Raw genomic sequence first — 142,991 nt, forward strand, 5'->3', positions numbered from 1 at the left:
CCACTTAACACCGGACAGTTGACTATGGAAAGGCTTTTAAGTTTCGGAAATCCATCAAAGTCATGAGGAATATGCCACTCTCGCCAGCGAGGCATATGAGCAAATTCCAGAGTTTGAAGAGATCTGAAGGGTGTGCCCTGATGAGATGATTCAGCGTTGTTGTAAAACTCACCACCAATTCTCTCCAACCCATCGAATTCAAAAATCCTGAGATCCTTTAGAGAGGGTAACTGTCCCAGTGAAGGAAGCTGACGGCAATTCTTACAACGATACATACTCAAGTCGGTTAAATTGGAGTAGCAAGAAAGGCCTAACCAATCAGGGAATATTTCACCCCTATAACCATCAATTGATAACTCTTTCAAGTTTCTGTGAGGTTGCAACTCCTCAAGTATATCTCTTGCAGTTTCAACATCAACAGTATCACCTTCTCTACGCCATTTCAATTCTAAAATGCTGATGTGCTCCTTGCTATCCATCTTTGCCTCCAAAGCTTCACCGCTGTCTTTCACATTCTGTAATTTGGAAATACAAAGTTTGCCATGAAGATTGTCAAGTGCTCCCAATTCTCTTATCCCATTCTCCACTTGCTCCCCGACTATATAACCACTTAAGAAGTTCAGGTGCTTTAACTTGCTCATTCCCTTCGGCATCTCTTTCAAAGAATTAGATCCTCTGGTATCAAGATGGCGCAGGTTCACAAGATCTTGCATACGGCTAGGAAGCATCTCCAGCTTCTTACAATAACTCAACTTCAATGTTTGGAGATTGTATAATTTACACAATGACTCGGACAATGTCAAAATAGATGTATAAGAGAGATCCAAATAATGCAAATGGATCAGTTTATCTATTGAATCAGGCAATGATTCAATAGAAAAATGTTTAAATGACAAAACTCTTAGATACCTCATTTGTAATTGTAAGAGCAAAGAATCACTTTCTAACGTAATTGATAGAGGACCACGACATACATTTAGAAACGTTCTCATATGTATTGCTCCCTTGTAGGCCTCTCCAAATCTTGAATCATCGGGATTTACCATGTATGACAAATGACGAGTTTTGCTGCAAATCTTTTGTGGATCTCCTAATTCTCTCACTCTGAAATAGAATTTTTCAGCAAAAAATGATGCTAAATCATGCATGAGATCATGCATTACAAATAAGCCAGCATCTTTACTAGAAAGTTGAAAAAATGATCTTGCAACTAATTCCTCAAAATAAGCACAACCAATATTTTCTAATGTGTTTTTTTCCATTGGTTGTAAGAGATCTTCAGCCATCCACAGCAAGATTAATTCATCTTTGTCAAATTGATAATCTTGGGGATATAACGAGCAATAAACAAAACACCGCTTTAAATTTGAAGGAAGATAGTGATAACTAACTCTTAATGCAGCAACAATCTTACTCTCATCTTCTGGAAGCTCCCAAATTTCACTTCTCAGTAAATTCTCCCAATCCTCTACTTTATCCTTACTGCGCAATAAACCCCCAAGTGTCTTCACAGCCAAAGGTAATCCCTTGCATTTTTCAACAATTTTTTTACCAATTTGTTCTAAGATTTCATATTGTCTAGAACTAGTAGAAATAGATGAATGTTTCAAAAACAAAGACCAGCAATCTTCGTTGGACAATGTATCTAGTTTATAATGTAGATTTGTAGTTGACACTACAGAATCAACATTTTTAATACGAGTAGTTAAAAGTATTTTACTTCCTTTATTTCCACTCAAAAAAGGTTTTAGAAAATTGTCCCACAAATTTTGCTGATTATCCCAAACATCATCTAAAACTACCAAGAATGTCTTTTCTGTTAACTTTTCCTTCAATTCGGTTTGAATCGAATTCAAGTTAACCTTATTACAAGGAGAAGCTATGTCTTCCATTATAGACTTGGTAACAATAACAGGATCAAATTTTGTTGCAACACACGCCCATGCTTTAATGGCAAACTTCTCCTTCACTCTGGCATCATTGTAAACTAACTGAGCCAAGGTAGTCTTTCCAATTCCACCTATACCTTCTATAGAGATCACAGACAATATATCATCACAAGTTTCATCGAGTAACAATTTTATGATGGCCTCCTTGTCATCGTTCCTGCCATATATATCAGAACTTTCAAGCAGAGATGATTGAATTCTCCATGACATGTCCTCCAGATCTTTGGCATCCCCTTGTTTCAGACCAAGATCATCTTTCTCTTCAACAATAGACTCTAGTTTGTCAACTATGTCTTGCATGCTAGTCACTACCCCCATCTCATCGTCATCACTATCTTCCAAAATTGAATCAACATAGTGAGACCAGGAAGAAGAGTTACCTGGATCTCTCTGAGTGGGAGTGGGAGTGGCAGTGGCAGCTTTAGTGGAGAGTTCATCGAGCAAGTCATCAGCCATATAAAGAGCATCTTGGAGATCAACAAGCCACTTGTTGACTTCTTGGTCTCGGATCTGCCTCTGCTCAGCATCATCAAGCACAGGTCGAGTGGCACGGAGACTCTTCCTCAGCTTTTGAAGCAACTTCTGGTCATCTAACTTCTTTGCTTCGGGGGTTGAGTTGACATCGAGTGAAGAGAGCTTGTTCAAAACAGCATCAACAAAGGAAGAGAGATAAGCTCTACCCTGAAGTTTTGCAGCCATGATTGAGGCTCAAGTTCAGGGGATGATGAGATCACAACAAAGAGAAGAAAGGAAGAAAGAAAGGTAAGAGAACAATGGTTGCCGGGTATAGTGAACTTGATAGAATGGTTTTCTAAATCGTGTATAACCAGGTGTCAGGCAAGGCAAGTCTCTGAGGTAACTTAAAATAATTAAAATTTCAAAGTAGTGGAGTTCCCACCAAGCTTTGGATTTTTTTGGGGTAAAGTATTAAATTGATCGTTTGGGCATAATGTTTGATTCTTAAGGTTTAAAGTGTTCTATTTGAATCAAAAAAGTTTTATTTAGCATTAATTTACGTTTTACATAACAAGAACAAAATCGATAAGAACAAGTACAAGTTTCAGAGGCATAAAATTAATCGTTGATGCATTAATACATTTATTTATCATTCTTTTTAGTTCCATAGAAAATATTTTATTTATATTATAAAAAAATAAATAAATATATTAATACATTTACGGTTAATTTTATGTTTCTAGAGCTTGTATTTATTTTTCAAATTATGGATTTTATCTTGGTACGGTTGTTATGTAAGACATTTCATTAATTATTTAACTATGACTTTACAATGGGATTAAATTAATGCTAAATGCAACTTTTTTTAATTCAAATAGGACATTTTAAATCTTAACGGGCTTATATGAACAAACGTTATTATATATTTCTATCATATGTGGCAACTGAAGTTTCATGTTTACAATAGTTACATTTTACTTTACTGCAGAAGTTAGTTCCTCTCTGCACAATAGTTTGAGGGCACCGAGATTTTTTTCAGGCAACCTTTTTAAACTAACTACAAATGCAAAATTTGTTTTGTAAGTTAAGAATTGTACCCTCTAGGCATATATTACTTCTTAGCCTTGTATGATGTGTAATCCATGCACTAGCTATTATACTTCATAGTGAAAGGAGACCAATTGAAATAGAAGCGTTGGTGAATTAATCAAAACAATCTCGGACATTTTACCCCATCATATATATAGTATTATTCTTTATGTAGCACAAAAACCAATCAAGAAAACCACCTACGTTTCTACCCTTTTTTGTCTTTTTCTCCCTATAATTTCCTCCATTATTTTATCCGTATTTGCACAACCACCAATAAAGTATACTAGTATTATTCGTTTATTATAAGATCAATCAAAACACCTTCAAAACACACTAATCAAATTAATTGTGAGGAAGACTAAGTCAATATCTTCTAGTTTGTCACAAACTTCTACCATTTCTCATTAACTTGGTCCTTGTAAAAACAATAATCTAATATCCTAAAGCATCCACTCAGAAGGATCAATGTAGGTTCCCATCTCATTATATCAGCAACTTCATGAAGGGAAAATTTGACAATAAAGCATGAATTTGTGTTGCCAAAAAAATTTGATGTTCTTAATGTTAAGAAGATTGTATTAGTAGCAATAACTTGTAGTTCTTGAGACATGAATAAGGTGAACAGAGATGTAATTTACATTATTTTTCTTTTCTGTTTCATGAGTTACCAATTTGCCATAAAAAGATAAACGTTGAACCATTCAACATTGCTGAACATAATCATAGTAAAAGTTCAGATTAATACTCAGAGTCTGAATATACATTTAGAAAGATATTACTGACATATTAGTCATTCATATAATATATTCAATTATGTATTATGTAAGCAGTTCGAGCCGTTTATTACCTAATCTCCTTTGAGTGCATTTCTTATTTAAATTGAAAGAGGCAGCCACGTAATAATGGTAGGTGTGAAAGTGGCATCATGTGGAAGAAAAAATCAAAAGCGTTCTACTAGATTATCACTATGGGTATTATCATTATCACAAGGGACAAAAACAAAAGCCAAGTTATTAGTAGTTGCTTTGTTTTGGAAGGATTTTAAAATTTTTGTATGTGGAGACAAGGTGTCACAAATCATTGAAATCAACGAAAACTATATGTTTAATTATTTATTAAATTATTGTTTTATCTGCAAAGGGTTTTAATTAATAATTATCATGAAACACCATTCAAAGAAGTGTTAAAAAAAAAAGTAAAGATGTTATAATACTAAATTGATAATTAGCAGACAACCAACAATCAACTATCTTAGTTTATGAATTTTGATAAAATTAATTTTAAATTAAAAGTTTTAATGTTTTAAAATTTTCTTTTAATTAAATTTTAATTTAATTTAATTTAATAAATTTATTATGTTAATAACCAATTAGAATTTTTAAATGTGAATTATAGTACTACTTAACATATTATATCAGCAAATTTTATTATTATCAATAAAAAATGATAAAAAAAATTAATGTAATTAATTTAAAATATTTAAAAAATAAATTAAATAAAAAATTTTCCAAAAACAAATTTAAAAAGCGAATGTACTCCTATTTTCACCATCTCATGTTTATAATGTGCAAGTAAAATTTATTTTCATGGGTTAATAATCAAATTAGTTTTTTAAAGATAAGATATTTTTTAAATTTGTCTTTAAAAGATTTTTTCAATCAAATTAGTTTTTTAAAAATTACAAATTAATCATATATGTCCTTTAATTACTCTACTCATAATTTTTGTCAACGATTGATAATGTGAAATGTTAACGGATAGAATTCATGATACATAACATGTTTAATTAGACGTTGACTAAATATGTTTACGAAAATCTATCAATTTAGTTACTAGGTCATATTAGAAATAAAATTTTTGTAATTGGAAAACGGGCGCGCTACACATCCATGTAACCATGTAACCAAGTTGGTCCAACCCCAAACTGAGTCACGCGCATTAATGAGAGTGAAAACACGCGCGGTTCTTCCTTCTCTGCTCGCGTTATAGAATTCACCGTTCTCCTCTGCTCGCATTTTCTTTCTTGTTGTTGTTCTTCTTCTTCTGTACTCACGTTCTTCGTTATGGATTTGGATTAATTTCAACGTAATTAGCTTTGTCGTTCTTCTTCTTCTTCATTTTCTTCTTCGATCTGGACTTCTAAATTGAAGCAATGAATGAATCAACTTTAAAATCAGTTGAATGAGTGCGATTTGGATTATTCTTTCGAAACGCATCACAATAATCTTAAACATTGAACAAAGTAAAAGGAGGCCACCGAACCGAACAACATTCATTTGGTGAATCAAAATCACAAAGGCCACCGAACCAAACAATGTTCATATGGTGAATAAATGGTGATCAACTTTCAATCAACAAATTTTTCATCCACAACACAGCTGGTCTTACGGTGAACCGAAATCGTAATTATAGTGAACTGAAATCTTAATTACGGTAAAAGAATTATATAATGTTTAGGGAACAAAACAGAATATATTCGTCTAATTATTTTTAGACTCCTTTCTGCATACCGAACCAAACACATGCATATGGTGAATCAACTCTTTAGTACCTACCGAACCAAAAAATTTCTCACATTTACTCACAGTTATATATTATCAATTCAGATATAGACCATCTCAATCCATTCAATTCACTTCAAATAAAATTAGCAATTTCATTCCATTGAATTCGATTCAAAATTCAATAATCCAAATCTCATCAAATTGATGTGTTTCAGAAGAATGATCCAACTCGTACTCATTCAACTGATTTGAAGTTGATTCATTCATTGTTTCAATTCAAAAGTACATATTGAAGAAGAAAACGAAGAAGAAGATGAACGACGAAGCTAATTACATTAAAGTCAATCCAGAAGAGAAGAACGAATTTAATTAGGTTAAAGAAGAAGAAGAAGGAGGAGGTTTACGTTGATATGAAAAGGTTTACGTTGAGAAAGGTTGATCGCGCAAAATAAGAATTATGTTATATGAGGCGTGTGTAAAACAAACGAGTGTGTGGATGGGGGGAAACACGTATAGTGGATTCTACTTGGATACCATCCATGTAATTTTTAAATGGATGTAGAACTTTTCCCTTTTATTAAAAATAAAATTATTTGATGTAGTTACAAGTAGATGAATTTTGTAAGTAGAGAGTCAATATATGTGTAGAGTATGTATTGAATACGTGTCAATATTTTGGTCACACATTTTCGGTACATCTACAATAATATAATGGAAAAGTATGAGTAGATAATGAAAATACTAAATAATGTGAACAATGGATATATCGAAGGTTTAATTCACTAAGTGTGCGGATAATTATCCTAATATTAAGATTTAGGTGGGTAATTTGAGGGTGTAGTGTGTTTTTACTTTATTAGACCAATTTTAGAGTCCATTGTTCACATTGTTCATAAAAGTCATTATTCATAATATAACACACTTTAAATATCAATATTTAATCAAAGCATCATTTTCATCTCTATATTAAAAATAATTGCAACCCGTGGGATACACAGATTGATAAATTAATGGTATTATATAATATATTTTAATAAGTATTATATTATTTAAAAATTAATTAAAATATATACCAACTAATATTAAATTTGATTTTTATTTAAAATATTTTGTAATATAATATTTTTTATATTAAAGTTGTACAAAACTACATCTTTATATATTTGTTATTTGTTATTTTTTATTTGTTTTAATTGATAGATTTAATCTTTTTATATAGTGTTTATCCTCTTAATTGTTGTTGGATTTTTTTTCCATATTATCGTATGTTCTTGTAGAGACATTTTTTTTAATTGTTGATTTGTATATATTTTTTATTGTCTTTTTTGTTCTATCTTTATATATATACTCTACTATTGTATATATTTCGTGCATATTACATTATTATATTTTTATTGTTGTGTTCTTGAAAATTTGTGGTCCTTTCAACTATTTGTAAATTTGTATTGATACAATATTGCTTAGAGTGCTTGGGAAATGAACCCTAGCTGTTTTTAGGATCAGAAAGCCATGTCAACTCAATGATATTATGCACCCACATCACACTCTCCAGATTCAGGCAACCCAATATTTTTTTCTTAGAAAAATGATTTATTATTTAAGTTGTGAATTATTGGAAGAAGAATGTCATCCATGGCATCATTTGGACGAACAACTGTTTTATATTATTGTTTAGGAAAATTATCTCATATACCGTGTATGACAATGAAATACGATATTACTTAGTGCGGATAAATTGTGAGTTATAATTTATCTTAAAGTGAGGTTTAAAATTATTAAAATTATCTCTAAAATAACATTGAAAAATTAAATTTGGATAGTTGAATTAAGAGCTTAGAAGCCATAATAATAATAATAATAATAATAATAATAATAATAATAATAATAATAATAATATAATGGAACTACAAAAGGTTGTCGTTTTTAAGTATGCTTTGCAATTTCTCTCTAATTATCAGATAAATTTTTAAAATATCTCATTGTCATCATAATTTTTTTTTACTTGATGGATTTTTATCATTTATTTATAAATTAATTATTTTTATATTTATTTATTTAGACATAAATATATCTTTCTTAATTTAACTGCATGTCTTTCGCCCAACAATATTAATTACAATTTAATATTTTATTTACTTTTAATAAATATTTTTTATTAATAATATTAACAATATTAATTACAATTTAATATTTGTTTTCCTACAAACCCCTTATTGTTTATCCATTGTTAACTTTTATGTTATTACTTGATCATTTCTGTTTAAGAAACTATCCACTATCTTATACTATAATTTTGTTAATAAGAATAATGACATTAGTTTTTTCCCACGTTTTGTTATTAATTATTAGGAAGGAGTCATAAATAAATTTATTTTCTTTAATGAATGTTAGATAATTTTAATTTTATAGTGAAATTCTATAGTACATTTAAAAATATAGTGCAATTGAATTTAATCCCTAAATCTTGAAATAATAAGTTCACTCCAAAAAATTAAAATATAAATCATATTATTTTTAGAAATAGTAAAACCAGTGGTTAACATTATATTAAATTTAGAGTAATAATTAACTGAGCAAGAATTTAAATATTTTATCGATAAATTTTTTTTGAATTTTTTGAGTGGATTTAATTTACTCTCACACTAATTTAGAATTATCACATTTTCACACACAGTTATATATACAAATTATGTATTAAATTAATCAAATAATTATATATATATATATATATATATATATATATATGAATTTAGTATATTTATTAAATTAAGCTTCTTTTATTTTAGAATTTATTATTTTTTGTATATTGTTTCGGACCCGGCTTCTAGATTCCTTTTCGGAAGGACCGTCGAACCAGGCTATTCGGGGTTAAGCCACTCTCACGGTCCAAAACAGATAAATAACTTCCAATATCCTAACCCAGACTATCCAGCATTTAAATCCAAATTCCTTTTTTATTTTAGCTAAACAAGATAAGATAAGATAACTACCACAAGCTATATAAACGAAACCAGAGGCATCTTGTTACTCTTCTCCCTCACACATACCTCTTAGATAGTTAGATCCATTCTGACTTGAGCATCGGAGTAGTGTCTTTACAGGTGGTGCAAATTTTATGAACCACAAACTATCGGCAAGTATACCAGGTCGTATCAAGTAATAAACTCACGGTGAGTGAGTGTCGATCCACGAGGATTAATAGACTAAGCGAAATTAAGAGTTTTGAATATCAAATAGCATAAAAGACAATAAATTGAAGAAGGAAAATAATAAATGTGTGAGAAAATATTATGAGAAGAGAGTTAAGACGTTAGAGATGTTTAAATTTTCGGATTAACAATCATGTCAACTACCTTGATCATGCAAATACTAGTTCATGGCAAATCTTAGGTGATTGAGTTCCAATTTCTTAGCAATTCAATCTCTCCTAACCCATTCAACCGTCAATTCCTTGATCAATTAATTGTGCTAAAAGATTAAGTTCTGTTCCGGCCCAACCCAGCTGATCCATGGTCTGGATCCGAATGACCGGTCGACCCAGTGGTCTCACGGAACCCGAACCAGGAGGTGACACAAATGTAACCTCCCCTCCCACGAGGCACCTGGACAGCTGGAAGGAAGCTTCCAGGAAGGTTGGTCTGCCCATGAGGGGCCCACACGAATACGGAGTATATAACGAGAGGGACTTACCCCTCCCCAGAGGTATATCACCTATTCCTTATCCTGACTGCCGCCTTTTGCACGGACATTGACTTGAGCGTCGAAATCCTTGCAGGTGGCCCCACCGCTTCAACCACTCGCTGACTTGAAGGAGTCGCCTAGCCGGGAGCTGCCCAGATCTACTCTTTTTACAGCCCACACATCTTCACTAGCAGATCTCTCTATCCATTCAGGACTCGAACAATCGAACAAGTTCAAATTCTGATTTATAAGCCACACAACCCCTAAGTACTCAGAAATAATTCGATTATATATCATATATCACATTAAATCCAGATAAATGAAGAATTATGAAAAAAGAGTTTCAAACTTTTATTACTTTTGATACATGTTATCAATACGTGATAATTTTTTATGATTTTTTTTGATAATCTTAAATGAATTAGATAAAAAGAGAAATCAAAATCTCCTAGGTATATATTTTTTTAAAAAAAATCCATTTATAGGTATAAATTGAAATTTTGTATCTTAAATAATTTAAATTTATATTTTTAGAATCACTTGAAGCATATATACATATATATATATATATATATATATATATATATAAAGATTTTTTTATAAAACAATTTTAAGTCTTTTTTAATTTTACTTTTTTCATATCAATTAAGCAATCAAAACACAATAATAAAATCTTTGAATAAATCATAAATATGTGATGTTAAAAATTAAAATTTATTAAATATAGATATTATATCTTTAATTTTTAATTTTTTTTATAAAATTACATATTTTAACACTTAAGGGACCAAAATAAATTTAAAATAGTATATACGAGGGTTACCAATTTTATACCAGTTATGCGAATTTACTCGAATTTATTAAAATCTAAGTTATTAGTCATTAAGTTTACTTGTTTTAGTAATCTAAATTTATAAATTTGTAAGTAAGTATTTAAGAATTAACTCAAAAGTTTAACAACTCTGCTTCTATAATCCTTATTTACCTACAGACATATATATATATATATATATATATATATATATATATATATATATATATATATATATATATATATGTATATGTATATGTATATGTATATTACAATACATAAAAGAAAATTAACAAATCAACAAATTCTATATAGAAAGAATATTCTTTAATTATTAATCTTAAATACACACTTTATTTAATTAAGATAGATCCGTTATTCGTAAAAAGGAAAAACCGATATGCTAAAAATGAAAATAAAAAACATGTATTAAACACAAACATGATATATATTAGAAATAGTTTTAAGCTTATGAAAAGGTTTTAATAATAAATAAAAATTATAAGAAAGGGCTGAGATTTGTAAGATAAAATGGATGACTCAATTAATTCAATTTTAAAATACAAAATAATCAATTCAAGCTATTTGATATAACGTTTGAGAAGTGAATTATTTGATAATTTTTATATAATGTTTGAGAAATGACTTATTTGATAATTTTTTTTCTTTCCTTTTATTTTATTTAGTTTGATTCAGTTTGTGATATTTTAGGTATGTAGAAATGAAATATTTAAGTAAATTGTTTATCTTTTTTCATACATAAAGTTGTAAAATATGATTAAAGTTTTAAATATATATATATTTCGTTATTTTGTCGATGAAATATGAAAATTATATATAAAATAATAAATTTTAAAATTTTACACAAATTGAAATTTTTTAGATAAAATAATAAATAAAACAAAATTAAGAATTTAACATTATTTTTTATATTTTTTAATAAGCTTTGAATCTCATAAAATTCATTATAACACATGCATTTAAAAAACTAATTTAAAAAAAATTAAAAATTAAAAACAAAATCCCACTATGAACTAAGTTCAGCTGACGATCGGAAAAAATAGCTTTTATTTTTCGTGAGAGAAAAAATGGCTTGATAGTTGCTAGATGTCATTGTATATGATGTAGCAGTCCAAATTGGGCAGATTGGACATTTTCATCTATTTCATACTGAAAAAGGAAAGAATCCGTTGCAAGCTTTTTGTGGACTTCTTAATATAAATCTCAATGGGTGTAAATGTTAGGAAGCGTTTCTGGGGAAGCAGCTTACTGTGCTGGAAGTTCAGTATGCCATATTTATTAATAGGTGGATTCTATAGTGTCATTTATTATTGTGTCTAAATTGTCTAACTTATTTTTATAGGTAAAAAATAAAATGTATAAAATAAAAATAACATAGTTAAAATTTATTAAATATTATTTTTTTTATCTTTTTTAGTAAGTTAGGTATCATAACTTAGGCACCATAGCATTTATCTTATTAATAATTGAGATTTAATATAAAATAGGTGAATGCTATGATGCCTAAAATATAATGCCTTATTACTAAAATAGGTTAAAGGTTATTATTTAATTTAAAAGATATAATAATAAATAATTTAAAAAAAACCAAAATTTACTACAAGAAATAAGTTAGACAAAATTTAGACAAAAACTTATAAACACTATAGAATTGGCCTATAAAATATACCAAGGGGTTAGATAGGGGTTGTGCTACTGTGCTGAATGAAAACTTTTTCCTCACCTGCTGAAACGACGTGGCTACATTAGAGGTAGACGTGTGTTGTGTCGCTGCAAAATTTCTGCTGCATTCGCAAAAATTGCAGAAACTATCAGAGCAGTTGTCGCCTTATCGGTAAGTGTTGGTTACAATTAGTAATTGGTAATCCTATAGTTAATCTACTGGGCTTTTTTCTGCTGTTTCAGAGAAATTTTTGATATATGAGTTTGGACTTGCTTTTTTGGTTGGTTTGAACATTGTGTGACCCATACGATATGTTAATAAAGTTTTGGACTATATATGAAGCAGGAAAAAAATGATATAGACCTAAATAATAATAATAATAATAATAATAATAATAATAATAATAATAATAATAATAATAAGGTGAAGTATATTTTTTGTTTCTAAAGTTTGATAAAAATTTTAAAAATATCTCTAAGTTTTATTTTGTTTTAATTTTGTCCGAAAATTTTTTATTTGCATCAAATATACTCCTGACGGTTAATTTTTCAAAAAATTTAAGACTAATTCAATAATAATTTCATAAGGATAACCCTCCATACAAGCAAATTAAGCATAATTTTCATGTATTATTGTTTGATTGGTTTTAAATTTTTTGAAAATTTAGTCGTTGAGGGTATATTTGATACAGATCGAAAACTTTTTGGACAAAATTGAAACAAAATAAAACTTAGAAGTATTTTTAAAATTTTTGTCAAACTTCAGGGACAAAAAACATACTTTACCCATAATAATAATAATAATAATAGAGTTAAACTAAACCTCACTTGTAGACAAGGATTCAGATTCTTAGATTCGTGCCAGAGTGAACATGTTTGGCTCCTTATATGAATGATAATGTTAAAGAGAATTTATGATGGACTGATACGAACATGAAATACGACGTGACACAAAACATTTCGATACATAAATTTTAAAATTTTATAAGATATAAGGACAAACATATATATAAAATATAAAATATTTTTTAGATAAAATATAATGATATTTTAATATTTTATTGATAGTAAAATATAAATTTATTTTTTAATTGATTTTACTGTCTTATTTTAATTATAGAGAGTATTTAAAATATTTTTATTTTAGTAAATAATAATATATATTATTTCTAAATTTATTTCGAGAATATACGTTGAGAATAAAGTTAGATACATTAACACGTGATGATATTTAGATGTGTCAGAAGCGTAACCGAAAAAAATTCATTTTTTATTAAGTTGGACACATACTATCATGTATATTTCAATTTTTTAAATTTAAACTTCTCATTTCTTAAAATAGAAAGTTTGTTTAACTTGATTAATTAAAATTACTTATAATATTTATTTTGCAACTTTAATTTCCAATACTTTTAAAATTAAATAAAATATGAAATTCAAAATTATTTATTCTCAAATATTTAATAATTTCAAATTCTAAAATTTAAAATTATTTATTTTCAAATCTTTAATGATTTCAAATTCTAAAATTATTCTGCTATGTTTGTTTATTTAAATTTTATAATTTTCTACAAATAATACTCAATAAATAACCCTTAAATTTTAGGAGTATATTTTTTAATTAAAATTACTTATTTTAAAATTTATTTTACAACGTTAACTATCAATACTTTTAAATTTAAAAAATTACAAATTTTAAATTTTTTATTTTTAAATAGAAAACTAACTTTAACTAACAATAGAGTCATATTAAAGTAACATTTATAACTCAAAACAATATTATATCAACTAATACTAAATAAATTATGAGTAACCTAATTTAATAAAGTATATTTTCATATATTATTCGTATACTAATTATTTATGTTTTTGATATAAAATACATTTTGTCAATTTCTTATGCTAATTTTAATTCACTAAATAAATATTAATTTTTATTATAAACTTGATTAATTCAAATAACTATTTAAATTCATATTTTTTAATAATTTTTTATTTAAAAATAATTTTAAATAATATAATCTAAATGACTTCTTAATTTATTATAATCTATTTTAATATAAAAACTTGACAAACATAAACTATGCTAATCTCAGCTCATTTTTAATCAAAATTAAGTTTATGCAACTTCTTATTTATAAACTTCAATCTAAACACATATTTAGTAGTAATAAATTCTTTTTTACAATTTTAGTTTTCTTTTGACATTTATTATTATTATTTTTTTGGACAGGATCTTTTGTCATTTATAAACTTTATCTTTATTCAATAATACAATCAAAAAACCCAAACCTTAGTGTAAGCCCAATTATTTACTAAATTGTTGCTGGGCCATAAAAAAAAATCCAAAATCATAATCATCTTCATTAACGCATGAGTTGAGATTATGTAATTAATTATCTTATATAGTACTCTCTGACACACTGCAGAATTGTCTAGGACTTTACCAACAACATAAACACGTGTTGTTTTTTTCTTATGACACATAATTTCAGCACCAACTGAAAAAATTTCTTTTCAGCACCATAGTATTGGCCGTTAGATAAAAAGAAAAAAGGACAATGTGACAGTGATTAAAGTAGGTGCATGATGAATTGGTAACCTGTTCTTCTATTGTGGAATGAGGAGGTATTGAAAATATCTATAATATCTCGTACCATCACATGCATTATATTCAACACTATATATTAAACAAATAAATAAATAAGTATTAAGAAAATGTTAGTTGTGCTTTAACTTTCAGTTTTTAATCAGATTTTTTATTTAAATAATGTTATTTAATTAATTTTTAATTAAAACACATTTTTATTTTGCAGATAAATATAGTAATAATTAAAATTAATTTAAATTTTAAATATTAGAATTTTTTTAATTTCTGCGGTAAATAAATTTACTATTTTATACTTAATATTTTATTATTATTATACTTCTTTTTAAGTTTATAAATTCTGTTTTAAATCTAAAAAAATTTCATAATATCTATCTAATATCACGCAATTGATTGATTATTGATTATTTTAGTTATATTTTTTTCATTTTAATATTTTCACATTTTGAAGTACAAAAATAAAAATATATGCGAGTGACTTAATTATTTAGTCCCCTAAATATTTAGTTTGCAAATTTGGTTATGAATGATTCACAATAAAAAAAATAACGACTGTACAAAAGAAAAAAATAGTTGCTGAAATAAAAATTATTTTTTTAATATTTTATTCAATAAAAACTCATCTAATATTTATTATTTTTTTATTATTAGTTAAATTTTTTCATTACTTATATATTTGAACATTAGCGTTTTTAAAATTATTAAAATTTATGTTCATAAAATTTGTTTTTTTTAAATTATAACACATAAAATTATTAAGTTATATACAAAATATTTTTAAAACACATCCAAAATCATAAATATAAAATTTAAATATAAACGTTAGAAATAAAATTAATTTTTTATATCTTATTCGATAAAAACGCATATAATATTTCTTATATTTTTATTAATAGTTAGAGTTTTCATTACTAAAATAGTTGAATATTAACATTTTTAAAATTATTAAAAGAGTAAAGTATTATTTTTGTCCCCAACGTTGGGGATAAGTCCTAAAGTTGTCTCTAACGTTTCAAAATTAACTCATTATTGTCTTGCAGTTAGAGATCTGTAAACAAAATTGGCGGCGGGACAAAATTGAAACAATTTTGAACCATTAGAGACTTAAATAGGACGAAAACGTTGGGGACAAAAATGATACATAGAAATAAATTTTAATTTTATCTTTCAATAATATCAATTTTTTAACTGTACGTAATATTCAATTATTTTTTAATCACATCTAAGTAAATTACAGTTAATCACATTACTTTCATTATAAATTAATTAATTTTTTTATAATTTTACTCTTAAAGTAATGTAATTTTTTTATAAATAAATAAATTTTACACTTTCATTCTAAATAATGTAATTTTACTTTCATTACTTAATCACATTACTTATAATTTTTTTTATAATTTTACGCTTTTATTCTAAATAAATTAATTTTGTTATAATTTTATGCTTAAAGTAATGTAATTTTTTTATAAATAAATGACTTTTACACTTTCATTCTAAATAATGTAATTTTATTTTCATTACTTAATCACATTACTTATATTATTTTTTATAATTTTACACTTTCATTCTAAATAAATTAATTTTTTTATTATTTTACACTTAAAGTAATGTAATTTTTTATAAATAAATAAATTTTATACATTCATTCTAAATAATGTAATTTTAGTTTCATTACTTAATCACATGACTTATAATTTTTTTTTTATAATTTTACACTTTCATTCTAATCACATTACATTATTTATTTAGAATGAAAGTGTAAAATTATAAAAAAATAAATTTATTTAGAATGAAAGTAATGTGATTAAGTGTAATTTATTTAGATGTGATTGAAAAATAATTGAATACTATGTATAGTAAAAAATTGATATTATTGAAAGATAAAATTAAAATTTATTTCTATGTATCGTTTTTGTCCCCAACGTTTTCGTCCTATTTAAGTCCCTACCGTTTCAAAATGTCTCAATTTTATCCCGCTGTCAATTCTATTAACGGATCCCTAATGGCAGGACAACATTGAATAAATTTTTAAACGTTAAGAATTTAAATAGGACGATTAAAACGTTAGGGACAACTTTGAGACTTACCCCAAACGTTGGGGATTTAAAATGTATGTTCATAAAAATAAAATTATAACACATCTAAAATTATTAAGTTACATACAAACTATTTTTAAAACACATCCAAAATCATAAATTTAAAATTTAAAGTTAAACATTAAAAACAAAATTAATTTTTTTTATATCTTATTCGATAAAAATGTATCTAATATTTTTTTTATTTGTTGAATTTTTTCATTACTCATTTAAATATTAATGTTTTTAAAATTATTAAAATATATGTTCATAAAAATTGTTTTTTTTTTTAATTATAATACATCTAAAATTATTAAAGTTTCTTTTTACTAGTCAATAATTTTTAAACTATTCTTTACTTCATTTACGTTTACATTTCAGGGCCACTTGGGTCATTTCATGCGCCACTCCAAGACAAACGAAAACTTGGAAAATAATAATAGTACATGACATACTGAACTTTAGAAAAATACCTGGAGCACTTGAAATGTTTCCTAAAAGTTAAAATATCATATTTCAAACAAGTACAATGGCATACATGAACATCTTCCGTTTATTTAATTTGTCCTATCTACATATACTACATACATGCAAGCAACGATGCATATTATAATTTTCAGTTCATATTAGTAATACAGAAATATTAAAGATCGATATTTTTCTATCAATATTAGTTATATTTTGGTTAATATTATATTATATATATATAATTTTCATAACAATTAATATGAAAAAGAAATAACTCAATATAGCATATAATAACAATACCTAATTATGCTTTCGACATCTCACATCTTGTATGACTTAAATATATTACTTATAATAATACCTAACTTTTTTATTTTTTATTTTTGAGTTAAGAACAGTGCTTAACTTTGACTTAATATAATAAAACAATGGAAAAATAAAATAGCTACGACGGTTTTATACTTTGTGAGATAAATGATATGAAACTGAATAAACTCGTTCATTGATTATACATAAGATACAAAAGGCAATCTTATATATGCGAGGAAACTAGCCAATAGAGAAAGAGATTCAAAACAGACTCAAACAGAAAGAGCAAAGCAGAAATTAACACCCTAACTAAAATATACAGAATGGGTGTTACAACCAACACTTATTCCTAACTTCCCAACTCAAACTCAGGGTATTCCTTGGTAAAACTGAGTTTCGACTTGATGAACTAGTGATGGTTGACCATGAAACTTGAATGAATGGCAGTCCCAGTCATAGATTCAGCAATTCCAGCAAAGAAATCCCTTTTGTATTTCAGGGTCTGAATCATGAGAAACCTGCGTAGAACAAAAATTGACCAGTTTTATTATATAAGCATAATGAGATAGTACCGCACAATGCTGATTGGCTAGAAAGTAGAAGAACATTTGTTTTATGAAAGATGAAAATATCAACCAACCAATAGAGCTAGAATTGCTTTTATATACATATTAATCAATTTAATTTTTTAACAACGGCATGGGAACTGAGGTTCTGCAGGTTATGACTTCTAAATTAAAGATGAGAAATTTTCTAAAAAGGATGAAGTGTGTGCTGTGCCAAGCACTCACAAGACGCTTGAAACCACAAAATCCTTGCACTGGTTTTAATAGAATGCTTGCATTATCATATCTATGAACTTCTTGCAACATTAAATTCTGCATTTGAGAATTGGTATGACTTTGCAAATCAAACGGAATAATGTATTTCATACAGTATGAACGCACCTCCTCCTTAACATATTAATAGACAGAATCCTTGCATGTTGCAGAAATCAACGAAACTAGTCCTCCTAGTCTGCAATCAAGGAGAAAAGATATATTAAAAATTTAAGGGAAAAAATTGATTTGGCATATTAACAAGGCAAAGAGAATGTTTTTGTGCTAACAATTAGCATTGTAATTGGAGAGCGTGCAGTGAGTTTAGGGAAGACGTGAGCAAAAACAATTACATGTGTCGAATTGAATTCGTGGGTCGTCCATCTCTTCCAGCTTACTCCTCAAAGGACATTGTCCCCAGATGTAGAGTTTTGATACGGAGGCAGGCAGGTTTTCTTGTGTGATATTCCCCAGCTTTGGACACTCTTCAATTGTTAATTTTTGGAGGGAGGTGAGTTGGTGAAGGGCCTTGCAGTCTAGCGTCTCCAGATTTGAAAAGGACGACAAATGTAGATACTTGAGGGAAGCAGGAAGGCAACCCTCTCTCGGGAACGACTTAACTTCATTCCATTGTTGAAGGCTAAGATAGGTAAGGCCTTCACTCTGCAAACCTTTTGATGTTATCCACCTCTCTACTTTCTGGCAATTAGAGATCGCAATTGTTGTCAAGCTCGGCGGGAGGCCCTCCTCTCCAAAACAATCCATTTCTGGGCAATCTGAGATATAGAGTGTCTTGAGATTTGGAAGGGCTGCCAATGGAAACAACGTCAGTGAATCACACTTGCTCACAACTACCTCCTTTAGGGACTTGTGTTGCAGTGGCTCTGAGAACGTTAATTTTGAACAATCCCATATTCTAAGAAATTGTAATGAATCGGGCAAACAATCTCCTGAAATTGATATGGCTGAACTACACTGCTGGATTTCCAAACGTTGGAGACACGGCGATTGGACGTGGGGCAGGCACTCCAATATGGACTTCGCCAGCTGGGTTTTTTTAATTAGTATCTTGTGCGGTGCCGCATTTCCGAAGAACACAGAATCATTTACAGTTAATTGGTGAAGCTTGGGAGCCCTCGGAAGTGAACACGCAAGCTCTTCGCATCTATCAATGGTAAGTTCCTCCAGAGCCGGGAGGTGAGCTGGAAGATCTCCACTTAACACCGGACAGTCTTCTATTAAAAGGCTTTTAAGTTTCAGAAATCCATCAAACTCATCAGGAATATGCCACTCCCGCCAGCGTGGCATATCTAAAAATTCCAGAGTTTGAAGAGATCCGAAGGGTGTTCCCTCATGAGATGATTCACTGTTGTTGTAAAACTCACCACCAATTCTCTCCAACACATCAAGTCCCCATATCATCAGATGCTGCAGAGAGGGTAACTGTCCCAGTGAAGGAACCTGACCACAATTCTTACAATCCTTCAAACTCAATTCGGTTAAATTGGAGTAGCAAGGAAGGCCTAACCAATCAGGGAATATTTCACCCCTGAAACCCACAATGGATAACCCTTTCAAGTTTTGGTGAGGTTGTAACTTGTCAAGTATATCTCTTGCAGTTTCAACATCAACAATATCACCTTTTGGAAGCCATTTCAATTCTAAAGCGTTGATGTGATTCTTGTTACCTATCTTTGCCTCCAAAGCTTCACGGCTGTTGTTGACATTCTCTAACTTGGAGATGCAAAGTGAGCCATGAAGGTTGTCAAGTGCTCCCAATTCTCTTGTCCCGTTCTCCTCATGCTTTCCCACAATATAACCACTTAAGAAGTTCAGATGTTTTAACTTGCTCATTCCCTTCGGCATCTCTTTCAAACAATAAGTGCCTCTGATATCAAGATGACGCAGGTTCACAAGTTCCTGTATGCGGCTTGGAAGCATCTCTAGCTTATCACAATACCTCAACTTCAACGTTTGAAGATTGTATACTTTACACAATGACTCAGGCAATGTCAAAATAGGTGTGTAAGAGAGATCCAAATAATGCAAATGGATCAACTCACCTATTGAATCCGGCAATGACTCAATAGAAAAAGATTTAAATGACAAAACTCTCAAACACCTCATATGTAACTGGAAGAGCCAAAAATCACTTTCTAACTTAATTGAACCATAAGGCTGATGAGAAAAATGTACATCTAAAAAAGTTCTCATATGGATTGCTCTCTTATAGGCCTCTCCAAGTCTTAAGATTGAATCATAACGAGTTACCATATATGATAAGTGACGTGTTTTGCTGCAAACTTTTTTTGGGTCTCCAAATTCTGTGACTCTGAAATAGAACTTTCCAGCAAAATATGTTGCTAAATCATGCACGAGATCATGCATTACGAAGAAGCTAACATTTTTACTAGAAGGTTGAAAAAATGACCTTTCAACTAATTCATCAAAATATGCACGACCAATATTTTCTAATGTGTAATTTTCTATTGGTTGTACAAAATCTTGAGCCATCCACAGCAAGATTAATTCGTCTTTGTCAAATTGATAATCTTGGGGATATAACGAGCAATAAACAAAACACCGCTTTAAATTTGAAGGAAGATAGTGATAACTAACTCTTAATGCAGCAACAATCTTGCTCTCATCTTCCGGAAGCTCCCAAATTTCACTTTTCAGTATATTCTCCCAATCCTCTACTTTATCCTTACTACGCAATAAACCCCCAAGTGTCTTCACAGCCAAAGGTAACCCCTTACATTTTTCAACAATTTTTTTACCAATTTGTTCTAAGATTACATATTGCCTAGAACTAGTAGAAATAGATGAATGTTTCAAAAACAAAGACCAGCAATCTTTGTCGGACAATGTATCTAATTTATAATGTAGATTTGTAGATGACACTACAGAATCAACATTTTTATTACGAGTAGTTAAAAGAATTTTACTTCCTTTATTTCCACTCAAAAAAGGTTTTAGAAAATTATCCCACAAATTTTGCTGATTATCCCAAACATCATCTAAAACTACTAAGAATGTCTTTTCTGTTAACTTTTCCTTCAATTCGGTTTGAATTGGATTCAAGTTAACCCTATTACAAGGAGAACCTATGTCTTCCATTATAGACTTGGTAACATTAACAGGATCAAATTTTGTTGCAACACACGCCCATGCTTTAATGGCAAACTTCTCCTTCACTCTCGCATCATTGTAAACTAACTGAGCCAAAGTAGTCTTTCCAATTCCACCTATACCTTCTATAGAGATCACAGACAATTTATCATCACAGGTTTCATCTAACAACAATTTTATGATGGCCTCCTTGTCATCGTTCCTGCCATATATATCAGAACTTTCAAGCAGAGATGATTGAATTCTCCATGACATGTCCTCCAAATCTTTGGCAACCCCTTGTTTCAGATCAAGATCATCTTTCTCTTCAACAATAGACTCCAGTTTGTCAACTATGTCTTGCATGCTAGTCACTACCCCCATCTCATCATCATCACTATCTTCCAAAATTGAATCAACATAGTGAGACCAGGAAGAAGAGTTACCTGGATCCCTCTGAGTGGGAGTGGGAGTGGGAGTGGCAGCTTTAGTGGAGAGTTCATCGAGCAAGTCATCAGCCATATAAAGAGCATCTTGGAGATCAACAAGCCACTTGTTGACTTCTTGATCTCGGATCTGCTTCTGCTCAGCATCATCAAGCACAGGTCGAGTGGCACGAAGACTCGCTCTCAGCCTTCGAAACAACTTCTGATCAGCTAACTTCTTTGCTTCTGGGGTTGAGTTGACATCGAGTGAAGACAGCTTGTTCAAAACAGCATCAACAAAGGAAGAGAGATAAGCTCTACCCTGAAGTTTTGCAGCCATGATTGAGACTCAAGTTCAGGAGATGATGAGATCACAACAAAGAAAAGAAAGAAAGAAAAGTTTAGGATTAATATATTTTATAACATAAGCAATAAGCAATACAATGAACAATTCAGCCCCTCATAAAAAAATTATATGTGATTCCTTTTTCTTTTTTTAATTTCTGCTTCATTTTGTAAGGTTTCACTTTGAGATTGGCAATCTTGAAATAATTATAAGGACTTGTTTATTTCCAAGATTTATCATTTTATTGGTCATGAAAAATAATCATAATATACTATATTATTAGAACAGTTTAATGTAGATATAATATTAATGATTGACTTATAGAATAAACTAAAACTGTGCTATGTATGTGGCAATTATTTTAGTTAGTTAGGAGAAGTACTTTAATTTTTGAAAAAATATTTTTACAGGAGTTCTGTTACATATTAAAAAATAAACCAAAAATATAAAAGGTCTAAAAATATTTTATTAAATAAGGATAGTCTACTCTTAGAGATAGAAAATTGATAATACAGATTTTGGGGTGATTTCGTTCACACTTCTTTTTATTTTTTGTATTATAAAATATAACCACCTGCAAATAAATAATAATTTGATAGATAATAAAACATCCGATTATATAATAATGTTGCATCTTTTTGGTAGAGTCGAATACAGAAAGTAGAACAAAATGAGTGCAGAAAGGAAGAATTTCAAGACTTTATGAGAAAGATGATATAAATTATCATCCGATTATATAATAATGTTGCATCTTTTTGGTAGGGTCGAATACAAAAAGTAGAACAAAATGAGTGCAGAAAGGAATAATTTCAAGACTTTATGAGAAAGATGATATGAAATTGAATAACCTCATTCATTGATTACACACAAGATACAAGGGGAACCTTGTATATGTGATGGAACTAGCTATAGAGAAAGAGATCCAAAACAGACTCAAACAGGAAGCTTAAAACAGAAACTAACACCCTGACTTACTATATATAATAGAGAATGGGGGTTATAAACAAACTCTTGTTCCTAACTTTCCCCCTTAATACTCAGGGTATTCCTTGAGAAAACTGTTTGAACTAAAACTTTACAAAGACAATTTGACACACTTTCTGTGGAGGGAATGTGAGACAAAAACAATTTATTCTTAATGATTTAATCCCTCTCACTAAAAAAAAAGGAAAGAATATGATTTGAGATGTTCAGATCTATTGTGTAAGAATGGATTGTGTGCTATTAACCACTTCCCAATGGCATTCTCAGGAATCACAAACCTCCTCAACATTCTTAGCCTTTAACCGATTGCTGCTATAATCAACCTTGACGCATCAGCCTTCTTTTTCCACCTTGGGTTGAGAAATGTTGTCTTCATATTGTGTTTGAAAAAAGGAAAGAGAAAAAAAATTCAGCCCAAAAATTTCAGTAATAGTAGTGTAATTAGCTTGGAGTATCAGTTACATTTCCAAAAAGGTTCAAGTAATTCGCAGGACATATTAGAAAAGATACAGGGACAACTGATTCAAGTACCTACTTTTTCACTACCAAAGAGGCTGCATGTTGTGCATTTCAAATACTTTTCATTCTCACTTGTAGCAAAAGAAACAACTTGAATGCAGAAGTTGTCCCTTTGGTCCTTCAGAATTTGGAAAAGCTCTATGAGGTGCTATTCCATGTATGTAAGGAAAGATATGGGACATTAACAGCAAGCAAGAGTAGACCATACCTCTTCTTTCATCGACTTTGTTGCAAATGGAGAGTTCAGATTTAGATCCAGCCTGCGGTTGGACTTAGAAATCCAAGTTACACTAGTTGAATGGAAGGACAGTTAGATCAAACCCAAGAGCATTATAACAACAGTAAACAATTCAATTATTCTGTGTTGAGTAATGTATTAAAAATTTTCTCAAAATGAGAATAATTTTCGAAGAGCACTTACCATAACTACCATCATATGATTGATTTTATTGTGAATTGCATTTAGGCTTCTCCAATAGGCCAACCCAAAGAAGAGACATGACACGAAAATTGGCAATATTTAAGTGAAAATATCTTGGTGACAATCTTGCTTGGTTGAACCAAATTGAAGAGATTAGCTGAAGCATCAGCCAGTTTATATTCATATTTGATTCAATCTCTGTCCGGAAAACAAATAAATTACATCACTTTTTATGGTTGCAATCATAAAAGTTAGGAGTTGAATCATAGAAGGTTGCCAAGATATGAATTAGGACATTACTCACTATTTTGCTATCACTAACGTGTAGCATGATGGAAAATCCAGCTATGTAAGAACTTCGATTGCTACGAGGCAAAATGTAAAGTATTTTGAAGAACACTGATGGAATAAAAGATCTTGGCTCCTGAATAATATAACGCATGGTGAAAAAAAAATGAAGATAATAAATAGACCAATGTATTAGAACAATTGGGTAACTGCAAGTGTAATGCAACTGAATGAAATTGATAAGTGAATGCATGGAATGATGTTAGTACCTAAACAGAAAACAAATTCGTAAAGCATCAACCCATCAGCCAATAATTGGTGGAGCATTTACCATTACCTAATTAATCTTCCATAAAAAAAGAAAACCGCAAGAATGTTGGGCAGACCTATTTTGATTGAAGATAACAAAGTGAGATTAGCAACACAAAATAGATTTCAATCTGGTCAAATGAGGGAGATTTAATGCAAGAGTATGTGGAAAAACATAGAATCTTGTCAAATATTTAAAATTGGAGCACCTTCAAAATCTATGACTTGTCTCCTAAGTGCCTAAAATGAAAGAAATAAAAAAAATATAAAGAATTGAAATTTGATGACAGAAGTAAAGTAAGCCATTATTTTTCAATTTACATTTGCCATAACTTTCAGATTGAATTTGTGGGTCTTTCATCTCTTCAAGAACCTTGGTTTAATCAATATGGACTAAAGATGAAAAAACCAGAGAAGCAACATCCAACATATACCAGAATTCTATGAGATAAACAGAGTCCAAAGATTAGGAAAACAAAAAGTAAAATTTTATGAACTCAAATCTGACAGAAATAGAAAGCTGAAATTCAATGGCATAACTAAAGTATGTTTTGTTTTCGTAATTCTAAAACTGGTATGGGTTTGCAAATCAAAGAAAATAATGTATTTCATAAAGTATGAACGCACCTCCTCCATAACATATTAATAGACAGAATCCCTGAAGAAATGGTGGAAAATCAGAATGAACAAAACTGATCCTCCTAGTCTGCAATCAACCATAGAAATTGTGAGTGAAACGGTAGCTAAGGTATAGATAAATGGCTCAGATCAAAGAATGAAAAAATTAAGGGGGAAAAATTGGGTTGGCATATTAACAAGGGAATGAGAAAGTTTGGTGCAAAGAATTAGCATTGTAATTGGAGGGCGTGCAGTGAGTTTAGGTAAGATGAGAGCAAAAACAATTACCTGTGTCCTAAGTTTCAAACTGAATCCGTGGATCATTCATCTCTTCCAGCTTACGCCTCAAAGGACATTCTCCCTCAAATCTGAGTTTTGGTATGGAGGCAGGCAGGTTTTCTTGTGTGATATTCTCCAGCTTTGGACAGTCTTCAATTGCTAATGTTTGAAGGGAGGTAAGATGTTGAAGGCCCTTGCAGTCTAGCGTCTCCAGATTTGCAAAGTCATACAGTTGTAGAGACTGAAGGGAAGCAGGAAGGCAGCCCTCTCTTGGGAACGACTTAACTTCATTCCATTCTATAAGGAAAAGATGGATAAGGCCTTCAGTCTGCAAACCGTTTGATGTTATCCACCTCTCTACTTTCTTGCAATCATAGATCCTAAGAGTTGTCAAGCTTGGCGGCAGGCACTCCTCTCCAAAAGGTTCCATTTCTTGGCATTTCTCTACGCACATCTCCTCTAGGTGTGGCGCAGCCAGCCTTAGCGCTGGCAGGGATACTAAACGGGGACACTCTGAGATCTGTAAGACATGGAGACTTGGAAGAGCCTGTGGCACCACAACACATTCCATGTTTATACAACTACAGATTCCGAGTGTCTTGAGATTCGGAAGGTCCCCCAATGCAAACGACGTCAGTGAATCACACTTGTACACACCTATCTCCGTCAACGACTTGTGTTGCAGTTGCTCTGAGAATGTTAATTTTGGACACATACCGATTTGCAGATATTGTAATGAATCAGGCAAATAATCTCCTGAAATTGGTATTGCCGACCAACAATTCTTGATTCTCAAAGTTTGGAGATACGGCGATCGGATGTGGGGAAGGCACTCCAATACGGACTTGGCTAGCTGCGTCTCTACAATTACTACCTTGTGCGGTTCCGCCTCCTGTATAGAAGTCGCCGTACCCGTTACAAGTAATTGGCGAAGCTTGGGAGCTCTCGGCAGTGAACATGCGAGCTCTTCGCATCCACCAATGAGAAGTTCCTCCAGAGCTGGAAGGTGAGCTGGCAGATCTCCGGTTAACACCGGACAGTCTACTATCAAAAGCCTTTCAAGCTTAGGAAAACAATCAAACTCATCAGGAACATGCCACTCTCGCCACCGGTGCATTCCACCAAGCAACAGTCTTCGAAGAGCTTTGAAGGGTGTCTCCTGCTGAATTGATTTATCGTTCTTGTAAACCTCGCAACCAATTCTCTCCAGCCCATCAAGTTCAAAAATATTCAGTTCCTGCAGAGATGGTAACTGTCCCAGTGAAGGGAGCTCACAACAGTTCTTACAACGAACCACACTCAATTTTGTAATATTGGAGCAGCAAGAAAGGCCTAGGCCTAACCAATCGGGGAATATTTCACCCCTATAACCATCAATTAACAACTCTTTCAAGTTCCGGTGAGGTTGTAACTTGTCAAGTATATCTCTTTCACTTTCAACATCAACATTATCACCATCGCCATGTGGAAGCCATTTCAGTTTTAAAATGTTGATGTGCTTCTTGTTGCCCATCTTTGCCTCCGAAGCTTCTCCGCTATTGTTCACATTCTCTAAGTTGGAAATGCAGAATGAGCCATGAAGATTGTCAAGTGTTCCTAATTCTTTTATCCCATTCTCCTCATGCTTTCCGACAATGTAGTCTCCTAATAAATTCAAGTGTTTTAACTTACTCATTCTCTTTGGCATCTCTTTCAAACACGAAGCTCCTTCAATATCAAGGTGGCGCAAGTTCACGAGATCTTGCATGTTGCTGGGAAGCTTCTCTAATTTATAACATCTCCTCAACTTCAAGGTTTGGAGATTGTATAATTTACACAATGACTCAGGCAATGTCACAATAAGTGTAAAAGTGAGATCTAAATAACGCAAATGGATTAATTCCCCTATGGAATCAGGTAATGATAGAATATTAAAGCCTTTAAATGATAAAACTCTTAGGCACCTCAATTGCAGCAGCAACAGCAAATCACTTTCACCACAGATTGAACGAAAATGACATTGTAGAAATGTTCTCATATGCATTGCTCCATTATAAGCCTCTCCAATTATTCTTGAGACTAGATCGCCAAGATTTTCAGTATATGACAAATGACGAGTTTTGCTGAAAATCTTTTGTGGGTTTCCAATTTCTTTGACTTTGAAATAGAATTTCCCAGCGAAAGATGTTGCTAGATCATGCATGAGATCATGCATTACGAATAAGTTAATATCAGTACTAGACGGTTGAAAAAATGATCTTGCAACTAATTCATCAAAATACGCACAACCAATCTTTTCTAATGTGTTGTTTCCCATTGGTTGTAAAAGATCTTCAGCCATCCATAGCAACATTAATTCATCTTTGCCAAATTGATGATCCTCAGGATATAATGAGCAATAAACAAAGCACCGCTTTAAATGTGAAGGGAGGTAGTGATAACTAACTCTTAATGCAGGAACAATCTTACTATCATCTTCTGAAAGTTCCCAAATTTCACTTTCTAATATATTCTCCCAATCTCCTTCATTATACTTATTGCGCAATAAACCCCCCAGTGTCTTCACAGCCAAAGGTAACCCCTTACATTTTTTAACAATTTTTCTACCAATTTGTTCTAGAGTTGTATATTGTGTAGAATTAGTAGAAAGAGATGAATGTTTCAAAAACATTGACCAGCAATCATTGGGAGACAATGTGTGTAGTGAGTAATGTCGATTAGTAGTTGACACTACAGAATCAACATTTTTATTACGAGAAGTTAAAAGAATTTTACTTCCTTTATTCCCACACAAAAAAGACTTTAAAAAATTGTCCCACAAATTTTGCTGATTGTCCCAAACATCATCCAAGACAATTAAGAATGTCTTGTCTGTTAACTTTTCCTTCAATTCAGTTTGAAGTGAATTCAAGTTAACCATATTACAAGGAGAAGAGGTTATGTCCTCTATTATAGCCTTTGTAACATTAACAGGATCAAATTTTGTAGCAACACACACCCATGCTTTAATGGCAAACTTTTCCTTCATTCTGGCATCATTGTAAACCCACTGAGCCAAAGTAGTTTTTCCGATTCCACCAATGCCTTCTATAGAGATCACAGACAGTTTATCATTGCAAGTATTATCTAACAACCACTCAACTATGGCCTCCTTGTCACTGTCCCTGCCATAAATATCAGAAGATTCAACCAGAGATGACTGAATTCTCCATGATATGTCCTCTAGATCTTCAGCAATCTCTTGTTTCAGACCAAGAACATCTTTCTCCTCAACGATAGACTCTAGTTTATCAACTATGTCTTGCATGTTATCTACTACCTCCATCTCATCATCATCACTATATTCGACCATTGAATTAACAGCAGAGTGACACTGGGAAGAAAAGTTACCTGGATCCCTTTGGGTGGGGGTGGCAGTGGCAGCTTTAGTGGAGAGTTCATCCAGAAGGTCATCAGCCAAATAGAGAGCATCTTGGAGATCAACAAGCCATTTCTTCACTTCTTGGTCTCTGATCTGCTTCTGCTCAGCATCATCAAGCACAGGTCGAGTGGCACGGAGACTCTTCCGCAGCTTTTGAAGCAACTTCTGGTCAGCTAACTTCCTTGCATCTGGGGTTGAGTTGACATCAAGTGAAGAGAGCTTGTTCAAAACAGCATCAACAAAGGAAGATAGATAAGCTCTACCCTGAAGTTTTGCAGCCATGGTTGATGCTCAAGTTTAGGAGATGATGAGATCACAAGAAAGACAAGAAAGAGAGATTGGAAAAGTTATGAGAAAAGTTGTTGTAGCAAGATTGCTATAAGGTAGCTGATCTTCTCAAGGCTCAAGCACAAGGGATTTCAAGTGTCTGCAGTTTGCAGTGTACTAACAAGGTTCTTTGCTGGGTATTATATATTTGTGCAATGCTGAAAGATGTATAATAATTAATTGATTAATAACGTTCTTTTGTTTTCTCCATGATGTTTTCACATGTTGTCCTTTCATTTGTTTAACACTTCGTTAAGGTGTGTTCTTCGTATTTCAAGGTAAATTAAAACAACTTCTGAATAAATAATATATTTAAGAGAAGTGTTGGGAGATTTTGTCAATCAAAGACGTTCATGTGAAAAGAGATCTTTCAAACGATTCTTGTCTTTACTCTCTTGGATGTATTCTATGAAAATAAATTTGCACTGCACGTTGTAACATGAGATGAAGAAACTATAAACAATTGGTTGGTGTAACGTTAAGATTTTTGCTAATCACATGATTACAGAAATAATTAATCTGAGTAACCTACTAACCTGTATGCATCTCTATTGGATGAAGCATCTTGTGTCTGATGATAGATTTAATAAACAAGTGTAGAACTTTTAACTTTTTATTTTCTTTTATTCTGAACGAATATTTTTAATTTATCAGGTAAAGAGTTACATTGTAAAATCCCTACAATACCCCTTGTTCCTCTTTTTTTCAAACCAAACCCTAACCCTCTTCTAACACACTCACTCAGCTCTCACTATCGCACACACTCTCACTCTCCTCACACCCTCTTCCTCACAGCACACACACCCAGACTCTGACGGAAAAAAAAGAAAAAAAGGAAAAGGAAAGAGAGAAAAGGGAAGACCGCGAGAAGAGAAGGGAGGAGGAAGGCGGGAGCTGTCCACGCCGAGCCACCATGCGAGGAGAGAGAGAGTCGCACCTCATCACCGCCGGCCTGGAGCACGCCGTTCGTGTCCCGTCGCGTCGCCACCAGCCGTGTCCAGCTCGCTGCAGTTGCGTCGCCATCAGAGGCCAGAACCGAGAGAAATGCGTCCGAGAGGGGGGAGAAGTGCGAGAGAGGAGACGCGGAAGACGGACTGCCGCCGTTCTGCCTCGCCGCCGTCGAACTGCTACAGCCGCCGCGCCTTGTCTTTGTCGCCGCTAAGCTTCAACCGCCGCCATCTCTGTTGGGGGTCATGGTCATTGATGAATGAAGAGGGAGAGTTTAAGTCGGCCAGTGAAGGGAGGAAGAAAGAGTCGCGATGGAGGAGCCGTTCACCATCGTCGCGTCTGCTGTTGCCATCAACGGAGCTCGTCATCAGGGGAGCATCACCGAAGTCACTGCTAATGAACCGTCTCCGTCCCTGTTGTGATCTTGCTCGGCCCCACACCCCCTTCATTCTTGTCTCTAAATCAGCACAATTTTTCCCCTGCTCTGACTCCATTTATGAAACTGTAATGCTTCCACCTTTACTCTTTACTCTGCTATATTTTCTTCTTTTCTTACATGCTCTGGTTTTAATTGCGATAATATGTCTCTTTTAGTAGTATCGCCCCACTTTTGTTGCGTTTCTGTTGGAAATTATCTTGAGTACTGGAATTAGTGCTATCATGGAACAGTTGGAGCTATTGATGTTATGATTACATCTGCGATGTAGCCGTGTTTCAATTCTTCGTTTCATTTTACTTCAATCCTTCTCACATTTATAATTATTTGGCTTTGTTATAATTATTTTGATATACGATTGACTGAGTTTATATTATACTTACAAAGATTTTTATCAAAAGATTTTAAATTAATTTAAATGATCGATTTATTAGAACTAAATATTTATCCTTGTTAAACTCATTTTAATATGCACATGAGACTATACGTTTTCATAAGATTATATGTATGTTTGGAGAAGTTTTACATTATTTTAGAACATTTGATTTTACTCGAATATGTATTTTTTGAAACGTTGAAGTATTTGTTGGTATTTATTTATTTTGAAATTGTTAAATATATTTAAAATACCTTAAGATTGAGAAAATATAATTGAATATGATTTGGATAAGAAAGTATTATTTGTTTTGATTTGATACCTCGTGTTTGAAAGACGGAAGAATTTGTTATATTTGAAATTATATGTTTGAATTGGGTTGGGAGGCTCGTATTAGAAAACCGTAGTTAGCGGCAGTTATGACGTTAACCTAGATGTTAACCTAGATGCATCTGGCTTAGACCTCAGCTAGTAGAGGCGTTGCTAGCCTAACGTGTAGGTCACACGTTAGATCTGTTATTCGGTACGGACACACTAGAGAAGAGGGCTACCCTTAGAGGTGGAGCCATCCAAGTGTGGACTATTTGATTTGATTTCTGTATGAGAACTTCTTTATTGATTCACTCATTCATATAAATTATTATTTTCTAAATAAAATTATTTTTATAATAATGTTTATATGATCTCATGTAAATTATAGATATACTGTCTAATTACTGAGTTGCAAAACTCACTCTGTTTTTTTTTAAATATTTTTCAGGAATAAATATTTGATTATGTGAGTATTTCTATTCAAAAGTAATGATCTGCAATGGGTATCTATTCCTTGTTGAGTTTTTAGGCGTTATCTGCACCATATGTCACAGGTAAGATCCATTCATATTTATTTATTTTATTTTTGTTAAAAATATGTAATTATTTATTCAAAAAAAATGTAAATTTGTCAAAAATATGTGTAACCTTTTTATTTATCTTATATTTAAATCAGTTAGGCTTGCTGTAGAACTATTTTCCTAAGCGCCAATCATAGCTCATTTTGGGCTGTGACATACATATTCTTTTTCATATACACGTTGCGTAAATAGCATGTTAAAATAAGAATAGTTTGAAAAATAAATCATACTCCTTTTGTCAAAAATTTTAATGTCAAGTGCAATGCATACATGCAGTAGTGTTGTCAATAGGCACATGCTTCCTTCTTCATCACACGACTCCATGACAGAATATACTATAATACTATTGTTCTTTTATTCCTCGGTCCTCACAAAACGGAAGATGTTCCCTTCACATGTTCAACTATTTGTTCAATGCTTCTTGACATTGATGCTCTCATATATATATAAATTATACTGCACGTGTATCACTGCTCTTTTAATTTGTCGGTAGATGAGAGGAAATATTTTGGTAAAATGTATAAACTGGTTGGTATAACGTTAAAATTGCTTTTATATACATATTAATCAATTTAATTTTTTTACAACGGCATGGGAACTGAGGTTTTGCAGGTTATGAATTCTAAACAAATTCTATTGCAATTGCAATTACCCCCATCTAAAATGGATCAAGTGTGTGCTGTGCCAAGCACTCACAAAGACGCTTGAAACCACAAAATCCTTTTCTGTTAACTTTTCCTTCAATTCTGTTTGAATTGAATTCAAGTTAACCATATTACAAGGAGAAGCTATGTCTTCCATTATAGACTTGGTAACATTAATAGGATCAAATTTTGTTGCAACACACGCCCATGCTTTAATGGCAAAGCATAAAATTGTAGAAATAAAGCAAAAAAATAAAACCCAAGGTGATGAGAGATAGTGAAGTGGAATGCATTTGGAGAAGGAAGATACAGTGGTGGAAGAAGCCAATTTAGTGATTGAAGGGATTGAGAGGAATTTAGAGAATTCAGGAGATTCAGAGAAGGATGAGGAGAGCGCATGTAGTCATGAAATCACGGGAATAGTTGAGAAGAGGACACGACTGAAAATAGTTTGGTATGGGAACTGGCAGTGGAATCAGGAGGAGCAGTAAGAGGATATAGTGATCATTCTTTTAAGGTAACTAGAATGAGATCTGCGCAATGCGCGGACGGTAAATTAAAGATAGTATATAATAAATATTAAAAATGGCTATGTTTTGTAGAATTAAATTAAATATATGTAAATTAAAGTTAAATTTGAAAGGTGTTTTATTTAAAATAATTTGTAGTACAAAAGATTTGGATGTTGGAGTTGTACAAAGTGACATTTTTATTTGGTAGTTTGATTTTTGCATTTGTTTTAGTTAATAAATTTAGTCTTCTTTTGTGGCACTCGTCTTCCTTTTTCTTTATTGGTTATTGTTAGAATTGTTGCTTTTTTCTTTTTGTCGAGGTTCTTGGAAAGGCATGTTCTTTATGAATTGTTGAGTTGTATACACTTTTTATTATATTGTTTGTTCCATCTTTGCATGTATGTTTTTCTTCCGAAGATGTGTCTTGAATTTGTATAGTTTTCTTTCTTCTTAATCTCTTGATGTAGTTTTCCAATGACATCTACAATAAAAAGAACAAAAATATGTAGATTTTTTTTAAATAAGTTATTTTTAATAAGAATAATTGAAATAGTATAAAATAAAATTACCTGTTAGTATTTTTTTTACCCACTCTGTCAGACAATGTTTCAAGTGATGCAAATTCAAAATAGTCTTAGAAAATGTTCAAAATTGGATCTTTAATTTCTTTCACAACAATCGTGAGTAAAAATTTTGCTTCATTATACTTTTAATTGGCCTATACAAACCATTTGTATATTCTATTTTTAAATTTTTTATAGTATAGACTTTTCCTTTCTTGCAGTGTCAGTAAATCATAGTTCATAATTAGTTAAAAAAGAATAATGAATAGCATATGAAAAGAATTATAATTTTAACGATATTAAAATACAATTATATATAAAGTATTATAAAATAATATAAAAAATATAAAAAACAAAAATAATTAAAGCATTTTTTTGTAAATTCAATTTAAGAATATAATAAATATGTTTGTTTTGTACATTTTCATATAATATAATCATTTCTAAGCAAAGAGACTCTTCGTCATTTGTGGGTGTTAATATTTCTCATAGATGAACCAGGCGAACTTTGATAAACTAATTGTCTTTTTGTTTGGTGATATTGTCCAAAGAATGATGCTCCATTGAGTAGATTTGAGATGTTGTGTAGTTCGGAAATAAATATTTTGTGCTAAATTTGATGTCATTGGAAGGAATAGTGATAAGAGACTTATATAAGTAGTTTAAATAGTATGGAATTTGAATATTTGTAACGTAAAATTTATTATGATTAATAATATTATTAATACATTTGTAATATGAATGTTTATTATATTTAATGAGTTATTTATAGAAATTAATAAATTAATTATTAGAGTTATAAATTTATTGATTGTTTATCATGGTGAGATATAATAAATATATGGATATGGATATGGATTTAATGTCTTTGTAGGTTACAAATTTGATTACAAATTTTTGTATATATATATATATATTTGTTGATTTGGAAATAATAGTTGATTTGACAAAAATTGAGTGGTTGATTCTAATATTTTGCCAAGTAAGCAATATTGCTGATATGACATTAGTAGAAAGGAAAAGATGTTTTAAAAATAATGTGGATAAACTTATGTATCTACTTTTATATATTAAGAATAGATTGCACAGAGAAAAAAGTCCCTAAATGATTTACCGTTTTTGGAATGTGAGAAAGTTGGGAGTGCTGGAAAATTGACTATGGTAAAAAAATTTAAGAGAAAATATAATGTTAATATGTTAGGATTGATAGAGACGAAAAAAGAACTGGTTACTAAGTTTGATGTAGTACAACTTTAAAAAAATAATGCGATAGATTGGGAGTTTGTAGGATCAGAAGGGGCTTTTGGAGGTTTATTGATAATACGGATGCCATGATGTATAACGGGACAAGATAGTTATGTATTGAAGGAGTATTACTAAATAATCACTTTAACGGTGCGTTTTGTTTGGTCTATGGTGCGCATGTAAAGGTGGAGAAGTTCTGTGTGTGGAAAGAGTTAAGCTTTATGTCAGAATTATGTCAAGTTCTTTTTTGTTATATGGGTGGTTTCAATGAGGTGGTACAGCTGGAAGAAAGGAAAGGAGCTAGTATGTTAATAGCATCAGCGAAAGAGTTCAAGAACTGAGTGCAAGATATAGAGTTGGTGGATTTGGAACCAAATGATCGCAAGTACACTTGGTTCATGGGCTAGTCGTGTAGTCGCATTGATAGAGTGTTGGTGAGTTTGCAGGCGGAAACTCTCCCTAATGATTTTACTAGTTCTATTTGGAGGAGTTTAGTACCACCACGGTTGAATTATTTGCTTGGTTTGTATTAGTTAGTATGGTTAATACTGAGGAGAGATTATATCGGTTGAGATATCAATCAGAATAATAATATCTGTGTGTTATATAAAAAGGAGGGACTTAGTGAGTCACGTAAGTTCCTCGTATGAGTTTTAGCCTCAAACCGCATAATTGCCCCCATGGTAGATCTCATCATCTTAACCGAACAAAAGAATAATCAGTCTAAATAAATTGAAGCCTCCAATAAGAATACTATTATTTAAATTTGGGCTGAATTTCATTTAGATTATCAAATTGATGTAAGTGCTAACTAATTCACTGAGCTTTTCCACCAAATTGGGCAGAGGAATTTTATTGATGAAGAGCCAGATCAAAGAAGTAGGTGTTCTATTCTGAGACATTTAAGCTAGCTGGGGTACAACCAAACATTAATTTGCTACTGGTTTTCTTTGATACAGAGTCTAGCAGTCCCCATCATAGATTCAACAGTTTCAAGGAAGAAATCATACTGGTTTCAGGGTCATTGTGAGCCCAATACCTGAAAAGGAAAACAAAATTCGTAACTGTCAAGTTTACTATAAGAAGCATAATGAGATAGTACCATAATGCTAAAAAGAATGTAGAAAGTAGAACATTTTGTTTTATCTAAGATGAAATCATCAACCAACCAATCGAGCAATGATTGCGTTTATATACATATATTTAATCAATTTGATTTTTTCACTATGGCGTGGGAACTGAGGTTTTGCATGTTATGACTTCTAAACTAGAGATGTGAAATTCCATTGCAATTACCCATCTAAAATGGATGAGGTGCGTGTTGTGCCAGGCACTCACAGGATGCTTGAAACCAAAACATCCTTGCACTGGTTTTCATGGAATGCTTGCATTACCATATCTATGGATTTCTTGCAACATTAAACTCTGCACTTCAGACTGAGACAAGTATAATTAGATGGAGACAAGGAAAAAGTAGGACAGTTTATAGAAAAATTCAAACAATAAATAACATCAGAGCTTGAACAAATGCCAAAACTTACTTCAGTGCACCCCAATTCTCTCCTTGCCTCAGCCATATATTGATCTTCACGGTTCAGCCTTACCAATTATAAATGGAAATCAACAAAAAAGACCCTATTAGAGAGTGAAGATATTGAAGCATAGTGTGATACTAACATTCAGTTTTTTCTAATTACTTGTGTCGTAACTTTTGGGTTGAATTTATGGGGGTCGTTCATTGCTTTAAGAATCTTGGTTTAATCAATATGGATTAAAGATGAATAGTAAAAAGTAAATTCTATGAACCCAAATCTGACTGAAATAGAAAACTGAAATTGAATGGCATAACTAAAGTATGTTCTGGTTTTGTAATTGGAAAATTGGTATGAGTTTGCAAATCAAAGAGAATAATGTATTTCATAAAGTCCGAACGCACCTCCTCCATAACATTAATAGGCAGAATCCTTGCATGTTGCAGAAATGGTGGAAAATCAGAATCAACAAAACTGATCCTCCTAGGCTGCAATCAACCATAGAAATTGTGAGTGAAACGGTAGCTAAGGTATAGATAAATTGCTAAGATCAAAGAATGAAAAGATAAATTTAGAATTAAGGGGGAAATTGGTATGGCATGTTAACAAGGGAATGAGGAAGTTTGACGCGAAGAATTAGCATTGTAATTGGAGAGCGTGCAATGAGTTTAGGCCTTAGGGAAGATAAGAGCAAAACAGTTACCTTTTTCGAATTGAATTCGTGGGTCGTTCACCTCTTCCAGCTTACTCTTCAATGGACATTCTCCCTTGACGAGGAGTTTTGATAAGGAGGCAGGCAGGTTTTGTTGTGTGATATTCTCCAGCTTTGGACAGCATTCAATTGTTAATTGTTGGAGGGAGGTGAGTTGGTGAAGGCCCTTGCAGTCTAGCGTCTCCAGATTTGAAAACCACGACAAATGTAGATACTTGAGGGAAGCAGGAAGGCAACCCTCTCTCGGGAACGACTTAACTTCCTTCCAGCCTTCAAGGATAAGACAGGTAAGGCCTTCACTCTGCAAACCCCTCCAAGTTATCCACCTCTCTAGTTTCTGGCATCTTCTGATCTCAAGAGTTGTCAAGCTCGGCGGGAGGCACTCCTCTCCAAAACAATCCATTTCTGGGCAATCCCGCATATACAGTTCCTCTAGGTGTGGCGCAGCAAAGCCTAGCCCCAGCACGGATGCTAAACAGGGGCATTTTGAGATTGAGAGTTTCTTGAGATTTGGAAGGGCCCCCAATGGAAACAACGTCAGTGAATCACATTTTTCCACACGTATAATCGTTAGCGACTTGTGTTGCAGTGGCTCTGAGAATGTTAATTTTGAACAATCCCGGATTCTCAGAAATTGTAATGAATCGGGAAAATAATCTCCTGAAATTGATATTGCTGACCTACACTCGTCGATAATCAAACGTTGGAGACACGGCGATTGGATGTGCGGCAGGCACTCCAATGTGGACTTCGCCAGCTGGGTTTCTTCAATTAATACCTCGTGCGGTGCCGCCCTCCCGTAGAACCCAGAACCCTTTACAATTAATTGGTGAAGCTTGGGAGCCCTCGGAAGTGAACACGCAAGCTCTTCGCATCCATGAATGGTAAGTTCCTCCAGAGCCGGAAGGTGAGTTGGCAGGTCTCCACTTAACACCGGACAGCCTCGTATTGAAAGGCTTTTAAGTTTCTGAAATCCATCGAAGTCACGAGGAATATGCCACTCTCGCCAGCGAAGCATTCCATGAAATCTCAGCCTTCGAAGAGATCTGAAGGGTGTCTCCTGATGAGATGATTCGGCGTTGTTGTAAAACTCACCACCAATTCTCTCCAACCCATCAAGTCCACATATCTCCAGATGCTGCAGAGAGGGTAACTGTCCCACTGAAGGAACCTGACGGCAATTCTTACAACTACTCAGCATCAATTTAGTCATATTGGAGTAGCAAGAAAGACCGAAGCCTAACCAATCGGGGAATATTTCACCCCTATAACCAATAATTGTTAACACTTTCAAGTTTCGGTGAGGTTGTAACTCCTCAAGTATATCTCTTGCACTTTCAACATCAACAATATCAGCTTCTCTACGCCATATCAATTCTAAAATGTTGATGTGCTTCTTGTTACCCATCTTCGCCTCCAAAGCTTCACGGCTGTTCTCGATGTTCTCTAACTTGGAGATGCAAAGTGAGCCATGAAGATTGTCAAGTGCTCCCAATTCTGTTATCCCGTTCTCCTCATGCTTTCCCACAATATAACCACTTAAGAAGTTCAGATGCTTTAACTTGCTCATTCCTTTTGGCATCTCTTTTAAAGAATCAGCTTCTCTGATATCAAGATGGCGTAGGTTCACAAGATCTTGCATGCGGCTGGGAAGCATCTCTAACTTCTCACAATACTTCAACTTCAATGTTTGGAGATTGTATAATTTACACAATGATTCAGGTAATGTGACAATAGGTGTTTTAGAGAGATCCAAATAACGCAAATGGATCAACTCACCTATTGAATCCGGCAACGACTCAATAGAAAAACATTTAAGTGACAAAACTCTTAAACACCTCATTTGTAATTGTAAGAGCCAAAATTCACTTTCTAACTTAATTAATCCACGAGGCTGATGAGGAAAATGTACATCCAAAAAGGTTCTCATATGTATTGCTCCCTTATAGGCCTCTCCAAGTCTGAAGATTGGATCATAAGGATTTATCATATATGACAAATGACGAGTTTTGCTGCAAATCTTATGTGGATCTCCAAATTTTCTGATTCTGAAATAAAACTTTCCAGCAAAAAATGTTGCTAAATCATGCATGACAAATAAGCTAACATATTTACTAGAAGGCTGAAAAAACGACCTCGCAACTAATTCATCAAAATATACACGACCAATATTGTATAATGTGTAACTTTCTATTGGTTGTACGAAATCTTCAGCCATCCACAAGAAGATTAATTCCTCTTTGCCAAATTGATAATCCTCGGGATATAATGAGCAATAAACAAAACACCGCTTTAAATGTGATGGAAGATAGTGATAACTAACTCTTAATGCAAGAACAATCTTACTCTCCTCTTCAGGAAGCTCCCAAATTTTACTTTCTAGTATATTCTCCCAGTCTTCTACATTATCCTTATTACGCAATAAACCCCCAAGTGTCTTTACAGCCAAAGGTAATCCCTTACATTTTTCAACAATTTTTTTACCAATTTGTTCTAAGATTACATATTGTCTAGAACTAGTAGAAATAGATGAATGTTTCAAAAACAAAGACCAGCAATATTCGTCGGACAATATATCTAATTTGTAATGTCTATTCGTAGTTGACACTACAGAATCAACATTTCTATTACGAGTAGTTAAAAGAATTTTACTTCCTTTGTTCCCTCTCAAAAAAGGTTTTAGAAAATTGTCCCACAAATTTTGATGATTATCCCAGACATCATCTAAAACTACCAAGAATGTCTTTTCAGTTAACTTTTCCTTCAATTCTGTTTGAATTGAATTCAAGTTAACCATATTACAAGGAGAAGAAGCTATGTCTTCTATTATAGCCTTGGTAACATTAACAGGGTCAAATTTTGTTGCAACACACACCCATGCTTTAATGGCAAACTTCTTCTTCACTCTGGCATCGTTGTAAACCAACTGAGCCAAAGTAGTCTTTCCAATTCCACCTATACCTTCTATAGAGATCACAGACAATATATCATCACAAGTTTCATCTAGTAACAATTTTATGATGGCCTCCTTGTCATCGTTCCTGCCATATATATCAGAACTTTCAAGCAGAGATGATTGAATTCTCCATGACATGTCCTCCAAATCTTTGGCAACCCCTTGCTTCAGATCAAGATCATCTTTCTCTTCAACAATAGACTCTAGTTTAGCAACTATGTCTTGCATGCTAGTTACAACCCCCAGCTCATCGTCATCACTATCTTCCAAAATTGAATCAACATAGTGAGACCAGGAAGAAGAGTTACCTGGATCCCTCTGAGTGGGAGTGGGAGTGGGAGTGGCAGTGGCAGCTTTAGTGGAGAGTTCATCGAGCAAGTCATCAGCCATATAAAGAGCATCTTGGAGATCAATAAGCCACTTGTTGACTTCTTGGTCTCTGATCTGCTTCTGCTCAGCATCATCAAGCACAGGTCGAGTTGCACGGAGACTCTTCCTCAGCTTTTGAAGCAACTTCTGGTCAGCTAACTTCTTTGCTTCTGGGGTTGAGTTGACATCGAGTGAAGACAGCTTGTTCAAAACAGCATCAACAAAGGAATAAAGATAAGCTCTACCCTCAAGTTTTGCAGCAGCCATGATTGAGGCTCAAGTTCAGGAGATCCTGAGATCACAACAATGAAAAGAAAGAAAGAAAGGTGATTCGGGAAGTGGTTGTAGGTAGATAGCAATGCACTCAAATCTCTGTTTCTCAAGCACAGGTAAGTGTTGGCAGTTTGCAGTGTACTTACTGTGAGATATAATTGCTTAGTATTATAGATTTAATCATTTATTGTGTTTTGTGTGGTGGTGATATCGTTACATTCATAAAGTGAAAGATATTTTGCAGAGTGCACTCAAATAATAGAGAAATTGACTTGATGAGGTTATGGTCTTGGTGACAAATTCACATGGCTTTTTATGTAGACATGACATGCCACCTTTTGATCTATACGGCAACTAACGGTGAAAGTTTTGGTGGTGGCCATGGCGCTTGACATGGAGGGGTCGTGCTTCAGTACAAGAAAAATATTAGTTATAAGAGAATGATGATTTGTAAATTGTAATTGTAGGACCAAAGATACAAAACATCAAGACTTATAAAGCACTAAAGCAGGCTTATAGTGAGAATGCTTTTGCTTTATATCCTGCATGAATTTGTTCACACGCCTTTTTTATTTTATATTTTTGGGAAAGTATGAGGAGCCAATGAAAAATTTCTATCTAAATGAAATAAAATATTGATAGCCAATGAGTTATAGCTCAAATGGCATAGTCTCCCCATACTCAATTAAGAGGTTGTGGGTTCGAGTCTCTTATCTTTGGTAAAAAAAAAAATAAATATTGATTAAAAGGAGCTTATGTCATGTTTATATAAAACTTGGGAAAAATAACTTCTCACTATCATAATCAAATTCCAGCAATCAGTTATTTTGTCATCATCATCATGATCTTAAGATCTTAAGATAAGATTGATACAAAATGCACGTATGAAAGTCAAAATGAAAGGTGTGAATACAGAGGATCCATCTTATTTATATAATTAGTACACCAAATGGAACAGGTTTGATAGTAAATGAACTTTTATTTGTAATGTTTGATGTACACTATAAACATCAAGTGATCCTCATTAGAATAAAAACTCGACGACCATAAAATGAAATCCTTATTTAAATATGTGATAGAAATTTAAACAATAACAAGTGTTTCTTCAAATTGACAGTACTATTTCCAAATGATATACTACGTATATACATATAAAGCAAAGAGCACAAATTTAAACCACAAATAGTGAGCAACAAAAAATTAATTCAAACCAATCTAATAGAATATCTTTTTGCTATTGACATTAGGTTTATTAACCACTTCAATCGGCACAGTCACAGCAGAAAGTACCCAATTTGGATTTGTCATGGAGCCTGAACCACATCAAGAACACGCTGCATTTGCAAATTTGCAGTCAACATGTCATGCCTTAAAACTCTTCCACATTCTTCTCCTTGCTTACCAAAGAACTTTGCTCCTTCATGAGTTTCAGCCTCAAAGTGCATAATTGCCCTCATGGTGGATATGATCATCTAAATAGATCAAGAGAATAAATCAGTCTAAATAAAGTGAAAACTCTAATCAGAATATTATGTAAATTTGGGCTGAATTTTATTTAGAGTATTAATCACATGTAAGTGCTTAACTAGTTCACTGACCTTTTCCACCAAGAACTTTTATTGATGAAGATCCAGATTAAAGAAGTAGGCGATGTTCTATCCCGAGACATTTAAGCTAGCCAGGGTAAAACTATGAAAAAAAATTGCTACTGGTTTTTCTTTGTCAGACAGCTAATGCAGTCCCCATCATAGATTCAACAGCTCGGCGAAGAAATCATATTGCATTCAGGGTCTTTGGGAGTCCCAATACCTGTACAGGAAAACAGAATTGTTAATTTTCAAATTTCTTATAACAAGCATAATGAGATAGTACCATAATGCTAAAAGAATATAGAAATTAAACATTTGTTTTATCAAAAGATGAAACATCAACCAATGGATCTAGAATTGTGTTTATATTTATATAAATAATCAATTTAGTTTTTGCCAAATTGGTTATGAACTTCTGATGTCATTCAGTTAGCAACACCAAGATATTACTGGCCAACACACTCACAAGATACTTGAAATCACATGTTTCTTGAAGTCAATATACATCCATGAATCCTTTTGCAACAACCATTAGTTTATCAATGCTTGAGCCATGAACTATGATATCTACGACATGAACTGGATTTTCTTGTAATCTTAGGCTCTGCATTTAAAACAGGGAGAACCATAATTAGATAGAGACAAGGAACAGGTAAGAGGAATGATAGAAATTTTAGATAATGCATAACATCAGCACAAAAACCTATAAACCTTGAGTTACCTTTGATTATTGACTTCTTTTACAGCAGAAGTAAATTCCTTAATTGACAAAGTTTGTGGCTCAGAGAAATTCATTGATATAGTAAGTTGATCCATATGTTCAGAAACACCTCGTCCATAACACATTAACAGACAGAATCCTTGCATGTTGCACAAATTGTGCAAAATCAGAATCTGAACCACTCATCCTCCGAGTCTGCAATCAACCATACAAATACTGTAAGCATGAAACAACATGCAGTGAGTTTAGAGAAGATCAGAGGCTGAGAGCAAAAACAATTACCTGTGTCATCATCTCTTGCATGGTGCACACATAGTGGGAAATCAGAATCAAGATGACTCATAATCTGAGACTGACTCATAATCTGGGTATGCACCCCTCTCTGCAATCAAGCATCGGAAGCAATCAAGATGTGATCATGAAAAAGATTACTTTTTTGTTTTTGTCTAAGCATCTAAATTATTATATTTAACCAAACTGGAAAAATTGGCACCTGTAAGAGTTTTATATTTTCTTTTTCTAAAAAATAATAAAAAAAACCTTGTAAGTGAAACAGTAGCCACACAGTACAAAGAAATGGCTAAGAATGAGTTAAAATTGCTTTGGGGTATTAACAAGGGGATGAAAATGTTTGGTGCGAACAATTAGAATTGTAATTGGAAGGCGTGCAATGAGTTTAGGGAAGATCAGATAAAAAACAATTACCTGTGTCGTCATCAGTTTCGGATTGAATCCGAGGGTCGTTCATCTCTTCCAGCTTACTCCTCAATGGACATTCTCCCTTGATGCGGAGCTTCGTTATGGAGTCAGGCAGCTTTTCATCTGTGATATTCTCCAGCTTTGGACACAAAACAATTGTTAATTGTTGGAGGGAGGTGAATTGGTGAAGTCCCTTGCAGTCTAGCGTCTCCAGATTTGGAAATTCAGACAAATGTAGTGACTGAAGGGAAGCAGGAAGGCAACCCTCTCTTGGGAAGGACTTAACATCATTCCATTGTTTTAGGATAAGCTGGGTAAGGCCTTGACCCTGAAATCCCCTGGATGTTATCCACCCACCTAGTTTCTGGCAGTTAATGATCGAAATACTTGCCAAGCTCAGCGGGAGGCTCTCCTCTCCTAAAGAATCGATTTCTGGGCAATGCCATATTTCTAGTTCCTCTAGGTGGGGAGCAGCCGCAGCCAAGCCTAGCGCCGGAAAGGATACTAAACGGGGGCAGACTGCGATCTGCAAATAATAGAGTCTTGGAAGAGCCTCTGCCACCTCAATATATTCCATGTTTTCGCAACTTTCGATTGAGAGTCTCTTGAGATTTGGAAGGGCCGCCAACGGAAACAACGGCAGTGATTCACATCCATCCACAACTATCTCCGTTAGGAACTTGTGTTGCAGTTGATCCGAGAATGTGAACTTTGAACAATCAGAGATTGTCAGATATTGTAATGAGGGAGGCAAATAATCCACCGAAATTGATATCGCTGACGAACACTCCTTGATATTCAAAGTTTGGGGACCAGGAGGTTGGACGTGGGGCAGGCACTCCAATACGAACTGTGCCAGCCGAGTTTCTTCAATTACTGCCTCGTTCGGTTCAGCCCCCATAAAAGCTACCGTACCTTTTACAAGTAATCGATGAAGCTTGGGTTGTCTCGGCAGTGAACATGCAAGCTCTTCGCATCTAACAATGAGAAGTTCCTCCAGAGCTGGAAGGTGAGCTGGCAGATCCCCGGTTAACACCGGACAGTGTCTCATTGAAAGGCTTCTAAGCTTTGGAAAACCATCAAATTTGTCAGGAAAATGCCACTCCCGCCAACTTGACATATACTTAAATATCAAAGTTTCAAGGGATTTGAAGGGTGTCTCCTGCTGGAATGATTCATCGCTACTGTAAAACTCACAACCAATTATCTCCAACCCATCAAGTTCGGAAAACTCCAGACGCTGTAGAGAGGGTAACTGTCCCAGTGAAGGAAGCTGACGACAATTCTTACAGCCATTCATTCTCAACGTGGTTATATTGGAGTAGCAAGAAAGGCCTAACCAATTGGGGAATATTTCACCCCCATAATTCTGAATCGATAACTCTTTCAAGTTTCGATGAGGTTGTAACTCGTGAAGTATGTCTCTTTCAGTTTGAACATCAACAGCATCACGAAATGGTCTCCATATCAACTCTAAACTGTCGACATGCTTCTTGTTACCCATCTTTGCCTCAAAAGCTTTACGGCTGTTATTGACATTCTCTAATTTAGAAATGCAAAGTGAGCCATGAATATTATCAAGTGCTTCCAATCCCTCTATCCCATTCTCTTCATGCTCACCGACAATATAACCACTTAAGAAGTTTAGATTATGTAATTTGCTCATTCCCTTCGGCATCTCTATCAACGAATTTCCTCGAATATCAAGATGGTGCAGGTTCACAAGATCTTGCATGCGGCTAGGAAGCATCTCAAGCTTACAATAACTCAACTTCAACGTTTGGAGATTGTATAATTTACACAATGACTCAGACAATCTCACAATAGGTGTGTAAGAGAGATCCAAATAACGCAAATGGATCAGTTTATCTATTGATTTGGGCAATGAATCAATAGAAAAACATTTAAATGACAAAACTCTTAAACACCTCTTTTGTAGAAGCAAGGGCGAAACTTCATTATCAATATCAATTTTTCCAAAATGAACATCAACATTTAGAAATGTTCTCACATCTTCTGCTCTATTGTAGTCCTCTCCAAGACTTAAGATTCGATCCCTTGTAGTATATGACAAATGACGAGTTATGATGCAAATCTTTTGTGGACTATCAATTTCTTTGACTCTAAAATAGAATTTCTTAGCAAATGATGTTGCTAGATCATGCATGAGATCGTGCATTACAAATAATCTAGGATCAGTACTAGAAGGTTGAAAAAATGACCTTGCAACTAATTCATCAAAATATGCACAACCAATATCTTCTAATGTGTGTTTTTCCCTAGGTTGTAAAAGATTTTCAGCCATCCATAGCAAGATTAATTCATTTTTGTCAAATTGATAATCTTGAGGATATAATGAGCAATAGACAAAGCACCGCTTTAAAGATGAAGGAAGATAGTGATAACTAACTCTTAATGCAGGAACAATCTTACTCTTATCTTCTGGGAGTTCCCAAATTTCACTTTCAAGTATATTCTCCCAGTCCTCTACATTATACTTGTGGCGCAATAAACCTCCGAGTGTCTTCAATGCCAAAGGTAGCCCCTTACACTTTTCAACAATTTTTCTACCGATTGGTTCTAGAGTTGCATATTGTTTAGAATTAATAGAAAGAGATGAATGCTTAAAAAACACCGACCAACAGTCTTGATCAGACAATAAACGCAGTTGGTAATGTTGATTAGTAGCTGTGAAAACAGAAGCAACCTTTTCACTACGGGTTGTTAAGAGAATTTTACTTCCATTATTCTCGTACCGAAAAGGTTTTAGAATATCCTCCCATATGTCCTCTCGATCATCCCAGACGTCATCTAAAACAACTAAGAATCTCTTCCCTTCCAACTTATCCTTCAAATCAGTTTGAAGTGATTCGAAGTCATCGGTGTCACAAGAACAAGAAGTTATTTTCTTTAGTATAATCCGTGTAAGGTTAACAGGATCAAAGTTTTCAGCAACACACACCCACACTTTAAGGTCAAAATTTTTCACCACTTTGGCATCATTGTAAACCAATTGAGCCAAAGTAGTTTTTCCTATTCCACCCAAACCCACAATGGGGATCACAGTGACAGGTGATTGAGCATGACAAGTATCATTTAGTAACAATTTGATTATCTCCTCCTTGTCATTGTCCCGACCAAATATGTCGGAACTTACAACTAGAGATGTGGATGGAGTTCTCCATGATGACATGTCCACCTTGGCACTCTCCTTCAGATGAAGTAAATTTTTGCGTGCTACAACATACTCTAGTCTTTGAACTACTTTTTCCTTGCCACTACTATAATTAATATATGAATCAACCGCATGAGACCAGGAATAAGAGTTACCTGGATCCCTTTGGGTGGCAATGGCAGCTTCAGTGGAGAGTTCATCGAGCAAGTCATCAGCCTTATAGAGAGCATCTTGGAGATCATCAAGCCAACTCTTGACTTTCTCGTTAGTGAACTGCTTCTGCTCAGCATCATCAAGAACAGGTCCAACATCATACAAACTTTTCTCCAATCTTCCAAGCAAGTTGTTCCTTTCGAAGGATGAGTCGTCGTAGAGTACTGAAGACAGCTTCTCTAAAACAGCATCTACAAAGGAAGAGAGATAAGCTCCACCACCTTCAAGTTTTGCAGCCATGATTGAATCTCAACTGCAGCAGATGATGAGAAAAGAAATAAAAAAGGAAGGAAAGAATGAAAGGTGACGAGGAAAGTTGTTGTAGCTAGAATGCTATAACGTTATTCAGATCTCAATGGGTTCTCTCGAGCACAATGGGATCTCAAGTGTTTGCGGTTCGCAATGCACTAACAATGTTCTTTGCTAAGGATTATATACTGTTAATAGTGCTGAAAATATGCATAGTTAATAATTAATTATTAATTACATGAGAAGCATAAATTAGGTGATACCAATAATGCACAATTGTGTTATTATAGAAGCAATAAAGTAAACGATTCAGGCATCCAGCCCCGCAAGGATTTTTTTAAGGGAAAAAATTTGTGCAGTGTAGATAAAATATTAATGTTGACCAATGACCATGGGCAATTTGTTAGAACGATCATGAGATCAAGTAATAGTAGCAAGAGTGTTATTAAACATATTTGAGCAGTGCTGAAATAATATGTATAATAATTAGTTAATTAATAACATGTGATAAGATGTTACTAAATAAATAAACAATACAGTAGTAAGCAACTAAGCATACAATCATAACCGTAAAATCACGTTACAGCATGTGCAGAATTTGCTATTTCTATCTGCTTTATATATTTCTCAGTCCTCACAAAACGGAAGATCAATGCTTCTTGGCACTGGTGCTGTCATATAAATTATCTAGTTATTGTGAAAAGTCAACTCTCTGTTCTGGTGTACTATGCCAACGTCCTCAAGAAGTTATCTCTGTTCTGTGAAAAGGCAACTCTCTTTTAATGGTAGACTTTTTCATGAAAAGATGTAGTATGATCCTGAGTTGTATTATTTATATAACTAAAAGTGAATATCAAATAGACATTTTTTTAAAGACATTATATACATTTAAAATGTGTAGAATGAAAGTGTGACTATTAAATTGAAAATCATACTAAAATTTAGAAGTTGTAAAAATAGAGTTTAATTTCAATGAATTTTTGTTAACTTGTTGTTTCATAACTTGATATGCTGTGAAACTATTTTACGCTAATGGTGCGTCTTAGTATATGGAGAATTGGTTATGCAAAAATAAGTGTTATTAGGTGAACAAGTAATTATTTAACCAAACTCCTAAGTATTCCAAAACGATCCACCATATGTATTATTTATATAACCAAAAGTGAATTATTTGTTGGGAACCCCCAATTCTGTTGTTGCTCAATGCTCAATTGCCCACTGTTAAATTCTGCAGAATTATATGAAGTGTAATTGAAGAAGATGATTGTGAGAGAAGAAAGGGAAACACATACTGAATTTCCTCAATTGCATTCCATATGAAATGAATCTGTTAATTCTATCAAAGGTTGCTATTAATAGCAGATAACACCTAACAGAAGCTAAGAAGAGAAAGTAAATAGAAAAACAGAAAACAGTAAACTGAATTTACATTTCAATCTAAAACTAATTTCATCCTAGTTTCATTACTAGCTCTATCATCCATTACAGAAGCCCTTCACATCAATATATCTTAACTTTAATTAAAAAAGAAAAAAGCCAACAGAAACTATCTTTCTTTAGAATACTTTTGTTATAATTTGTAGCTAAGGAAAATTGAATTCAGAAGTTCATTAGACAATTTCACATGACTTGCTTTAGAATACTTTTGTTATAATTTGTTCTGCACCAAGCTGAAGAAATTCCTTCACATGTTATGTAGTGTTCAATGCTTCTTGGCATTGATGCTGTCATATAGATTATCTAATTAGTGTGGATTGTCAACTCTCCCTTCTGGCATACTATGTCAACCACCTCAAGAAGCTATCTTTGATAGACTTTGGCACTACTCTTTCAATGGAAGACCTTTTCATGAAAAGATATAGTATGATCATGAGTTGTAGGTGAATTATACGGTATAGAAGTAAATTTGTACAGATACACAGATATTCCATTTTAACCACATATATAGCAACACGTGGTATGAAGTGTAGCAGGAGCTTGATAGAGAATACCAAAGGTGGCTCAAAATTAACTTGGAAGTCAATATGAATGAGCTTGGAAGTCCTTTTTTTTGTTTGGGCTTTTTTGGGGAAAGAGGTGGGACCATAAGATTGAAAAAAATATGAAAATTGAATATAACCAAGAACAAAAAATGCTGTTGAAAAATATTGGATATTGCCTAGTTTATAACCCAAACAACTATGATTATTCATTGTATATTGTACTAAAATATTGCACTAAATCAAGTTTGCTTTCATATAACCCAAATAACTATAAAATTATTTTTTTTTGGTGACTAAATAACTATAAAATTATTCGTTATATATTGCATAGTTTATAAAGCAAATATGAAGATATTTTTTTAAAAAAAAGTTGTTTTACTTGAGAGATCGGTCAAAGAAATTAAATTTTATCTTTGTAAAATAAATTAATTCAATTTTATATCAAATATTTTATAATAATTTTAGTCTTTTTCCAGTTAAATATGCATGGCACATTTTTGGCGTACATCTAACAAATACTAAATTTATGTTATTATAATAAAAAAATTGCATTAAAGAATGATTTATACAAACAGTAATAATAACAAAAATTAAAACTATAATCTATATCTGCAGATGAAAATACAAAAATTAATGTTTTAAGTAGTATTTGAATATATAATTTTATTTGGCACTAAATTACCAATTAAATATTTATTATGAAGTCAACAAAATTTTTTGGAATAATTTAGTTTTATTTTGGAATTATCAATTAGGATTCAATTTTAAATAATTGAATCATCAGTTTAGTACTAATCACTATTGAAGGTGGTAAATATTTCATTGTTGAAAATTATAGCTAATAGCATATTGTAAATGATATTTTCTATAATTGATGAAAAGTCAATTAAGAAAAAGTTATATAAATTTGTAGAGTTATATAAATCTCATGGTTTTAAGGGCGTGGAACTTAACAAATAAATTTGTGATATTGTATCACAGGGTCATACAGTCATACACTTTTTTTTTTAATAAATGATAATAAGGTGGTTGTATTAATTCTGGTCATTTTATACCTTTAATCCTGGCCACACAAAATTGAAATACGATAAAAAATTATTATCAGTGGTACACAATCACATATCATTAAAATTTGTAGTCTATGCAGAATAATTAATATTTAATAAATGATTTTAGAGGATAAAAAATAAAGAAGTGAAGAATATTATGTAATAGTAGCATTGAACTATTCCTTGGATCGCAATTGATATCCAATTCCTATTTATTCTTTTTAATATATGTTTAAAGAACAAAATAAGAGAAAAATTAACGAAAAATGAAAAATCACAACTAGAAGATATATGTTCCTAGTTTACATTGTACTGTCAAAATTAAAAGCCATCAAGTTTGGACATTGAAATTTTAACTTCTCACATGATAATTACAAAATGTATGAAACATTTGTTAAATATTTCATGCAAGAAATCCAAGCCATTCTCCATTCTTCTTGGCTAACCTTATCAGCCCCTGTCTCTGTTTTGCATCAGCTCCTATTGATTTGCAGAATTCAGTAATTACCTAGTATTTCAAAAACAATAATACTCAATTAAGCCATATATATTCACATTAATTTTATTTCAAATAAATGGCTTAAAAGTACCAAATTTTAAGAACAGTTTCTGAAACAAAATTCTTAATACTTCTCAAATTACAGAATCTTAGAGTCTATTTTGATTAAGATTTTTCAGGACAAATACTCTAGAGTTAAGGGTAAGAAAATAGTTTCAGGTTCAATTGTTTTAAATTCTACTTGATCCGTTAACTTCAAACTACTTAAAGTTACTTTTTAAATATTTTTCAAAGTTATCTCAAACCCATTGATTTTTAAGCAATCTCATATAGTCATATTAGTTGAACAACATCAAATAGAGTTTAATTTATAGTTACATAAATTCACTAAATTTTTTTTATGACTCCATAATTTCACTAATTAGACAGACATGTACCAATTCATTTCTGTACCGAAATATCATGCATATATATTTTACACAAAATATTTTACATATAGTGTATTGCGTATTTATTTTTATATTGTAACGTATTGCATTTTAAATAACTATGATTTAGTTACGAGTGTAAACTGGAATTTTATGTCCCACCCATTAGTTATCTTAATATTCCCAAACATGCTGCTATTTTTTAAACTCATTTACCATTCCAAGATTCTAATTTAACCACTCTTCTAAACATACACCTTTATGGTTGTACACTTGAACTTACAGCTTAGAGTTAGTCTCCTTTCATTTTTCTTTAATTGAGTTTATATCTAGTGTTAGACTATTATCCCTTCTCCAATACTCTCTAGGGATAGATTTAAGTTCTACTTATTTTTTTAAATGCTAGTTTTTATCATAACGAATAATGATACAATATAAAGATTTTTTAATTCTAATAAAAACAAACATGTATGCAATTAAGTAAAGAGAGTTGAATTTAGACCTGAGAGTGTAAAGCAATGGCTTTGCCTCTAAGTTGGTTGAAACGCTTCTTGCCAATGATGTTGCGTGTGACAACCACAATAGGAGCAAAGATTCCTTTCCCTTCATTCACATTCTTCATCATTGGTTGCATCCTCAAACCTTTTTTCCTTCCAAATCGAACTTGCGACGATTTTGCCAGCATACTATATTCTTCACCTGCCATGGAACTTCCCCAACTTCCATAGAACGATGAACCAACGCACCCAGTTGCAGAAACTGAAGTAGCCATTTGATTACACTCTTTGTGTTTGTGTGTGTATTTTTTCTTCTTATGTAACTAATAAAAAAATGATGTTGCTATTTGTTTCAGAACCTTGGAGGTTTGAAAATTGAGAGAAATCAGAAAATACCTCAATGTCTTGTTATTATTACTACCAAATATTGGGTTTGTGAAGGAGGGAATATTTGGGTGTAAGTTGGAGAGCCATTGGTTTAGATTTTTGGATTGTGGTGTGATCAAAGCAACAAGAGCCACACATATTGGTGGCTTGAAAATTTTAGTTTTCTTGCATTATTTAAGTCTTACAACAAATACAAATGAACTATACAGTCTTTTGTTGAGTTTAACATTAGCTTTTATGGTTTCTATTTCTTTGGAGAAAATCTTAATACCCAACTAATGGCCTTTTGTTAGTACTTGTTAAACTTGGAAAATAGATATATTTATTGCTATCTTTCTTACAAAACTTAGAAAATCTCCTTATCTTCTTCTTCCGTTTTTTAGTACAAACAAACAAGTAAAAGGATAAGATAAAAATTTAACCCCTTTTTTTATAAGAGGTGACTCAGATAAAGATATTTAAAACGTTTTTTTTTAAAGATATTTTTATGTTGTATTTTAATTGGTTTCTATATAATTTATTCGGTGTTCCTCATCACATATTATTAAATTTCTCAAAAGATTTTTTTTCCAAAAACAATAAAAAATATTTAATTTGGACTAAAATAAAAAAATAATAGATTAAGTATTAGATTTTTTCTTAAAGATTATTTACATAAATATATATATATATAACAAGTTCAAGTCTCTTAAAATTTTTATAAATAAAAAAATAATTAATTTATATTCATACAATATATAAAATAATTACTATATTATTATTATATTATAGATTAAGATTCACTAATTTAAATTTTTTTATTTTTAATATAAACATTAGAAATAAATAAAATTTTTATAACTAAATGTAGTGTAACAAAATATATATAATATTAATTAGTTCTTAAAAAATTCTAAAAAAAATAGTTTCTTTTATTTTAGTAAAATAACAATTTATTAAAGTAGACAAATTAATTATTTTCATCTCATATACAACTTTTTTTAAGACATAAAAGTAATTAATTAAGACATTGGTTAAGATAATTAAAGTCACTATTTCATTAAATTTTAATTTAAAGAAAAATCCTAGTTAATTTTGGTATAGAAATTTCAAATTTGAAAACATTGATAAAAATTATGTTGAATTTTGATTTATTTGACTCTCATTTAAATTAATCACTACATAAGTTAAAGTTCTGTTTTGAAGTTATATTCGAGTTTTAATCTGATTTTTAAAGTTTCAATTTACTTAGTTTGATTTTTTAACTTAGGTATCCGTGACTCATATTAGGGTTTTAAGTGTTTAGTTAAAAAAATAAGGTAAAAAAATTTCAATTGTCACATCAAATAGTCACTAGAATGTATAATGTAGCAGTCGTTAGTCCATCTCAACATGTCATTAACGATTTTGTGAGACAGTGACAAAAATAAGATTATGAACCAATGTGAGTCGTAACTATTAAGTTGGGAGACTAAATTGAGTAAATCAAAATTTTTGAAATTAGATTGAAACATAGTTGTTATAACCGAACCAGTGATCGAACCGGTCAAGCTACTGGTTCACTGGTTTATTGCTTCAACCGATAAATCACTGGTTGAACCGATAAAATCGGTCTCACGTAAATATAAAATATAAAATAGTTAAAAACTTAAAATTAAAATTTGAAATACATATCTTACTAACATTTTATAAAGAATCAAGTCTCAACTTCTAAAAATAACTAATATAAAAAAAACCATAAAATTTTAATACTACAATAATATCTTATTTTGACACAATAAAAAAATAATTAATTCAAAAAGCCTATCATCTAACTATAATATCAGTAGATTTTAACACTAACATCAAAACAAATAACCTTAATCACAATTCTAGCAATAAAATAGATCAAGTAAATTAATAAATTTTTAGTAAAATTTATATTTATATTAATAATGGCTAAGTGGCAAGTAGAGGTTGCTTTTGCTCCAAGGTTCTTGGTTCGAGACCTTGTGGAGACATTTTAAAAATTTTTCAAGCAGACCAGTTCGGTTAGACTGGTTTGCACCGGTTCTTATCGGTTCACACCGATTTTATTCTTTAAACGGTTCAAGGAGTAAACCGAACTGGACTAGGGTCCAATTCTAGTCCGGTTCACTATTTTCCAGTCGAACCAGCCGATCCATTTCGGTTTTTATAACTATGGATTGAAATACGAATATAATTTCAGAGACCAATAAGTATTATCTCTTTGTTGACAATTAAGTTATTTTAATGGTAATTAAGATCTAATAATGGTTTATAATAAAAGAAGCATTCTTTTGCAACAATGAACCTATAGTAGTAGTTAGGGGTGTTCATAGATTAGATCATATCCATATAAATCCACAGTATTTATTCGTATCTAATCTGTAATTTGAGGATATGATTTGATCTATAAGATGATCGGATCCACACTCTAATCAGATAGAAGTAAATATGTTTAAAAAAGTAAACAAAAAAAATTATTGACTTTTTTTATAAAAATAAAATTTTTTAATATTTTTTATTTTATGGATATATTTGATATCTGATTCAAACATAAAAAGTGCGAATATCGAATTTGATCTAATGAGTTTAGTGTAGATTGGATCGAAATTTCAGCCATATCCCATCTGTAAACATACTAGCAATAATAACTAAAAAATTATAATAATTATATTTTTAACTAAGAGGAAGTGCCAAAAAAAAGTACTAAATACAAGAACATTTAATCAAATATTAAAAAAAAATTACTTTAAAACAGTTGGACTTTTTTTGCTCATATATATATATATATATATATATAATGTAATAATAATAATAATATGATAATTATTTTATATATCACACAAATATAAACGTTTTTTTTTCTATGATCTTAAGAAAGGTTTTGTAAGTCCCTAATCTTGTTATTGATTTTTGTAGTGTTAGCCATCATATTATCAATTTGATTCATATATAATTCAAATGATAAATTATTTGGTGACGTGCTTCTTGTTTTACTGTGATATACTTGTTTTATTATTATTATTATTATTATTATTATTATTATATTATTATTATTATTATTATTATTATTATTATTATTATTAAAAAATAATAGGCCAAATTATTGCCATACCATAATAGAAATATGGAAGTTTATCATTCTTCTCTAATGGAGGAAATAAAATTCTTTTCAATAGTTTATTTAACGTTTAGTAAAATAAAAATATCTTTTATTAAAATAAATTTTAGTACGAGTTTAATATTTTTATTCATCATAAAATATAAATTTTGGAAAAAAATAAAAAATCATGATTTTTAATTTTATTTTTAAATAAAATTTATTTTTATTTTTTAATAATATTAATTTTTTACCGTATATAATTATTCAATTTTTTAATCATATATAAATAAATTACTTTTAATAAGACTTTTTTGTGTTATTCAATTATCTTTTTTAAAAGATAATTAATTATTAAAATAATTAAACTTTTCACAACAAAAATAATAAAAAAATTATGAACGACAAAAATTAACCATCATGATAATTTTTTGTATTTTTATTTATATTTTAATTATAAACATAAATATAATTTAATTATATTATTTATAAAATGTGACTATAGATGTAGATAAAATTTAGTTATATTACTTATATATAGTTTCATTGTATTGTATTGCTTATAAAGTTAGATTATAATTATGACAATAGAATTGTTCTTGTACTTTTATATGTGTGACTAATTGGTGGTGTTAAAATATTACTCTTAATTATAAATAAGGTTTATAATTTAAAAAATCAAAGACTCAATTAAAAAGATATCAAAAAATGACGTTAAAATATTCTAACTCTTTAAAATAAAAATATTCGAAATTCAATTAAAAATTATTTAAAATTTAAACTCAATAAAAATTTATATTCAATGTGTTTTGTATTAAATATATTTAATAACCTATTATATTATATTGGTTGAAATTAGTTTTTATGATGTTAATTTTTTAATAACATTTTATTAAAAAAAATCATTTTTTCAGAAATTTTTTAAAAATTAATTAATATTATATATATATTGTTACATTACATCTTGTTATAAAAAATTTATTTATTTCTAATGTTTATATTAAAAATAAAAACAAAATTCAAATTAGTAAATTTTAATCTATAATATAATAATAATATAGTAATTATTTTATATATTATACGAATAAAAATTAATTATTTTTTTATTTATAAAAAATTTAAGAGCTTGTTTTATATATATATATATATATATATATATATATATATATATATATTTTGATGAATGTGATATATTTTTTTATGTAAATAATCTTTTAAAAAAATCTAATAATTAATCTATTACTTTTTTGTTTTAGTCCAAATTAAATATTTTTTATTATTTTTGGAAAGAAAATCTTTTGAAAAATTTAATAATATGTGATGAGGAACACCGAATAAATTATACAGAAATCAATTAAAACACAACATGAAAACTAGGGGTGTTCGCGGTGCGGTTTGGTTCGGTTTTTGAAGAAAAAGTCATCCGATCCGATCGGGTAATTAAATTGCGGTTCGGTTTGGTTCGGTTTTTTTATCGAAGCCATCCGAACCAAACCAAACCAATTAAAATCGGTTTGGTTTGGTTCGGTTTATTCGGTTTTTTCAATCAATTAAAAAAAATACATCACGATTAGCAACGCTTTGAGCAAGGCTGATGGCCCTTTCACTATAATCCGTGCCAGTCAAATCAGAGAACTTGGAAAGGTAGCAAGAGTAATATATCTTATAAGTGTACCTTCCCTCCAAAAAAGCATATAATAGTATTAGTATATACATTTCCATGCCACCTTTATGTAGCAACTTTCTTTGTTTACTTGAATATATCTTTTCATTTAATTAGCAATTAAATATATTTGTGTATGAACAAATTTATATGGCACAAGATTCACATGCCTTCCGATTTCCAACAATACACATTTTGTTATAATAAATAGTAATTCAGAAATTTGCTAACTTTTACAAAGTCTTTCTTTTCTCTTTTTTTATATAAAAGAATTATACAGCATATATTACTAAAAGTGCAGAACATCACAAGAAATACCATACCCTGTTTAGCTAATTCTTGGAGAAGGAAACCATTGCCTGTCCTAATGTGAAGTACACTCCAATTAGATAAAACTTTATTTCCTAAGTCACTAGCTTCAGCTTTGACATCATCAACATGATTTGGTATGCCGCCTTGAGAGATGTCAACGCACAAGGCTTTTGTCCAAGATGCAACTACTTCCATCACATCAGCCCCAAACCTGCACATGCAAAATAAAGGCAGAAAACATAAATGAAAGTTAAACAAGTCATAATGTTCATCATTATAGATAGCGCAACAATGTATCACTACCAAAAATTGCCTATAACAATAATGTTCATCACTGCCTAGAAGTTCTCTTAACCAAATTAACCAAGTCACAACAATGAATCAATAACCAACAAGGCAACAACAGTACCAAATTACCAAGTCAGCAATAAATCAATAAACAGCAATGATCAAGAATAAAGTGAACAAAACCTGAATAATAAACTGATAACCTAAGCTGAACAAGAAATCAATAACAAGCAAGACCAAATTACCAACATAAACTGAACAATAAACCATTAACCAGCATTCCAGCAATACCAAATTATCAAGAATAAAGTGAACAAAACCTGAACAATAAACTGATAACCCTAAACTGAACAAGAAATCAATAACAAGCAAGACCAAATTACCAACATAAACTGAACAATAAATCAATAACCATTATCCAGCATTCCAGCAATAACAAATTATCAAGAATAAACTGAACAAAACCTTAACAATAAACTGATAACACTAAACTGAACAAGAATGGTAAACAGCTAAACATTACCTGAATAAATGGCTCGGGCTCCATATTCACTTGAATCGGCTGCTGGGTGGAAGTGGCAAGGTGCTGTGTTGATCGTGGGTGCTGTCTGTTGTGCTGCCCTATGCAAGTTTAATATAATTTGAAGATGAAAACATGTAAAATTACCAGAAATTCAAACAAAAATACACTGAACATAGAACAAAAATTATTCAAAGAAAAGCATAAATTCAAACAAAATTACACTGAACAAAGAACAGAAATTATTCAAACAAAAGCATAAATTCAAACAAAATAAAATTATTTAACAATGACCAGAAATTCAAACGAAAATTCACTGAACATGAAACAAAAATAATTCAAATTAATACTTGACTTGGATGAGTTGGATCCTCCATATCTGGTGTTCGGTGTTGGGAGGTGCTGCATGCTGGAAGGGGCTGGTCCGGCGCTACTGGGTGGCTGGTCCGACGCTGCTGGGAGGCATTGCTGCGAGGCGCGGCTGGGAGGCGTTGCTGCGAGGCACTGGTTCGCGGGACTGGGAGGCGCTTGTTCGCGGGACTGGGAGTGGGAGGGGCTGGGAGGCGGGGCTAGGAGGCGCTGCTGGGAGGGGGCTGGGAAGGGTTGGGGTAATGAGGTTTCTTGGCTGCGCTAGGGTAGGAGAATAGGAGTTAGTGAGTTAGTGGTTTAGGGTTATCTGATGGGTTGGGCTTGGGCCGTTTGGGGGTGGGGGGCGAATGGTTTTTTATGGTTTTTGGTTGACCGATTCGGTTCGGTTCGGTTAAGGTTTTTAGTATCAAAACCGAAAACCGAACCGAACCACATAAAAACAGCAAAATATAATTTTTTCGGTTTTTTCGGTTTTCGATTTATTCGGTTCTCGATTTTTTCGGTTCGGTTGACCGGTTTTGTTCGGTCTGGTTCGGTTTTGAACACCCCTAATGAAAACATATTTAAAAAAAGACGTTTTATGCGTCTTTATCTGAGTGGCCTCTTTTTTTATATATGGGGCATTCTATTGTATAGATTGGAGTGGTATAGAGAAAGAATATAATTCCTTTTATAATTATTTTTTATTATTTTATTATTATTTAAAATATGGGTCCTATCTTTATTAATCTCTCTTTCATACTATTAAAGGAAAGATATGTAAACTTACATTTTTACCATATAATTTACCTTTATATATTCTTTTATTCTAAGAGTACAAACCAACAAGTCCATGTGATAATAAAAAATAGAAAATAATCTTTCACCATCTTCAGTCATACTATTTATTTAAAATTACAAATGGAATGAATTTAAAGTAAACAATTACATTAAATATTTCATTTAACAAATTCTAGGTTTTAGTTTTGAGTACCTTAGATGGTAGCATATATAGTTTTTATTATATTAGGTTTTGAATACACAATTTATCTATTTTATCTTTTTAAAAGTTGATATACATGTTTTTTTACAATTAAAAAATAACATCTCTTATATCTTATTTTATTATTATATAAATTCTTTTGCCAAGTGATAATTTTTATAGAATTTTAAATTTTTTTCTTTTACTATTCTTCCTCATTTAATACCTTTACTAACATTATCTTTTAATTAATAATAAATTTAATATCATTATTAGGACATTTCCTAAAAAAACCGTCATAGTGTCCATTTATCATTATTTCTTATTATTACAATATTATTCCATTCTTATATATTTTACATTATAGATAAAATGATCGGTTTATTAATTTATTTTTATAGATCTTTGAATTTTTTTTAAAAAATGATAAGTTGTAAAGTCAATTGATATTTAATAATATTAAAAAAATTACTTTAATATATATACACTTATAAATTGTCATTGACAAAAGTAGATTTTATTATACATTTATAATATAAAAGTTATTAATAATACATTTGTTTCAAGAGTAAAAAATACTATCTAGACAAATACTTCAATATATATTGGGTATTAGATTTGATCAAATTAGTTTCCATTATATCATTATCATTGTATTATATTATAAAATTTACTATATTTATTTTAAGAGCTATATTGATTGTTTTATAACTAACAATAAAATTCAAAACAATTTTTATTATCATTTTAATTATCTAAAAAATTTATACAAAAAGTTTACAACATTAGTTTTTCGTATATTGTATGGGTGTAAATCTAGTTAAAATAGATAAAATATTAATGATTTGACTTATAAAATAAACTAAAAATGTGCTAAGTGATGATTATTTGTTACTTAGGATAAGTACTTTAATTTTTCAAAAAAATATTTTTAAGGGAGTTTTGTTACATATTAAAAACAAACTAAAAATGTAAAAGTTCTAGACAAATTTTATTAACCAAGGACAACTGCTCTTCGAGGTAGAAAGTTAATAATGCGAATCTACTTTACTTGTTGGATGATTTCGTTCACATATTTTTTTATTGTTTAATAAAAACTAAAACCATTTACGAATAAAATAATAATTCAATAAATAATAAAACATTGAGAGCTCTTGTCTTCTCTACATAAAACTTTAGTAAAAGCAATTATAATGATATTCCAGCTACCTTTTTTTTTTGAATTGTTTGTGACACCTTGGCTCCACATACATGAATTTAACGTCCTTCCAAAACAAAGCAACGAGTAAATGAGTAAATGTACAGAGTGAGAATCTAGTAAATGACTAAAAATTGCAAACTAGAGAACCACAATATATATATACTCCCAAAGGGTTACCCTAACTAACTTTTGGTGCCATCAAACTTTGATTTAGAGTTAGTTGCTGTCAAGTGCGAAGAGGGAACTAACTTTGATTTAAAAAGAGAGTTTTCAAGACTGAGAGAGATGATATGAACAAGACACAAAGGGAGAACCTTGTGTATGTGAGGGAACTAGCCTATATAGAAAGATATCCAAAATGGAATCAAACAGGAAGCTTAAAACAGAAACTAACACTTTAACATACTATCTAATACAGAATTGGGGGTTACAAACAAATTATTATTCCTAACATTCCCCCCTCATACTCAGAGTATTCATTGGGAAAACTGTGTTTGGACTCAACTTCACAAAGACAATTTGACACAGGTTTTGTGAGCAAATATACCATTTGATGATATAGTTAAGGGAATGTGAGACAAAAACAATTTATTCTTAATGATTTTATCCCTCTCACAAAAAAATAAAATAAAAAAGAATCTGATATTTAAAATGTTTTGATCTATTGTCTAAGAATGGATTGTGTGCCATTAACCACTTCTCACTGGAATTCTCAGCCATTAACCTCTTGCTGCTAATTTCACTCAATGCAAGAGCTCCTCATTTCTCTTGCTTTCATAGTCAAGTTTCTTCTATTTGCTTATAGTAAGCAGTCAGCTATAAGCAACCTTGACGCCTCAGCCTTCCTTTTCCACCTTGGGTTGAGAAACACTGTCTTCATATTATGTTGAGCTCCCCATATCAGTTTAGCTTTCAAGGGAACAATTGCAAAGTGGGAACCAGAGATGGTTGATCATGAAACTTGAATGAAGGGCAGTTCATAGATTCAGCAATTCTGAGAAAAAAACCATATTGAATTTCAGGGTCTGGATAATGAGAAACCTGTATAGAACAAAATTTGACAAGTTTTGCCATAAGAATCATAATGAGATACTGATGTTAAATGCTGATAAATTAGAAAAAGAACCGAAGTTTCATGAAAAAGACATCAACCAACCAATGGAGCTAGAATTGTGTTTATATACGTATATTTAGTCAATTTAACTTCTTCACTAGGGTGTGGGAACTGAACTTTTGCATTTATATCTCCAAAACTAGAGATGAGAAATTCTATTGCAGTTACCCATCTAAAATGGATGAAGTATGTGCTGTGCCAAGCACTCACAAGATGCTTGAAAAAAAAGCATCTTTGCACTGGTTTTCACGAATGCTCTCATTACCATATCTCTCTATAAATTTCTTGCACATTAAACTTTGCATTTCAGACAAAGACAAGGAAAAAGTAGGAGACGTTATAGAAAAATTCCAATAAATACATAACATCAACTCAAAAAGACAATTATACTTCTGCTATTTACCTTTAATTATCTGCTTCCTTTACAGGAGAAGCAAATTCTGTAGTTGAAATAGTCGGTGGTTCTAGAGAGATTCACTGGTATAGCAAGTTGCTCTAAATGTTCTTATAAACCTGAACAAATGCTAAAACTTATTCCAGTTCACTCCAATTCTCACGTTTCCTCCGATCCTCAGTCATCTGTCTATAAGCTTGACGGATCAGACTTCCTATTATAAATAGAAACCAACATGTGAGACCCCATGAGTATATTAGAGATTGTAGATATTGAAGCATAATGGGATACTAACATAAAGTTTTTTTTTTTCATAACCCCCTCCGGACCAAACAAAAAAAAAGATTGCAAGAACGTTAGACAGATCAACTTGGATTGAAGATAATAAAAGTTAGATCAGCAATACATAAAAAAGAATTCAATGAGGTCAAACGAGGGAGACTCAATGCAAGAATATGGGGAAAAACATAGAACATTATCAAACTGAATTTAAAAATGGAGGACCTTCTAAATCTATGACTCGTCTGGTAAGTGCCCAAAATGACAGAAGAAGAAAAAAAAAAAGTAAAGAATTGAAATTTGATGTTACCAATGAAGGAACTTTGTAATTGAATCCGTGGGTCGTTCATTTCTTCCAGCTTACAGCTCAAAGGACATTCTTTCCCGATGACAAATTTTGCTATGGAGGCAGGCGCTCTTTCTTCTGTAATATTCTCCAGCTTTGAACAGCCAGTAATACTTAATTCTTGGAGGGAGGTGAGATGACGAAGCCCCTTGCAGTCTAGCGTCTCCAGATTTGGAAAGAACAGCAATTGTAGAGACTGGAGGGAAACAGGAAGGCAACCCTCTTTGGGGAAGGACTTAACTTCATTCCATTGACCAAGGGTAAGATCGGTAAGGCCTTCACTGTGCAAACCCTTTGATGTTATCCACCTCTCTAGTTTCTCACAGCCAGCGATATGAAGAGTTGTCAATTTCGGCGGGAGGCACTCCTCTCCGAAACAATCCATTTCTGGGCAAGCCGCTATTACAAGTTTCTCTAGGTCAGCAAAGCCTAGCCCCGGCATGGATATTAAACGGTGGCATTTTGAGATAAAGAGTGCCTCGAGGTTTGGAAGGGATCCCAATGCAAACAACGTCAGTGAATCACACCGGCTCACGTGTATCTCCTTTAGCGACTTATGTTGCAGTGGCTCTGAGATTGTTAATTTTGAACAATCTTGTATTCTCAGAATCTGTAGTGAATCGGGCAAATAATCTCCTGAAATTGATATTGCTGACCAACACTTCTTGATTTCCAAATGTTGGAGGCGAGGCGATTGGATGTGGGGTAGCCACTCCAATACAGACTTCGCCAGCTGGGTTTCTGAAATTAGTACTCCCTTCTCCTGACTCAGATAAAACCCAGAACCCTTTACAGTTAATTGGTGAAGCTTGGGAGCTCTCGGCAGTGAACATGCAAGCTCTTCGCAATTCCAAATGGTGAGTTGCTCCAGAGCCGGAAGGTGGGGTGACAGATCTCCACTCAACACCGGACAGTCGCGTATTGAAAGGCTTTTAAGTTTCGGAAATACATCAATCTCATCAGGAATATGCCACTTCCGCCAACCACGCATCCTCTTAAATTTCAGACTTTGAAGAGCTTTGAAGGGTGTATCCTGCTGAAATGATTCATTGTTTTTGTAAAACTCACAACCAACTCTCTCCAACCCATCAATTTCAAAAAACTCTAGATGCTGCAGAGAGGGTAACTGTCCCAGTGAAGGAACCTGACAGCAATTCTTACAAGAACTCAGAACCAATTTGGTCATATTGGAGTAGCAAGAAAGGCCTAAGCCTAACCAATCTGGGAATATTTCACCCCTGAAACCCACAATTGATAACCCTTTCAAGTTTCTATGAGGTTGTAACTTGTCAAGTATATCTCTTTCAGTTTCAACATCCACAATATCACCATCGGGAAGCCATTTCAATTCTAAAATGTTGATGTGCTTCTTGTTACCCATCTTTGCCTCCAAAACTTCACGGCTGTTGCTGACATTCTCCAAGTTGGAAATGCAAAGTGAGCCATGAAGATTGCCAAGTGCTCCCAATTCCCTTATCCCGTTCTCCTCATGCTTTCCGACAACATAACCACTTAAGAAGTTCAGATGATTTAACTTACTCATTCCTTTCGGCATCTCTTTTAAAGAATCAGCTCCTTTTATGTCAAGATGTCGCAGGCTCACAAGATCTTTCATACGGCTAGGAAGCATTTCTAGTTTCTTACAATAACACAATTTCAACGTTTGGAGATTGTATAATTTACACAAGGACTCGGACAATCTCACAATAGGTGTGTGTGAGAGATTCAAATAATGCAAATGGATTAATTTCTCTATTGAGTCAGGCAATGATTCAATAGAAAAATATTTAAATGACAAAACTCTTAAACACCTCAAATGTAATTGTAAGAGCCAAGAGTCGCTTTCTAAATTAATTGATCCATAACGATGAAACAAATGAACATCTAGAAATGTTCTCATATGTGTTGCTCCCTTATAGGCCTCTCCAAGCTTTAAGATTCGATCATCAGGATTTGCAGTATATGACAAATGACGAGTTTTGCTGCAAATCTTTTGTGAGTCTTCAAATTCTCTTAATTTGAAATAGAATTTTCCAGCAAAGAATGTTGCTAAATCATGCATGAGATCATGCATTACAAATAAGCCAACATCTTTACTAGAAGGCTGAAAAAATGACCTTGCAACTAATTCATCAAAATATGCACGACCAATATTTTCTAATGTGCAATTTTCTATTGGTTGTACGAAATCCTCAGCCATCCACAACAAGATTAATTCCTCTTTGTCAAATTGATAATCTTCGGGATATAATGAGCAATAAACAAAACACCGCTTTAAATGTGAAGGAAGATAGTGATAACTAACTCTTAATGCAGGAACAATTTTACTCTCATCTTCTGAAAACTCTCAAATTTCACTTTCTAGTATATTCTCCCAATCTTCTTCACTATCCTTATTACGCAATAAACATCCAAGTGTCTTTACAGCCAAAGGTAATCCCTTGCATTTTTCAACAATTTTTTTACCGATTTTTTCTAAGATTACATATTGTCTAGAGTTAGTAGAAAGAGATGAATGTTTCAAAAATATTGACCAGCAATCATTGTGAGACAATATATCTAATTTGTAATGTAAATTCGTAGATGACACTACAGAATCAACATTTTTATTGCGAGTAGTTAAAAGGATTTTACTTCCCTTATTCCCACTCAAAAAAGGTTTCAGAAAATTGTCCCACAAATTTTGCTGATTATCCCAAACATCATCTAAAACAACTAAGAATGTCTTCTCATTTAACTTTTCCTTCAATTGAGTTTGAAGTGAATTCAAGTTAACCATGTCACATGGGGAAGACGTTATTTCCTCTATCATAGCCTTCGAATCACTAATAGGATCAAATCTAGTAGCTACACACACCCATGCTTTAATGGCAAACTTCTCCTTCACTCTGGCATCATTGTAAACTAACTGAGCCAAAGTAGTCTTTCCAATTCCACCTATACCTTCTATAGAGATCACAGACAATTTATCATCACAGGTTTCCTCAAACAACAATTTTATGATGGCTTCCTTGTCACCGTTCCTGCCATATATATCAGAACTTTCAATCAGAGATGATTGAATTCTCCATGACATGTCCTCCAAATCTTTGGCAACCCCTTGTTTCAGATCAAGATCATCTTTCTCTTCAACAATAGACTCTAATTTGTCAACTATGTCTTGCATCCTAGTTACTACCCCCATCTCATCGTCATCACCATCTTCCAAAATTGAATCAACATAGTGAGACCAGGAAGAAGAGTTACCTGGATCCCTTTGAGTGGGAGTGGCAGCTTTAGCGGAGAGTTCATCGAGCAAATCATCAGCCATATAAAGAGCATCTTGGAGATCAACAAGCCACTTCTTCACTTCTTGGTCTCTGATCTGCTTCTGCTCAGCATCGTCAAGCACAGGTCGAGTGGCACGGAGACTCTTTCTCAGCTTTTGAAGCAACCTCTTGTCAGCTAACTTCCTTGCTGTTGGGGTTGCGTTGACATCGATTGAAGACAGCTTGTTCAAAACAGTATCAACAAAGGAAGAGAGATAGGCTCCACCCACAAGTTTTGCAGCCATGATCAATCTCAAATTCAGGAGATGATGCGATCACAACAAAGAGAGAAAGAAAGAAGGATTGTATGGTAACGAGGAAAATTGTTGGAGCTAGATTGCTAAATGTAGATGAACTTCTCAAGCACAAAGGATCTCAAGTGTTTAAGGTTAACAGTGAACTAACAACGTTCTTTGCCGAGTCTTAAATAATATGTAGTGCTAAGACATTTGTTACAATGCTGAATATTGTATAATAATTAATTGAAAACATGAGACGCATAAATTAGGTGATAACAGTTACGTACATAGCTCAACAAAATATATACATGTAATTAAATAAACAGTATAGTAGTTGGCATACCGAATTACCGATAGCATAATCGCAAAATCACATTACTCCATGTGCAGAATATTATTTCTATTTATTTAATATATTCCCCAGTCCTCGCATGTCTAGCTAATTAGTAATTAGTGGAAAAAGTCAACTCTCTCTTCTTTCTTTCTCTCCTTTTCAATCTGTCTCTTTTATGTTATACGCCTATATATTATATTATACGCTACTCTTTTATGTTTTTTGGTAAGTCTCGACACCCATGAAGATGGTGTAAAGTGTAAACAATTCAAAAGAACTAATAAAAAGAAAAGAAAAGAAAAAGCTTCATGTTATAACATTCACACGGACATGGTCACAATATTAATTATGTAATCTACTCGAGGAAAGTGTTTATGTATTATGTATATATATTATGTTGGTAATTTTGTGTATTAATTTATCTCTTTTTGGTTTTGTTGGGAAGCCCAATTCCTGTTGTTGCTACAGACCATTTGAGGTCCACTGTTAAATTCTGCAGAATCAAGTGAAGACTAATTGAATTTGAAGATGAAGAAGATGATTGTGAAAGAAGAAAGTGAAGAAAATACTGAATTTCCTCAAATGTTTTCAATATGAAACCAATCTGTTACATTCTATCAAGGGTTTCTATTTATAGCAGATAATACCTAACAGGAGCTAAGAAGGCCAAGTAAATAGAAAATTGAAAACTCTTGCAAAACAGAAAGCAGAACCAAAACAGTCAAACAGAAAGCTGAATTTACATTCAATCTAAAACTAATTTCATCGTAATTTCATTACTAGGTTTATCATCCACTATGTAAGGCCCTTTACAATCAATATATCTTAACTTTGATTATAGATAAAAATTCAGGCCAACAGATTTTACCTTTCTTATTACTTGGATATCTACTTAGCTTATCACTTTTCACTTCATATAAAATGTCCTGAGTTCCCCAATATGAGTTCATGGTGGATTTATCATCTTATAATCAGAACATGCGAAAAATCAGATGAAATCGCAAAATTTACATTAAGAATACTGTATTGAACATTGAGGTTAAATATGACTTAGATTATCAAAATCAAGATACAAGTTGTTAGCAAGACCCTAAAGATGCAATTTCAATAAAAGGAATGAAATATAGAAAATTACCAACATTTCACTTGCTTATTAGCAATAAGAGCAATGCTAGGGGGCCAGCAGTTTTATTGAATTTTGGCCAGCATATAACCAGCAGAGGAAGGTGAGCCATTGGATGAAATCTCATACCAATCTCATACCATCAAATCATCATTGATGGTTAGTTGATGGCTAACAATCACAAAAATTGCTAGCCCCCTAGACTTTTCCTTAGCAATAATTAAGCTAAAATAGTAACTGATATGTGTGAGACAAGTAATTGAAAGGTTTAATAGAATCATCAACAAGAACAAAATATATATTAGCTTATGATAACCACAATATATTGACCAATAAGATAATCATTTTAATAATAAATATATGAAAATGAAAAAGTAACATTGTATTTGACTATTTACTTTTTTGTTAGTATTATTATTATCATCTATGTTTTTATTCTAAGCAAGAAAGGAAAATTGGCAAATGTCAGATAGAAAAGAACAGCAAAAGAAATATGAGTCTTTCAAAAACCATGTTGAGAAAGGTAAGACAATGTTGTTGTGAACTTCGTTTAGATAGAGCAGCAAACAATCGAAATATAACTATGTTAGTTGTAAATTAGATGTGAAACAGTTGTTATAATACAGCTGAGGATTACTTCATATGATTAGGGAGGAAAAACTCTGGTGCAATGGGTTTATTAATCTTTTAAATATATACTTTATTTAAAATAATAAAAATATTTATATTTTTAAATTTATATTGAAATAAATATAATTATAAAGATTTTAAAATATAATTATATGTAAAGTATTACAAAATAATAAAAAAATATAAATAGTAAAAATAATAAGAGTGGTTTTTTCATAAATTTGTTTTAAAAATACAATAATTTACGTTTTTAAATTGTTTGAACTCCAATTTTACGTAAATACATTGTTTCAAAAATGGATACGTAAATACATTGTTTCACTATTTTATATAAACCGCTACTGCTAGTAGCGGTTTACAATTGCACAGAAACCGCTAGTATCAGTCGCGGATTATGTGTATTTTTGGTTGGTCATAAACCGCTGCTGCCAGCAGCGGTTTATGTAGGTTGGTGTGCGTGCGTAAACCGCTGGTGCCTATAGCGGTTTACGTCTAGTATGTGTCAATGGGCTCCCTATATAAACCATGGAGGGGCCAAATGTAGAAAGGTAGGGTTTTATTCACAAATGGATGGGAAGAATAGTATTAAAAAAATACAATACTCAAAGTATTAAATTATATAAATTAAGACTATTTTTTTATTCTCATCTCTTTTACAATTTATAAATAATAAAATAGTTTATTTTTAGCCAAAAGTTCACTAAATCATATATTTTTCTCTTTAACAATCACTTCATTCTCTTTTATTTATATCAACCATACAAGAGATACTAGGAGAGTTTGAAACATGGGTTGTGTTCTTTGCTGCTGATTTACATTTGAGGTTCTAGCTAAACGAATTTTTTTTATTTGTGCAACTTTATTGTTTTATCCCAAAAAATAAAAATTATTTGTATTTTATAGTTGATTGATTGGATAAATAATAGTGATAACATCATAATTTTAATGAATAAAATAAAAAATATAAATATGCATGTAATAATTTTTTATTTGTATTTATTATTAAAATGAAACTAAATAGCAAATCAAAGAGGGAGTATTCACAGAGTACTAAAATATATAAACTAAGAATAATTTTTTTTATCTTCATCCCTTCTAAAACTTATGAATGATAAAATAATTTTTTTAGTAAAAAATAGTGAATTTTTTTATTTGATTTGCTATTTTTAGTGAAGAAATTTACTATTTTTTACTAAAAATAAATTATTTTATCATTCATGAGTTTTAGAAGGGATGAATATAAAAAAAATTAGTCTTAGTTTATATATTTTAGTACTCTGTCAATACTCACTCTTTGATTTGCTATTTAGTCTCATATTAATAATAAATACAAATAAAAAATTATTACATGCATATTTATATTTTTTATTTTATTCATCAAAATTATGATGTTATCACTATTATTTATCCAATCAATCAACTATAAAATACAAATAATTTTTATTTTTTGGCATAAACAATAAAGTTGCACAAATAAAAAAAATTCGTTTAGCTAGAACCTCAAATGTAAATCAGCAGCAAAGAACACAACCCATGTTTCAAACTCTCCTAGTATCTCTTGTATGGTTGATATAAATAAAAGAGAATGAAGTGATTGTGAAAGAGAAAAATATATGATTTAGTGAACTTTTGGCTAAAAATAAACTATTTTATTATTTATAAATTGTAAAAGAGATGAGAATAAAAAATAGTCTTAATTTATATAATTTAATACTTTGAGTATTGTATTTTTTTAATACTATTCTCTCCATCCATTTGTGAATAAAACCCTACCTTTCTACATTTGGCCCCTCTATGGTTTATATAGGGAGCCCATTGACACATACTAAACGTAAACCGCTATAGGCACCAGCGGTTTACGCACGCACACCAACCTACATAAACCGCTGCTGGCAGCAGCGGTTTATGACCAACCAAAAATACACATAATCCGCGACTGATACTAGCGGTTTCTGTGCAATTGTAAACCGCTACTGGCAGTAGCGGTTTATATAAAATAGTGAAACAATGTATTTACGTATCCATTTTTGAAACAATGTATTTACGTAAAATTGGGGTTGAAACAATTTAAAAATGTAAATTGCCCTATTTTTATTTTGCAACTAATCATCTAATAGACTAATAGAATCATTTCTAAGTAGATAAACTCCTCTTCATTTGTTAATGTAAATATTTCTCTCAAGTAAACCACGAATTGTGATAAAGTAATAGTGGTAAGAGTTTTATGTATGATATATAAGTAGGTCAAATAGTATAAATTTAAATATTTTGTAACTTCAAATTTATTATGATACTTTTAATGTAGATATTTATTATATTTAATTAATGCTTTATATTTCTATGAAATAATAATATGTAATAAATTAATTAATCATGGAAGTTATGGTTTTAATTTTTATTCTTTTTTAAATATTTTACTAAAATTTGATTGGTTGATTTCTAAATTTTGCCAAATAAATAAAATTGATGAGGTGGCAGTGACATCATTAGGAGAACAAACATAAATTAAATCTAATGTACAAACTATAAAGACTTTGGCATCAAATCTATCTCTCTATCTATTCTTAATATATAAAAGTAGGTACATAGGTTTACCCACATTGTTTTTAAGTTATTTCTCTTCTTCTATTAACGCCATATTAGCACCAACACTTACTTGACAAAATTTTAGAATCCACCACTCAAATCTTGCCAAATCAACTTTTATTTTCACATAAAAAAAACACAAAAAACAACTAAAAAACACAATAAAAACCAACAAATTAACTTTTTCCAAATCAATCCTTATTTCTAAAACAACAAAAACACAAATTAACATTTACCCTAACAAAAAGCTCTCAAAACCAAAGAGTTTATTACCTTTCTCAAACCCTCACTCTCTTAGCACCTCTCCATACCAAGATCCTATTTCCTCCATCCTCTTCCGGTCCCATCTTATTTCCTCCATCCTCTTCCGGTCCCATGAACCATTGTTTTTTCCTCAAAACAAATTGTACATCACGATGTCCATCTCCGGCGGAGCCGCATTGCATAAATTGCAGAAATCAGGGCAAACTTAATTCCTCCTCTTGCGGTTTCCCTACCAGAGCTCGATTCTGGGTCTCAGACCAACATCACCATTCGGCGCTGCCAACATAGGAAATTTGTCTCAGGTATCTTCCTAAAGATTTTCAACTTTGCCGTTTACTCTTCTCATTGTTCAATATCATTTTCAATAGCCCTATTTATTTGTTATAAATGATCACATTTTAATTGTGAACTCATTGTAAGTAGGACAAGTTTATGTATTCCTCCTTTGTAAACGGTTATCCAGAGCTCGATTCTGGGTCTCAGACCAACGTCACCATTCGGCGCCGTCAACGTAGGAAATTTGTCTCAGGTATCTTTCTAAAGATTTTCAACTTTGCCGTTTACTCTTCTCATTGTTCAATATCATTTTCAATAGTCCTATTTATTTGTTATAAATAATAACATTTTAATTGTGAACTCATTGCAAGTAGCACAAGTTTATGTATTCCTCTTTTATAAACGGTTTTGTCCAATCCTCAAAACCAAAATTAATGTGCATTTAAAATTATTGCTCCCTATATACTATCGATTGCAATATTTCATCATCAAATTATAAATTGTTATTTTACATGTGGAGTACTTCCACAATCTATATTTACGTGTTCCTCTTTTTCAAATTGTTATTCAACATGTGCAGTATTGCTTCCACAATTTACTTAGAATGGATTATCATTCTTTGACCATGTCCTATTCCCTTTGTTGTAGAAGGATTTGCAGTGGTAATGACAGACCGGAAGAGTTAATACCCAAAATTGTTAGATGAAAATCAACCAATCACTATTTAGTAAAATGTTTTAAAAAAATTAAAACAAAAAACTCTTATCTATTATTATTCAATCGAAACATCAAGTATTAATTAAATGCAATAAACATACATTAAAAGTGTCATAATAATAATAATTATAAAAAATTTCAGTTACAAATATTCAAATTCTACAACTTATACATATTAAGACTCTTACTACTCTTCATTTCTTAATCTCTTATACTAATTGTCAAAAATTCCTTAAATTTAATATAACATTTTTATATGTTTTTCATTCTCATTCATTTATTTTTTTCATTATTTACAAACAAAAAAACCGTAAGAAAAGACAAAGTGTAGCCATTAATGCAAATCGAAAAATGAAAAAAAAAAAGAAAATGCAGTTTTGTATAACTCTAATATAAATAACCTATGTCTTTTTTAAAAATAAATAAATTCAAAATCTATTTATAATATGTTCTCTAAAATATTTTTAATATAACATTTATTAAAATATACTATATAGTATAAATAATCTACCTCTCCGCGCATTGCGCAAGTCTCACTCTAGTTTTATATAATAAAAATAGATAGATACTTTTTTTAATCCTAGTTTACTATTTACTTACTTACACTTGAAACACAGCAGTTTTTCTGAAATTTAAAAAACTTAATTTTAAATTGACTAAAATAAAAAAATGTGTACAGCATATAAAAATAAAGTGTGCATTTGACAACCAACTTTTTCTTATCCTTTATTTATTTATTTTCTGTCTTAACATTCTGAATTCATCCTTAAAAAGTTTGGGTATGGTTTGGAAGCTTCTGTTTCAATTGGCCTCCTGTTACTATGAATTCTAAGAATTAGCGTATGAATTGCAGCATAAAAGACTAAGAATGATAAATGCCTAAAATTATTAACTTGGGGTAGAACAAAATATGTGTAGAAAGAAAGAGCTTCAAGACTTTGTGAGAGAAATGATATAAAACTGAATAACCTCATTCATTGATTACACACAAGATACAAAGGGGAACCTTGTATATGGGACGGAACTAGCCTATAAAGAAAGAATTCCAAAACAGACTCAAACAGGAAGCTTAAAACAGAAACTAACACCCTGACTTACTATATAATCCAGAATAGGGGGTTAATTAGTTTCTCACATTCTCTAATACAAAGTTCCATCAAGTTAGTCAGCAAACCTCCTTCAACAAAAGAAAACTTTGTAGGCCGTGCTGTATGGAAGAGGCTTTCAGTGGAATGCAGAGAAAAAAAAAAAAAACTTGGGAACCTCAGGTGTTTGATCATAAAGCTTGAATGAACGGCAGTCCCAGTCATAGATATAGCAATTCCAGAAAAGAAATTATACTGAATTTCCATTGTCTGAGTAATGAGAAATCTGTATAGAACAAAAATGGATTTGTATTATAAGAGGAAGCATAGTGCTGCACAATGCTGCCAGATTATCAAGTAGAACATTGTTCTATAAAAGATGAAAGCATCAAGCAATTCTATTGCACTATAGAGAACTGAAGTTTTGCATGTTATGACTTCTAAACTAGAGATGAGAAATTCTATTGCAATTATCCATTTAAAATAGATGAATTCAACATACATCTGGAGGCCATTTACAACTAGCACTGGTTTTCAATGAATGCATGCATTGCCATATCTATGAATTTCTTTCAATTTTAGGCTCTGCATTTCAAACAGAGACAAGTGTAATTAGATGGAAAAAATGAACAAGTAGGAGGCATTATTAAGTAACATCAACACAAAATTTCCTTATGTTACCTTTGATATCAGTGCACCCCAATTCTCAACTTGCCTCAGCCATGTATTAATATTGACTCTTGATTCTTCCCTATTATAAACGAAAACCAACATTTCGTTTAGCACTTACAAACCATGTAGTAACACATAATAGAATTTGATGAGGTCAAATGAGGAAAACCCAATGCAAGAGTATGCGGGGAGAAAAAACAAATAAAAACTTGTCAAATTGAATTAAAAATTGGAGCACCTTCAGAATCTATTACTTGTCTTGGAAGTACCCAAAATGACACAAAAATATAAATAAAGAATTGAAATTTGATGACATAAGTAAGTAAGCCGTTTGCTTCCTAATTGCATTTGTCATAGCTTTCGGATTGAATTTGTGGGTCTTACTCTCTTCAAGAACCTTGGTTTAATCAATATGGATTGAAGATGAAAAAATCAGATCAGCAACGCATAAGAGTTTGCAAAAATTAAACAAAGAATATCAATGGCATAGCTAAACTATGTCCTGTTTTCGTAATTCGAAAATTGGTATGAGTTTGCAAATCAAAGAGAATAATGTATTTCATAAAAAGTTCGAACGCACCTCCTCCATAACATACTAACAGACAGAATCCTTGCATGTTGCAGAAATGGTGGCAAATCAGAATCCAGGAAACAGATCGTACAAGTCTGCAATCAACCTTACAAATTTTAAGTGAAATCATAGCTAAGGGACAGATAAATGGCTAAGAATGAAAAGAGAAATTAAAAATTAAGGGAAAAAATTGGTTTGACATATTAACAAGGGAATGAGAAAGTATGGTGCGAAGAATTAGCATTTTAATTGGAGGGCGTGCAGTGAGTTTAGGGAAGACGAGAGCTTACCTGTTTGGTATTGAATCCGTGGGTCGTTCATCTCTTCCAGCTTACTCCCCAATGGACATTTTCCCTTGATGAGGAGTTTTGACAGGGAAGCAGGCAGGTTTGGTTGTGTGATATTCTCCAGCTGTGGACACTTTTCAATTGTTAATTGTTGGAGGGAGGTGAGATGGTGAAGGCCCTTGCAGTCTAGCATCTCCAGATTTGAAAAGTACGACAATTGTAGAGACTTGAGGGAAGCAGGAAGGCAACCCTCTCCTGGGAACCCCTTAACTTCATTCCAAAAGGAAAGGAAAAGATGGGTAAGGCCTTGACTCTGCAAACCCTTTGATATTATCCACCTCGCTAGTTTCTTGCATTTATAGATCCGAAGAGTTGTCAAGCTCGGCGGGAGGCACTCCTCTCCAAAACAATCCATTTCTGGGCATTCCCGTATATCCAATTCCTCCAGAGCCGGAAGGTGAGCAGGCAGATCTCCACTTAACACCGGACAGTTGGCTATGGAAAGGCTTTTAAGTTTCGGAAATCCATCAAAGTCATGAGGAATATGCCACTCTCGCCAGCGGGCCATTCCAACAAATTTCAGAGTCTCCAGAGATCTGAAGGGTGTGCCCTGATGAGATGATTCAGCGTTGTTGTAAAACTCACCACCAATTCTCTCCAACCCATAAAGTCCACATATCACCAGATGCTGCAGAGAGGGTAACTGTCCCAGTGAAGGAACCTGACCACAATTCTTACAGACAAACAGAATCAATTTAATGATATTGGAGTAGCAAGGAAGGCCTAACCAATCGGGGAATGTTTCACCCCTGTAACTATAAATTGATAACTTCTTCAAGTTTCGGTGAGGTTGTAACTTGTCAAGTATATCTCTCTCTTTTTCAACATCAACAGTCTCACCACCACCACAATCATCCTCAACATCGTCATCGTCATCGTCATCATCCTCCTCATCCTCATCCTCCTCCTCCTCCTCCTCCTCCTCCTCCTCCTCCTCCTCCTCCTCGTTGTCCTCATCCTGGTCCTCATCCTGATTGTCATCGTCATCGTCATCATCTTCTCGAAGCCATTTCAAGTCATCATCAGAATCATCATAATCATCGTCTTCTCGAAGCCATTTCAAGTCTAAAATGATGACGTGCTTCTTGTTACCCATCTTTGCCTCCAAAGCTTCACGGCTGTCTTTCACATTCTTTAAGTTGGAAATGCAAAGTGAGCCATGAAGATCGTCAAGTGCTCCCAGTTCTCTTATCCCATTCTCCACTTGCTCACTGACAATATAACCACTTAAGAAGTTCAGATGCTTTAACTTACTCATTCCTTTTGGCATCTCTTTTAAACTATCAGCTCCCCTGATATCAAGATGGCGTAAATTCACAAGATCTTGCATGCGGCTGGGAAGCATCTCTAGCTTCTCACAATTCCACAACTTCAATGTTTGGAGATTGTATAATTTACACAATGATTCAGGCAGTGTGACCATAGGTGTGTAAGAGAGATCCAAATAACGCAAATGGATCAATTCACCTATTGAATCAGGCAATGACAGGATTTCAAAGCGACGAAATGACAAGACTCTTAAACACTTTAATTGTTGTAGCCCAAAATCACATTCAATATCATTTAATTGAACATCAACAGGTAGTAATGTTCTCATATATATTGCTCCATTATAGGCCTCTGGAAATTTGGAGATTCGACCCCGATTATATGATAAATGACGGGTTTTGCTGTCTGCAATGTGTGGATTGCTAAATTCGTCGACTCTGAAAAAGAATTTTCCAGCAAAGAATGTTGCTAGATCATGCATGAGATCGTGCATTACAAATAACTCATCATCAGCACTAGAAAGTTGAAAAAATGATCTTGCAACTAATTCATCAAAATATGCACAACCAATATTTTCTAATGTGTTGTTTCCAATTGGCTGTAAGAGATCTTCAGCCATCCACAACAAGGTTAATTTATTTTTGTGAAATTGATAATCTTCAGGATACAATGAGCAATAAACAAAGCACCGCTTTAAATGTGAAGGGAGATAGTGATAGCTAACTCTTAATGCAGGAACAATCTTATTTTCATCTTCCGGGAGTTCCCAAATTTCACTTTCAAGTATATTCTCCCAATCCCCTACATTATACTTATTGCGCAATAAACCTCCAAGTGTCTTCACAGCCAAAGGTAATCCCTTACACTTTGCAACAATTTTTCTACCAATTGGTTCTAGAGTTGCATATTGTTTAGAATTAGTAGAAATACATGAATGCTTCAAAAACACTGACCAACAATATTCGTCTGACAATAAACTTAGTTGATAATGTCGATTAGGAGCTGCGAACACAGAAGCAACCTTTTCACTACGGGTTGTTAAGAGAATTTTACTTCCCTTATTCCCATCCCGAAAAGGTTTCAAGAAATCCTCCCATGTGCCACGTTGATCATGCCAGACATCATCCAAAACAACTAAGAATGTCTTTCCTGTCAACCTTTTCTTCAAATCAGATTGAAGAATATCAAAATTGTCCATGCCACAAGGACGGGAATCTAGTGCCACTATTATTGTCCTTGTAATATGAACAGGGTCGGAATTTTCAGCAACACATACCCACACTCTAGTGTCAAATTTTTCCACCACTTGGACATCACTGTAAACCAGTTGAGTCAGAGTAGTTTTTCCTATTCCGCCCATACCCACAATGGGGATCGCAGTCACAGGTGATTCAGCATGACAAGCATCATCTAGCAACAATTTGATTATCTCTTTCTTGTCATTGTCCCGACCAAATATGTCAGAACTTACAACGAGAGATGTGGATGGAGTTCTCCATGACGACATGTCCACCTTGGCGCACTCTTTCAGACGATGATAATTTTTCTTTGCTACAACAGACTCTACTGTGCCAACTACTTTTTCCATATCACCACTGTCTTCAATATATGAATCAACAAGACGAGACCAGGAAGAAGAGTTACCTGGCTCCCTTTGAGTGGCGGCGATGGCAGCTTTAGTGGAGATCTCATCGAGCAAGTCATCAGCAAAATAGAGAGCATCTTGGAGATCAACAAGCCACTTCTTGACTCTCTTGTCAGTGAACTGCTTTTGCTCAGCATCATCAAGAACAGGTCCAACATCATACAGACTTTTCTCCAACCTTCCAAGCAACTCCTGGGCAGAGTAGTTTCCTTCAAGGACAGAGTCATCTTCAAGTATTAAAGACAACTTGTCTAAAATGGCATCAACAAAGGAAGTGAGATAAGCTCCACCATCAAGTTTTGCAGCCATGATTGAATCTCAAGTGCAGCAGAAGATGAGAAAGAAAGAAAGGCGATGGATATGGAAAGGGTTCGCACTTTGCAGTGTAATGTAGTCTCTGGATTTTCTCAAACAGAAGCTATGTGAAGTGCTTGGTTTGTGTGGGGAGTGAAATTGACTTGAGCTTACTTTGTTCAGACAAAATGATGTGTTTCTCAATAATCTATTTTGACAGTGTGTTTCTTTACTAATCTCACAACGATTCGGTGTTTGATTTCCTAGTTTGTCATCAGTGCCTCTATCAATGTATTGAGGGTCCACAAGGCTTTGGTTCTTTATAGTGGGTTTGCTTTTGCTTTATTTCCTGCATGAATTTGTTCACTCTCCTTTGTTCACTTTTTAAAACTTCTTTGTAGATTAACTACATGGCTTTAGGATTAATAAATTTTATAACAGTAAGCAATTCAATCATGAATCAACGATTCAGCCCCTCCTAAAATATTATTTGTGATTTTTTTTCTGCTTCGTTTTGTAATTGTCAATCTTAACATAATAATATGCAACTTATTTCAAAGATTTATCATTTCATTGGTCAGGAAAAATAATAATATTATATCAGAACAGTTTAATATAGATAAAATATTAAATTGACTTCTAATATAAAGGTTTATCTATCATATACCTTTAGGATACATGTTAGCTAAACCTATAAAATAAACTAAAAACTGGCACACAATTATTCTAGTTACTTAGGATAAGTACTTTATTTTTTATAAAGAATTTTAAAGGAGTGTTGTTACATATTAAAAAGCAAAGTTTATAGAATTGCTTAGTGTTATATATTTAATTATTTATTGTGTTTTGTGTGGTGGTGATTTCGTTAAATTCATAAAGTGAAAGATATTTTTGCAAGGTGCACTCAAATAATAGAGAAATTGACTTGATAAGGCTTTGGTCTAGTGACAAATTCACATAGCTTATGTTACGGGTCCAGGCTACGGATCTCGGACCCGAGGTTAGACCCGAACCCGGCTTCACGAGTCCGACCCACCGCTTTCTTCTAGAAGTCTCGAAATCGGCCCTCCAGAGCTCCTAACCAACTTTCGAATTCAAACGTCTCCCTTATCTTAGCCAAATAACATAAGATAAGATATTCACCATCGCCTATAAATAGAGGACCCAAGTCCCGCCAGGTATTCATTCCATTCTACACACCTTATACCTCTCAGATCCATTCTGACTCGAGCGTCGGAGTGTCTTTGCAGGTACCTCCCCCCATTGCCCCAGTCAAGTGATCCGGCACCTGCCTCAACCCGCAAGTTCTCAACCCGTACCAGAGACATCTTGTACATTGGCGCCGTCTGTGGGGAACTTGCGCCGACTAAGCCAGAATGGGGGACGTGCTCGAAGAAGCCTCCTCGAGCCAGAACGACTCTCGAACAAAGAATCCAACCCCAGAACACCAGGAAGTCACAAACCAAGGGAGGATAGCGAGTACCATCCACCATGCGCAGAATAAGGAAAACGATCACATCGTCACAGAACCGCGACACCCTGAGAAAACGGGAGACAAAGCGGCACAAATCATCCAATACCTCTGCCTCCGGGTCCAGGAACTCGAAGGCAGATTGGCCGCCAAGGAAAGATACAATAACGAACACGGAAGCCATGCGACCTCCAGGTCAAAATCTCGCCACGGCAGATCGCCAAATCGGCGACACGATAAGAGAGACGGTCGCAGCATATCGCACGACCACGGGCGAGAAAAATCGCCAGAACGGTGATACAGCAAAAAGCACAACCGTAGCGCCTCCCGAGATCTGAGTCGTCGGCACGACTCGGACGAAGATCGGTGATACAGAGAAACCAAGCACACAAGAAACGATCACACGATAATGGGAGCCACACCTTTCACGGAAAGGATCTTGAAAGAAAAACTCCCCAAGGGCTTCGATAAACCCACTGACATGAAGTACGACGGAACTAAAGATCCCTAAGAACATCTAACGGCCTTCGAGGTCAGGATGAACCTAGAAGGAGCAGCCGACGCAGTCCGATGCAGGGCCTTCCCGGTGACCTTAGCCGGACCAGCGATCAAATGGTTCAACGCCCTCCCAAACGGATCCATAGCTGGTTTCCACAACATCTCACGAAAGTTCATGGCCCAGTTCACGACCAGAATCACTAAAGCTAAACACCCCATCAGCTTACTAGGGGTCACACAAAAACATGCACGAAATCCAAAACGTCGCCAAAGACTACATAAATGACGAAGAGGTCAGTTAGGTCGTCGTTGCCAACAAACGGCAACACAACCACGCCCAACACGGCAACCCGACACCACGACATAACCCACCACCCAGAGAAAATCAAAGGGACCACCCCAAACTGACAAACACAAGCCGACCGCCAAAAATCGGCAAATTCTCCAATTACACGCCCCTGACAGCACCAATTACCGAGATATACCACCAAATAGCAGATCAAGGCATCATACCGAGAGCCCGACAGCTCAAAGAAAGGACGGGAGAAAATAAAACCCTTTACTGCGACTACCACCGAGGTTACGGGCACAGGACACAAGACTGTTTCGACCTTAAAGACGCCCTCGAACAAGCCATACGAGACGGCAAGCTCCCAGAGTTCGCCAAAATCATCAGAGAGCCAAAACGTGCGGAGAGAGACAGGTCGCCAGAAAGAGAAGGGCGTAACCCAAGTACACAAAAGCAACCCCCTAGGGAAAGCCCAGAGGAAGACCCGACCATCATAGTAAACGTCATCACAGGCAAAGACGTATCCACCAAGTCAAAATCAACACTGAAAAAAGATCTCAAAGTGATGGCCGTCAGAAACCAAACTCCAACCACCATGGCCGACAATACGATAACCTTCTTACCTGAGGACTGCCAGCACGGCACCTCGGCTGAAGACGCTCCTTTTGTCATCTCGACAAGGATCGGAACAGGGCTAGTACGAAGGATACTGGTAGATACCGGTGCAGACTCAAACATCCTCTTCCGAGGAGCCTTCGACAAACTCGGGCTCCATAACGACAATCTCCAAACACACCGCAACGGCGTCAGGGCACTCGGAGACAACTTTCTTAAACCGGACGGCTCAATCACCCTCCCCATCACCATAGGGACGGGTAACTAGAAGAAGACAATCCTATCCGAATTCGTAGTCCTAAAAGACTCCACCGTCTACAACGTAATTCTCGGAAGAAAAACAATCAATGATTTCTCCGCCATCATTTTTACCAAATACCTCCTCATGAAGTTCAAAACCAAAGACGGCTCCATCGGAACTATCCATGGAGACCGGGAGGTCGCAGCAGAGTGCGACAACACCAGCTTAGCTCTACGAAAGAAATCCCGAGATGCGGCCGGAATATCCTAGCCGACCTGGACGCTCGACAAGATGGCCAACCCAGGCCAGAGCCAGAAGGCGACATGGAAAAACTACAAATAGGGCCAACCAAAGAGGAATACACCTTCATTAACAGGAACCTCCCATACGATCTTAAAGAAGATCTCTCCCAACTCCTGAAACAAAATAGAGACTTGTTCGCATTCACACCAGCCGACATGCCGGGAATAAACCCCGATCTAATGTCCCACCGGCTAGCCGTGGACCCCAAAGCCAAACCAGTAGCACAAAGAAGACGAAAAATGTCACCAGACCGAGCTGCCGAGGTCAAAAGGCAAGTTAAAGCCCTACTCGAAGCCAACTTCATCAGGGTACTCCCCTACACGACCTGGCTAGCCAATGTCGTGCTAGTAAAGAAATCTAACGGGAAGTGGCGAATGTGCGTTGATTACACGGACATCAACAAAGCCTGCCCAAAAGACGCCTTCCCCCTACCAAACATCGACGGATTAGTAGATGCCGCATTAGGCCATCAATACCTCAGCTTTATGGACGCATACTCCGGCTACAATCAGATTCCGATGCACCGACCTGACGAAGAAAAAACAGCGTTCATCACCCCAGATGGGACATACTGCTACACGGTGATGCCCTTCGGCCTAAAAAACGCCGGAGCCATCTACCAAAGACTCGTCAACAAGATATTCCAAAGCCTATCAGGAAGCAAACTAGAAGTTTATATAGACGACATGCTCGCCAAGACCGAATCCGGCGAACTACTCGTCAGCGACCTCAAGGTCATAATGAACACCCTATGAAAGCACCAAATGCGGCTTAACCCGGCAAAATTTGCCTTCAGAATGGAGGCAGGAAAGTTCCTCGGATTTATGATCACACAACGCGGAGTTGAAGCAAACCCGGAGAAGTGTCGAGCCGTCCTTGAGATGACGAGCCCAAAAAACCTTACCGACATCCAAAAGCTCACAGGCCGACTGACGGTGCTATCCCGCTTTCTCGGAGCGTCGGCTCAAAAGGCAATCCTCTTCTTCAGACTGATGAAAAAAGGAGCCCCTTTCAAATGGGAAACGGAATGCGAGGAAGCATTCCAACATTTCAAGAAAGTCCTAGCAGAACCGCCAGTACTCGCCAAGCCTCAAACGGGGGAGACCCTCTACTTGTACCTCGCCATATCGGAAGAAGCACTCGCAGCGGCACTCATCTGCGAAGACAAGAAGAAAGAACAAAAACCCATATACTTTATAAGCAAAGTCTTGCAAGATGCGGAAACTCGCTACTCACACCTAGAAAAATTAGCTTTCGCACTCCTCACGGCCTCCCGATGACTGCGACAATACTTCCAGGCTCACCCCGTGACGGTCTGAACAGACCAAGCGGTCAAACAAGTACTACAAAAACCCGACCTAGCGGGAAGGATGCTAGCATGGTCCATCGAACTGTCCCAATTCCAGATCAAGTTCGAACCCCGAAATGCAATCAAAGCACAAGTCATGGCAGATTTCATCGCCGAGATGACCCTGAGAAATCCCACCCCCAAATCATGGAAACTACACGTCGACGGCTCATCGAACGTCACCTATGGAGACGCCGGAGTCATACTCGAAAGTCAAAATGGGGTCACGATCGAACAATCAGTACGATACGAGTTCCCAGTTTCAAACAACCAGGCAGAATATGAAGCCCTCCTGGCAGGCCTATCCTTAGCCAAGGAAGTCGGAGTAAAGGTCCTGGAAGTAAGTACCGACTCGCAGGTAGTCAGTTCCCAAATTAACGGGGATTACCAGACGCGAGATCCCCTGCTCCAACAATACCTCGCCAAGGTAAACGAACTGAAAGAAGGGTTCGAACACGTCACCATACGACACGTCCCTAGGGAACGAAATGCCAGGGCGGACCTACTTTCCAAACTAGCCAGTACCAAACCAAGCCACGGCAACAAATCACTAATTCAGGAAGTCATTAAGTCGCCGTCCATATCGACAACGGCTAATGCTTACCCGACACTCTCCAGCCAAGGATCATGGACCTACCCTATCCTGCAGTACCTCCTCGACGGAACATTACCAGAAGACCCCAAAGAGGGAAAACGGATAAAAAGGGAAGCCGCCAACTACACAGTCGTCGGAGGACACCTATACAAACGCGGATTCTCGAAACCCCTGCTCAAATGCGTCGAACCTGGGGACACGAAGTACATACTCCGCGAAATCCACGAAGGTTGTTGCGGCCACCACATCAGAGGTAAAACCCTAGCCCAAAAAATCATGAGGGCAGGTTACTTCTAGCCCACGGTCATCCGAGACTCCATGCAGTTGGTAAAAAACTGCGATAAATGCCAAAGACATGCCAATATCCACCAGGCCGCCCCACACCAGCTCAGCATCATATCGGCAGAGCGTCCGTTCGGCACCTGGGGGATCGACCTTGTCGGACCTTTCCCTACGGCACCTGGTCAACGCCGATACCTCATCGTCGCCATAGACTATTACACTAAATGGATAGAAGCCGAACCCCTGGCCTCCATCACGGCGACCCAATGCCGAAAGTTCCTTTGGCAACAAATCATAACCCGATTCGGGATCCCCGAGATCATCATCTCGGATAACGGAACCCAATTCACCGATAGGAAATTCAGAGAATTCCTAGAAGGTTTGCATATATCCCACCGTTTCAGCTCGGTAGAACACCCCCAAACAAATGGGCAAGTAGAATCCGCAAACAAAATAATTGTCAAAGGACTAAAGAAGCGACTCGACGATGCCAAGGGGCTGTGGGCCGACGAACTCGGCTCAGTTTTATGGTCATATCGAACAACTCAAACGACCACAGGGGAAACCCCTTTTCGACTAACATACGGCGTGGAAGCCGTCATCCCGGTAGAGATTGGAGACCCTAGCCCAAGAAGAACAGTCGGGGGCCACGACGAAGAAGCAGAGCGAGATCTCACCAACGAGACAAGAAGCATAGCCCACATCAGGGAACTAGACCTTAAGCAAAGAATCAGCCTAAGGTATAATCACGGCGTCATCCGAAGAGAATTCGCACCCGAAGACCTCGTCCTACGACGAAACGACATCAGGGCTCCAACCCCAGGTGAAGGAAAACTCACCCCCAACTGGGAAGGACCATACAGAATCAAAGCAGTAATCAGAAAAGAGCATACAAGCTTAAACGGCTAAACGGCAACGAAGTCCCGAGGACATGGAACGCCGCCAACTTGCGACGATACCACACTTAGGCTGAACCCCCTAGGTCGTCCCCTAACGTTGTTCTTTCCCCATTTTATTTCCTGCTTTATTTTATTTCCCTTAGTCTTTTGTACAGCAAATTTCCCTATGTTTTTTAAGTATTAATTCCGGGTACTCTTTCCCGCCATAAACGGAGGGTTTTAACGAGGTCCGACCATCAATAAAATTCCATCAAAGCCATTTTCCTAAACACGGAACAAACACACGGCCAAAACACGGGGGACCGATCAACCCCCGGGCCCTAGATACGGATATCCACAAAAATAGACCCCACGACGGTCCGCTAACCCAAACAAAGGGGATAAAGAAAAAACGGCTTAAAACGGAATATACAAAAAGGCCCAAACGGCCCAAATGAAATAAACTTCAAAGTTCCACACGGCCACACGGCCAAAATCCATAGAGCAAAACGAACTACGAAGTTAGGATTACACGGCCACACGGCCAAAACCCATTAAAACAACAAAACAAAGTTCATAGTTACAAGTACTCAAGGTCGACAATCTCGCCATCACGGACAGTCTTGAAAGCTCCCATCACAGACACGTCCGCGCCAGGCGCCAACACTAAAGCTTGAGCCCTCATTGTCTCCTCGGTAGCAGCAACAGCTTCCTTCACATCAGCAAGCAACACAGCTTTTTCCTCTTTCAAAACCACGGCCTCTGCTTTCAAGCCGGCCACCTCATCTTTCAACATACCGACCTCTGCCAAGAGAACGGCCGTCCAGGATTCGGCATCCGAAGCCTTCCTCCGCTCTTCCCCAAGTTGAGACAAAAGTGAAGTCTCAACCTCGGAAAGACGAAGGATCTCGACGCTAGATTCCTCGGAGGACTTCACAGCCCGCTCCCTCACTGACTCGGCATCAGCAAGTAACCCCTTCAACCTAGCCACCTCGGCCTGAGATTGGCAAAATTTCTTATCCAGAAGGCCCACTTGAGCCATCACAGGCTCGGCCTTCCGGATAATCACAGTAGAGCGAAGAAGAGATCGATAAAGAGACTTAGCTTGAAAAGTCACATCACACTCACGAAAGAAATCTTCCGTGCCCGGCATGATGAACTCGTCAATAAAGGCAGGAGCGTCAAAGTGACGATCCATCACTGACGGAATCGCGCCCTCCCCCTCCACCACATCCTCGCTTTCAACATCCTCTGACCGCTTCCGCTTCCGGGAAGCACCTTCTGGCAACACCACAATCACCTCATGCTCAGCCTCCACACCCCAACCCGACCCCTCGAGATCCTCAGAAACGGTTCTCATACCATCGGGGGGTCGCGAGTTCAGAGTGGAAGGAGTACCGCTAGAAGAAGTCCCCTGAGACAGTTGAGCCTTCAACCGGGCAAGAGTCGTCAAACCTCCAGCCATCTCAACTGCAAAAGAATAGAAAAGCATAAGTACCAAACTTGGAACCCTAAAAAAAAAAAAACGGGGGGGAAGCGGCTCACACACCTACATAAGACCGACAAGCAACCAGGTCACCCATCACGTCCCGAGGATTAAGAGGACGCTCCCCAAACAATTGCCACCGAACAAGGGCGACATCCCGCTCCTCCGAAGTTAAGAACTCCTGCGTAACCCGAGTAAGAATGGACGACCCCGCCCCAAAATTCCAATACGTGGGGAACCGCCGCTCACCCTCCAATGTCAACCAAAAAGGATGACACCCCCCTCGCGGGACGAACTTTAAAATATCCACTCTTAAACCCGTGAAAAAAATCTTCGTACAACCCGAAGACCCGGCGATGAGGCTGAGCCCTAAAAGACATATACCCCTTCTTGTGTTTTCCCTCCTTGGTCAGAAGGGTGCACAAAAAGAGGAAAAGAAAGACATTTACCGAGGCAGGAAGCTCCAGAAACTCACAAACTAACTCAAAAGACCGTATCGCCGCCCAGCTATTCGGATGCAGCTGGGACGGCGCCACGGAGCACCGGCTCAACAACTGCTGAACGAATGGGGAAAAAGGGATCCGAACACCAAGACGGGTAAACATCGCTTCGTAGTGGAGTCAAGGTTGGTATAGCAAGGTTGGTATAGCAAACCCTCTCGTCAACCCCAGGGAGAGAAAATTCGTAGTGGCGTTCGGCGTCGCCACCCCCACAAACAGCCCCTTGATCACGGAGCCGCTGGAGGTCCGCCTCCGTCATCCGTGACGGCGTCCCCCACACATCACTAGTGACCCAGGAAAAAAGGTTAGGGACACCCCCCACCGGGGCCACCGGAGCCCTCACACCCTCAGTCCTTCGATGAGTCATACCTAAAATAGCGACGAGCACCACCATCAGCCAAAACTCGCGGCAGAAAACGGTGGAGGAAACCAAACAAGACATCACTACACAGTGGCGCTCATCCCTCATGAAAACCCACTACCCCAATAGAACTATCTACCACCATGCAACACCATCATACACCAGAAGCAATTCTAAACTACACTAAGTAGAGACAAAACAAAAAATACAAAGACAAAGCATAAATCACACGAGAAACAAGAAGAAATAGAAGGAGGCCAACCTGATGATGCAGAGAAATGATGCAGAGAATAAGCCAGAAAATGAAATGCCGCGGCAGAAGCTCGATCAAGCCACAAAATGCGAAAGGAAGAAAAAAGATCTTTGTTAGAGAAGGGAGTTAAAGAGAAATGAAACAGACGAGGGAAATGAAGAGAGAAAACCAAAACGGTTTTAAAAAAGAGATAAAATGACGCAAGTGCCCCTGGAAAAACAAAGCCCCCTCACATTAAATGCCCCCTCGAAAAAAGAAACTAATAAAGTACGCCTGGAAGAACGCAATGGACGCAGCGGACACGGAAGAGTCACGTCAGACCAGAACGGTCAGACGAATCTTCTGCATTTTGATCAAAAACATGTCCGAGACACCGACCTCTTTCCAAAGAACCAAACGACCACCCGAGAAAAACTAAAGACCTAGCCCACGGTCAAGACCATATCTCCCAGCGACAGACCGACCTTGCTCGCTCTCCCGCTGCGGGGGCAACTGTTACGAATCCAGGCTACGGATCCCGGACCCGAGGTTAGACCCGAACCCAGCTTCCCGAGTCCGACCCACCGCTTTCTTCTAGAAGGCCTGAAATCGGCCCTCTAGAGCTCATAACCAACTTTCGAATTCAAACGTCTCCCTTATCTTAGCCAAATAAGATAAGATAAGATATTCACCATCGCCTATAAATAGAGGACCCAAGTCCCGCCAGGTATTCATTCAATTCCACACACCTTATACCTCTCAGATCCATTCTGACTCGAGCGTCGGAGTGTCTTTGCAGGTACCTCTCCCCATTGCCCCAGTCAAGTGATCCGGCACCTGCCTCAACCGCAAGTTCTCGATCCATCTCTCAACCCGTACCAGAGACATCTTGTACAGCTTATTATGTGGACATGACATGCCACCTTTTGACGTATAAACAACTAATGGTGAAAGTTTTGGTGGTGGCGTCGTCCTTCAGTACAAGAAAAATAATAGTTATAAGAGAATGATGATTTGTAATTGTAGGACCAAAAAAGATACAAAACGTCAAGACTTATAAAGCACTAAAGCAGGGTTGCAGTGAGAATGCTTTTGCTTTATATCCTGCATGAATTTGTTCACACGCCTTTTTTATTTTATACTTTTTAAAATTTCTATCTACATTAACTAAACGGCTTTTGGATTAGTATATAATGTAGTAAATAAAATAAAATATTTATTAAAACAAGCTTATGTCTTGTTTATATAAAACTTGGAAAAATAACTTTTCACTATCATAATCAAATTCCAGCAAGCCACCAAAAAAAAAAAAATCAAATTCCAGCAATGAGTTATTTTATTATTATTATTATTATTATTATTATTATTATTATTATTATTATTATTATTATTATTATTATTTATTATTATTATTATTATTATTATTATTATATTATTATTATTATTATTATTATTATTATTATTATTATTTTTTTTTTTTTTTTTTTTTTTTTTTTTTTTTTTTTTTTTTTTTTTTTTTTTTTTTTTTTTTTTTTTTTTTTTTTTTTTTTTTTTTTTTTTTTTTTTTTTTTTTTTTTTTTTTTTTTTTTATTATTATTATTATTATTTTATTATTATTATTATTATTATTATTATTATTATTATTATTATTATTATTATTATTATTATTATTATATTATATTATTATTATTATTATTATATTTATTATTATTATATTATATATTATTATTATTATTATTATTATTATTATTATTATTATTATTATTATTATTATTATTATTATTATTATTATTATTATTATTATTATTATTATTTTATTATTATTATTTATTATTATTATTATTATTATTATTATTTTTTTTTTTTTTTTTTTTTTATTATTTATTATTATTATTATTATTATTATTATTATTATTATTATTTTTTTTTTTTTTTTTTTTTTTTTTTTTTTTTTTTTTTTTTTTTTTTTTTTTTTTTTTTTTTTTTTTTTTTTTTTTTTTTTTTTTTTTTTTTTTTTTATTATTATTATTATTATTATTATTATTATTATTATTATTATTATTATTATTATTATTATTATTATTATTATTATTATTATTATTATTATTATTATTATTATTATTATTATTATTATTATTATTATTATTATTATTATTATTATTACTACTTGGATATCTACTTAGCTTATCACTTTTCCCTTCATATATAATGTCCTGAGTTCCCCAATATGAGTTCATGGTGGATTTATCATCTTATGATCAGAACATGCGAAATATCAGATGAAATCGCAAAATTTACATTAAGAATACTGTATTAAACATTGACGTTCAATATGACTTAGATTATCAAAAGATACAAGTTGTTAGCAAGACCCTAAAGATGCAATTTCAATAAAAGGAATGAAATATAGAAAATTACCAACATTTCACTTGCTTATTAGCAATAATTAAGCTAAAATAGTAACTGATATGTGTGAGACAAGTAATTGAAAGGTTTAATAGAATCATCAACAAGATCGAAATATATATTAGCTTATGATAGCCACAATATATTCACCAATAAGATAATCATTTTAACAATAAATATATGAAAAAGAAAAAGTAACATTGTATTTGACTATTTACTTTTTTGTTAGTATTATTATTATCATCTATGTTTTTATTCTAAGCAAGAAAGAAAAATTGGCACAGATAGAAAAGAACAGCAAAAGAAACATGAGTCTTTCAAAAACCATGTTGAGAATAGGTAAGACAATGTTGTTGTCATGTTGTGAACTTCGTTTAGATAGAGCAGCAAACAATCGAAATATAACTATGTTAGTTGTATATTAGATGTGAAACAGTTGTTACATTACAGCTGAGGATTACCTCATATGATTAGGGAGGGAAAACTCTGGTGCAATGGGTTTATTAATCTTTTAAATATATACTTTATTTAATCCAAGTTTACTGATATGAGATTTACTAAAATTTTAAATATCAGTAAATCTCATATCATATCAATAAACTTGGATTAAATATATACACTTGAAACACAACAGCTTTTCTGAAATTTAAAAAACTTAATTTGAAATTTACTAAAATAAAAAAATGTGTACCAGCATATAAAAATAAAATGTGCATTTGACAACCAACTTTTTCTTATCCTTTATTTATTTATTTTGTCTTAACATTCTGAATTCAACCTTAGAAAGTTTGGGTAGTGGTTTGGAAGCTTCTGTTTCAATTGGCCTCCTGTCACTATGAATTCTAAGAATTAGCATATGAATTGCAGCAAAAAAGACTAAGAGGATGATAAATGCCTAAAATTATTAACTTAGGGTAGAACAAAATATATGTAGAAAGAAAGAGTTTCAAGACTTTGTGAGAGAAATGATATGAAACTGAATAACCTCATTCAATGATTACACACAAGATACAAAGGGGGAACCTTGTATAAGGGACCAAGTACGGAAATAACCTATAAAGAAAGAATTCCAAAACAGACTCAAACAGGAAGCTTAAAACAGAAACTAACACCCTGACTTACTATATAATACAGAATAGGGGGTTAATTAGTTTTTCACATTCTATAATACAAAGCTCCATCAAGTTAGGCAGCAAACCTCCTTCAACAAAAGAAAACTTTGTAGGCCGTGCTCTATGGAAGAGGCTTTCAGTGGAATGCAGCCAAGCCAGTCAGAGAGTAAAACAAACTTGGGAACCTGAGGTGTTTGATCACGAAGCTTGAATGAAGGGCAATTCCAAAGAAGAAATGTATATTGAATTTCTGGGTCTGGATAATGAGAAGCCTGTATAGAACAAAAATGGATTTTTATTATAAGAGGAAGCATAGTGCTGCACAAGGCTGCCAGATTAGCAAGTAGAACATTTGTTTTATGAAAGATGAAAGCGTCAAGCAATGGAGCCAGAACATTTGCTTATATACATATATTCAATCAATTTAATTTTTGTACTACAGCATGGGAACTGAAGTTTTGCATGTTATGACTTCTAAACTAGAGATGAGAAATTCTGTTGCAGTTATCCATTTAAAATAGATGAAGTCAACATACTTCTGGAGGCGTTTTACAACAAGCACTGGTTTTCATTGAATGCTTGCATTGCCATATCTACGAATTTCTTACAATTTTAGACTCTGCACTTCAAACAGAGACAAGTATAATTAGATGGAAACAATGAACAAGTAGGAGGCATTCTTAGGTAACATCAACGCAAAGAGACAATTATAATTTCCGTATGTTACCTTTGATATCAGTGCACCCCAATTCTCAACTTGCATTGGTCATGTATTAATATTGACTCTTGATTCTTCCCTATTATAAATGAAAGCCAACATTTCATTTAGCACTTACAAAACATATAGTAACACATAATAGAATTTGATGAGGTCAAATGAGGATGATCCAATGCAAGAGGACACAAATATAAAAAATTGAATAAAAAATTGCAGCATCTTCAAAATCTATTACTTGTCTCAGAAGTACCCAAAATGACACAAATATAAAACATTGAAATCTGATGACATAAGTAAAGTAAGCCGTTTCCTTCCTAATTGCATTTGCCATAACTTTCGTATTGAATTTGTGGGTCTTTCATCTCTTCATGAACCTTGGTTTACTCATTATGGATTAAAGATGAAAATTTCAGATAGGCATCACATAACAGAATTGTACGAGATAAACAGAGTCCAAAAATTTGAAAATAAAAAGCAAAATTCTATGAACTCAAATCTGACAGAAACAGAAAACTCAAATCTAATGGCATAACTAAAGTATGTTCTGTTTTGGTAATTCGAAAATTGCTATGACTTTGCAAAGCGAAGAGAATAATGTATTTCATAAAGTACAAACGCACCTCCACCGAGTTAAACCCCAAATAGTACCTGAGATTCACGAAATGAACCAATAACATATTAATAGACAGAATCCTTGCATGTTGCAGAAATGGTGGAAAATCAGAATCAACAAAACTGATCCTCCTAGGCTGCAATCAACCATAGAAATTGGGAGTGAAACGGTAGCTAAGGTACAGATAAATGGCTAAGATCTAAGAGTGAAAACATATATTAAAAAATTAAGGGGAAAAATTGGTTTGGCATATTAACAAGGGAATGAGAATGTTTGGTGGGACCGTGGGAACAATTAGCATTGTAAATGGAGAGCGTGCAGTGAGTTTAGGGAAGATGAGAGCAAAAACAATTACCTGTGTCGAATTGAATCCGTGGGTCGTTCATCTCTTCCAGCTTACTCCTCAAAGGAGATTGTCCCCAGATGTGGAGTTTTGATATGGAGGCAGGCAGGTTTTGTTGTGTGATATTCTCCAGCTTTGGACAATATTCAATTGTTAATGTTTGGAGGAAGGAGAGTTGGTGAAGGCCCTTGCAGTCTAGCGTCTCCAGATTTGAAAACCACGACAAGCCTAGAGACTGGAGGGAAGCAGGAAGGCAACCCTCTCTTGGGAACCACTTAACTTCATTCCATTTATGAAGCATAAGATGGGTAAGGCCTTCACTCTGCAAACCCTTTGATGTTATCCACCTCTCTACTTTCTCGCAATTATTGATCCAAAGAGTTGTCAAGCTCGGCGGGAGGCACTCCTTTCCAAAACAATCCATTTCTGGGCAATCCTGCATATATAGTTCCTCTAGGTGGGGAGCAGCAAAGCCTAGCTCCGGCACTGATACTAAATGGCGGCATTTTGAGATTGAGAGTTTCTTGAGATTTGGAAGGGCCCCCAATGGAAACAACGTCAGTGAACCACACCGGGTCACGTCTATCTGCGTTAGAGACTTGTGTTGCAGTGGCTCTGAGAATGTTAGTTTTGAACAATCCAAGATTCTCAGAAATTGTAATGAATCGGGCAAATAATCTCCTGAAATTGATATTGCTGACCAACACTCATGGATTTCCAAATCCTGGAAACACGGCGATTGGATATGGGGCAGGCACTCTAGTACGGACTTCGCCAGCTGGGTTTCTTTGATTAATACCTCATGCGGTGCCGCATTCCTGTAGAACCCAGAACCCTTTACAGTTAATTGGTGAAGCTTGGGAGCTCTCGGCAGTGAACATGCAAGCTTTTCGCATCCAACAATGCTAAGTTGCTCCAGAACTGGAAGGTGAGCAGGCAGGTCTCCACTTAACACCGGACAGTCACGTATTGAAAGGTTTTCAAGTTTCGGAAATACATCAATCTCATCAAGAATATGCCACTCTCTCCAGCGATGCATTTTATCAAATCTCAGACTTAGAAGAGACCTGAAGGGTGTCCCCTGATGAGATGATTCAGCGTTGTTGTGAAACTCACCGCCAATTCTCTCCAACCCTTCAAGTCCCAATATCTCCAGATACTGCAGAGAGGGTAACTGTCCCAGTGAAGGAACCTGACGGCAATTCTTGCAACGATTTAGAGTCAATATGGTTACATTGGAGTAGGAAGAAAGGCCCAACCAATCGGGGAATATTTCACCCCTATAACCATCAATTGATAACTCTTCCAAGTTTCGGTGAGGTTGTAACTCCTCAAGTATATCTCTTGCAGTTTCAACATCAACAATATCACCTTCTCTACGCCATTTCAATTTTAAAATGATGACGTGCTTCTTCTTACCCATCTTTGCCTCCAAAGCTTCGCGGCTGTTGTTGACATTCTCTAACTTGGAGATGCAAAGTGAGCCATGAAGATTGTCAAGTGCTCCCAATTCTCTTATCCCGTTCTCCTCATGCTTTCCCACAATATAATCACTTAACAAGTTCAGATGCTTTAACTTGCTCATTCCCTTCGGCATCTCTTTCAAACAATAAGTGCCTCTGATATCAAGATGACGCAGGTTCACAAGTTCCTGTATGCGACTTGGAAGCATCGCTAGCTTATCACAATACCTCAACTTCAACGTTTGAAGATTGTATACTTTACACAAAGACTCAGGCAATGTCAAAATAGGTGTGTACGAGAGATCCAAATAATGCAAATGGATCAACTCACCTATTGAATCCGGCAATGACTCAATAGAAAAAGATTTAAATGACAAAACTCTTAAACACCTCATATGTAAGTGGAAGAGCCAAGAATCACTTTCTAACTTAATTGAACCATAAGGCTGATGAGAAAAATGTACATCTAAAAAAGTTCTCATATGTATTGCTCCCTTATAGGCCTCTTCAAGTCTTAATATTGGATCACGAGGATTTACCATATATGACAAATGACGAGTTTTGCTGCAAATTTTTTGGCAGTCTCCAAATTCTCTAACACTGAAATAGAACTTTCCAGCAAAGAATGTTGCTAAATCATGCATGAGATCATGCATTACAAATAAGCTAACATTTTTACTAGAAGACTGAAAAAATGACCTTGCAACTAATTCATCAAAATATGCACAACCAATATTTTCTAATGTGTAATTTTCTATTGGTTGTACCAAATCTTCAGCCATCCACAACAAAATCAATTCGTCTTTGTCAAATTGATAATCCTCAGGATATAATGAGCAATAAACAAAGCACCGCTTTAAATGTGAAGGAAGATAGTGATAACTAACTCTTAATGCAGGAATAATCTCACTCTTGTCTTTCGGAAGCTCCCAAATTTCACTTTTCAGTGTTTTCTCCCAATATTCCTCATTTTCTTCATTGCGCAATAAACCCCCAAGTGTCTTTAAAGCCAAAGGTAATCCCTTACACTTTTCAACAATTTTTTTACCAATTTTTTCTAGGATTACATATTGTCTAGAATTAGTAGAAAGAGATGAATGTTTCAAAAATAATGACCAACAATCATTGGGAGACAATATATCTAGTTTGTAATGTAGATTTGCATTTGACACTACAGAATCAACATTTTTATTGCGAGTAGTTAAAAGAATTTTACTTCCTTTATTCCCACTCAAAAATGGTTTTAGAAAATTGTCCCACAAATTTTGCTGATTATCCCAAACATCATCTAAGACAACTAAGAATGTCTTCTGTGTTAACTTTTCCTTCAATTGAGTTTGAAGTGAATTCAAGTTAACCATGTTACAAAGAGAAGTTATTTCCTCTATTATAGCCTTTGAAACACTAATAGGATCAAATCTAGTAGCAACACACACCCATGCTTTAATGGCAAACTTCTCCTTCACTCTGGCATCGTTGTAAACCAACTGAGCCAAAGTAGTCTTTCCAATTCCACCTATACCTTCTATAGAGATCACAGACAATTTATCATCGCAAGTGTCGTCTAACAACAATTTTATGATTGCCTCTTTGTCATCGTTCCTGCCATATATATCAGAAGATTCAACCAGGGATGATTGAATTCTCCATGACATGTCTTTTGGATCTTCGACAAGCTCTTGTTTTAGACCAAGATCATCTTTCTCCTCAACGATAGACTCTAGTTTATCAACTATGTCTTGCATGCTCTCTACTATCCTTATCTCATCACCATCACTATATTCCACCACTGAATCAACAGCATAGCGATAATGGTAAGATGAGTTACCTGGATCCCTTTGAGGAGGAGTGGCAGTGGCAGCTTTAGTGGAGAGTTCATCCAACAAGTCATCAGCCAAATAGAGAGCATCTTGGAGATCCACAAGCCATTTATTGGCTTCTTGGTCTCTGATCTGCTTCTGCTCTGCATCATCAAGTACAAGTCGAGTGGCACGGAGACTGTTCCTCAGCCTTTGAAGCAACTTCTGGTCAGCTAACTTCTTTGCTGTTGGGGTTGAGTTGACATCGAGTGAAGACAGCTTGTTCAAAATAGCATCAACAAAGCAAAACAGATAAGCTCTACCCTCAAGTTTTGCAGCCATGATTGAGGCTCAAGTTCAGGAGATGATGAGATCACAACAAAGAGAAAAAGAAAGAAGGATTGTAAGGTAATGAGGAAAATTGTTGGAGCTAGATTGCTAAATGTAGATGAACTTCTCAAGCACAAGGGATCTCAAGTGTTTAAGGTGCACAGTGCACTAACAACGTTCTTTGCCGAGTCTTATATTTATGTAGTGCTAAGACATTTGTTACAATGCTGAATATTGTATAATAATTAATTGAAAACATGAGACGCATAAATTAGGTGATACCAGTTACGTACATAGCTCAACAAAATATATACAAGTAATTAAATAAACAATATAGTAGTTGGCATACCGATAGCATAATCGCAAAATCAAGTTACTCCATGTGCAGAATATTATCTCTATTTATTTTATATATTCCTCAGTTCTCACATGGCTAGCTAATTATTAAATAGTGGAAAAAGTCAACTCTCTCTTCTTTCTTTCTCTCCTTCAGTCCTTCTCAATTTGTCTCATTAAAAAAAAATGAATTATCATCAACGATAAGCCTCTATATTATATTATACGCTACTCTTTTATGTTTTTTGGTAAGTCTCGAAACCCACCTTCACAAGGTGGTGTAAACAATTCAAAAGAACTTATTAAAAAAAAGACAAGAAAAAGCTTCATGTTATAACATTCACACGGACATGGTCACAAGACTAATCTATGTAATTCTACTCTAGGAAAGTGTATATGTATGTATATATATTATGTTGGTAATTTTGTCTATTAATTTATTTCTTTTTGGTTTTGTTGGGAAGACCAAATCCTGTTGCTGCTACAGACCCTTTGAAGTCCACTCTTAAATTATGCAGAATCATATAAACACTAATTGAAGATGAAGAAGATGATTGTGAAAGAAGAAAGGGAAGCAAATACTGAACTTCCTCAATTTTTTTCACTATGAAACCAATCTGTTACATTCTTTCAAGGCTTTCTATTTATAGCAGATAACACATAACAGAAGCTAAGAAGGGCAAGTAAACAGAAAACAGAAAACAGAAAACTCTTACAAAACAGAAAGTAGAACCAAAACAGTCAAACACAAAGCTGAATTTACATTTCAATCTAAAACTTATTTCGTCGTAATTTCACCACTAGGTTTATTATCCTTTATGTAAGGCCTTTAAAATCAATATATCTTAACTTTATATATAGAAAAAAAATTCAGGCCAACAGAATTATCTTTCTTATTACTTGGAAATCTACCTATCACTCTTCTCTTCATATATAATGTCCTGAGTTCCCCATTATGAGTTGTAGGCTTCTATCTTTCTAGGGAACATTTAGTTCATGGTGAATTTATCATCTTATAATCAGAACACGCGAAAAATCAGATGAAATCGCAAGATTTACATTAAGAATACTGTAATGAACATTGAAGAAAAATATTACTTAGATTATCAAAATCAAGATACAAGTTGTTAGCAAGACCCTAAATAAAGATGCAATTTCAATAAAAGGAATGAAATATGGAAATTATCAACATTTCACTTGCTTATTAGCAATAATTAAGCTAACATAGTAACTGATATGTGTGAGACAAGTAACTGAAAGGTTAAATAGAATCATCAGCAAGAACGAAAAATATATTAGCTTATGATAGACACAATATATTGACCAATAAGATAATCATTTTAACAATAAATATATGAAAATGAAAAAGTAACATTGTATTTGACTATTTACTCTCTTGTTATTATTATTATTATAATATATGTTTTTATTCTAAGCAAGAAACTGGCAAATGTCAAATAGAAAAAGAACAAGCAAAAGAAATGAGTCTTTCGGAAACCATGTTGAGAATAGTAAGACAGTGTTGTTGTGAACTTCGTTTAGATAGAGCAGCAAACAATTGAAATATAACCATGTCAGTTGTAAATTAGATGTGAGACAGTTGTTACAATACAGCTGAAGATTACTTCATATGATTAGGGAGGGAAATCTCTGGTGCAATGGGTTTATTAATCTTTTAAATATATACTTTATTTAATCCAAGTTTACTGATATGAGATTTACTTACTTACACTTGAAGCACAACAGGTTTTCTTAAATTTAAAAAAACTTAATTTTAAATTTACTAAAATAAAAAAATGTGTGCCGGCATATAAAAATAAAATGTGCACTTGACAACCAACTTTTTCTTATCCTTTGTTTATTTATTTATTTAATTTTCTGTCTTAACATTCTGAATTCAACCTTAAAATGTTTGGGTAGTGGTTTGGAAGCTTCTGTTTCAATTGGCTTCCTGTCACTATGAATTCTAAGAATTAGCATATGAATTGCAGCATAAAAGACTAAGAGGATGATAAATGCCTAAAATTATTAACTTAGGGTAGAACAAAATATGTGTAGAAAGAAAGAGTTTCAAGACTATGTGAGAGAAATGATATGAAACTGAATAACCTCATTCATTGATTACACACAAGATACAAAGGGGGAACCTTGTATAAGGCACGGAACTAGCCTATAAAGAAAGAATTCCAAAACAGACTTAAAAAGGAAGCTTAAATGTTAAAACAGAAACTAACACCCTGACTTAATATATAATACAGAATAGGGGGTTAATTAGTTTTTCACATTCTCTAATACAAAGCTCCATCAAGTTAGGCAGCAAACCTCCTTCAGCAAACGAAAACTTTGTAGGCCGTGCAGTATGGAAGAGGCTTTCAGTGAAATGCAGCCAAGCCAGTCAGAGAATAAAACAAACTTGGGAACCTGAGGTGTTTGATCACGAAGCTTGAATGAAGGGCAATTCCAGAGAAGAAATGTATATCGAATTTCCGGGTCTGGATAATGAGAAACCAGTGTAGAATAAAAATGGATTTGTATTATAAGAGGAAGCATAGCGCTGCACAATGCTGCCAGATTAGCAAGTAGAACATTTGTTTTATGAAAGATGAAAACATCAAGCAATGGAGCTAGAACATTTGCTTATACACATATATTCAATCAATTTAATTTTTGTACTACAGCATGGGAACCGAAATTTTGCATATTATGACTTATAAACTAGAGATGAGAAATTCTGTTGCAGTTATCCATTTAAAATAGATGAAGTCAACATACGTCTGGAGGTGTTTTACAACAAGCACTGGTTTTGATTGAATGCTTGCATTGCCATATCTACGAATTTCTTACAATTTTAGACTCTGCATTTCAAACAGAGACAAGTATAATTAGATGGAAACAATGAACAAGTAGGAGGCATTCTTAAGTAACATCAACGCAAAGAAACAATTATAATTTCCATATGTTACCTTTGATATCAGTGCACCCCAATTCTCAACTTGCATTGGTCATGTATTAATATTGACTCTTGATTCTTCCCTATTATAAATGAAAGCCAACATTTCATTTAGCACTTACAAACCATATAGTATCACATAATAGAATTTGATGAGGCCAAATAAGGAAGACCCAATGCAAGAGTATGCGGGGACAAAAAAATAAACTTGTCAGATTGAATTAAAAATTGGAGCACCTTCAGAATCCATTACTTGTCTTGGAAGTACCCAAAATGACACAAAAATATAAATAAAGAATTGAAATTTGATGACATAAGTAAGTAAGCCGTTTGCTTCCTAATTGCATTTGTCATAGCTTTGGATTGAATTTGTGGGTCTTTCTCACTTCAAGAACCTTGGTTTAAACAAAGTCCAAAAAATCAGATAAACAACACATAAGAGAATTCTATGAGATAAACAAAGTCCAAAAATTAAAAAATAAAAAGCAAAATTCTATGAACTCAAATCTGACAGAAATAGAAGAGTGAAATTCAATAGCATAGCTAAACTATGTTCTGTTTTCGTAATTGGAAAATTGGTATAAGTTTGCAAATCAAAGAGAATAATGTATTTCATAAAGTACAAACGCACCTCCTCCATAACATACTCACAGACAGAATCCTTGCATGTTGCAGAAATGGTGGAAATTCAGAAATCAGGATAATCGTAGTCGTACCATTCTGCAATCAACCGTACAAATTTTAAGTGAAATCATAGCTAAGGCACAGATAAATGGCTAAGAATGAAAAGAGAAATTAAAAATTAAGGGAAAAAATTGGTTTGACATATTAACAAGGGAATGAGGAAGTATGTTGCGAAGAATTAGCATTCTAATTGGAGGGTGTGCAGTGAGTTTAGGGAAGATGAGAGCAAAAACAGTTACCTGTTTGGCATTGAATACGTGGGTCGTCGTTCATCTCTTCCAGCTTCCTCGTCAACGGACATTTTCCCTTGATGAGGAGATTTGATATGGAGGCAGGCAGGTTTTGTTGTGTGATATTCTCCAGCTTTGGACAGTCTGAAATTGTTAATTGTTGGAGCGAGGTGAGATGGTGAAGGCCGTTGCAGTCTAGCGTTTCCAGATTTGAAAAGTACGACAATTCTAGAGACTGGAGGGAAGCAGGAAGGCAACCCTCTCCTGGGAACCACTTAACTTCTTTCCATTTTTCAACGATAAGATGGGTAAGGCCTTCACTCTGCAAACCATTGGATGTTATCCACCTCTCTAGTTTCTCACATTTACTGATCCGAAGAGTTGTCAAGCTCGGCGGGAGGCACTTCTCTCCAAAACAATCCATTTCTGGGCATTCCCATATCTCCAATTCCTCGAGAGCCGGAAGGTGAGCTGGCAGATCTCCTCTTAACACCGGACACTCTTCTATTGAAAGGGTTTTAAGTTTCGAAAATCCATCAAAGTCATCAGGAATACGCCACTCTCGCCAGCGAGGCATTAAACCGAATACCAGAGTCTCCAGAGATCTGAAGGGTGTGCCCTGATGAGATGATTCAGCGTTGTTGTAAAACTCACCACCAATTCTCTCCAACCCATCAAGTCCACCTATCACCAGATGCTGCAGAGAGGGTAACTGTCCCAGTGAAGGAACCTGACGGCAATTCTTACAAAAATGCATACTCAATTTAGTCATATTGGAGTAGCAAGGAAGGCCTAACCAATCGGGGAATGTTTTACCCCTGTAACTATAAATTGCTAACTCCTTCAAGTTTCGGTGAGGTTGTAACTTCTCAAGTATATCTCTCTCTTTTTCAACATCAACAGTATCACCACCACCATCACCACAATCATCCTCATCATTGTCATCATCATCTTCTAGAAGCCATCTCAACTCTAAAATGATGATGTGCTTCTTGTTACCCATCTTTGCCTCCAAAGCTTCACTGCTGTGGTTCACATTTTCTAAGTTGGAAATGCAAAGTGAGCCATGAAGATTGTCAAGTGCTCCCAATCCTCTTATCCCATTCTCCACTTGTTCCCCGACAATATAACCACTTAAGAAGCTCAGATGCTTTAACTTATGGCATCTCTTTTAAACTATCAGCTCCCCTAATATCAAGATGGCATAGGTTCACGAGATCTTGCATGCGGCTGGGAAGCATCTCAAGGTCATAACAATCCCTCAACTTCAAAGTTTGGAGATTGTATAATCTACACAATGATTCAGGCAATGTGACAATAGGTGTTTTGGAGAGATCCAAATAACGCAAATGGATCAACTCACCTATTGAATTAGGCAATGACAGGATTTTAAAGCCACGAAATGACAAAACTCTTAAACACTTTAATTGTTTTAGCCAAAAATCACATTCAATATCATTTGATTGAACATCAACAGGTAGAAATGTTCTCATGTATATTGCTCCATTATAAGCCTCTGGAAATTTTGAGATTCGACCCCGATTATATGATAAATGACGGGTTTTGCTGTCTGCCATGTGTGGATTGCCAAATTTGTTGACTCTGGAAAGGAATTTTCCAGCAAAAAACGTTGCTAGATCATGCATGAGATCGTGCATTACAAATAACCCAACACCAGCACTAGAAAGTTGAAAAAATGATCTTGCAACTAATTCATCAAAATATGCACAACCAATATCTTCTAATGTGTTTTTTTCCATTGGTTGTAAGAGACCTTCAGCCATCCACAACAAGATTAATTCATCTTTGTCAAATTGAAAATCTTCAGGATACAATGAGCAATAAACAAAGCACCGCTTTAAATGTGAAGGGAGGTAGTGATAGCTAGCTCTTAATGCAGGAACAATCTTACTTTCATCTTCCGGGAGTTCCCAAATTTCACTTTCAAGTATATTCTCCCAATCCCTTACATTATACTTATTGCGCAGTAAGCCTCCAAGTGTCTTCACAGCCAAAGGTAATCCCTTACACTTTGCAACAATTTTTCTACCAATTGGTTCTAGAGTTGCATATTGTTCAGAATTAGTAAAAATACATGAATGCTTCAAAAACACTGACCAACAATATTCATCTGACAATAAACTTAGTTGATAATGTCGATTAGGAGCTGCGAACACAGAAGCAACCTTTTCACTACGGGTTGTTAAGAGAATTTTACTTACAGTATTTCCAACCCGAAAAGGTTTCAAGAAATCTTCCCATGTGTCCAGTTGATCATGCCAGACATCATCCAAAACAACTAAGAATGTCTTTCCTGACAACGTTTTCTTCAAATCAGATTGAAGAAAATCAAAATTGTCCATGCTACAAGGACGGGAATCTAGTGCCGCTATTATTGTCCTTGTAACATGAACAGGATCGGAATTTTCAGCTACACACACCCATAATCTTGTATCAAATTTTTCCACCACTTGGACACCACTGTAAACCAGTTGAGCCAGAGTAGTTTTTCCTATTCCACCCATACCCACAATGGGGATCACAGTCACAGGTGATTCAGCATGACGAGTATCATCTAACAGCAATTTGATTATTTCCTCCTTGTCTTTGTCCCGACCAAATATGTCAGAACTTACAACGATAGATGTAGATGGAGTTCTCCATGACGACATGTCCACCCTGGCGCATTCTTTCAGACGATGATAATTTTTCTTTGCTACAACAGACTCTAGTGTACCAACTATTTTTTCCATATCACCACTGTCTTCAATATATGAATCAACAACACGAGACCGGGAAGAAGAGTTACCTGGATCCGTTTGAGTGGCAGCGATAGCGGCCTGAGTGGAGAGCTCATCGAGCAAGTCATCGGCCATATAGAGAGCATCTTGGAGATCAACAAGCCACTTCTTGACTCTCTTGTCAGTGAACTGCTTCAGCTCAGCATCATCAAGAACAGGTCCAACATCATACAGACTTTTCTCCAACCTTCCAACCAACTCCTGGGCAGAGTAGTTTCCTTCAAGGACAGAGTCATCTTCAAGTATTGAAGACAACTTGTCTAAAACGGCTTCAACAAAGGAAGTGAGATAAGCTCCACCATCAAGTTTTGTAGCCATGATTGAATCTCAACTGCAGCAGAAGATGAGAAAGAAAGAAAGGCGATGGATATGGAAAGGGTTGGCACTTTGCAGTGTAATTTAGTCTCTGGATTTTCTCAAACAGAAGCTATGGGAAGTGTCTTTTCATTTAGAATTCTTCCAAAACAAAGCAATGACTAAATTCAGACAACTTTGTTGGTGTTGTCCTTTCATTTGTTTAACACTTTGTTAGTGTGTTTGTCGTATTTCAATCTAAATTAAAACAACTTGTGAATAAATAATATAATTAAGAGAAGTGTGTGGAAATTTTGTTAATAAAAGTCGTACATGTGGAATTTTTTTTTAACACTTCTTTGAACGGTCTTTCATGATAATTAAAACCATTTGCAGATAAAATAATAATTTAATAAATAATTAAACATGTAGTTTTCGTTGATTTCAATTATTTGTGAGACCTTGTCTCCACATACAAAAATTTAAAATCCTTCCTAAAACAAAGCAACTACTAATAACTTGGCTTTTGTTTTTGTCCCTTGTGATAATGATAATACACATAGTGATAATCTAGTAGAACGCTTTTGATTTTTTCTTCCACATGATGCCACTTTCACACCTACCATTATTACGTGGCTGCCTCTTTCAATTTAAATAAGAAATGCACTCAAAGGAGATTAGATAATAAACGGCTCGAACTGCTTACATAATACATAATTGAATATATTATATGAATGACTAATATGTCAGTAATATCTTTCTAAATGTATATTCAGACTTTGAGTATTAATCTGAACTTTTACTATGATTATGTTCAGCAATGTTGAATGGTTCAACGTTTATCTTTTTATGGCAAATTGGTAATTCATGAAACAGAAAAGAAAAATAATGTAAATTACATCTCTGTTCACCTTATTCATGTCTCAAGAACTATAAGTTATTGCTACTAATACAATCTTCTTAACATTAAGAACATCAAATTTTTTTGGCAACACAAATTCATGCTTTATTGTCAAATTTCCCCTTCATGAACTTGCTGATATAATGAGATGGGAATCTACCTTGATCCTTCTGAGTGGATGCTTTAGGATATTAGATTATTATTTTTACAAGGACAAGTTAGTGAGAAATGGTAGCAGGTTGTGACAAACTAGAAGATATTGACTTAGTCTTCCTCACAATTAATTTGATTAGTATGTGTTGAAGATGTTTTGATTGATCTTATAATAATAACGAATAATACTACTATACTCTATTGGTGGTTGTGCAAATACGGATAAAATAATGGAGGAAATTATAGGGAGAAAAAGACAAAAAAGTGTAGAAACGTAGGTAGTTCTCTAGATTGGTTTTTGTGCTACATAAAGAATAATACTTTATATATGATAGGGTAAAATGTCTGAGATTGTTTTGATTAATTCACCAACGCTTCTATTTCAATTGGTCTCCTTTCACTATGAAGTGTAATAGCTAGTACATGGATTACACATCATACAAGACTAAGTAGTAATATATGCCTAGAGGGTACAATTCTTAACTTACAAAACAAATTTTGCATTCGTAGTTAGTTTAAAAAGGTTCCCTGAAAAAAATCTCTTCTTCACAACGCACAGCGTCAGCGACGCTGCCGCGTCGTGTGCGTGCTTTTTTTTTTTTAATAATGCAGTATGTAGAATACAATGCTAATATGAATGTTATGCAAAATTCCAGGTTCAATACAATAAAATAAAATAAAACTCGAAAACAAATAAAACTAAATAAAAATGAAAAAAAACGATCATACCATGGTGGGTTGTCTCCCACCTAGCATCAGAGGCTAAGAGAAGGGGGTTGAATCTTAGTCCCCTTTTTCACTTAATAACACTTGCTGTCCTTGAAACAACTTCTGGAGATTTTTTACTTTTTGTTTCGTATCTAGCCAGGAGACTTTTTCTTTTTATCTCGTAACCAAGCAAGAGATATTTTTTAGTTTTATCTCCTATGCAGCAGAAACAGAAATGGAATAGAAGAGAGATAGAAAATCACACCACGAAGTATCCTGGTTCAGCTGCCAAGTGCGATGCAGCCTACATCAAGTCTCCATCACAACAATGATGGAATTTCACTATAATCATCATGATTACATACACCAATTCTCCCTAGGAACTACCCTTCCTATCCGGGACAAGTCCAGAATCTAAACCCCAATCCTGAACTTGACTTGGTTACTGTCAAGCTTTCAACTGCTAAGTGCTAACCCAACTTGTAACAGGATTCCCACAGAATCATGAAATACAATACAGATGTACAAAAGATCTCTAGGACTTCTATGGCTTTTTCTTTTAATTTTGTATACTCTGCCTTTTTTCCGTTCTATGACTTTTTCTTACAAATCTCACTGTTTGTCTTTTTCCATGAGACTCAAGACAGACAAAATTAAACAGAAAATTACAAAACAGAAAACATTGAAGGAGAAGAACTTCTGTTAGCTTAGGTAGCTATAGAAACACTGTGCTTTCACTCTTTTCCTTACTTCAAACCCTGGCTGTTCTCCCTTATTTATAGAAAGGGAAGCCTCCACAGTTGGAACTGGTAAACCAAGCTAAACTTCTTCTTCTTCATGCAAACCGGTTCGGCCAGAGAGAGAGGAGAGATAACCGAATGTAAAACCCAACATGCAATTACCTCTGTGTCTTCCCTTTATACCAAGCTTCACCAATCCGAGCCATCCATCTTGACTTGCACTCCTAGAAGAATTCCTAGCCCTTAATGCACTCTTGATGTATGACAGCTCTTCTTGCTCCACTTTTGCTTCCTTCTTCACGTAGCCTCCTTAGCTACCTCCTGTGATGAGTGAACATAAAGCAGAGACGAGCCATGCCTCTGAGATCTTCTTCCTCTTACCAAGATCATCTTCTTCCATTTTTGGTATGGAGAGCATGAGCTTACTTCACCAAATCTTACCCCTTTTTGGTGAAGATCTCAGCCACAGCATACTTTTTGCTTTTCTTTTCTTGTCATCATTACAATGGTCTTTAGCTTGTTTTTAGCTTCTTCTTCATTACTCTGATAGCTTGCAAAAGCTTCCATGCTTTCTTTGTGAAATGACCGAATGAAGAAGAGATGAGAGAGAAAAGAGAGAAATTTGAAAAGCTTTGAATTAGGAAAGAGAATGAAATTAATTGAATTTGTTTCTTCCCTTTGCTGAGTAGCATGTACCATTAAGGCAGCAATCAAATCAATTGCCAATTTCTCTTTCATTGTTCCTATGTGATTAATGATAATTGAATTAAATTTGGAATCCATCACATGAGAGAAAGAGATCCGTTGGAAGCAAGAGGCAATTGCTTTTTCTCTTTTCTTCATTTCGAACCAATCAAGCTAGTGTCGAGCAAAATTAATTTGGGCTAATAACAATAATTCAATCTGGCCCAATAACAAGAATAATATAAATTCAGCCACATTAAACATTTTTGAACCAATGCTGTGTAAGATTCACATTTGGATTTGCATCATTTTTCTTTTTTTTTTCGGCCCAAATAACATGATCATAATTCAGCCAATAAATATATCAATAATGCACAAGGCTGAAACATTTTTCTTAATACAATTTGGCTTTTTTACCAGAATACATATAACCTGCACGACAAAATTATTAATTAATACATATGAACTAAAAATCAAATTGACAAATTTGTAATTTAATTAAATTAATAATATTTGTTCATCATCAAATGAAATTAGAGTTTTTCAAACTCATCACCCTCAAACTTGATTTAGAGGATCTGCCGAGTGCAGAGAGGAAACTAACTTACTGCAGTAAAATGTAACTATTGTAAACATGAAACTTCAGTTGCCACATATGATAGAAATATATAATAATGTTTGTTCATATAGGCTCACATTTCTACAAATAAAGTAGAGAACACAAATTTACATCACAAATAGTGAGTAAATAAAAATTGCATAACCAAACTAAGCAAACAGAAACTATATTATCTCTCACTTCGATATCTCGATGCCCCTATTGACACTAGGCATTGTTGAAGGAGCTGCAAAATAAAAATGTAAACCAAAATGTGTAGAAAAAAAATTGCTTAAAGACTTTGTGAGACAGTAGATGATTTGAAACTGAATGGCCTCATTCGTTATGCACAAGATACATATGTAGAAAGAGTTTCAAACAGGACTCAAACAGAAAGTGTAAAAAAGACACTAACACCCTGACTAAAAATACAGAATAGAAAGTTACAAAGGAACTCTAAAGTCCTAACATCCCCACCTCAAACTCAGGGTATTCCTTGGTAAAAACTCACCATTTTCAGAAACAGATTTGACATTGGTTTCATGTGAGACACAAGCAATTTATTCTTAATTATTTTATCCCTCACAAAAAGAAAATCGAATTTAAAAATTAAAATGTTTAGATATATTTTGTAAGACTGGATTATGTGCCATTGAGCACTTTTCAGTCGTGAACATCTTCAACGTTCTCAGGCATTAGACTGTTGCTGCTATTTGAGTCAATGTGATGCCCCTTGTCACCCTTGATTGATTAATTCAAATTGGAGAGATTATGGTAAACACCAGCACACATTTATACAATGTAAAATTGATTGACTTTTACGCCCTTGCACGCAGCAAAAGTGAAACCACAGAAGTTCTCTCTTCGGCTTCCATTAAAACAGCAGAATGAGAAGGCACAGCATGTCTACTAGGATAATCCACTTTGATGTTCCATTTGTGAGTTCAGCTATAGATCAAGCCCATGGTTGAACGGAGAAATTCAAGTTACTCTGATGTAATATCAGGTTAGCTCGATGAAATCCAAGATTATTACAACATCAACAAATAATTCATACAATAAGTATAATGCCGATTTCACTAAGGAAACAAAAAACACCACATTTATCAACAAAGTTTGAGTGTCTAAATTAATCATCACAATTCAGTCACATGCTCAGGCATTAAACACTTGAAGAAAATAAAATTAAAAAAATCTACATGAATTTTCTTATGCAAAAGAAAATCTTGGTACATAAAGTAAACATTTGGACAACATGCAATAACTTCTAGAGAGAATAAAACAAATTACCCGTTGAAAATGTTGGATCATCAATTCCATTTCATATCAATCTTATATATGTAAGGAAACTAGTCAATAGAGAAAGAGATTCAAAACAGACTCAAACAGAAAGTGTAAAGAAGAAATTAAAACCCTAACTAAATTTGAGTTACGATCAACTCCTATAATCTTGTTCCTAAGTTCCCAAGTAAAACTCACCGTATTCCCTGGTAAAACTGAGTTTGGACGGAATGAACTAGTGATGGTTGACCATGAAACTTGAATGAATAATTTGAATGAGATATCCAAACATAAAATTATTTTTCTTTTTCTAAAAGATCTTTGAAAAAAAAATAACTCGAAAAAATATATTTTCTTAGTCATAACTAGAAAAAACAAAAAACTGCAAATTGAATTAACTGCAAGAATGTTGGGCAGATCAATTTCGATTGAAGATGATAATAAAAGTGAGATTAGCAACACATAATAGAATTCGATGAGGTCAAATGAGGAAGACCCAATGCAAAGAGTATGTGGGGAAAATTTTAAAAAAAGAAAAAAAAACTTGTCAAATTGAATTAAAAACTGGAGCATCTTCAAAATCTAAAACTTGTCTAGGAAGTACCCAAAATGACACAAATGTAAGAAACAGAGAAGATGATATAAGTAAAGTAAGCCGTTTGCTTCCTAATTACATTTGTCATCACTTTTGGATTGAATTTGTGGGTTTTTCTCTCTTCAAGAACCTTGGTTTAATCAAATATGGATTAAAGATGAAAAATTCTGACAAGCAACACATAACAGAATTCTATAAGACAAACAGAGCCCAAAAGTTTTAAAACGAAAAGCAAAATTCTATGAAGTCAAATCTGACAGAAATAGAAAAGTGAAATTGAATGGCATAACTAAAGTATGTTCTGTTTTGGTAATTCGAAATGGTATGAGTTTGCAAATCAAAGAGAATAATGTATTTCATAAAGTACGAACGCACCTGCTACGTAACATATTAAGAGTCCGTGAAGAAATGGTGGAAAATCAGAATGCACGAAACTCATCCTCCTAGTCTACAATCAACCATACAAATAGTGAGTAACCAGTACAAATTATGGCTAAGATCTAAGAGTGAAAAGATATACTAAAAATTAAGGGGAAAAATTGGTTTGGCATATTAACAAGGGAATGAGAATGTTTGGTGGGAACAATTAGCATTGTAATTGGAGACCATGCAGTGAGTTTAAGGAAGATCAGAGCAAAATCAATTACCTGGGTCGTTCATCTCTTCTAGCAATCATGACTGAGTCTGAATCATAATCTGAGTCTGCAATCAAGCATGCATATACTACTGTAAGCAGAAAAGACGTGATCATGAAAAAGTTTACTTTTTCTTTTCCCTTCTACGCTAAGCATCTAATTTATTATCTTTAACAACATTGGAAAAATTGGCACACATAATTTATTAGCATTGTAACTGAGAGCGTGCAGTGAGTTTAGGGAAGATGAGAGCAAAAACAATTACCTGTTTCGCATTGAATCCGTGGGTCATTCATCTCTTCCAGCTTGCTCCCCAATGGACATTCTCCTTTGATGCGGAGTTTTGATATGGAGGCAGGCAGGTTTTGTTGTGTGATATTCTCCAGCTTTGGACAGTTTTCAATTTTTAATTGTTTGAGGGAGGTGAGTTGGTGAAGGCCCCTGCAGTCTAGCGTCTCCAGATTTGAAAAAGACGACAAATGTAGATACTGGAGGGAAGCAGGAAGGCAACCCTCTCTTGGGAACCACTTAACTTCATTCCATCGATGAAACAAAAGACGTGTAAGGCCTTCACTCTGCAAACCCCTCCAAGTTATCCACCTCTCTAGTTTCTGGCATCTTCTGATCCCAAGAGTTGTCAAGCTCGGCGGGAGGCACTCCTCTCCAAAACAATCCATTTCTGGGCATTCATGTATTTCCAGTATATCTAGGTGGGGTGCAGCACAGCCTAGCGCCGGCACGGATACTAAACGGCGGCAACTTGAGATATATAGTGTCTTGAGATTTGGAAGGGCCCCCAATGGAAACATCGTCAGTGAATCACACCCCGATACAATTATCTCCGTTAGGGACTTGTGTTGCAGTGGCTCTGAGATTGTTAAGTTTGAACAACCCGAGATTTTCAGAAATTGTAATGAATCCGGCAAAGAGTCTCCTGAAATTGATATGGCTGACGAACACTTGTGGATTTTCAAACGTTCGAGACACGGCGATTGGAAGTGGGGCAGCCACTCCAATATGGACTTCGCCAGCTGAGTATTTTTAATTACTACATCATGCGGTGCCGCATACCCATACCAGAACAGCCCAGAACCCATTACATTTAATTGGTGAAGCTTGGGAGCTCGCGGCAGTGAACATGCAAGCTCTTCGCAATTCCTAATGGTAAGTTTCTCCAGAGCCGGTAGGTCAGCAGGCAGATCTCCACTTAACACCGGACAGTCTTGTATTGAAAGGCTTTTAAGTTTCAGAAATCCATCAAACCCATTAGGAATATGCCACTCCCGCCAGCGAGGCATATCACAAAATTCCAGAGTTTCAAGAGATCTGAAGGGTGTCCCATGATGAGATGATCCAGCGTTGTTGTAAAACTCATCACCAATTCTCTCTAAACCATCCAGTTCAAAAATCCTGAGATGCTGCAGAGACGGTAACTGTCCCAGTGAAGGAAGCTGACCGCAATTCTTACAACGAATCAGACTCAACTCAGTGATATTGGAGTAGCAAGAAAAGCCTAACCAATCGGGGAATATTTCACCCCTATAACCATCAATTGATAACTCTTTCAAGTTTCGGTGAGGTTGTAACTCCACAAGTATGTTTCTCTCTTTTTGAAAAACATCATCATCATCTGAAATCCATTTTAATTCTAAAATGTTGATGTGCTTCTTGTTACCCATCTTTGCCTCCAAGGCTTCACCACTGTCTTTCAAATTCTCTAATTTGGAAATGCAAAGTGAGCCATGAAGATCGTCAAGTGCTCCCAGTTCTCTTATCCCATTCTCCACTTGCTCCCCTACAATATAACCACTTAAGAAGTTCAGATGCTTTAACTTACTCATTCCTTTTGGCATCTCTTCTAAACGATAAGCTCCCCTGATATCAAGATGGCGTAGGTTCACAAGATCTTGCATGCGGCTAGGAAGCATCTCTAGCTTCTCACAATCCCTCAACTTCAATGTTTGGAGATGGTATAATCTACACAATGATTCAGGCAATGTGACAATAGGTGTTTCAGAGAGATCCAAATAACGCAAATGGATCAACTCACCTATTGAATCAGGCAATGATAGGATTTTAAAGCCACAAAATGACAAAACTCTTAAACACTTTAATTGTTGTAGCCAAAAATCACTTTCAATATCATTTGATTGAACATCAATAGGTAGAAATGTTCTCATATAGATTGCTCCATTATAGGCCTCTGGAAATTTTGAGATTCGACCCCGATTATATGACAAATGACGGGTTTTGCTGTCTGCCATGTGTGGATTGCCAAATTTGTCGACTCTGAAAAAGAATTTTGCAGCAAAGGATGTTGCTGATGTTGCTAGATCATGCATGAGATCGTGCATTACAAATAATCCAGCATCAGCACTAGAAAGTTGAAAAAATGATCGTGCAACAAATTCATCAAAATAAGCACAACCAATATTTTCTAATGTGTTTTTTTCCATTGGTTGTAAGAGACCTTCAGCCATCCACAGCAAGATTAATTCATCTTTGTCAAATTGATAATCTTGGGGATATAACGAGCAATAAACAAAACACCGCTTTAAATTTGAAGGAAGATAGTGATAACTAACTCTTAATGCAGCAACAATCTTACTCTCATCTTCCGGAAGCTCCCAAATTTCACTTCTCAGTATATTCTCCCAATCCTCTACTTTATCCTTACTGCGCAATAAACCCCCAAGTGTCTTCACAGCCAAAGGTAATCCCTTGCATTTTTCAACAATTTTTTTACCAATTTGTTCTAAGATTACATATTGTCTAGAACTAGTAGAAATAGTTGAATGTTTCAAAAACAAAGACCAGCAATCTTCGTTGGACAATGTATCTAGTTTATAATGTAGATTTGTAGTTGACACTATAGAATCAACGTTTTTATTACGAGTAGTTAAAAGAATTTTACTTCCTTTATTTCCACTCAAAAAAGGTTTTAGAAAATTGTCCCACAAATTTTGCTGATTATCCCAAACATCATCTAAAACTACTAAGAATGTCTTTCCCGTTAACTTTTCCTTCAATTCTGTTTGAATTGAATTCAAGTTAACCATATTACAAGGAGAAGAAGCTATGTCTTCAATTATAGCCTTGGTAACATTAACAGGATCAAATTTTATTGCAACACACACCCATGCATTAATGGTAAACTTGTCCTTCAATCTGACATCGTTGTAAACCCACTGAGCCAAAGTAGTCTTTCCAATTCCACCTATACCTTCTATAGAGATCACAGACAATTTATCATCACAAGTTTCATCTAATAACAATTTTATGATGGCCTCCTTGTCATCGTTCCTGCCATATATATCAGGACTTTCAAGCAGAGATGATTGAATTCTCCATGACATGTCCTCCAGATCTTTGGCAACCCCTTGTTTCAGATCAAGATCATCTTTCTCTTCAACAATAGACTCTAGTTTGTCAACTATGTCTTGCATCCTAGTTACTACCCCCATCTCATCGTCATCACCATCTTCCAAAATTGAATCAACAGAGTGAGACCAGGAAGAAGAGTTACCTGGATCCCTCTGAGTGGGAGTGGCAGTGACAGCTTTAGTGGAGAGTTCATCGAGCAAGTCATCAGCCATATAAAGAGCATCTTGGAGATCAACAAGCCACTTGTTGACTTCTTGGTCTCGGATCTGCTTCTGCTCAGCATCATCAAGCACAGGTCGAGTGGCACGGAGACTCGCTTTCAATCTTTGAAACAACTTCTGGTCAGCTAACTTTTTTGCTTCCGGGGTTGAGTTGACATCAAGTGAAGACAGCTTGTTCAAAACAGCATCAACATAGGAAGAGAGATAAGCTCTACCCTGATGTTTTGCAGCCATGATTGAGGCTCAAGTTCAGGAGATGATGAGATCACAACAAAGAAAAGAAAGAAAGAAAGGTGACTCAGGAAGTGGTTGTGGGTAGATTGCAATGCACTCAAAATCTCTGGTTTTCTCAAGCACAGGTAAGTGTTGGCAATTTGCAGTGTCCTTATTATGATATAGAATTGCTTAGTGTTACATATTTTAATTATTTATTGTGTTTTGTGTGGTGGTGATATCGTTACAGTCATAAAGTGAATGATATTTTTTTTCTCAAGTAGCGACAGTGAAGTGGGATGAAGGTGGGGGTGGCAGCCAGTTGGAAAAGAAGAGGATATTGGAGTGAAATGCTTTGGTAAATTAGGATTTGGAATTATTATTTCTTTTGGAATAACTAAATAGATTTTTTTATTTAGGTAATTTGTGGAATATTTTTTATTTTTTACATGTATTGGGCTAAATCTGCAGTTCATTGTTCACATTGTTTAGATTTCCCATTATCTCTCTAGCGGAGTTGTTATGCAAAATCATATGATGGGTAATACTGAATTGCATTCAATATGGAATCTATCTGTTGCATACTATCAAGGGTTGCTATTTATAGCAAATAACTCTTAAGTCTTAACAGAAGCTAAGAAGGAAAAAGTAAACAGAAAACTGTTACAAAACAGCAATTCAATATGGAATCAATCCGTTACATACTATCAAGGGTTGCTATTTATAGCAAATAAAAGAGAAGCTAAGAAGGAAAAAGTAAACAGAAAACTGTTACAAAACAGAAAAAAAAAAAAAGAAAAGAAAACAGAAAACTGTTACAAAATAGAAACAATGGATTTTAGATTTTAGATTTCATGCATGCTACCACATATTTTTTGGCACGAAACAATGGATTTATTTTTCTCATGCAATTATCGAGTTATAAATTTTGTTTGTACTATATCATCAAATCGATCATTTATCCCAATAAATTAAATTATTATTAGGTAGGGATACATAAATAAATATATGTAACTACTAACTTTTAAAATTAAACTATTTATATGGGCTTGGTTTATTATAGAATAGATGACTTATCATTGGAGTGAATCTACAAGTATATATGCTTTTGTAATTTTTCCCTCCATGATTTCTATCAAACAGCAACCTTTTATTTTTTGTTGTTTGAAGGTAAATTAATAACTAAATAAAGAGTTAAATCTCAAAGTGGTTCGTAAATTTGTAATTGAGTTTCGATTTCATTTTGTCCCTGAATTTAACAACGGTCATTTTTAAAGTATTTTTTGTTCATTGCTTGTCATTGGATTTGGAAAGCTGAACTGGCATGATTCCTACCACGTTGGCACTGAAACAACGTCGTTTTGTATTTATATATATAAAAAAAAAACTCTAATGGTCCTCGAGACCCTCTCCCCAACCTTACTTTCTCACACTCACACACTAACCACACTGCAAAGGCAGAGCTTTCCTCAACTTCTCTGTCGCCGCCTCTCGCTGGCCTCCCTCTCGACGTCGCGCCGCTCCCTCCCCTCCCCAACCTAGTCTCTCACACTCACAGCACTCAAACACAACAGAGGCAGAGCACAAAGCCTCAACCTTCCCTGTCATCGCCTCTCGCCAACCTCCATCTAGTCGCGGTGCCATCGCCGGTCCATCTACGCCACCGCATTGTCTCGTTTCTTACCCTCACTGCTCGCTGCTACCTCCCTCTCTACTGGTCGCTCTTATTATCCATCACTCACGGCAACTCCCCCTCCACTCGTCGCCACCATTGCTCGCGCGTCTATGCTCTTCTCTTGTCTCCTCTCTGTCTCCATCTACCTCCCTCTTCTCTCCTCTGGCTCGATCGGTTTTCCCCTTCTGCGTGCGGCCAATGTGAGTTTTTTTTTTTTTTAGTTATACAATCATTATTGTTTAACATTTTGAGTAATTGTTGCTGCTGATTCTATTTTAACATAGCTATAATGGTTAATTTTTTGCTTTTTTGTTTATTCTGTAATTGTTGGTTTTTTCTGATTGTTTCTGTTTAGGTTGCTATGTCTATGTCAGGAACAGGATCAGCGATGAATTTTATGAGCATGCAAGTATTGAAGGTGATGTTATTATTGTTGCAGTGTTGATTAATTTAGGAAGGTGAGAGTAGTTGAAGAAGAAGAATAAGAGAGTGAGGAAGAGAATCCGGTGAAAATAATTTGGGGATTAAGGTCTTAAACGGGGAAAGAGACCAAATTGTAAAAGTAAAGTTTCCCTTGCCATGTCAGCTAGCTATTATAGTGTCAGCTTGGCAGGAATCAGCCCAGCTCAACTTTCTGATGACAAGCGATGGACAGAAAGCGCATCAGGGACAACCATTGTTACGAAGGGATAAATTTGGGACAATTTTAAGTTCAAGGACGAGTTGGAAGCTCAATTGCAAGTTCAGGGATGTCACGGCCCCAAAAGAGCTATGATTGGCACTTAGGAAAATAGTCCCTAGCAAGCCTAACATATTCGAATATAAGTTAAATAAGAAAGTTACAAATATTTTTAATATATCTACAATTTGAAGAATGAATAGTCACACATTTTTAACAAAATAATTAAAATAAATAAATATGGTTGGATCTTACCTGTGATATATGGAGCATATAGCGTCTACGAATTCAACAAAGAATAGCTACCCATTGCAGATCATTATTCTTGAATAGAAAAGGCTCACATATTCGTGTATTTATTCCTGAAAAATATTTTTAGCAAAACGAAGTGAGTTTTGTAACTCAGTGATTAGACAATATATCTATAATCCACATGAGACTATATAAACATTATTATCAAAGTAATTTTAATAAGAAAATAGTAGTTGATACTAATAAGTGAATCAATAAGGGAGTTCTCAATACAAAAATCAAATCAAATAGCTAATCGACACTTGGGCTGCTCCACCTCTAAGGGTAGCCTTTTTCTCTCGTGTGTCCATACCAAATAACAGATCGAACGTGTGGCCTGCACGTTAGGCTAGCAATACCCATGCTAGCTAAGGTCTGAGTAAGATGTTTCTAACTTAAAATCATGACTTTCATTAACTATGGTTTTCTTTAAAACATATCATTTCAAACGCAACAAATTCTTTAATCTTTCACATTATGCGGTATGAAATCAAATCAAATAATACTTTCTAATTGAATCTTTTCTCATCATATTTTTTTAATCATAAAAAATTTCAAACGTATTTCACAATTTCAAAGTATGTAAATGAGTATCTAACTATCTATACTTCAATGTTTCAAAAAAAATATTCAAGCAAAATCGAATATTTTAGAATAATACAAAGCTTCATAAAAAAATATATATGGCTTCATGTAAAGTTCGTAAATATCAGCTTCACAAAAACAAATTATTCAACTCCGATAAATCAATTTTTTCTAATCAAATTAAAATCATTTAAGACAAATATAGTGAATATAATTCAAAGATCATAATAGATCTATATCAAAATAATTATAGATGCAAAATCAAATAATTATAAATGTAAAGCCTACTCACAAATTGGTCATAAGGGACCGAAGACACCAAACTCGAAGTGCCAAGTTAAAAGGTGAGGAAGGTCAACGTAGAATGGAATAAAAGAGCACAGAATTTGGATTGGGACAGCAACAAGGTGGAGCTGGCGACAGTTTTGGTCCGATAGCAATTTCGGACAAGCGGAAGCACAGTGGTTCCAGCAGTAGCAACGACGGCATCAACCAACTCCAGTAGCAACCACCATGGCAACAGGGGCTTCGGCGAACAAAGGGAAACCCAAAACAGGGGCAGGGTTGAACAAGCGACAGTGGGTCCGATGGTGGTTTCCGACGAAATCAACGCCGTTTCCAACGACCAGAGGCACGACAACGAGGTCTCCTTCTCCGGCAAGTTCTTCCTCCCCTCTTTGTTCGTGTTTAGTCGTGTTTCTCTCTCCTCTCCTCTGCGAACTCTTTCTCTCCCTTCGAAAGCCCTCTCTCCATGCACTGTCACAGCGGCTGTCAACAACTCCAGCGACGACAGCGGCGCTGCCTTTCTCTCGATCCATCTTTCTCCTCGTTCGTCTCTCTCTCTTCCTCTCGTGTCACTTTCTCTCTCCTCCTCTGGCTCCCCTCTCTGCAACGGCGGCGGCGAGCAGCAGTCCTTCATCCGCCAGCGCCGCCCTTCCCTTTTCTCCTCGTCCTCTTCTCCTCCTTTGTTTCTCTCTCGATCCTTTTCCTTTTTTTTTATTGATTGGTGTGTTGGTAATTTAGAAAGTTAGGATTAAGATTTGGTTTGGAAAAGAGACGTGCAAGAATTTTATAAATAAGGATATTTAAAGGGTTAGTATTTTTATTGAAATTTAGTTAGTATTTAATTATAAAAAAAATAAATAATTTTATAATATTAAATATTATTTTATATTATTAAAAATATTGATAATAATTAATTAAATATTTTAATTAAAATAGAAATAATTTTATATTATTAAATATTTTAATATTAAATTAAACTAAAATTTAATTATTTAAATTAAATTAATAAATTTTTACTATTTTTTAATTAATAAACACTATTTATTAATCCTTATAAAATGTATATAAATTTTAATTAATCTAAATTTGAATTATAAAAATTTAATTTAATTAATTTTAATAGAATAACTTCTTAAAATTCAAAAATCTCACTGTAATAAAATCTTTTTGGGACGAAAAATATACTTGGCAAAATTGAAGGACCTCCTTTTCTTTCTTTCTTTTGGTCACCTGGTGTTTCTCTCTCCACATTGACTTCAGATTGACTTGTTGTTCTCTGTTAGTTTCTTTTTCGTATTGTTGTTCAAATTCAAGATGACATCTGACTGGATAGTTCCCGTTCAAGTGATTCTGGGATCTATTGACCACGGAGAAGTTAAAGCAAGCAGCATTTCAAGAATCCCAGAAGAGATTCGAGAGCCCAAAGAAGAATCTTACAAGCCAAAAGTGGTATCCATTGGACCCTTACACAGGGGAGCCACAAGGCAAATCCTCCTCATGGAAGAACCTAAATTGCGTTACATGAGGGAATTACTTGAGCGTAGTGATAGTGATCAAACCAACACCAACAACAGATCAAGACAAACAACCAAAAATGCCGCCTCGACGCTGGAAAATTTGGGCAACGACATTCTCAAGCTGGACAGTGTGGTTCGCGCTTCCTCGCGAAAATCATGATGGTAATAATGAGTTAGTTGTTTCTTCACAAATTTCTAAAGGCACCCTAATAACTAATTACTCTACTACATACTATTGTAACAGGTGGATGGTTGTTTCTTGCTAGAGCTTCTCCACAAGCTTGGCCAGTACAGGGATCTGCAACCAGACGAGAGGAAGAAAAACTTTTCCAGAGACCCATTCCTGGAGACAACGAAAGCGATCGAGTGTGTGCTGAATGATATCTCGATGCTGGAAAATCAGATCCCTTTCGTTGTTCTCAAGAGGTTGTACAAGAATCTCTTCCCTGTCAACAATGGGGGAGTAGGTGAGGACCACCGTGTGGCCAACCTCATGAGCAAAGCCTTTGGTTACAGTTCACAAAATCAAAGTGGATTCGCTCATTTGCTTGAATTAATGCACTTGTCCACAATTGGAGAAAACAGCCCAGAAACCAGAGAAGCACGCCCAGAGCTAAAGCGATGCACCACGAGGCTTCAAGCTGCAGGGATAACCATTACAGCAGCAACAAGTAACAATGTCCTTAACGGTAACCCTAGCGGTAATGTCAATGCCAATCCCAATGTCAATGCTAACTATGATGAGCTTGTTGATGTATTTGATTTTAATATAATCTTCAACGATGATGAAAAGGAACTAAAAATACCGCCTCTGCATATTAAGGAAACAACTGATGTGAGATGGAGAAACTTGATTGCTTGGGAACAGAGCAGGATTTGGGTAAGAGGCAAGTACACTTCATATGCTTTCTTCTTCAAAAGTTTGATATGCTGCGAGCACGACCTTCACCTGCTCCAAAAAAAGGGAGTGATAGTAAATAATATGCCTAAGAAAAGCAAGAAAGAACTTATGACAATGTTTCGCACAATCTGTGCTGGTGCTGAACACATGGATTCGAGTTATAGCGAAGTCTGTGAGAAACTAAATAAGGAGAAACGACCTACGTTAGTCACGGAAGCGTTCTGCAAATGGCCTATAATCACTGGGCATAACTGCAGGCATCTTCTTGAGAATGTTGTGTACTATGGGCGAAATGGCTTCAGGATTTTGATACGCGATCATATCCCTACCGTGTGGAAATTCATTGCCGTTGTCGCCGCCACTTTGGTGGTGGTTCTCACTATTATGCAGACAGTTTATTCAGCTAAGCAGACACATTATGCAGCTAAAGGCCATTAGGCATCAGCTAGAAAAAATTGCTATTTCTATCTCTCTCTTTTTTGTTCAAGTTTAAAATTGAATGCACAATTGTGATGTAGGAGCATGTATGTGTTAATGGAATAGATTTGGAATCATGTTGAACATTGCAGTAGTTTTGCCACCTTGTGAATTTGGATTAATGTTTGCAGCACATTTCAGAATCAATAATTGGTTTAGGGTTTGAGATTAATGAACCGGAATTACCAAAAATACTTTAGAATTATCAAAGTGTTATAATATGGATGATGTAAAATCCATACAATACCTTTATTCCTCTTTTTTCAAACAAAATCCTAACCCTAATTTTCTAAATTCCTATTTATGGGATCAATCGTTGTAAGAATCTAATTATCACACTTTTCGTCATATATATTGTCCTTCCCCATATATATGAGTTCTAGGCTTCTACCTTTCTAGGGAAAATTTAGCTCATGCAGGATTTTATCATCTTATAATCAGAACATAAGAAAAATAGTTGAAATCGCAAATTTACATAAGAAAAATAAACGTTGAGGCTAAATATCAGTTAGATCACCAAAATCAAGGTACAAATTCTCAGCAAGACAAACTGAAAAAAGATGCGATTTCAATGTATGACATAGTATGCCTTGTATATGTAAGGAATGAAATATAGAAGATTACCAACATTTCACTTTCTTATTACAAATAATAATTAAGGTAAAAGAAAAGTCTAGAGAATCGACTACATGTAAGCCAATTCAAGTCAATTCTTTTTACTTTTAGTTTTGAAATTTAAAAAATTAGGGTAGTAAAAGTCTTTTTTTTTTATATAATAGAATTGTTTTTTAACTAGTTGGCTAGACTCCTAGTTGGTTCTCTAGTGGAGACTGAGTTAAAATTGTGAAAATTAGTAAAGCTAATTTTAGAAAATAAATAAATAAAATGAAAGGTAATAAACAATCTTAGTTTATAACCTTAGAATTTTAATGGTTGAAAAAGATAAGAATTATATATCTCTAATTGACGGTTTATATTGAAAAGACTCACTTATAAATTGTATTTTTTTAATTTATTTCAATCAAGTCATCTAGATAGAATAACATAATATTTCTTTGAGTAGTTTTCTTCTATATATGTAGAGAAAAGTGTGTTCACCTTTTGTCAAGAGAGAGTGTTATTTATAGAGAAAAATTATAATTCTCAAAAAAAATTATTCAATTGTTTTTATATTTTATACAAATTTCTAATTTTTCATCTCTATATTTTAGTGTGTCATTTGTTTTGTACCTAAAGTCAGCAAAAAAAAATTTGTCTTGTACCTAACAAAAATTGCTTAGTTAATGAGGCAGAATAATTTGCACCCGAAAACAACATGTCTACTTCTAATTGTCATAAGAATTTCATTTTCCTCAACCTCCTACAAATATAAAATGTTTTAAATTTTAATAAATCCATTCCAATTATCTTATTTTTTATTCCAGAATCATCTTCCACAACTAATTTTCTAGCCGAAGAAAATTGACTTCACCAGTTCATAAGACAAATTTCACGTGACTTGCTTTAGAATACTCTTCTTATAATTTGTTCTGCACCAAGCTGAAGAAATTCCTTCACATGTCATCATGTATTTGTTTCATGCATCTTCTCCATAATGCTCCAACAGGCATATTTTAATCCATAATATATCTTTTTCCAAGCTACATGCGATATAGTATTTGTAACTTCAAAAGAATCACGTTATAAATTTTTCAGCATTCGTGCAACTTTTACATTCGCATCAGATTTTATATAACTGTTGGGTATGCTAATTGAATTGATAGTTAAAATGAAAACACATAGCAACAGTGATGTGTTGAAAAAGCAGAAAATGAAGTTAAAGCTAATTTAAACATCAAATGAACCACACATAAATTCAAACTCAACCATAGTTTGATTCTTCATGCTTTTTTTTAGATAATATTTTCTCTTAATTGTGATGTGCCTTATTTTATAAGTATGAAGTTTTGTTTTGCAGTAAAAAATTTCTCATCCCAAGTGTTGCATTTTAATATCTTCAAGAACTTCGACAGGAAGATGTTCAAGAAACTAAATAAATAAATATAATAGATATATAGCTTCCTCTCTTCATGAGAAAAGCGTGCAATGTAAAATCACTTTAAACGGAACCCAGAATTTGGAAGAATTCAGATTATTTCATTAAATAAGAAATATCATAGTAAGTTTAGGCGATGGGTTCATTAATTTGTCAAATATATACATCATTTAGTCCCAATTTAACTGATATGTGATTTACTGCTTACACTAAAAACACAACAGAAACATGTTTTTCTTAATTTATTTATACAAAAATAAATAAAAACTTAAAATTTAAATTTACTAAAAATAAAAAATGTCTACCGCTATATAATATAAATAAAGATAACCAACTAATTCTTATCCATATTTTTTTTGTCTGTTTGTTGGTCTAAAACATTATGAATTTGACTGTAAGAGTTTGAGTAGTGGTTTGTAAGCTTCTCTTTCAACTGGCCTCTTTTCACTATGAATTCTAAGAATTAGCATATGAACTGCAGCATAAAAGACAAAGAAGATGATAAATGTCTAAAAATATTAACTTAGGAAACAAGCTTCGCTTTGTAGTACTTTCAAAGGGTTACCCTGAATAACTTTTGGTGCCATCAAACTTTGATTTAGAGTTGCTGTCAAGTGCAAAGAAGGACAAACTTCTGCAAAAAGACAACATTTAAATAACAAGAAGGCCATATATGAATCAAAACTTAGACACAGAAAATACGATTGTTGTTAACATGAAATTTCAGTTGCTACATGTCAGAAATCTCAATGCCCTCTATTGACACTAGGCATTGTTGAAGGAGCTGCAATATAAAAAAGCATAACAAAATACGTGTAGAAAGAAAGAGTTTTCAAGACTTTGTGAGAGAGATGATATGAAACTGAATTACCTCATTCATTGATTACAAACAAGATACAAAGGGAGAACCTTGTATATGTGAGGGAACTAGCCTATATAGAAAGATATCCAAAATGGACTCAAAACAGGAAGCTTAAAACAGAAACTAACACTCTGATATTTAAAATGTTTTGATCTATTGTCTAAGAATGGATTGTGTGCCATTAATCACACGATGCACTCAATGCAAGAGCTCCTCATTTCTCTTGCTTCCATAGTCAAGTTTCTTCCATTTGCTTATAGTAAGCATTCAGCTATAAGCAACCTTGATGCCTCAGCCTTCCTTTTCCACCTTGGGTTGAGAAACACTGTCTTCATATTGTGTTGAGCTCCCCATATCAGTTTAGCTTTCAAGGGAACAATTGCCCAACGGTGGATTTCACCATCCATTTTTTTGGGGAAGAAAAAAGGAAGAAAATAAGTTCAGCTCAAAAATTTCAGTAATAAAAGTATAATAAAAATTTCAAATCAGAGGTTCAAGTAATTAACAGGACAAATTAGAAAAAGATACAGGGATCAACTCATTTAAGTACCTACTTGTTCACTGCCAAAGAGGTTGCATGTTGCAGTTCAAAGATTGTGCATTCTCCCGTGTAGCAAAAGCAACAACTTGAATGCAGAAATTGTCTTTTTGCTCCTTCGGAATTTGGAAAATCTCAATGAGGAGGTATTCCATGTATGTAAGTAAAGATATGGGACATTAACAGCAAGCAAGAGTAGACCATACATCTTCTTTCATCGACTTTGTCGCCAATGGAAAGTTCAGTTTAGATACCAGCTTGTGGTTAGACTTAGAAACCTGAATTACACTAGCTGAATAGAAGGACAGTTAGATCATATCCAAGAGCATTATAAAAACAAACAATTCAGTTATTCTGTGTTGAGTAATGCATCAATAATTTTATCAAAATGAGAATAAGTTAAAAAAAAAAAGAAAAAAACTTACCATAACTACCCTTATATGATTGATTTTATATGCTATATTGCTTTTTCCAGCACACAAGCATTGGAATAGTGAACTGCATTTTGGCTACGCCAATAGGACAACCTAAAAAAGAGATATCAGATGAAAATTTTGGCAATATTTAAGTGAAAATATCTTGGTAACAATCCTGCTTGGTTGGACCAAATTGAAGAGATTATGCTAAAGCACCAGTCAGTTTATAGTCATATTTATCTCTGTCCTCAAAACAAATAAATTACATAAAATTTTATGGTTATCATCTTAAAAGATAAGAGTTGAATCATGAAGGTTGCCAAGATATGAATGAGGACATTACTCACTATTTTTCAATAACTGACATGTAGCATGATGGAAAGTCCAGCTATAAAAGAACACTGACGGAATAAAAGATCCTGGCTCCTGAATAATATAATCATGGTGAAAAAAAAAATGAAGATAATGAATAGAGCAATGTATTAGAAAACTTGGGTAACCATTATTGTAATGCAGCTGAATGAAATTGATAAGTAAACGCATAGAATATATCAGTATCCGTTGTTAGTACCTAGACAGAAAACAAATTGGTAAAACATCAACCTATCAGCCAATAATTGGTGGAGCATTTGCCATTACCAAACTGATCTGCCATGATATATATGAAATGGAAATAAAAAATAAAACAAAATAAGAATAAGAATAATCTAATATTCCCCACAAATTTGAATTCAAAATAACTGAACCAAAGTTGTAAATTCAACAACTCTCTTTTAATAACTTGTTAATAGTAGATAATGAATGCTAAGTACATGGAAGTAGATGAAAGTTTGAAATCATAAAATGTGGCTGGTGACAAAGCCACGATAACAAGGCATAAACCATATTACTGACTAAATCCAGAACAATGAAACTTCCCTTATTTACTTAGAAAAGAATGGTGAATTCATTACTAAAAATATACCTTAACATCTGGGAGTTCAGGATTTTAAAGCCCATTATAGTCTCAGCTTCCAGGCTTGACAAACTAGAATAGATTCAGAAATTGAAGGGAGGTAACCAATAAACTTCCTTTTCAAGGACCTTATTACATGCACCATGGATCTCATGATAGATAAGATAGCGGATTCAAGTTATTTGCAGCCAGAAAGCAAACTAGCTTTTCACATTCTACAAAGCTCCATCAAGTTAGGCAGCAAAACATCCTTCAGCAAATGAAAATTTTCCTAGGCTGTGCTCTATGCAAGTGGCTTTCATTAGACTGCAGCCAAGCTAAGTGCAGAGAAGAACCCAAAGTGGGAACCAGAGATGGTTGATCGTGAAACTTGAATGAAGGGAAGTCCCAGTCATAGATTCACCAATTCTAAAGAAAAAAGCCATATTGAAATTCAGGGTCTGGATAATGAGAAACATGTATAGAACAAAAAATGATAAGTTTAACATAAGAATCATAATGAGATACTAATATTAAATGCTGATAAATTAGAAAAAGAACCGAAGTTTCATGAAAAAGACATCAACCAACCAATGGAGCAAGAATTGTGTTTATATACGTATATTTAGTCAATTTAATTTCTTCACTAGGGTGTGGGAACCGAAGTTTTACATTTTATATATTCAAAACTAGAGATGGGAAATTATATTGCAATTACCCATGTAAAATGGATGAAGTGTGTGCTGTGCCAAGCACTCACAACATGCTTCAAACCGCAACCACCTTAAACTGGTTTTCATTGAATGCTTGCATTACCATATCTATGTATTTCTTGCAACATTAAACTCTGAATTTCAGACAGGAACAAGTATAATTAGATGGAGACAAGGAAAAAGTAGAGGCTTCATAGAAAAATTTAATAGATGTTTAACATAAAAAAAAAGAATAAAAAGAAGATAATAAATATAATAATTTAATAGAAAACTTGGACAATCACTAATGTAATGCTGCTGAATGAAATCATTAAGTGATTAAGACATGACATGCATAGAATACATGAGTATCAGTGGTTAGTACCTCAGCCGAAAACAAATTGATAAAACATCATCCTATCAACCAACAATCATTGGAGAAGCATTCCCAAACTGATCTGCCATAATATATAAGAAACAAAAACATCAAGAAAACTTACTGAAAAATGAGACATTCCATATTAGTGAATAAATCTGGAAACAATGAAGCTCACCTTTTCACTTGGAAAAAGAATGGTGAATTCATCGCTATGAATAGGCATTAACTCTTGGGAGCTGTGGAGTTGAAGGCCCTTGTCTCTTTTAGTCCCATCTTCTAGTGTTTTTGCCTCCATAGGTAACCACCTTATTACATGAACCATGGACCTCAATAAATCAGAATGACTTCTAACAAATAAAGCAAAATAATCTGTTTCATGAAGTATGTACATACTTCCTCCATGTATATTAGACCAAATCCTTGCATGGTGCACAAAAAGTGGGAAATCAGAATCATGAAAAAGATTACTTTTTTGTTTTTTCTTTTTTCTAAATATCTAATTTATTATATTTAACAAAATTGGAAAAATTTCCACCTGTAAGCTGTAATAGGTTTTTGTTTTCTTTTTAAAAAAAAAAAAGACGTTGTGGGTGAAACAGTAGGCACAGTACATGGAAATGGCTAAGAATAAGTTAAAAAACAGTTTTGATGTATTAACACGGGAATGAAAATGTTTGATGCTAGCAATTAATTAGCATTGTAATTGGAGAGCGTGCAGTGAGTTTAGGGAAGATCAGAGCAAAAACAATTACCTGTGTCGAGTTGAATTCGTGGATCGTTCATCTTTTCCAGCTTACTCCACAAACGACAATTTCCCGTGATGTGGAGTTTTGATATGGAGGCAGGCAGGTTTTGTTGTGTGATATTCTCCAGCATTCGACAGTACTCAATTTTTATATTTTGGAGGGAGGTGAGTTGGTGAAGGCCCTTGCAGTCTAGCGTCTCCAGATTTGAAAAGGATGACAAATGTAGAGACTTGAGGGAAGCAGGAAGGCAACCCTCTCTGGGGAACGACTTAACTTCATTCCATTCTCGAAGGCTAAGGTGGGTAAGGCCTTCACTCTGCAAACCCTTTGATGTTATCCACCTCTCTAGTTTCTGGCAGTTATAGATCCGAAGAGTTGTCAAGCTCGGCGGGAGGCACTCCTCTCCAAAACTATCCATTTCTGGGCATTCCCGTATATCCAATTCCTCCAGAGCCGGAAGGTGAGCTGGCAGATCTCCACTTAACACCGGACACTTGAATATTAAAAGCCTTTTAAGTTTTGGAAATCCATCAAACTCCTTAGGAATATGCCACTCTCGCCAGCGAGGCATTCTTCCAAATGCGAGAGTTTGAAGAGATCTGAAGGGTGTCCCCTGATGAGATAATTCAGCGTTGTTGTAAAACTCACCACCAATTCTCTCCAATCCATCAACTCCCCATATCACCAGACGCTGCAGAGAGGGTAACTGTCCCAGTGAAGGAACCTGACGGCAATTCTTACAGACAAACAGAATCAATTTAGTCATATTGGAGTAGCAAGGAAGGCCTAACCAATCGGGGAATGTTTCACCCCTGTACCTATAAATTGATAACTCCTTCAAGTTTCGGTGAGGTTGTAACTTCTCAAGTATATCTCTCTCTTTTTCAACATCAACAGTATAACTCTCTTCGGCGGAGACGGGGAAGGCGGCGTAGGCGGGGAAGGCGGCGAAGACGGCTAAGAACTCGTCGTCGGAGATGTCGACGCCAACGGCATCATCTTCTCGAAGCCATTTCAAGTCTAAAATGATGATGTGCTTCTTGTTACCCATCTTTGCCTCCAAAGCTTCACCGCAGTCGTTCACATTCTCCAATTTGGAAATGCAAAGTGAGCCATGAAGATCGTCAAGTGCTCCCAATTCTCTTATCCCATTCTCCACTTGCTTCCCGACAATATAACGAGTTAAGAAGTTCAGATGCTTTAAATTACTCATTCCTTTTGGCATCTCTTTTAAACTATCAGCTCCCGTGATATCAAGATGGCGTAGGTTCACAAGATCTTGCATGCGGTTGGGAAGCATCTCTAGCTCCTTACAATCCGTCAACTTCAATGTTTGGAGATTGTATAATCTACACAATGACTCAGGCAGCGTGACAATACTTGTGTAAGAGAGATCCAAATAACGCAAATGGATCAACTCACCTATTGAATCAGGCAACGACAGGATTTCAAAGTGACGAAATGACAAAACTCTCAAACACTTTAGTTGTTGTCGCCAAAAATCACATTCAATATAATTTGATTGAACATGAACACGTAGAAATGTTCTCATATATATTGCTCCTTTATAGGCCTCTAGAAATCTTGAGATTGGATCCCAATATGACAAATGACGAGTTTTGCTATCTGCCATGTGTGGATTGCCAAATTCGTCGACTCTGGAAAGGAATTTTCCAGCAAAAAACGTTGCTAGATCATGCATGAGATCGTGCATTACAAATAACCCAGCACCAGCACTAGAAAATTGAAAAAATGATCTTGCAACTAATTCATCAAAATAAGCAAAACCAATATCTTCTAATGCATTGTTTCCAATTGGCTGTAAGAGACCTTCAGCCATCCACAGCAAGATTAACTCATCTTTGTCAAATTGATAATCTTGGGGATATAACGAACAATAAACAAAGCACCGCTTTAAATGTGAAGGGAGGTAGTGATAGCTAACTCTTAATGCAGGAACAATCTTACTTTCATCTTCTGGGAGTTCCCAAATTTCACTTTCAAGTATATTCTCCCAATCCCTTACATTATACTTATTGCGCAGTATGCCTCCAAGTGTCTTTACAGCCAAAGGTAATCCCTTACACTTTGCAACAATTTTTTTACCAATTGGTTCTAGAGTTGCATATTGTTCAGAATTAGTAGAAATACATGAATGCTTCAAAAACACTGACCAACAATATTCATTGGACAATAAACTTAGTTGATAATGTCGATTAGGAGCTGCGAACACAGAAGCAACCTTTTCACTACGGGTTGTTAAGAGAATTTTACTTACAGTATTCCCATCCCGAAAAGGTTTCAAGAAATCCTCCCATGTGTCTCGTTGATCATGCAAGACATCATCCAAAACAATTAAAAATGTCTTTCCTGTCAACTTTTTCTTCAAATCAGATTGAAGAAAATCAAAATTGTCCATGCTACAAGGACGGGAATCTAGTGCCGCTATTATTGTCCTTGTAACATGAACAGGGTCGGAATTTTCAGCAACACACACCCATACTCTAGTGTCAAATTTTTCCACCACTTGGACATCACTATAAACCAGTTGAGCCAGAGTAGTTTTTCCTATTCCGCCCATACCCACAATGGGGATCACAGTCACAGGTGATTCTACATGACGAGTATCGTCTAACAGCAATTTGATTATCTCTTCCTTGTCTTTATCCCGACCAAATATGTCAGAACTTACAATGAGAGACGTGGATGGAATTCTCCATGACATGTCCACCTTGGCACTCTTCTCCAGACCAAGAGAATGTTTGTGTCTTACAACGGACTCTAGTTTGCCAACTATTTTTTCCATGTTGCCATTATCTTGAATATACCAATCAACAACACCAGACCAGGAAGAAGAGTTACCTGGATCCCTTTGAGTGACATCGATGGCGGCTATAGTGGAGATCTCATCGAGCAAGTCATCGGCCATATAGAGAGCATCTTGGAGATCAACAAGCCACTTCTTGACTCTCTTGTTAGTGAACTGCTTCAGCTCAGCATCATCAAGAACAGGTACAACATCATACAGACAAGTCTGCAATCTTTCAAGCAAGTTGTTCCTTTCCAGGAAAGAGTCGTCTTCTTCAAGTATTGAAGTCAGGTTGTCCAAAACAGCATCAACAAAGGAAGTGAGATAAGCTCCACCATAAAGTTTTGCATCCATGATTGGATCCCAAGTGAAGCGGATGAGATCACAACAAAGAAATAAAGGTGAAGGGAGAGGAAAGAAGGGTTCACAGTTGCAATGTAGTCCCTGGGTTTTCTCAAACAGGAGCTAAGGAAGTGTTTGATTTGTGTGGTGACTAAAATTGACTTCATGAGTGATGAGCTTTATGGTCTTGGGACAAAATCACGTGGTGCAATAATGCTGGCTTTTAATAAAGATGATGATGTCAGAGCACAATTACGGAATTACCCATCGGTGAACATTTTCACCTTTTCATGTCATTCTCAATAATATTATTTCAACATACAATTAGTTTCCACAAATCTTGTTCGTTATTATTAAAAAAGAAATAAAAATTGTAACACATTACCAAATAAATACTCTTAATTTTTTCTTAATTAATATTGTTACACGTAATTTTTTATCATATAATTTCTTAACATATATTTTCTTTACAACTAAAAAAAAAATAATAAAGGATCCTTGATTTGTCTGAGGTCACTATCACTCTATCAGTAATTTCCGTATAATTTGGAATCTACACTCTGCACATCAATCAATGGTTGAAACTTGAAAGCATCCAAAGTTCCAAACAATTATAACCTCAATTCCATTGTTGATGTTTCAATTTTTCTCTCTTTTTGGTATTTGGAGGCCCAAATATTAGTGAAGTCTCTTATATTGACTTCTAAGAAGAAAATGGTGTGTTGCGACCAAAGCCCAAAGGCTCAAACTCGTGGAGAAAAATGTAGTAAAGAAGTGAAAACACTTGGGCTGAAAATGGAATGGGTAAGATCCAAAACTTAGGGATGTTGAGACTTATCACACAACTATCAAAGAATAACCAAAATCCTAAAGTTTATCTGGACCCAAATAACATGGCCTAGCTTAACCCCTTCACTTTTAATAAAAAAAACATAACCAGCCCAAAAAAATTAAAAAAATAAATAAATGTTTCCAATGATAAAAAAGAAAATGAATACATATTGTTAGAAAGCAATAATATTTTAATTAATATACATATTGATCTGATGTGATAATATCTTAGTATAACTTGTATTAGTTCATATTGATTTTTTTATTGGATTTTATAAATACGTTTAGATTTTATTTTTCAATAAAATATGCAATTTTTCAAATATCTCAATATATAATATAAAATTATTCTATTGTTAGTTTGTTACTGCCAAAGAGGCTGCATATTGCAGTTCAAAGACTGTGCATTCTCACGTGTAGCAAAAGTAACAACTTCAATGCAGAAATCGTCTCGTTGCTCCTTCAGAATTTGGAAAATCTCAATGAGGAGATATTCCATGTATGTAAGTAAAGATGTGGGACATTAACAGCAAGAAAGAGTTTCATCAACTTTGTTGCAAATGGAAAGTTCAGATATGGATCCAGCTTGTGGTTAGACTTAGAAACCTGAGTTGAATCATGAATGTTGCCAAGATATGAATTAGGCCATTACTCACTATTTTTCAATAACTGGCGTGTAGCACGATGGAAAGTCCAGCTATGAAAGAACACTGATGGAATAAAAGATCCTGCTCCTGAATAATATAATCATGGTGAAAAAAATGGAAGATAATGAATAGACCAATATATTAGAAAACTTGGGTAACCACTATTGTAATGCAGCAGAATGAAACTGATAAGCGGATGCATAGAATATATCAGTATCCATTGTTAGTACCCGGACAGAAAACAAACCGAAAACATCAAGCTATCAGCCAATAATTGATGGAGCATTTGCCATTACCAAACCGATCTGCCATGATATATATGAAATGAAAACATACAACAACAACAAAGCCTTATCCCACTAAGTGGGGTCGGCTACATGAATCAAACGACGCCATTGTGCTCTGTCATGTATCATGTCTACAGAGAGACCGTTTACATGTAGATCTCGTTTGACCACCTCATTGATGGTCTTCTTAGGTCTTCCTCTGCCTTTCGCCCTTTGTCCATCTTCCATCTCATCCACCCTCCTGACTGGATGTTCTATCGGTCTTCTTCTCACATGTCCAAACCACCTGAGACGCGATTCAACCATCTTTTCCACAATGGGTCTACTCCAATTCTCTCCCTTATATCTTCATTCCTTATTTTATCAAATCGCGTGTGACCACTCATCCATCTCAACATCTTCATCTCTGCCACACTCAACTTATGTTCGTGCTCTCCTTTAGCCGCCCAACACTCCGTACCATACAGCATAGCCGGTCTTATAGCGGTGCGATAGAATTTACCTTTAAGTTTTAAAGGCACTTTTTTGTCGCATATAAAACCAGATGCACTCCGCCATTTTGACCAACCTGCTTGGATCCTATGAAATGAAAACATAAATAAAATAAAATAATAATAAGAAGAATCCAATATTCCCCCACAAATTTGAACTCAAAATAACTGAACCAAAGGTGTAAAGCAACAACTCTTATTTTAATAACTTGTTAATAGTAGATAGTGAATGCTAAGTACATGGAAGTTGATGAAACCATAAAATGTGGCTGGTGACAAAGCCACGATAACAAGGCATAAACCGTATTACTGACTAAACCCAGAACAATGAAGCTTCCCTTATTTACTTAGAAAAAGAATGGCGAATTCATTACTAAAAATATACCTTATAGTCTCAGCTTCCAGGCTTGAAAAACTATAATAGATTCAGAAATTGAAGGGAGGCAACCAATAAACTTCCATTTCAAGGATCTTATTACATGCACCATGGATCTCATGATAGATAAGATAGCGTATTCAAGTTATTTGCAGCCAGAAAGCTAACTAGCTTTTCACATTCTACAAAGCTCCATCAAGTTAGACAGCAAAACATCCTTCAGCAAATGAAAGTTTTCCTAGGTTGTGCTCTATGCAAGTGGCTTTCATCAAAGTGCAGCCAAGCCAAGTGCAGAGACGAACCCAAAGTGGGAACCAGAGATAGGATAGTTGATCGTGAAACTTGAATGTAGCGAAGTCCCAGTCATAGATTCAGCAATTTTAAAGAAAAAAGCCATATTGAAATTCAGGGTCTGGATAATGAGAAACCTGTATAGAACAAAAATTGATAAGTTTAACATAAGAATCATAATGAGATATTGATGTTAAATGCTGATAAATTAGAAAAAGAACCGAAGTTTCATGAAAAAGACTTCAACCAACCAAGGGAGCTAGAATTGTGTTTATATACGTATATTTAGTCAATTTAATTTCTTCACTAGGGTGGGGGAACCGAAGTTTTGCATTTTATATATTCAAAACTAGAGATGGGAAATTATATTGCAATTACCCATGTAAAATGGATGAAGTGTGTGCTGTGCCAAGCACTCACAACATGCTTCAAACCGCAACCACCTTAAACTGGTTTTCATTGAATGCTTGCATTACCATATCTATGTATTTCTTGCAACATTAAACTCTGCATTTCAGACAGGAACAAGTATAATTAGATGGAGACAAGGAAAAAGTAGAGGCTTCATAGAAAAATTTAATAGATGTTTAACATAAAAAAAAAAAGAATAAAAAGAAGATAATAAATATAATAATTTAATAGAAAACTTGGACAATCACTAATGTAATGCTGCTGAATGAAATCATTAAGTGATTAAGACATGACATGCGTAGAATACATGAGTATCAGTGGTTAGTACCTCAGCCGAAAACAAATTGATAAAACATCATCCTATCAACCAACAATCATTGGAGAAGCGTTTGTCATTCCCAAACTGATCTGTCATAATATATAAGAAATAAAAACATGAAGAAAACTTGGTGAAAAATGAGACATTCCATATTAGTGAATAAATCTGGAAACAATGAAGCTTCACCTTTTCACTTGGAAAAAGAATGGTGAATTCATTGCTAAGAATAGGCATTAACTCTTGGGAGCTCTGGAGTTGAAGGCCCTTGTGGCTTGTAGTTCCATTTTCCAGTGTTGACAAGGGATAATAGATTCGGAAATTGAAGGGAGGCAAGAAAGCTACCTCCATTGGCAAGGACCTTATTACATGAACCATGGACCTCAATAAATCGGAATGACTTCTAACAAATAAATCAAAATAATCTGTTTCATGAAGTATGTACATACCTCTTCCATGTATATCAGACAAAATACTTGCATGGTGCACAAAAAGTGGGAAATCATCAAGACGACTCATAATCTGACATATAATCTGAGTCTGACTCCAAACCTGAGAACCACCACCCTGCAATCAAGCATACATATACTGTAAGCAATAAAGACGAGATCATGAAAAAGATTACTTTTTTGTTTTTTCTTTTTTCTAAGCATCTAATTTATTATATTTAACAAAATTGGAAAAACTTTCCACCTGTAAGCTGTAATAGTTTTTGTTTCCTTTTTTAAAAAAATTATTAAAAAAAAAAAACCTTGTGGATGAAACAGTAGGCAGAGTACATGGAGATGAATAAGAATGAGTTAAAAAACAGTTTGGATGTATTAACACGGAAATGAAAATGTTTGATGCTAACAATTAATTAGCATTGTAATTGGAGAGCGTGCAGCGAGTTTAGGAATTAGGAAAGATGAGAGCAAAAACAATTACCTGTTTCGAATTGAATCCGAGTGTCGTTCATCTCTTCCAGCTTACTCTTCAATGGACATTCTCCCTTGATGATGAGTTTCAATATGGAGGCAGGCAGGTTTTGTTGTGTGATATTCTCCAGCTTTGGACAGCATTCAATTGTTAATTGTTGGAGGGAGGTGAGTTGGTGAAGGCCCTTGCAGTCTAGCGTCTCCAGATTTGAAAAGTACGACAAATGTAGAGACTTGAGGGAAGCAGGAAGGCAACCCTCTCTTGGGAACCACTTAACTTCTTTCCATTTTTCAAGGATAAGATGGGTAAGGCCTTCTCTCTGTAAACCCTTTGATGTTATCCACCTCTCCAGTTTCTGGCATCTTCTGATCCGAAGAGTTGTCAAGCTCGGCGGGAGGCACTCCTCTCCAAAACAATCCATTTCAGGGCAATGTGAGATATGGAGTGCCTTGAGATTTGGAAGGGCCCCCAATGGCAACCTCGTCAGTGATTCACACCTGTCCATACATATATCCGTTAACGACTTGTGTTGCAGTGGCTCTGAGATTGTTAATTCTGAACAATCCTTGACACTCAGATATTGTAATGAATCGGGCAAATAATCTCCTGAAATTGATATTGCTGACTCGCACTCCTCGATATACAACTTTTGGAGATACGGCGATTGGATGTCGGGTAGACACTCCACTACATACTTCGCCAGCTTAGTGTCGACAATTACTACGGCATGCAGTCCCCAATCCACAGCTTCTCGAGGACAATCTACAGTTAATAGGTGAAGCTTGGGAGCACTTGGAAGTGAACACGCAAGCTCTTCGCAACAATGAATGGTAAGATCCTTCAGAGCCGGAAGGTGAGCTGGCAAATCTCCACTTAACACCGGACAGTCTTCTATTAAAAGACTTTTAAGTTTCAGAAATCCATCAAACCCATCAGGAATATGCCACTCCCGCCAGCTAGGCATATCACAAAACATCAGAGTTTGAAGAGATCTGAAGGGTGTGCCCTGATGACATGATTCAGCGTTGTTGTAAAACTCACCACCAATTCTCTCCAACCCATCAAGTCCCTTTATTTCCAGATGCTGCAGAGAGGGTAACTGTCCCAGTGAAGGAACCCGACGACAACTCTTACAGCTACTCAGAACCAATTCGGTCATATTGGAGTAGCAAGAAAAACCTAACCAATCAGGGAATATTTCACCCCTATAACCATGAATTGATAACTCTTCCAGGTTTCGGTGAGGTTGTAACTTGTCAAGTATATCTCTCTCTTTTTCAACATCAACAGTACTACCATCTGGAAGCCATTCCAAATCTAAAATGCTGAGGTGCTTCTTGTTACCCATCTTTGCTTCCAAAGCTTCACCGCTGTTGTCCACATTCTCTAATTTGGAAATGCAAAGTGAGCCATGAAGATTGTCAAGTGCTCCCAATTCTCTTATCCCATTCTCTACTACTTGCTTCCCGACAATATAACCACTTAAGAAGTTCAGATGCTTTAACTTACTCATTCCTTTTGGCATCTCTTTTAAACTATGAGCTCCCCTCATATCAAGATGGCGTAGGTTCACAAGATCTTGCATGTGACTGGGAAGCATCTCTAGCTTCTCACAATGCCTCAACTTCAATATTTGGAGATTGTATAATTTACACAGTGATTCAGGGAGTGTGACAATACGTGTTTCAGAGAGATCCAAATAACGCAAATGGATCAACTCACCTATTGAATCAGGCAATGACAGGATTTTAAAGCGACGAAATGACAAAACTCTTAAACACTTTAATTGTTGTAGCCAAAAATAACATTCAATATCATTTGATTGAACATGAATAGGTAGAAATGTTCTCGTATATATTGTTCCATTATAGGCCTCTGGAAAATTTGAGATTGGATGCCGATTATATGACAAATGACGACTTTTGCTATTTGCCATGTGTGGATTGCCAAATTCGTCGACTCTGAAAAAAAATTTTCCAGCAAAAAACGTTGCTAGATCATGCATGAGATCGTGCATTACAAATAATTCACTAGAAAGTTGAAAAAACGATCTTGCAACTAATTCATCAAAATAAGCACAACCAATATCTTCTAATGTGTTGTTTTCTGTCGGTCGTAAGAGATCTTCAGCCATCCACAACAAGATTAATTCATTTTTGCCAAATCGATAATCTTCAGGAAACAATGAGCAATAAACAAAACATCGCTTTAAATGTGAAGGGAGGTAGTGATAACTAACTCTTAATGCAGGAACAATCTTACTTTCATCCTCCGGGAGTTCCCAAATTTCACTTTTAAGTATATTCTCCCAATCCCTTACATTATACTTATTGCGCACTAAGCCTCCAAGTGTCTTCACAGCCAAAGGTAGCCCTTTACACTTTTCAACAATTTTTCTACCAATTGGTTCTAGAGTTGCATATTGTTCGGAATTAGTAGAAACAGATGAATGCTTCAAAAACACCGACCAACAATCTTCGCCTGACAATAAACTTAATTGATAATGTCGATTAGGAGCTACGAACACAGAAGCAACCTTTTCACTACGGGTTGTTAAGAGAATTTTACTTCCAATATTCCCATCCCGAAAAGGTTTCAGGAAATCCTCCCATGTGTCTCGTTGATCATGCCAGACATCATCCAAAATAACTAAGAATGTCTTTCCTGTCAACTTTTCCTTCAAATTAGTCTGAAGAAAATCAAAATTGTCCATGGTACAGGGATAGGAATCTATTGCTCCTATTATTGTCCTTGTAACATGAACAGGGTCGGGATTTTTCAGCAACACACACCCATACTCTCGTGTCAAAATTTTCCACCACTTTGACATCACTGTAAACCAGTTGAGCCAGAGTAGTTTTTCCAATTCCGCCCATACCCACAATGGGGATCACAGACACAGAAGATTCAGCACGACGAGTATCATCTAACAGCAATTTGATTATCTCCTCCTTGTCTTTGTGCCGACCAAAAATGTCAGAACTTGCAACGAGAGATGTGGATGGAGTTCTCCATGACGACATGTCCACCTTGGCGCACTCTTTCAGACGATGATAATTTTTCTTTACTACAACACACTCTAGTGTACCAACTATTTTTTCCATGTCACCAGTATCTTCAATATATGAATCAACAAGAGAAGAACAGGAAGAAGAGATACCTGGATCTCTTAGAGTGGTGGCGATGGCGGCCTTAGTGGAGAGTTCATCAACCAAATCATCAGCGAAATAGAGAGCATCTTGGAGATCAACAAGCCACTTCTTGACTCTCTTGTCAGTGAACTGCTTCTGCTCAGCATCATCAAGAACAGGTCCAACCTCATACAGACTTTTCTCCAACCTTCCAAGCAAGATGTTCCTTTCCACGAATGAGTCGTCTTCAAGCATTGGAGAAAGCTTCTCCAAAATAGCATCAACAAAGGAAGTGAGATAAGCTCCACCATCAAGTTTTGCAGCCATGATTGGATCTCAAGTGCAACAGATGAGATCACAAGTAAGAAAGAACGAAAGAAAGAAAGAAAGGTGAAGGAAGAGGGAAGAACGGTTCACAGTTTGCAATGTAGTCTCTGGGTTTTCTCAAACGGGAGCTAAGGGAATGTTTGATTTGTGTGGTGACTAAAATTGAGTTGATGAATGATGAGTTTTATGGTCTGGACAAAATCAAGTGGTGCAATAATGCTGGCTTTTACGTACACCACCATGATAAAGAGGATGATGTCGGAGGACAATTACGGAACTACCCATCGCTGAAAATTTCCACCTTTTCATGTTATTCTCAATTCTCAATAATATTATTTCAACATACAATTAGTTTCCACAGATCTTGTTCATTATTATTAAAAAATAAATAAAAATTGTAACACATTAGGAAATAAATACTCTTAATTTTTTTCTTAATTAATGTTGTTACACGTAATTCTTTTTATCATATAATTTCTTAATATATATTTTCTTTACAATTGAAAAAAAATAAAGGACCCGTGATTGTTAAGGTCACTATCAGTAATTTCCTTTGTTGAAAGCATCCAAAGTTCCAAACTGTGAAAGCATCAATCAATGGTCGAAAGAATCCAAAGTTCCAAACAATCAAAATCTCATCTGAAGTTCCATTGTTTTTTTTTTTTTGGACTTGAAGTTCCATTGTTGATGTTTCAATTTTTCTTTTCTGTTTTATTTTTGGTATTTGGAGGCCCAAATATTAGTGAACTCTCTTATATTGACTTCAATAAAAAACATGGTGAGTTGAGACTAAAGGCCCAAACTGGTGAAAAAAATGGTAAAGAAATCAAAACACTTGGGCTGTAAATGAAATGGGCAAGATGAAAAAGCCGAAACTTAGGGATATTGAACTGATCAGTTATCACATAATTATCAAAGAATAAATAAAATCCTAAATTTTATCTGCACCCAAATAACATAGCCTAGGTTAAATTAATTTGGATTGGTCAAGTGGTCAGTTCGCTCGTCCACTTAAGCAAATGTCAGGGTCTGAATTTTGTCTTATTCATGCAGCAACTCATTGATTAGCGGCAAACCCTTAAATAGAGTTCAGATCTGCGGCGGATTAGTTTTTAACCTATCGAAATAGAGAATACAGTAGACAACAAAAAAAAAACATGGCCTAAATTAACACCTACAGTTTTAATAAATAAAACATAACCAGTCCAAAACACATTAAAAAAATAAATAAATTTTTCCAATGATAAAAAAGAAAATGGAGAAAAAAGATGGGCACACTGCAGCAGCAGAGACAATCATATTGTTAGAAACAATAATATTTTAATTAATATACATATTGATAATATCTTAGTATAACTTTCACATGTTCCATTTACTTTATTGGAACATTGATATACCATGTATTAAATGGTAATAGATAAAGATTTTGTCGTCTAACACGTGATACAATGTCTAAAATATCCCTGAAATAATGCATAAAAGACTAATATAACACTGATAAAGTGTCGGCTTTGTTGTTATATGATGATTGATGAGGGATGTTTCAAGGCAAGCCAAGCTTTCTAAGGACCCGTGAATTAGTTGGAGTTTTTTGGGATTGTTTTGTTGTAATATAATTAGGATTTATAGCTGTATTTTATTATTTTGGAATTTTTTTTAGACATTGAAATTTATATTTTCTAATATAATTAAACAATTTATGTTATAAAAGGTTATTTTATTTTTTCTTTTAAGATTTTAAGAGATTTCAATTTTTATTCTCTAATACAATAAAATAATTTCAATTAATTTTATAAAAGATAATTTAATCTTTTTAAAAATTCATGATTATAGTCTCTGTTTTGTACCTTAAATTTGATATTTAAAAATATCTTTGCCTTTTTAAATTAATCTTAAAAAGTATTTTAATCTCTTAAAATAAACCCTGCAAAAATTTTAGTATTTTTTAAGTCATATTCAGATTTTTTTTTTAATACAAATAATCATACTTAAACCTCAAGCATTATAGTTTTTTACAATTAATCAGAAAAATTTATTTTTGTTAGAGTTTTAAAGAAACTACTTTAATCATTATACTACAATAGAAATGATGATTAAGGTTAGATTTAGCGTCGGACATTACCGTTAGATTTATTGGCAGTTGCAACACTAAATTTGTTATTCACAAAATATTACTATCGAATTTATATTTTCGACCTTAAATCCAACCGTAACAAATGGCGTGGAAAAAAGTTTGGTGGGCACGCATCTTACCATCAAATTTAGGGGAGAAAAAATCCGACTATAAGGTAAATAAATGAAACACGCAGTTTTGGCCACAGACTATGCGTTCGACGATAAATCCACCAGTAGAATTGACCCCTAAATTCAGGAGCTTGTTTCTACCATGAAGGAGCTTGTTTCCTTTATGCGAATTGCTACCTATATTGTTCGCCATCACCGCTGCTTGCCTTCGTCAACTACGATACTACTCTTTCTCTTTCATTCAGGTATGTCTTCTTTCTTTACTTCTTTCATTTTTTTATATTGTTGGCATTTGCTAAACTCTAACCACAGACTCCTCTAACCCTAATATCCATTGCCGCTATCACCATTGATTATTTACTTAATTATTAAAAAAATTAAACTTGAATAAAGTTTAACTAGATTAATGCTATAAATTTGATTATGTATCATTAACCAAATAGTTTGAGGTAAAAAAGTGTGTATGAGGCGTTTAAATTTGGGGTAAAAGGTGAGAATATGGTATTTTGAGGAGATTGAGTATAAGAGTTGAGTGAATCTGAAATTTTAATAAACTTTAATCATAAACTTTGATGTTGGAAATTATTTGTAAACTTTGAATTAAAAGTTTTAAAGAAATTATTATGGTAAATTATAAATTTTTAAATTTTGTTAATTTAATCATTATTGAATTTAAATCTTTAAAATTATATATTAAATTTTAATTTTTTTAAAAAATTAAAGTTAAGTTTATCATCAGTTAAATCTACTAGCAGTTTTTAATTTAATTATTAATAAATAATATATTACCGTCAAATTTCACCGATTACAAGTTTATATCCACTGCTAAATTCGTCGGTAATTAACGATAGATGAAAAAATATGCCGCTAAATAATTACCGATGAGATTTATACCATCAGATTTATTCATCGCTAAATGTGACAATTCCAGAAACTTTCTTATAGTGTTAAAATAACTAAAAAGTTTTTTTTCATTTTTAAAATTAATATAAAATTTGTAATTTGTAATTTCTTATATAATAAAATAATATGAATTAATTTTAAAATAATAGTATTTTGAAAATTAACCTTAAAAAAATGTTTTATTATTTAAAATCTTTTAATAAGTTTATTTTGCTCAACCTTAGTCTTTTTTTATAAAAAAAATCAAAATTTTTATGTGTAATATAATTATACAACGTTTTACTCTAAAAGGGTAGTTACTCTTTTTTAAGTAGTATTTTAGTAATTTTAAAAATGTTGCTTAAAGAATATTTTAATATTTTTAAAATAAATGCTAAAAGTTATTTTAATTAATTAAAATGAACTTTGCGAATATTTTAATATTTTAAAAGTAGAATACAAGTCTTTCGAAATACAATTAAACAATAGAAAAGTTTTCACCTGTACCAGCCACTTTAGTGGTACTTCGGTAAACCAAGTACGGATTCGGTGAGCAGAAGGATTTTTGTCTTTTTCTGCTATGTGAAATGGCAAAAAAGTACATGAAAGGACATGATAAAGACGGTTGAGGGTAGTTCTTTTGCAAAGCATGTGTGGGTGGAGAGCCGGGCCAGCCATATAAGTACGTGAAAACTTTGTTTTGTTGGATCCTCAACTTGATAGACTTTTACAAACGTATTTTTAAAACAAAAAATAAAATAAAATTCAAGTAAATAAAAAATCAAAATAAAACTAAAAACAAATATAAAAATTAAAAAATTCAATCATTGAATATTTCATATATATTATATTATTAATAAAATAAAAAATAAAATACTAAATTCAAATAAAAATTAAAAATAATAAAATCTTAAAAAAATTAACGTAATACAAATAGCATCATCATCAAGTTCTTAATAAAATTAAAATAATATAAATAAAGATAAATTAATTATTTATTTTAGGTTAACTTTATAAAAAAACAAACATACTAAATTAATAATTCAAATTATTATTTTAGTAGTTACTTTGAGTTTTTACAAGAAAAAATTTTCAATATCCACTTTTTTCACTACACATATTATTTTTAAATATATATTATATAATATATTAGGGGTATAAATAGAGTAGGATATACTATACCATAACTCCACACGATGTAATTTTTTAATTATTATTCTAATACATTATAATGACCCCAACAGAATACATAAGTTATATAACTAATTATTTACCTATTCTGCAGAAAATAATAAATTGAGAATAATATAGTAAATTCGTTTTTAAAATTTTTTGATCGAAAAAATTAATTTTAAACAAATTTTAATTATTAAATCAGTTACTAAATTTATTGCATAAATTAATTTTCATCTTAAATTCTGTAACAAACAGACAAATTAACTTTCATTATTATTTAGAAAAATGTTACAAAATTATCAAAATTTATTATTTTTTATCATTATTTAGCTATTGGCTCAATTATTTTAGTTTAATCTTTTTAATCTAATAATCTAAAAACATATTTTACTTTTAGATATTAATGACTAAATGATGACAAAAAATATTAAATTCTGATAGCCTTTTAGTATTTTTTTATTAAATAATAAAAATTTGAATATATATATATATATATATAGAATAAATAATTTAATATAAAAATTAATTTTTTTTAACAAAATAAAAGTTTAAACAGTGATTTGATAATTAAAATTATTAGAAAACTAAAATAATGTTTCATAAAGATTTTCTTAAATATCGATCCAGTCATAAATTAATTAACACTAATTTACTATGATTAAGATTAGTAATTTTGTTCAATCTAAGGTAGGGTATGCCTAAAATAAGCACAACACTTATATGCTTATTAGATGTGCCATATTTATATAGACCATTAGATTTTATTAAATGAAAATCAAAGGCTAATATAAAAGAAGAGTATTGATGGACTCTAATAAATACAGAATATCTTAGTACATAAAGAAATACTTTAAATGACGATACTTTAATATACAATACTTTAAATGGC

The 142,991-nt window shown here is 34.1% G+C and overlaps 15 protein-coding genes and 1 long non-coding RNA gene across 55 annotated transcripts in view; 2 read left to right on the top strand and 14 right to left on the bottom strand.

The window, feature by feature from the left end:
* The window catches only part of LOC112729728 (putative disease resistance RPP13-like protein 1), a 5,471-nt gene extending 2,601 nt beyond the window's left edge, over positions 1-2,870 (bottom strand). For 2 of the 3 annotated variants that reach the window (XM_029293521.2, XM_072221847.1), the window contains exon 1: positions 1-2,784. This exon is cut by the window's left edge and continues 872 nt beyond it. In XM_029293521.2, coding sequence (XP_029149354.1) covers positions 1-2,648 — 2,648 coding nt within the window. In that variant the 5' untranslated portion in view covers positions 2,649-2,784. The other variant, XM_025779884.3, reaches the window with a different exon arrangement.
* A 14,937-nt stretch (positions 2,871-17,807) lies between these two features.
* On the bottom strand, positions 17,808-22,573 carry LOC112729732 (putative disease resistance RPP13-like protein 1). 2 transcript variants are annotated; one of them, XM_072221850.1, is made up of 3 exons: positions 18,745-22,573; positions 18,584-18,653; positions 17,808-18,154 (listed from the first exon to the last, which is right to left on the bottom strand). In XM_072221850.1, exon 1 carries the CDS (start codon positions 22,328-22,330, stop codon positions 18,779-18,781), a length of 3,552 nt encoding a protein of 1,183 aa, XP_072077951.1. In that variant the 5' UTR covers positions 22,331-22,573; the 3' UTR covers positions 17,808-18,154; positions 18,584-18,653; positions 18,745-18,778. The 2 variants fall into 2 exon arrangements, with proteins under 2 accessions (XP_072077951.1, XP_025635675.1); XM_025779890.3 differs by having other exon boundaries at positions 18,808-22,561.
* Positions 22,574-23,152: 579 nt separating this feature from the next.
* Positions 23,153-29,577, bottom strand: LOC112756977 (putative disease resistance RPP13-like protein 1). 4 transcript variants are annotated; one of them, XM_025805579.3, is made up of 8 exons: positions 25,764-29,577; positions 25,485-25,563; positions 24,818-24,934; positions 24,565-24,684; positions 24,261-24,458; positions 24,048-24,129; positions 23,856-23,957; positions 23,153-23,690 (listed from the first exon to the last, which is right to left on the bottom strand). In XM_025805579.3, exon 1 carries the CDS (start codon positions 29,434-29,436, stop codon positions 25,771-25,773), a length of 3,666 nt encoding a protein of 1,221 aa, XP_025661364.1. In that variant the 5' UTR covers positions 29,437-29,577; the 3' UTR covers positions 23,153-23,690; positions 23,856-23,957; positions 24,048-24,129; positions 24,261-24,458; positions 24,565-24,684; positions 24,818-24,934; positions 25,485-25,563; positions 25,764-25,770. The 4 variants fall into 4 exon arrangements, with proteins under 4 accessions (XP_025661364.1, XP_025661386.1, XP_072077975.1 ...); XM_025805601.3 differs by lacking the exon at positions 23,856-23,957; XM_072221874.1 differs by lacking the exons at positions 23,856-23,957; positions 24,818-24,934.
* A 596-nt stretch (positions 29,578-30,173) lies between these two features.
* LOC112757006 (uncharacterized) lies at positions 30,174-32,246 on the top strand. The gene is made up of 2 exons (XR_011874738.1): positions 30,174-30,933; positions 32,002-32,246. It is a non-coding gene; the product is annotated as an uncharacterized lncRNA (long non-coding RNA).
* Positions 32,247-35,830: 3,584 nt separating this feature from the next.
* Positions 35,831-41,399, bottom strand: LOC112729741 (putative disease resistance RPP13-like protein 1). Of its 2 annotated transcripts, none has more exons than XM_072221881.1 (5): positions 37,334-41,399; positions 37,035-37,118; positions 36,640-36,697; positions 36,395-36,523; positions 35,831-36,137 (listed from the first exon to the last, which is right to left on the bottom strand). In XM_072221881.1, the coding sequence occupies exons 1-2, from the start codon at positions 40,932-40,934 to the stop codon at positions 37,114-37,116; spliced, it is 3,606 nt and encodes a 1,201-aa protein (XP_072077982.1). In that variant the 5' UTR covers positions 40,935-41,399; the 3' UTR covers positions 35,831-36,137; positions 36,395-36,523; positions 36,640-36,697; positions 37,035-37,113. The 2 variants fall into 2 exon arrangements, with proteins under 2 accessions (XP_072077982.1, XP_025635682.1); XM_025779897.3 differs by having other exon boundaries at positions 36,395-36,535.
* A 588-nt stretch (positions 41,400-41,987) lies between these two features.
* On the bottom strand, positions 41,988-47,844 carry LOC112756967 (putative disease resistance RPP13-like protein 1). Its single transcript, XM_025805573.3, has 6 exons — positions 43,956-47,844; positions 43,533-43,632; positions 43,251-43,445; positions 42,996-43,133; positions 42,539-42,749; positions 41,988-42,412 (listed from the first exon to the last, which is right to left on the bottom strand). The coding sequence occupies exons 1-2, from the start codon at positions 47,575-47,577 to the stop codon at positions 43,580-43,582; spliced, it is 3,675 nt and encodes a 1,224-aa protein (XP_025661358.1). The 5' UTR covers positions 47,578-47,844; the 3' UTR covers positions 41,988-42,412; positions 42,539-42,749; positions 42,996-43,133; positions 43,251-43,445; positions 43,533-43,579.
* Positions 47,845-50,800: 2,956 nt separating this feature from the next.
* On the bottom strand, positions 50,801-52,834 carry LOC112757013 (protein PROTON GRADIENT REGULATION 5, chloroplastic). Its single transcript, XM_025805613.2, has 2 exons — positions 52,047-52,834; positions 50,801-51,125 (listed from the first exon to the last, which is right to left on the bottom strand). The coding sequence occupies exons 1-2, from the start codon at positions 52,314-52,316 to the stop codon at positions 51,021-51,023; spliced, it is 375 nt and encodes a 124-aa protein (XP_025661398.1). The 5' UTR covers positions 52,317-52,834; the 3' UTR covers positions 50,801-51,020.
* A 4,519-nt stretch (positions 52,835-57,353) lies between these two features.
* On the bottom strand, positions 57,354-61,901 carry LOC112757020 (uncharacterized). The gene is made up of 4 exons (XM_072210753.1): positions 61,767-61,901; positions 58,647-58,926; positions 58,300-58,397; positions 57,354-57,699 (listed from the first exon to the last, which is right to left on the bottom strand). The coding sequence occupies exons 1-4, from the start codon at positions 61,899-61,901 to the stop codon at positions 57,688-57,690; spliced, it is 525 nt and encodes a 174-aa protein (XP_072066854.1). The 3' UTR covers positions 57,354-57,687.
* Positions 61,051-66,513, bottom strand: LOC112729751 (putative disease resistance protein At3g14460). Its single transcript, XM_025779905.3, has 4 exons — positions 65,595-66,513; positions 62,925-65,198; positions 62,345-62,549; positions 61,051-61,868 (listed from the first exon to the last, which is right to left on the bottom strand). The coding sequence occupies exons 1-3, from the start codon at positions 66,511-66,513 to the stop codon at positions 62,473-62,475; spliced, it is 3,270 nt and encodes a 1,089-aa protein (XP_025635690.1). The 3' UTR covers positions 61,051-61,868; positions 62,345-62,472.
* A 6,861-nt stretch (positions 66,514-73,374) lies between these two features.
* Positions 73,375-78,721, bottom strand: LOC112729759 (putative disease resistance RPP13-like protein 1). 3 transcript variants are annotated; one of them, XM_029293526.2, is made up of 5 exons: positions 75,056-78,607; positions 74,775-74,860; positions 74,204-74,273; positions 74,025-74,107; positions 73,375-73,808 (listed from the first exon to the last, which is right to left on the bottom strand). In XM_029293526.2, the coding sequence occupies exons 1-2, from the start codon at positions 78,333-78,335 to the stop codon at positions 74,832-74,834; spliced, it is 3,309 nt and encodes a 1,102-aa protein (XP_029149359.1). In that variant the 5' UTR covers positions 78,336-78,607; the 3' UTR covers positions 73,375-73,808; positions 74,025-74,107; positions 74,204-74,273; positions 74,775-74,831. The 3 variants fall into 3 exon arrangements, with proteins under 3 accessions (XP_029149359.1, XP_025635698.1, XP_029149360.1); XM_025779913.3 differs by lacking the exon at positions 74,025-74,107 and having other exon boundaries at positions 75,056-78,721; XM_029293527.2 differs by lacking the exon at positions 74,025-74,107 and having other exon boundaries at positions 74,775-74,871.
* A 12,057-nt stretch (positions 78,722-90,778) lies between these two features.
* On the bottom strand, positions 90,779-96,417 carry LOC112757026 (putative disease resistance RPP13-like protein 1). Of its 4 annotated transcripts, none has more exons than XM_025805627.3 (5): positions 92,624-96,417; positions 92,304-92,404; positions 91,665-91,734; positions 91,474-91,556; positions 90,779-91,209 (listed from the first exon to the last, which is right to left on the bottom strand). In XM_025805627.3, exons 1-2 carry the CDS (start codon positions 96,213-96,215, stop codon positions 92,400-92,402), a joined length of 3,597 nt encoding a protein of 1,198 aa, XP_025661412.1. In that variant the 5' UTR covers positions 96,216-96,417; the 3' UTR covers positions 90,779-91,209; positions 91,474-91,556; positions 91,665-91,734; positions 92,304-92,399. The 4 variants fall into 4 exon arrangements, with proteins under 4 accessions (XP_025661412.1, XP_025661417.1, XP_025661429.1 ...); XM_025805632.3 differs by having other exon boundaries at positions 92,276-92,404; positions 92,624-96,376; XM_025805644.3 differs by having other exon boundaries at positions 91,474-91,561; positions 92,276-92,404; positions 92,624-96,376.
* A 2,217-nt stretch (positions 96,418-98,634) lies between these two features.
* On the bottom strand, positions 98,635-103,818 carry LOC112757051 (putative disease resistance RPP13-like protein 1). 12 transcript variants are annotated; one of them, XM_072221929.1, is made up of 6 exons: positions 100,413-103,818; positions 100,121-100,209; positions 99,727-99,884; positions 99,503-99,572; positions 99,312-99,394; positions 98,635-99,031 (listed from the first exon to the last, which is right to left on the bottom strand). In XM_072221929.1, the coding sequence occupies exon 1, from the start codon at positions 103,520-103,522 to the stop codon at positions 101,561-101,563; it is 1,962 nt and encodes a 653-aa protein (XP_072078030.1). In that variant the 5' UTR covers positions 103,523-103,818; the 3' UTR covers positions 98,635-99,031; positions 99,312-99,394; positions 99,503-99,572; positions 99,727-99,884; positions 100,121-100,209; positions 100,413-101,560. The 12 variants fall into 12 exon arrangements, with proteins under 12 accessions (XP_072078030.1, XP_072078024.1, XP_072078027.1 ...); XM_072221923.1 differs by lacking the exon at positions 99,727-99,884; XM_072221926.1 differs by lacking the exon at positions 99,727-99,884 and having other exon boundaries at positions 98,635-99,103.
* A 3,780-nt stretch (positions 103,819-107,598) lies between these two features.
* Positions 107,599-117,901, bottom strand: LOC112757086 (putative disease resistance RPP13-like protein 1). 5 transcript variants are annotated; one of them, XR_003814607.2, is made up of 6 exons: positions 117,134-117,901; positions 116,221-116,327; positions 110,059-113,614; positions 109,806-109,860; positions 109,534-109,606; positions 107,599-108,273 (listed from the first exon to the last, which is right to left on the bottom strand). XR_003814607.2 is itself a non-coding variant. In XM_029293531.2 (6 exons), the coding sequence occupies exons 2-6, from the start codon at positions 116,236-116,238 to the stop codon at positions 108,269-108,271; spliced, it is 3,702 nt and encodes a 1,233-aa protein (XP_029149364.1). In that variant the 5' UTR covers positions 116,239-116,327; positions 117,134-117,901; the 3' UTR covers positions 107,599-108,268. The 5 variants fall into 5 exon arrangements, 2 of the variants coding, with proteins under 2 accessions (XP_029149364.1, XP_029149362.1); XR_003814606.2 differs by having other exon boundaries at positions 109,806-109,884; XM_029293531.2 differs by having other exon boundaries at positions 109,534-109,601.
* Positions 117,902-118,279: 378 nt separating this feature from the next.
* On the top strand, positions 118,280-120,112 carry LOC112729777 (UPF0481 protein At3g47200). The gene is made up of 2 exons (XM_029293532.2): positions 118,280-118,805; positions 118,888-120,112. The coding sequence occupies exons 1-2, from the start codon at positions 118,800-118,802 to the stop codon at positions 119,980-119,982; spliced, it is 1,101 nt and encodes a 366-aa protein (XP_029149365.1). The 5' UTR covers positions 118,280-118,799; the 3' UTR covers positions 119,983-120,112.
* A 2,783-nt stretch (positions 120,113-122,895) lies between these two features.
* LOC112757124 (putative disease resistance RPP13-like protein 1) lies at positions 122,896-129,968 on the bottom strand. 12 transcript variants are annotated; one of them, XM_029293549.2, is made up of 11 exons: positions 126,630-129,968; positions 126,053-126,182; positions 125,884-125,956; positions 125,525-125,653; positions 124,837-125,235; positions 124,444-124,520; positions 124,220-124,298; positions 123,882-123,983; positions 123,663-123,748; positions 123,473-123,572; positions 122,896-123,282 (listed from the first exon to the last, which is right to left on the bottom strand). In XM_029293549.2, exons 1-2 carry the CDS (start codon positions 129,784-129,786, stop codon positions 126,154-126,156), a joined length of 3,186 nt encoding a protein of 1,061 aa, XP_029149382.1. In that variant the 5' UTR covers positions 129,787-129,968; the 3' UTR covers positions 122,896-123,282; positions 123,473-123,572; positions 123,663-123,748; positions 123,882-123,983; positions 124,220-124,298; positions 124,444-124,520; positions 124,837-125,235; positions 125,525-125,653; positions 125,884-125,956; positions 126,053-126,153. The 12 variants fall into 12 exon arrangements, with proteins under 12 accessions (XP_029149382.1, XP_072078048.1, XP_072078055.1 ...); XM_072221947.1 differs by lacking the exon at positions 124,444-124,520; XM_072221954.1 differs by lacking the exon at positions 124,444-124,520 and having other exon boundaries at positions 123,469-123,572.
* A 1,464-nt stretch (positions 129,969-131,432) lies between these two features.
* On the bottom strand, positions 131,433-138,012 carry LOC114923974 (putative disease resistance RPP13-like protein 1). Of its 2 annotated transcripts, XM_072221959.1 has the most exons (8): positions 137,503-137,981; positions 134,352-136,064; positions 133,874-133,991; positions 133,614-133,785; positions 133,437-133,516; positions 133,076-133,204; positions 132,416-132,834; positions 131,433-132,118 (listed from the first exon to the last, which is right to left on the bottom strand). In XM_072221959.1, the coding sequence occupies exons 1-3, from the start codon at positions 137,798-137,800 to the stop codon at positions 133,930-133,932; spliced, it is 2,073 nt and encodes a 690-aa protein (XP_072078060.1). In that variant the 5' UTR covers positions 137,801-137,981; the 3' UTR covers positions 131,433-132,118; positions 132,416-132,834; positions 133,076-133,204; positions 133,437-133,516; positions 133,614-133,785; positions 133,874-133,929. The 2 variants fall into 2 exon arrangements, with proteins under 2 accessions (XP_072078060.1, XP_025661555.1); XM_025805770.3 differs by having other exon boundaries at positions 134,352-138,012.
* Positions 138,013-142,991: the final 4,979 nt, after the last annotated feature.

This window comes from Arachis hypogaea, chromosome 2 (genome assembly GCF_003086295.3).
Source record: "Arachis hypogaea cultivar Tifrunner chromosome 2, arahy.Tifrunner.gnm2.J5K5, whole genome shotgun sequence".
Lineage (NCBI taxonomy): Eukaryota > Viridiplantae > Streptophyta > Magnoliopsida > Fabales > Fabaceae > Arachis > Arachis hypogaea.

Coding starts and splice junctions, on each gene's coding strand:
- LOC112729732 (XM_072221850.1), bottom strand. CDS start 22,330: ATGGCTGCAAAACTTCAGGGTAGAGCTTATCTCTCTTCCTTTGTTGAT.
- LOC112756977 (XM_072221874.1), bottom strand. CDS start 29,436: ATGGCTGCAAAACTTCAGGGTAGAGCTTATCTATCTTCCTTTGTTGAT.
- LOC112729741 (XM_072221881.1), bottom strand. CDS start 40,934: ATGGCTGCTGCAAAACTTGAGGGTAGAGCTTATCTTTATTCCTTTGTT.
- LOC112756967 (XM_025805573.3), bottom strand. CDS start 47,577: ATGGCTGCAAAACTTGAAGGTGGTGGAGCTTATCTCTCTTCCTTTGTA. Junction 43,633..43,955: donor CGAAACTGATGACGACACAG/GTAATTGTTTTT, acceptor GCTTGATTGCAG/AGAGGGGTGCATACCCAGAT.
- LOC112757013 (XM_025805613.2), bottom strand. CDS start 52,316: ATGGCTACTTCAGTTTCTGCAACTGGGTGCGTTGGTTCATCGTTCTAT. Junction 51,126..52,046: donor CCATTGCTTTACACTCTCAG/GTCTAAATTCAA, acceptor TTGAAATACTAG/GTAATTACTGAATTCTGCAA.
- LOC112757020 (XM_072210753.1), bottom strand. CDS start 61,901: ATGGCAAAACTTGTCAAATTTTGTTCTATACAGGTTTCTCATTATCCA. Junction 58,927..61,766: donor TTCATGATCAACCATCTCTG/GTTCCCACTTTG, acceptor CTCCTACCCTAG/CGCAGCCAAGAAACCTCATT. Junction 58,398..58,646: donor ATCCAACTCATCCAAGTCAA/GTATTAATTTGA, acceptor AAACTTGCATAG/GGCAGCACAACAGACAGCAC.
- LOC112729751 (XM_025779905.3), bottom strand. CDS start 66,513: ATGGCTGCAAAACTTGTGGGTGGAGCCTATCTCTCTTCCTTTGTTGAT. Junction 65,199..65,594: donor TTTGAGTGGGAATAAGGGAA/GTAAAATCCTTT, acceptor TATATCCCGAAG/ATTATCAATTTGACAAAGAG. Junction 62,550..62,924: donor ATTACAAAGTTCCTTCATTG/GTAACATCAAAT, acceptor TATTTATAATAG/GAAGTCTGATCCGTCAAGCT.
- LOC112729759 (XM_025779913.3), bottom strand. CDS start 78,335: ATGGCTGCAAAACTTGATGGTGGAGCTTATCTCACTTCCTTTGTTGAT. Junction 74,861..75,055: donor ACGGATTCAATACCAAACAG/GTAAGCTCTCGT, acceptor GGTTGATTGCAG/ACTTGTACGATCTGTTTCCT.
- LOC112757026 (XM_025805627.3), bottom strand. CDS start 96,215: ATGGCTGCAAAACTTGAGGGTAGAGCTTATCTGTTTTGCTTTGTTGAT.
- LOC112757051 (XM_072221923.1), bottom strand. CDS start 103,522: ATGGCTACAAAACTTGATGGTGGAGCTTATCTCACTTCCTTTGTTGAA.
- LOC112757086 (XM_029293529.2), bottom strand. Junction 109,885..110,058: donor ACGGATTCAATGCGAAACAG/GTAATTGTTTTT, acceptor TTCTGCTTACAG/TAGTATATGCATGCTTGATT. Junction 109,602..109,805: donor AGAAGAGATGAACGACCCAG/GTAATTGATTTT, acceptor ATTGTAGACTAG/GAGGATGAGTTTCGTGCATT.
- LOC112757124 (XM_072221939.1), bottom strand. CDS start 129,786: ATGGATGCAAAACTTTATGGTGGAGCTTATCTCACTTCCTTTGTTGAT. Junction 126,183..126,629: donor ACGAATTCAACTCGACACAG/GTAATTGTTTTT, acceptor TCATGTAATAAG/GTGGTTACCTATGGAGGCAA.
- LOC114923974 (XM_025805770.3), bottom strand. CDS start 137,172: ATGTCAAAGTGGTGGAAAATTTTGACACGAGAGTATGGGTGTGTGTTG. Junction 133,992..134,351: donor TCGGATTCAATTCGAAACAG/GTAATTGTTTTT, acceptor GCTTGATTGCAG/GGTGGTGGTTCTCAGGTTTG.